The sequence below is a fragment of the Lagenorhynchus albirostris genome, chromosome 15 (assembly GCF_949774975.1).
Source record: "Lagenorhynchus albirostris chromosome 15, mLagAlb1.1, whole genome shotgun sequence".
NCBI lineage: Eukaryota > Metazoa > Chordata > Mammalia > Artiodactyla > Delphinidae > Lagenorhynchus > Lagenorhynchus albirostris.
The window spans coordinates 14,748,993-14,889,427 of record NC_083109.1 but is presented as its reverse complement, the minus strand read 5'-3'; the positions used below and the strand labels follow the sequence as shown (position 1 = coordinate 14,889,427).

Below are 140,435 nucleotides of genomic sequence, written 5' to 3'. Positions count from 1 at the left end.
TGTGGGATCTAGTTCCCAGACCAGGGATCAAACCCAGGCCCCCTGCATGGGGAGCACGGAATCTTAGCCCCTGGACCACCAGGGAAGTTCTGAACCTCCATTTTATAGACAAGGAAACAGAGACAATATCAGCGGTCTGGCCAGGAAAACAAGAGGAAGGCCAGATGATTCTAAAGAGGAAATCTAATTTAGAGAATTAGAAACAAAGTTGTTGGAAGAGCTGAAAGAGTGACTAAGGGAAATTGAGGCAAGCAAACCTGAGATTAGCAACTAAGGAAAGGCATGTCCTCCTGGAGGGCTAGCACTATAAAGAGGGGAGATGGTACTACCTAGACCAGGAACTGGGGCCACCCAAAGGAGACACTGTAGCTACTGAAACCACAGCTCCCTCACCCTGCCCTCCCCAAGACTGAGAGAGGTGGGGAGAAATACCTCAGCTTTTCCCTTCTTCTTACTCTCTGATCTCTCACCAAAGCTTCCCACTGGCTGGACGGAGCCAGAAGTTAGTTGGCAAGGGAGCCCAGGAAACATGGTTTGCCATAGGAAGTGGAGGAGAAGGGCAGAGAATGGATTTGGGATTAAACAGAAAAATTGGCCTCAATAGTCCCATACCTAGGAAGAGGCCATGTCATGTATGTGTTGTCAGGCAACCTCCCTCTCCACAACTCCATATGATTCTTCTAGGCTCTTCACCTTTTCACGTCTACCTTAAGCATCACCTCCTCCAGGAAGCCTTCCAGGACTCCTTCCCAGTAGTTACTATCTCCCTAGTGTGAGTTCCCCTAGTATACTATATGTGTCACTGTCATAACATATACCACAGTGCGAGGCTGCCAGTTACCCACTGGCTTCCTCAATAGATTGAGCCTCTCAAGGCCAGACCTGAGTCTGATTTGTTTCTCTGCTGGGAAGAAAATGGTTGTAGAATGAGTCAGCTCTTGGTAGGGGTGACGTGGGGTCTGGAGTCAGGCCAAACCTTGGCTCCAAATATCCCAGCACCTACATTTATATGTTGTGTGGCCTTGGACAGCCTTCATTCCCTCTGAGTCTCAGTTCCCTCATCTGTAAAATGGGAACAATAGAAACTTTGAGGGTAAGAGGGAGACTCTATGGCACTGCAGTGAAGCTCAGGCTCTGGGATCAGACTGTCTGCAGTCAGCCCCCAGCCCCTCTTTGTGTTACTTAACTCTCCACGTCTGTTTCCTCACCTATAAATTAGAGATGATATTAATACTGCAGATGGAATCTGTGAGGAATAAATGAAACCATGAATGGGAAACAGTGTGAGTACTCAGGAAGTGGGCCTAGTAGCATCACGGATGGTGCTGAGCCCCAGGGCTGAACACTGAATAGGTAAGTTCTCAATGATATACATCGAACAGGGATCTTGTTTTGCTTACCACTGTTGCCCCATTACCAAGAACAGTTCCTGGCACATAGTAGGTGCTCAATCAGTCTCTGATGGGCCACTGAACAATGGCTGAGTTACATATGGTAATGTTATTCTGCCTGTGAGCCAGTGCCTGTATGCCGGTCCCCTCTGCCCCAGGAAACACAAAGGATGTGGCTTCTACACCAGCCCAAGCCTGGCTCGGAGACATCTTATACAGGTTGAGGGACCATCTTGGAAGGGAAGGTTGGGATTTCTGGGCCTGTGAGGAAGGGACATAAATAGCAGGGGACATAGGTCTGAAGCAAAGGAATCTAACATTTATTGAGCACCTACTGCGTACCAGATGCTGTACACACTTTATTGCATTTCATCCTCACAGGAGCCTGCAAAGCACTGATCATTAACCCCATCTCAGAGGTGATGAAATAGGAGTGCAGGGAGGGGATGAAACTCACCCAAGGTCATGCAGAAATGAAGGGGCACGGCTGGATTAGAACCCTGGACTACCTGGCACCAAACTCCTTTTCCTTCCATGGTACCAGCTGCCTCCCAGAGGGCAGAGGGATGGAATCTGGGCCTGCAGCCCTACAGGAAGCCCCAGGAGCCAATGCTGAGGCCAGACTCAGGCTGACAGCTTAAGAGCACAACTTTGACAGCTGTGCTGAGGCTGGCCTGGAAGCAAGTAGTGCTAAACTTGGGTGCCTGGGAAGAGGAGCTGTGATTATAAAGACAAGAGATGTCCAGGGACTGCAGCAGGGCGCCGCAGAGGTGCTGGGCCCCTGAATAGAATGTCCTTGGTTCCACCCCCAACAGAAAAAGCTCCCTACTAACTGACTCTGTGACCTTGAGCAAGTCACTCAGCCGTCTTCGTTCAGCATCCTCGTTTGTCACACAGGGCCACCATGCCTGCTGGGTTGTCACGGAGCTACACAAGACAATGCAGAGAGACAGAACTGGGGCAAGTCCAGGCCAGGGCTCCAGTACTAATTAGTTGTGTGATCTGAGGCAAGTCACTTCACCCCTCTGAGCCTCAGTGTCCCCAGCTGTATAATGGGCATAGTACATGCCTCCCCAGATTGCCATGAGGATGTAGCAATAAGATATGGGCTCTGGAGTACAACTGCCTGGGTTCAAATAATACTCCACCACCGACAAGCTGTGAGCCTTTGGGTAAGTTGCTTGATCTCTCTGTGCCTCAGTTTCCTCCTCTGTAAGGTGGGGGTGAATATAAGCGCACTCACTGCATGAAGTTGTGATGGTTAAATGATATAATCAACAGAAAGAACAGAGCGGCAGCTGGCACAAGTGATGTCTCTGTGTCGGTGAGAAATCATTAGCCCTGGGTCTGGCATCTAATAGTAACGAGTCCTTGCATGCCGGGCACCACTTGAATCCTCAAAGCAGTCCTGTGAGGCAGGTGACATTACTGTCCTGTTTTATTCTTGAGGAACCTCAGAGTTATTCAGAGGTCCAATGACTTGCCAGAGGTCACACAGCGATCAGAAGATTGATCAGGACTTGAGCCCCCTAGATTCTCAAAGGCACTCCTTTATCCCTAATAAAGGCTCCACGAAAGGGAGCTATTAGAATGTCTATTTTATGTGTGAACGTTTTTGAAAGCAGAAGACATGGCAGTCATTTGCATCCCAGCGGAGTTGGCCTTAAATGAGCGCTAGAGGTTGGAGGGAAAGGTAGGTGATGGGGGCGCGGCCGGGGGTGGGGTGGGGCGTAGTGGGGTGGAGGGATGGGGGAACCCATCCGTTCAGCTTGCGTTTATCTCCAGCAGGGGGCGCCCGCTGCCTCCATCACGTCTCCCAGGCCGGAACCAGGCAGCTGGGCTGGTGGCCTGTGCAGCGGCCAGTCCAGGCTGACCTTGGGGACCGCAAGGAGGGGCAGCAGCAAGTGACAGTGTTAGCCTGTGCAAAGCCATGGACATAACAGGAGGGGCTTACCTCCCCGTGGTTCCCAAACCGGGCCGCCTAGCTGCAACACAAAGAGCTTCCAGAAGGGGCAGATGCTTTAGCCCATGGAGCCCCTCCCCTCCATCAGAATCTGCGTCAGGGGCCAGGGATCCGAAACTTTTAAAACTTTAAAGAAATATTGTGTGGGAGTGAAAATCAATAAAGGAGCTATAGCTATTCATATAGATAATGCTCCAAAAATGTAATATTTCTGTGCATCCAAAGGCACAGAATTTAATGTGGGGAGGGTCCAAGGCAAGAATACCAACCAAAGCCAAGCCCCCATCCGCATCCCACCCCCACTTTCGTGTGAGGGAACACTAGCCCAGGTTCAGCCCCATTTACTCCCCCCCTCCACCCCTTCCCAGCAGTCGGTTCTTGGCCAGCCCTCTGGCCTAGGGGTGCACACTTAGGTTGATGGCCCATCTCAGGAGGCTGGACCCTGGAAAGAGTCCTGCACAGAAGCTGGAAGCAGGCTTGGTGCCATTTGGGCTTGAAGTCCTGGGGTCCTGGGTACCCTGAGTGTGGTCTCGAAGAGGCTCACAGGCCCCAGGTGTGCACATTCCCTTGAACGCCTTGCCCCATGGAGTGGGGCACAGACAGAGAAGGGCCAGGAGACCCCTCTAAAACTTGAGGACCAAGGCCAGATTTGCCTGGGTCTAAGAGCCATACTACATAAATAAACACTATTTGTATAAAGGAAAAACATGCAAAACAATATATTGTTTATTGATAAATATGGAAGTTATAAAAGATTTTTTATATATATGGGAATAAAAACATGTATGTCTGATATCACCAAATTTAGAATGATGTTACCTCTAGGGAAGAGGGGAGTGGGATCATAGAAAAGTGCACAGGAGTCTTCAAATTGTATCTGTCATGTTAAATTACTTAATCTGGGTGCTGGGAACCTGAGTTTGTTTCATTATTATCTATACTTTGCCTATGCCTCAACTATTTCATAATTTTAAAATTAACCTTAAAAAGTAATATATCCAGGGACTTCCCTGGTGATGTAGTGGTTAGGAATCCGCCTGCCAGTGCAGGGGACACAGGTTTGATCCCTGGTCTGGGAAGATCCCACATGCCGCGGAGCAACTAAGCCCATGTGCCACAACTACTGAGCCTGTGTGCCTAGAGCCCGCAAGCCACAACTACTGAGCCCGCGTGCCACAACTACTGAGCCCGCGTGCCACAAATACTGAAGCCCGCGCGCCACAACTACTGAAGCCCGCGCGCCCTAGGGCCAGCACGCTGCAACTACTGAGCCCACGTGCTGCAACTACTGAAGCCTGCGCGCCTAGAGCCCGTGTTCCACAACAAGAGAAGCCACCGCAATGAGAAGCCCGCACACCACAACGAAGAGTAGCCCCCGCTTGCTGTAACTAGAGAAAGCCTGCACGCAGCAGCGAAGACCCAATGCAACCAAAAATAAATAAAATTAATTTAAAAAAACCTGCTTGAAAAAAAGTAATATATCCAAAAACTAGTCTATATTCATGGTAAAAAAAATTTGAGAAGTACAAAAGGTGTGAAGTTCAGGCAAAAATCTCTCTCCCTGTCCGCCAATCTCAGTGTGACTTCCTAGAGGTAACCACTGTTGTCGGGTCCTTGTGTACCATCCAGAAATGTTTTAAGAATCTGCACACACTGGATATATAATACTCACTGTTGCAGACATTACCCCCCAACCCCACCCCAACACACACAATAGTTCTTGTCTTGGATAGTTTCCATAAGCACGTAGAGATATTTCTCATTCTTTTTTTTTTTTTTTAATTTATTTATTTTTGGCTGCGTTGGGTCTTCATTGCTGCGCTCAGGCTTCCTCTAGTTGTAGCGAGCGGGGGCTACTCTTCGTTGCGGTGCGCGGTCTTCTCGTTGTGGTGGCTTCTCTTGTTGCGGAGCACGGACTCTAGGCACGTGGGGTTCAGTAGTTGTGGCTCACGGGCTCAGTAGTTGTGGCTTAGTTGCTCCATGGCATGTGGGATCTTCCCGGACCAGGGCTCGAACCCATGTCCCCTGCATAGGCAGGTGGATTCTTTACTGTGCCACCAGGAAAGCCCTATTTCTCATTCTTTTTAATGACTGGGTAGGATTCCACTTCATTGATGTACCATATATAATCAGTTCCCTACTAGTGGGCACTTAGGTTCATTGTTTGCTATCATAAACAGTGTGGCAATAAACATCTTTGAACCTATATTCACTTGAGTTGCAAGAATAGTACAATTAATGTGTATGTAAGTATACTGGTAAGAAAAAAAATCTTAGCAGTGAAATTGCTGGGTCAAAAGGTATTTCCATTTAAATATTTCCAAATTACATTCTCAAAAGTTTGCACCTATTTACATTCTTAGCAATGATATATGAGGTTTTCTGTTGCTCCATGCCCTTACTGATTTATTAGCATTCTTTGTATATGAATTCTTTGTCTCCCTTTTGTGTTGCAATTTTTTTTCCCATTGGAGCATTTGGGTGTGTTTTGTTTAGTTAGCTTTTAAAAAAATTGTATTCGTATTTATTTATCTTTATTGAAGTAAAATTCACGTAACAAAACGAATCATTTTAAAGTTTACAATTCAATAGTGTTTTGTACATTCATAATATTGTGCAACCACCACCTCTATCAAGTTTCAAAACATTTTTTTATCACCTCAAAAGAAAACCGCATATTCGTTAAGCAATCTAGCTCCATCCCCCTTAGGGCCATTTTGGGTTTGGCCATTTATTTTTCTGTATTAAAATTTATTAATCTTTTTTGTTTGTTTGTTTTTCCTTTTCTTGGCTGCACTGCACTGCTTGTGGGATCTTAGTTCCCCAACCAGGGGTTGAACCCGTGCCCCCTGTAGTGGAAGCATGGAGTCCTAACCACTGGACCTCCAGGGAATTCCCAAAATTTATTAATATTTTTCATAATAGCTTTGCAATTTTGTATCTTGCATAGAAATGCTTTCCCCACTCAAAGATTATTAAAAAGCAAATAATTTTAAAATTATTATGAATGGTTAGTGAAATCTTAGAACCTGGGAACCACTGTTCTAGACAACCCTCATTAGTGTGAGTTCCCAGAGAACAAGGGTCTCCACTGGTCCCCATCTCTAGCACCAAGCACAAAGTTAGAGAATAAATATTCAGTGAATGTTTGTTGAAGGCAATTCCTACCTGAAGAATATGAAAAAAAAAAAATGTCTCACATTCTCTTGTAGTCCTTTTAGGGTGTTTTTTTTTCTTAATTAAATTTTTCATCCATCTGGAATTTATTTTGGTGATTGGATGTAGAGATACAGCTTTATTTTTTTCCGAGTAGCTAGCCAGTTGGACCAACACCATATTGAATAATCTGTCTTCCTCCACTAACGTGAAATGCCACCTTTAGCAGATAGTACATTCTCACATGTCTTCAGCTCTATTTCTGGACTCTCTATCTGTCCTGGTGACCTCTCTGTCTGGGATTCTGTATCTTTTAAAGCTCCCCAGGTGATTCTGGAACAGCCCATCTGCAGCTGGTGCTCATCTACCATGAGATATGTTTTCGGATGCTTAGTAAAATGAAGGAAAAAAGTGTCATAAAGTTAAATGTCATTTTATGGGCCCATCTTTTATTTTGAGATTATGTCTTTACGAAACTTCCTCTTTAAAAATTTTAAAATAAATGAATGCCGATAGTAGAGAGTCATTTTGATTTCTTTATTTTTAAGTACATGTCTCTATGTAGAGAAACACGCACAGATCTTAAGTGTACAGCTTGATGAATTTTCTTTAAGTGAACCCACCGGTGTTCATGCCCTAGGGCTGCTGTAACAGATAACCACAAACCTAGTGGCTTAAAACAACAGAAATGTATTCTCTTAGTTTTGCAGTTTCTCAGTCTGAAATCAAGGTGTTGGCAGGGATGCACTTAGCTCTGAAGGCTCTGAAGGCTCTAAGAATCCTTCCTTGCCTCTTCCAGCCTATGGTGGTTCCAGGAGTTCCTTGGCTTGTGGTAGCATCACTGCAATCTCTCTACCTCCATCTTCACGTGGGCTTCTTCCCTGTGTCTCTGGGTCCCGAATTTCCCTCTGCCTTTCTCTTACAAGAACAGTAGTCATTGGATTCAGGGCCTGCTCTAATCCAGAATGGTCTCATCTCAAAATCCCTCACTTAATTAATCTGCAAAGACCCTTTTTCCAAATAAGGTTACATTTACAGATTCCAGGTGGATATATCTTTTGGGGGGGGGTGCGGAGGGGGGTGAGGAACAATTCAACCCACTATACCATCATGTAACCCACATCCCGCATCAAGAACTAGAGCATCAGCACAGCCCTCCAACACCCATCATACTCTGCCTGGCAGTGGGGTAACCATTATCTTGACTTCTTTTTCTCTCAACTTTTATTTAGAAAAATTCTCAAACTTTCAGAAAAGTTACAGGAATAGTACAAGGAACAATCCTCTAAGCTTCAGCTAGATTTAGACATTCAGTTGTTAACACATCGACGCACTTGCTTTCCCTTTGTCTCTCTCTCTCTCTCTCTCTCTCTGTATATATATATATCTACACACACACACACACACACACACATATATAATATTTTTTTTTCTGAACCACAAGGTAGTTGCAGACATACTCCTATTTCACCCCTAAAATTCCACCCCTAATCTCCAAAGAACAAGGGTCGTCTCCTACATAACCACATACAATTATCCAATATGCAGTCTATCTTCAAAATTTTCCAGTTGTCCCACGAATATCCCTTAATGTGGGTTTTTAAAACTGAGAACCCGATCAAGAATTTCATATCACTCTTAGTGTCCATGTTCTTTTTTTAAAAATTATCGTTACTGCTTTTAACATTTTCTGGCAAAATGAAGAGTTGACAACCTTACATCAGTTCCCAGGTACCTTGGAAGATGTACTGGTCCTGGAGTCCCTGCTCTAGATCAGCAGTACAGTCCAAAGAGCTTCTGTGATGATTACTGATGCCCTGTAACGTGTGCTGTTCAGCATGGTCGCCACTAGCCACGTGTGGCTTTTGTGCACTAGAAATGTGGCTAATGAAACCTGGGAATGGATTTTCAAATTTTATTTAATTTTAATTAAAACAGCCACTTGGGCCCCATGGCTATCAGTTCAGACAGCCCAGGGTGTAGACCAACCAGAGCGCAAAGCTCAGGCAGAGCCTGGGTCTGAGTTCTCTTGTCCATCCCCACGACGGTGCTGAGTGATGGGAGAAGGGAGAGGAAGGTGCTCTGAGGTCTAAGGTGGCCCTTCCACCTTGCCAGCCCATCATCCCCATGTCACTCCTTCCTAAGTGCGCCACACGTGTTTATTGAGCACCTACTGTGTGCTAGGCCCTGAGACTAAGGGATGAACGATCTCTGATGTGGCTTTGTCAGAAGGGATTGTAAATGTCTGTGAATGTGTCTTACACATCCGTTTGCTACCCCCTGAGGTCAGGGGCCCAGCTGGGTGCCTAGTAACTGTTTGCTGAATGAATGAATGGGATGAATAAAGGTGGGGGGTAGAATCTTCCAGATTGCATTCAAGAGGCCAGGACAGGAAGGACAGGAGAGATGGTGCTGTTTATTGAGAAGAGGCTGGTTCAGCTCAGGAGATGGGACTTCCTATCCAGGTGCTGGCCCTGACTTGCTCTGTATTCTTGGCAAATCTCTTCCCTCCTCCAGGCCTCAGTTTTTTCAGCAGTAAAAAGAGGTGGCTGGGCTAAGATCAGGGCTCAGGGCTCAGGGCTTCTCTCAGGGTTGGGGTCAGTAGAGATGGGGAGCCGTACAGCACTTCCTCTTAAACTATCTTATATGCTGTGATTCCCTTGAGATCCAGTTCCTTAAAAGGGTTCAGGGGCTTTAAAAGTTGGGGGACTCCTGAGACAGAGGAGGCTCCCAGAGTTTGTAAGGTCAGACTCAGGACAGCCTGAATGGGGTTTTGGGGAAACTCCCTGGCTCTCCAGGTCTGCTCTGGGCCTGCACCTGCCTGAAGGTGTGCTTGCCGGGAACTTCCCTCTGAGATGATGCTCCAATCCCTGCAAGGAAAGGGGATGTGGTTTGGGAAATGAGCCTCAAATCTGGGGGCAAGAGGGTTGGGGAGTGTACTTCTCACCCACCCAGGGACTGAAGGACTGGAGCCCCAGTGTTTGTGTAACTTGCCTCGCCCACCCGTGGGTGACTCAGGCTGAAACTGGATGCTGTCTAAGGCACTCACTCTGTCTAAGCCTCCTTGGACAGTATCTAGAGAGTTAATTGCCTTCCACTTGACCTTCAGGAAAATGTTGCTGCACTGACAGGTGGAGCCCATATTGGAGGTTGTTGAAGCTGCAAAGCCCTGCTCCTTTTCCACATGGCAAACTCCTATTCACTCCTCAAAACCCAGCTAGGGTGTTGTTCCTGCTGAAGCCTTCCCTGACCACTGACCTCTCTCCCAGAGAGTTAATCACCCTCTTTTCCAATATGCACTCTCTGGAGCCAGACTGCCGGGCTTTGAATCCCTACTCTTCCACTTAATAGCTGGGATACCTAGGCAAGTTACTTAACTTCTCTGTGTCTCTATTTCTTCATCTGTAAAATGGGAAAAATAACAGCACCCACTGAACTGTGTAGTCATAGGTTAAATGAATTAATACATAGAAGTATTTAGGACAGTGCCTGAGCTCAAAAAAAAGCTGACCACTATTACTATTATTTTTTTCTATGTTTAAGAAATATCTGCGAATACAGTGAACACAACAGATATGGGTCCTGCCCTCATAATGATCTCAACCTGTGGGGAGAGATAAATGAATAAACAGGAAATTCACTCTGAATTATGAAAAATGCCACAATAAGGGAAGTGGTGAGTTGAGGGGAATCATGGGAGTATGGAAGAGCCCCCCTTCCCAGCCTGGGGGTGGTGGTGATCAGCAGCATTTTTCTGGAAGAAATGACATCTCAGCTGAAATCTAAAGGATGAATAAGATTTAGCCAGCACGGGGTGGGGGGTAGGGGGGGAGGGCAGAGAGGGGAGAGGTGGGAAGGGTTTGAGATGGAGCAGTGGGGGGGGGGGGAAGAATGGAGAGTGCAAAGGCCCAGAGGCCAGAGCATGAGGTTGGAGGAATAGGGGAATAGAGTGTGTGGGTGGACGCCCTTGGCACGTACACTGGTTATTGAATGCAGGTCTTTGTGGTCTGTCTCCCTCCTGGTTTGTGAGTCCCTACAGAACAAAGCTCAAGTCCCCTTTCATTCCATCTGCCCAACCACCGCCCAGCCTGGCACTCAGCAGGGCCTCAATAAATGTTTGCCAAATGGAAATGAGAGATGAGAAACTTGCCTTTCCCATCAGGGAGCAATCTCCGGCAACCTTTTCCTTTGTTTATACTTGTGAGTTAGGCATTGTTAATAGCTTTGCAGAGTCAAGTTCATTCGTGTGTTCGGAATTGTCATCTGCTGTGCATGCCAGACTCCTGTGAGTTGGATGGTTTTGTCTGGACAAAGTCAAGTTTCTGACCCAACAAGGTGACCACAGGTCCCACTCCTATGAGTCCCTGTCTGGATGCCTTTGGTGTCTGTAAGCTATCAAGCTCAGTGTGAATACAGATGGCCTGGGGTCTGTGCAGGTGACACAGATTCTGATTCAGTAGGTTTGGGGCCTGGCCTGAGATTCTGCATTTCTGACAAGCTCCCAGGTGATGCTGATGCTGTAGGTCCATGAATTATACTTTGAATAGCAAAGCGCTAGACAACATTGCCATTTTTCCTGGCCTTAATTGCAATGATGATTGTAAGAGCAGTTTGGAGCCTGGCTCTGAAGGGCCTTGGATGCCAGGCTAAGGAGTTCAGCCTTTATCCTGGAGACGTTAGGAAGCTATGGAAGATTTCTCAGCATGGTCAGGGACAGCTGATCAATGAGATGAATCTGGAGTGTCGGTGCTTGGGTACAAGAGGGGCTGAGCTATTGTACTACCAGGTGAGAAGTGGCAGGGCTGCAACTGGAGCAGTGGCAGTGAGGATACAGAGGATGGAGACTGTCATGGGCTGAACTGTGTCCTCCCCATTCATATGTTGAAGTTCTAACCCACAGCACCTCAGATTGTGACTGTGTTTGGAGAGAGGGTCTTTAAAGAGGTGATTACGTTAAAACAAGGTCATTAGGGAGGATACCAATCCAGTATAACTGGTATCCTTATAAGAAGAAGAAATTAGGACATACAGATGCACAGAGGGAAGACCATGTGAAGACTCAGGGAGAAGACGGCCATCTACAAGCCAAGGAGAGAAGCCTCAGAAGAAACCAACCCTGTCGACTCCTGACCTTGAACTTCCAGCCTCCAGGACTATGAGAAAATAAATTTCTGTTGTTTAAGCCCCCCTAGTCTGTGGTACTTTGTTATGGCAGCCCTAGCAGACTGATACAGAGGGGATGGATCTAAGACGATTATCTAGATTGTCAACTCTCTGGATGACATGAGAGTGGGAGGGCAGCGCTATAGGATTACATGCAGATGGTTTGGAAATTGGGAGGCTTGGAGAGGAGAGAGTGCTGTGAATAGAAGCAGGAGGGGGGAGCCACAAGGGAGGAGCAAGGCTGGAGAGAAGTGGATTTGGGCCATGTTGCACTGGAAGAGGCTTTTGGAAATGAGGCTAGTGGTGCTTACAATCAAAGACACTCAGGAGGGCTTCCCTGGTGGCGCAGTGGTTGGGGGTTTGCCTGCCGTTGCAGGGGACACGGGATGTGACCCGGTCCAGGAGGATCCCACATGCTGCGGAGCAGCTGGGCCCATGAGCCCTGGCGGCTGAGCCTGCACGTCCGGAGCCTGTGCTCCGCAACGGGAGAGGCCACAACAGTGAGAGGCCCGCGTACCGCAAAAAAAAAAAAAAAAAAAAAAGACACTCAGAAGGAAGAGAGAATGGTCCTTGTGTCAATGGGGGCCCTTGGCTGCAAGCAACCAACACTGGTTCAGGCTAACTTAAGCAAAAAGGAAGGTATAGAAAAGGTTTCTGGAGCCTCCCAGCAGTAATGTGAGGTCAGACTAGGAAAGTGAGCTGGAGGTAGAGGGAGCTGGTCAGCTGTGGGCAGGGACAGCCTTTGAGAATTCTCAGGGCTGCTGGGCTGGCAATGCCACTTGCACACACTAACAGATTCCTTACCAGCCTCAGAAGGGGCCTAGGAAAGATAGTCCATCACCGGGTAACCAAATACATACATGACTCCCATCACCATGTAATGAGCTTATTACTCCCATTCTAAAGATGAGGAAACTGAGGCTCAGGGAGGGAAAGTCATTTACCGCAGTTCAAATCCAGGACTGTCAGATTCCAGCCCCTTCCACGGCAACAGCTGTCACATGGCAGTCTCTTCATGGAGCCTGTGGTTGGATATAGAAGGGCCTTTGCGGTGGTCCCCAAGCCAGGCCCCTTCTAGGCTGGGAAGGAATCTCACCCACCCCTGTGAAAGGGGGAGCTCCTTCACCCTGTCTACTGGTGCTCCCTGTCTTTTCCCGCCGGAGGAATCCCGCATTGCCTGTCATCAGGTGCTAGGCTGTGATTCCAGACCTCAGGAGGCTTCTAACTTGCGTCCTCTCCGCCGGCCATCCTGCTGCATCCACACCGAGTCTGTGCCATCTTCCCTTTATCCCATCGCCTTGGCTTCAAGTGTATCAAAGTCCCAGCGCTGCGTGAGGTTTGAACGCATCTCAGCGGGCTTTTTGAATACATTAATTTTATTTTCCTCTAACATGCCACGGGGGTGTGGGGCGGGGGGAAGAAGGGGGGCGCTGGAGCTCAATATGCAAATGTATGCAGATCACATCTAAATGAGGGTGTCCCAGGATTAATGGGAAGGGAAGGCAATCCGCAGGCCTGGGGCTCTGCAGTGGCGCATCCAGAAAACGGCTCTCCTGGGAGGGTGTCTTGGGCTGTGTTTCAGAGTATGTTCTTTGAAGCAATGTCTCTGCAGCACAGGGGAAGGAAGAACTGCGGAAATTGGTTCTGGATACTTCCTGGCAAAATGTTCTCAATTGCTTCAGCTATGTTGGGGGTGGGTTGGGGAAGAGGGGAGTGGAATCTCTGAGCCTCTCTCAGTTACCACAGCCTGCGGGGGTCACCGATTTAGAAACCAGGGGAGCTTGCTAACATCCAGTTCCGGGCCCCACTGATTACTGAATCAGAGTCTCTTGAGAACCTGTATATATATATATACATATATTTTTTTTAAGTCCCCAGCCTCGGGATATACTGGTGCAAACTAGGAGCTCTTGATCTGGCGTCTCTCACAGGTTTCAGGGGCTCTGTAGAGCATTGCTCTCATCCCCAGCTGCATATGAGAATCATGGGGGCTTTAAAAAACAAAAACCCAACGCTCAGGCCATACCCCAGACCAGTTAAGTCAGAATCTCTGGGGGTGAAACCCAAGCATCACTATTCGAAAGAAAATCCCAAGAGACTCCAGTGTGCAGCGAAATTAGAGAAGCGCTGCTGAACGGTATTCTCATAAGACATTTGTTATACCTGTGCTCTTTTGGGGCTAAATTTAGCTCCAGGACCTCCACTGGTGGTACAAGAAGGAGCCTCTCCTAGGAAGGGGACTGTAGTCAGGGCTGAGGTTCAGCTGGTAAGCATCAGTAGTTAAAATATTGAAATAGTTCCCTACCCATTGGTAACAGATGCTGTTTCGAAACTTTTAAGTGCCCCAGAACCCTAGTCCCTTCCTCCAGACCCCTAGGACTGCAGATCCAGGAATGAAAGGGTTAATAATGGTCTCATACACCCCCCCCCACTCCCCAAGGGGCCTCCTGGAGTTCTTTGGATAGAATCACTTCTGACTGGCAGAGAGGGGGGGCCTAGTTGTTAAATATTTGAACATCAATCCTTGTTATAATACTGGGGGTAGGATTATATTATCAGCTTTACAGTCAAAAGGCCTAGATTCCCACCTAATTTTGGTACTAGCTGTGTGACCTTGGGCAAGTGGCTTCATCTCTCTGAGCTTCAGTTTCCTCATCCGTAAATGGGGTCAAAAACTCTCTCTCTAAAGCAGAGGTCTCAAACTTGAAGCCGCGGAATCACTTGGCAGACTCGTTAAAACAGAGGTTGCAAAAAAAAAACAGAGGTTGCTGGACCGCACGCAGAGGTGCTGATTCAATAGTTCTGGGCCGGGGGGTGGGCAGGTGAGGGTCTGCATTTCTAACCAGTTCCCCGGTGTTTGCTGCTGCTGGTCCTGGGACCACACTTGGAGAACCGCAGAACTAGAAGTTGCATGAGAAAGTGTGCCCGGCCAAGAGCAGGGGTGCAACTCGGGTGTGTAAAAGGGGCAAAGAAGCTGCCAGTTGCCATGTGTGCTGTGTGGATTCTTCTCTCCTGCTCTGTTCCCCAGGGTTCTTTCTCCATGTATCTGGGGTGACCACTCCAAGTGACCCCTGAATGTTTAACCTGGATTTCCTGAGGGCTAGGGGCTCCTCCCGTCCCCCATCCCCATTGTGAACAGCGCCAGATTTAGACCTTTAGAGGGGGCAAGCACTGAGAATATGACTCCCCTCCCCTTATGTCACCTAAAGTAAAACGACACTAAACCCAAAAATGACTATATAAGGAAGTTCACCAAAGATCTGACTTTTCCCATGCTGGCTACTTTAAGGATATTTTTTTTCAAATATCAAAAACAATCTTTGCGGCAGGAAGGGATGAATGAGTGGAGCACAGAGGATTTTCAGGGCAGTGAAGCTCGTCGGTATGACAGCATAAGGATGGATGCACGCACGGCATTACACATTTGACCAAACCCATGGAATAGGGACCACCACGAGTGAGTCGGAAACTATGGACTTTGAGTGATGGTGATAGGTCAGTGAAGTTTCATCGATTGTAACAAAGGTACCACTCTGGTGGGGATGTTGATAATGGGGGAGGCTATGCACAGGTCGGGGTAGGGGTAGATGGGAAATCTCTGTGCTTCCCCTTCAGTTTTCCTGTGAACTTCATACTGCTCTAAAAAAAATAAAGCCTTAATTAAAAAAATACAAACATACAAATTTTACACGTGTATTTGGGGGCTACACCTGCTTTGCTGGGACCCCAAGCATAGCCTTACCTGTCAGTGGGCAATCCGATGCCTGAGGAACTGGTCCCAGGTGCATCCTCTTGCCCTCTCAATTCGCACACCTCTCCCTCCACAGCATCATTGCCTCTTTCCTTAAAGGAAACTCCGCTTGACTGTTCCTCTGTCTCTTCTAGCTACCTTGATCGTTCCTTTTCCCTCTTTTATTCACCTCCCTCCATTTTTTTTTCCTATGGAGCCCCGTCAAATATCCCACACCTGTTCTCTCTATTGGTTCCTAGGCTTTAACCCCCTCTAGCCTGACTTCTGGGCATCCTCCACTCCAGAGGCTGCTTCCCCCATCGACTTCCTTCTTGCCAGATCCAGTGACCTGATCTTAGCACGAGATGTGGTGTCAGAAGGCCTAGGCAGGAGATCTGTCACTCATCAGCTGTGTGACAGTGAGCAACCTGAAGCACTTCTCTGGGCCTCGGGTCCGTCACCTTGAAAATGGCTTCCAATCTCTGCCTCCCATGAATGCCAAGGGATTCTGAAAGCTCAGATTCAAATAGGATGTTAAGAAGATCCACCATTAGGTACAAATCAGAGGTGATGAGGTACATGACAGCGCTGGATAAGATGTCAAGTGTCCCCCCCCACCCCCCGACCCCGGCATTGACTATCAGAATGATCACTGACTGAGGTGGCTGGGAGCACATGCGCAATCCCAGGCCTCCTCCTTGCTAACTGTGGGCAGCTCCCTGAGCCTCACAGATTCCTCACCCGTAAAATGGGCTCATGAATCCTAATTTGTAAAGTTAAATGAGATCATGAGTTCTACTTTGTACGGGTGAAAGCACTAGAGTAAGAGAGTCATAATCGCTAACATCTGCCCCATCCCCGCCCCCGTACCTACTGTGTGCTAAAAACTTGCAGCGTCTAATCTCATTGAATCCCTCCACAGCACTATGAAGTAAGGACTGTTCTCTTTCCCATTTTACAGATGAGGAAATGGAGGCAGAGAGAGGCAAAGTAACTTGCTTAAGGTCACACAGCCAGAAGGAGTAGGAGCTGGAACTTGAACCCAGGAGGTCTGATTCCAAAGTCTATAATTCTATGACTCCCTATAGAAGGAGCTCAACACAGATAGTGGCAGGCATGATGGTATTATTATTATTAGGGCCTCTGCGAGTCAGCATGGGAATTGCCGACACCCTGGGGCTAGGATGGTAGGTGTGTTTGTGGGTGGTGGGAGCTTGATGATACTTTCCCCTCGGGCAGTGTCTTGCAACGCACACGCTGCCATCCTGCTTTGTCCCAGACACCAGTGTCTTCCTCACATCCTGCCGGGACCTCTCAGGCCTGGCTGCACCTCCCCTCTTGGGCAAGTTTGGGAGAAACAGGCTGGACTTCCCCCAGTCTAGAGAGGGGGAGAGAATCCTCATCCCGTGAGGCTGACCTCTGTCTGGGGGCCTGGAGTTACTAATAGCAGCCTGCAGAGCTGTGTCATCCAGCTGGTGACTCAGGGCTCCAGGATCAGCCCCCTCCCCATCCTGATGGGGCCTCCACGCGGATGAGGGGTTTAGAGTCCAAGTTCTGACTCTAGACAGGGTGAGGGGGTGCGCACCTGAGGGTATACCCTGCTCTCCCAGTGCCTTGGCTAAACTCTCTTGTGGTGTTGGAAGGAGGGGCTGGGGGAAGTGGGGAAGGGATGTGGTGACAGAACCACTTCCTGCCATTGCTGTGTTGAAAGCCAAGCTCCTCCAAGTTCCCCTTCATGGGGGGTTGGGGAGCCCAGAGGTAAAGGAGGAAGTTGGGAGGTGGTGAGGAAAGGAGGGTTGGATTGATTCCAGGAATCAAGCTCTGGGGTTCCTGGCGGGATGCCCTCTCCCTGCTCCCCAGTTGGTAAAAACAGCCAGCTGGCCCAGAGGCAATCACAATTAGGGTTTGGACTCCAACCCCAGCAAGCACTCATTACCATGCGCCAGGCACTCTATATCTGTGAACTCATTTGATTCTCACAGCCCCATGAGGCAAGCACTATTATTGCCCCATTTTACAGATGGGAAAACTGGGGCACTGACAGGTTATGTCAATGACTCAGATCACACAGTAAGTCGGTGCCAGGTTGGAGACTTGAACTTCTCAGCTGATTTCCAGAGCACAGGCTCTTAGCTACCACTCCTTTCTGCCCCCCTCACTCTGTCTCTGGCTTGCTCTGTGACCTAAGAGAGGTAAATTCTCCACTCTGGGCCTCAGTTTCCTCATCTGCATGGTGGCGATAATTGGAGTAGATAAGTTCACCTCCTTCTTGTGATGTTTGTCTCTCCATTACTAATTACTTATTCAATTTCTCCACTACTGGACTTTCAGCTCCATGAGCTTGGGGACGAAGCCCATTTTGGCCACCACTATATTCCCAATTTGTAGCACAATGCCTGGCCCATAAAAACTCAACAAATATTTCTTGAGTAAATGGTCTTTAAGGATTTGAGGATCATTATCAATGGCTTGAGTATATGATAAAAGTTTTGGACCCTTTACATAGAAAAATCAACATATATCAGTGGTTCTCAGCTGTGGGTGATAGTGACCCTTCCACCCACCCAGGGGACATTTGGTAATGTTTGGCAACATTTCTGGTTGTCATAACTGGCAGGGGGAGGTGCTACCAGCATGGGGTAGAGGCTGGGGATTCTACCCAACATCCCACAATGACAGGATAGCAAAAAAAAGAACTATCTGGCCCCAAACATCAATACCGTTAAATTTGAGAAATGTGACGTATGTACATAGATATGGCATTTTGTACAATTGATGGCAAATTGGGGGTGGTTCATGGATTCTCCTAGAGCCCATGTCTGCTACCAGATGAAGATCCCCTCGATTGGAGGGTCTCTCTGTTTCCATCTCTAAAATCATATTGCTCTATGATCCCATACTCTCAAGTCTGGAATACAGTTCCCAAGTCCCCTGTCCTAACCTCTGATTCCCCAAAGACCTGAGCCTCCTCTCTGATCTGAAGTTGGTGCAGAGGATTAGTGGAGAAGGGTCCCAGTTTTAAGTCTCACCCCCGCCCCCAGTCATCTCATTTCCTGTAAATGGTACTAAAGGTGAAAAGCTTCAGAACCAGATAGCCCTAGGCTTGAGTCCTGATTCTGTTGTATTAACTCACTATGTGATCATAGCCAAGCTCCTTAACCACTCTGAATCTCCGTTTCCTCTTCTAAAAATGGGAGGGGTACTTAAACCTACCTCACAGAGTAGTGGGGATGAAATGAGATGCTTATAGGGAACTTAACATGGTACTTAACACAGTAAATCTCAAAGAATGCATTATTATTTATGGTTCAGAGGTGAACTGACTTGCCCAGGGTCACACAGCCAGGAGATGGCAGAGCTGGGACTGAAAACCAGAACTATGCGACTCCAAGACAGATGCTCGTTAATTCGTGAACTCTAGGGCTTCAATTTTCCCATAAAGGAAGTTAACTGCCTCCATCTTATAGACTAATTTATTAGATAGGCATATAAAATGCCTGGCACATAGTAAGCCCTTTAAATACAGCTTGTCAAATTGTTGCTGTAGTCCTTCCCAAATAATGCTTTGAAGAAGGCAAATATAGATCCTGCCTCACACTGGCTGGTTGGAAAGAAGGGAGGGAAGGAAGATGCTTGTTATTGGCATAAGGGGTGATAATTGGGGCTGGAGCTTGTGCTGGGTTGAGCAGTTCTGGAGAAGTGAAAGGGCTCCTGGAGATCATCCGCACCCCCCTCCTGTGATTTTGCAGCTGAAGAGTCCAAAGCCCAGAGAGGGGAAGGCATTTACTCTAGTTCACACAGCAGATTAGAGTCCAAGACCCTGTCTCCTGATTCCAGGTCAGAATCATGGTCTTGGCTCGGATAATTAAAAGCGATCACAGCCATCTCTTGAATACTTGCAACCTACACTGTCCTAAGTATTTTATGTGTTTGATCTCATTTTATCCTCACATCAATTTAGGGACAAAGGGCCCTTTTAAATTTATTTTTATTGTTTATTTATTTACTTTTTGGAGTTCACGTACATTTATTCAATTGACACCAGTGGGGAGTGGGGGGAGACAGGTTTTTCTTTTCTTCCACACAAACCGGAAGACGATTTCACACAGTTTCCCCAAGTGGGCAAGTCTAAATCAACGCACACCCAGTGGACAGAGAGTGCAGATAGCAGCCGGCTGTCCAGAGATTTGCACGTAATTATAGGACCCCTGCCATAGGATGCACCCTGGTCCACCACAGCCCCACCTCTCCAGACCCTCCTCTCCCATACCAACCTCATCGCCTTTAGCTAACAGTAAATATCCCAGGGCCTGGGACATAGCAGACCACTTAGGGGGCTGCTGGCCCTGGATGGCTGGACCCAGCCGGCCACGGGAAAGGGGTAAAGGTCAGAAGGGTTTTTTTTACAGCTGAGGAAACAAACTCACTGTGGTGAAGACAATTTGCCCAAGGCACTGAAGGAATGAAGCCATGTCTGCTGGCTTCCAGATGCCGCAAACTCCCCCATTTACTATCCTGAACTATCCAGCCTGTTAAAGACGGGGGGTTGTCCCCGTGGAATCCCCCGATTCCTGTCATCAGAGCCCATGCCTTCTGCTCTCAGATGGAGCAGAGGAGGAAGCTGAATGAAGGAAGGCTTCCAGGAAGGAGAAGAGGACAGAGCCTGGGAGTGTAGGGAGGGGCCCACGAGGGGGTCTGACCAGGAAGGGGGATCATTAGGTTCAGAAAGAAGCCTCAGGGAATGTTCCATGCTTTTCTCTTAGGCTGACCACTTGGGGCCTTCAGATGGAGGGCTCAGGGAGTGCTCGAGCCGTGCCTCCCTCCCTCGCTCTCATACAGTTCTCACAAGCTCTGCAGTTTGCAAAACCCAATCCTTCCCCTATGGGCCTGTGGTTTCCTGTGGGTCTGGGGTCCTGCCTGACTCGGCAATGGGGACTGTGGGAAGGAGGGAGAGGGGTAGGTGGTGTAAGCCCTTTCTTTGCCTTCTCATGTTGGGACTGCCCAACCCCCGCCCCCCACACACACACCCCATTCCCTGAGTCAGCTCTCGCCCTGGCCTGTCCGAGAGGGGCGGGGTCACTGATTCATTTGACAGCGCCTCTTTAAAGTCCCCACAAGGGCAGCTGCAGCCAGACACTGCTACCCTCACCATGAACCCCTGGCAGCCCTTGGTCCTGGCGCTCCTGGTGCTGGGCTGCTGCTCTGCTGCCCCCAGACCACACCAGCCCACCTTTGTGGTCTTCCCGGGAGAACTACGAAGCAGTCTCACCGACAGGCAGCTGGCAGAGGTAGGCACACACTCCAGCCTAGAGTTGGGAAGGGCTGGCTAGGAATCCCAGGAAGGACATGGGCTCTCGGAGGAGATACTTAGGGGCATGTTGGGGGGGATGGCACCTCTGGAGAACAGAGGTGTCCAGGCTCGGGCACTGGCATGCTCTGGACAGTGATTGCCAGGAAGGGGTTAATGAGGGTTTCTTAGATGGGCAATGGGAAGTGGTGAAGGGACATTGGAGGGCTCTGGAGTGGGGATGGGCTGGGGATGAACAGGGGTAAACCCTAGGAGGCCCTGAGGTAGGCATGGGCCAGGGGCATCCGGGGGTGGAAAGGAGCTGAGGATGTCTACAGGGAGGGGAGATTCTTGGGTGGGCACAGGCACTGGGATGCAGGGTACCCAGTCCTGGATACAACGCCTTGTTGCTAGTCCCTGAGAGCCTGGAGGGATGGAGTCCTCACCCAGCAGATCAGTGAAAGGAAGTCAGGGCTCTGGGATGTCTCTGCCCCTCCTTCCACAGGAATATCTGTACCGCTATGGCTACACTCATGTGGCAGAGATAAGCAAGGATGATCAGTCCCTGCGTCAGCCTCTGCAGCGTCTCCAGCGGCGCCTGGCCCTGCCGGAGACGGGCGAGCTGGACAGCACCACCCTGAATGCCATGCGTGCCCCACGCTGCGGCGTCCCAGACCTGGGCAGATTCCAGACCTTTGAGGGCGACCTCAAGTGGCACCATCACAACATCACCTACTGGTGCGAGGCTGGGCCCCCCGGGGGCGAGCGGGGCGTAGTGGGGAGAGGCCGCCCGGTGGTGAACACGTCCCGTCTTAGGCCCATCCCTGGGTTTCACTAAACCAGGGATTTAGTGAGCCCAGGGCAAGCGGCTCCACCTCTGAGCCTTCGTTCCCCCATGGGAAACGACCTCGCAGTCTGAGTCCTCCTGTCAGGGCCGTTGTGAGAGTCCAAAGAGAAAAATGCATCTGAAAGTGCTTTATAGCTGAAAGCGTGGAGCGCACACAGCGCTGTGTATCTGAAGTTGCTGAGACACGGGGTGTCGCCGCTGCTCCGGATCCCGCCTCTCACTTCCGACCTCTAGCCTCCTGCCTTTCCCTGCAGGATCCAAAACTACTCGGAAGACTTGCCGCGCGACGTGATCGACGACGCCTTTGCCCGCGCCTTCGCGCTCTGGAGCGCGGTGACGCCGCTCACCTTCACTCGCGTGTACGGCCGTGAAGCCGACATAGTCATCCAGTTTGGTGTTAGGGGTGAGAACGCGAGAAGGGGAAAGCCAGGAGAATCGGAGAGGGGACAGAGGAGGGAGGACCTCGGAGAGAGTAGAGGGGGCCCTGGACCCGGATTTCTCTTGCCTGTGCCCGCAGCCCTGGCTGCCGCTCGCCTTTAGGGCGCCCCCTGCTGACCGACACCTCATAGCGCTGGGACTCAAATCTTGGACAGCAGCTCCGAGGCTGGATTTCAGCCCGCACTCAGTCCAGCGCCCTTGGGCAGTGCACAACCTGCGCAACCATACGCGGCTAACTCTCTTCGCCACCTGCTTCTTCAGAGCACGGAGATGGGTATCCCTTCGATGGAAAGAACGGGCTCCTGGCACACGCCTTTCCTCCTGGCCCAGGCATTCAGGGAGACGCCCACTTCGACGATGAAGAGTTGTGGTCTCTGGGCAAAGGCGTCGGTGAGATTCCCGAACCGCCCGGGTTCCCATTCCCTTCTCCTCTCACGCGCATCACCAGCCGCCCTGACCCCGTCTCCCTTTCCTGCAGTGGTTCCGACCTACTTCGGAAACGCAAAGGGCGCCGCCTGCCACTTCCCCTTCACCTTCGAGGGCCGCTCGTACTCTGCCTGCACGACGGACGGCCGCTCCGACGACATGCTCTGGTGCAGCACCACGGCCGACTACGACACCGACCGCCAGTTCGGCTTCTGCCCCAGCGAGAGTGAGTACCCACCCTCCTCGAGGGTCCAGAACACTGGGGTTTTATCCCAGCCTTGCCGCTAGTGCTGTGTGGGCTGCAAATCACTGTCCTGTTCTCTGGGTCCGTTCCCCCGTTGTGAAACGAGGCGAGGAGGGGTGGAGGACACAGGTGGCTTGTGGGTCAATAAACTCGTGGCGCCTTCGGGTAATCGCGTGGGCCTCCCAGGACTCTACACCCAGGACGGCAATGCGGACGGCAAGCCCTGCGTTTTCCCGTTCACCTTCGAGAGCCGCTCCTACTCCGCCTGTACCACCGACGGTCGCTCGGACGGCTACCGCTGGTGCGCCACTACCGCCAGCTACGACCAGGACAAGCTCTATGGCTTCTGCCCGACCCGAGGTACCTCTGCCCCACCTACCTGATTCAGCCTCGCTCCCTAATTCCGAGATGGTCCCCGAGCGTGGCTCTTCCACCCATCAGTTTGTCCTTCTACTCCTCGGCGGTCCTCAGGACAGCCGTGACTCTGGCCGCCATCACCACGGCTCCGCCCCCTGCCTTCCTATTGCTGCCGCCGCATTCGCGGAGGCCTCTCCTTTTAGCCCTGCTTGCAGCCTCTCCCTGGGCCTCTGATCCTCAGGTCCCGCCCACCAGTCTAGCCTGGTCTCGGCTGTGTGCGGCACCACGCCCCCTAAGTTTTTTTTTTTTTTTTTTTTTTTTTTTTTTTTTTTGTGGCTACGTTGGGTCTTTGTTGCTGTGCGCGGGCTTTTCTCTATTTGCGGCGAGCGGTGGCTGCTCTTCCTTGTGGTGCGCGGGCTTCTCATTGCGGTGGCTTCTCTTGTTGCGGAGCACCGGCTGTAGGTGCCGGGGGCTTCAGTAGTTGCAGTACGCGGCTCAGTAGTTGTGGCTCGCGGCTCTAGAGCGCGGCCTCCGTAGTTGTGGCGCACGGGCTTAGTTGCTCCGCGGCATGTGGGATCTTCCCACACCGGGGCTCGAACCCGTGTCCCCTGCATTGGCAGGCGGATTCTTAACCACTGAGCCACCAGGGAAGACCCCTACCCCGCCCAAGCTTTTAAAATAGGCCTCCAAGTGTCTCTCGCTTCATGATTGGCCCGCCCCTGGGTCTTTATTGGACCCATCCATTTGGCTCACCGGAGGCCCTGGGTCTCTCCAGCTGACGCGACGGTGACCGAGGGCAACTCGGCGGGGGAGCTGTGCGTCTTCCCCTTCATCTTCCTGGGCAAGGAGTACTCGACCTGCACCAGAGAGGGCCGCCGTGATGGGCAGCTCTGGTGCGCCACCACCTCCAACTTCGACAGAGACAAGAAGTGGGGCTTCTGCCCGGATCAAGGTGGGCATGGTTCTGAGATTCCCAGGCTGGGACCTCAGCCAGGGCAGTGGTGTCCGGGAGGGATGGCTGGGGCTGGGAGCTCGGCTCAGGGCTCACGTCTCAGGCTCCCTCTTTCGTCCAGGATACAGCCTGTTCCTTGTGGCGGCGCACGAGTTTGGCCACGCGCTGGGCTTAGATCACTCGTCCGTGCCAGAGGCGCTCATGTACCCCATGTACAGCTTCACTGAGAAGCACCCCCTGCATAAGGACGATGTGCAGGGCATCCAGCATCTGTATGGTGAGGGTATGGGGCAGGGATGGAGGGAGGAGAGGGAAAGGCTGGGCTCTGCCAGCCGCGAGTACCCCGAGAATGCAGAGGAGGGGAAAGTTAGGACCCCAACATCTATCTTCTGGAGACCCTGGCCAATGGGTACAATTGTTGCCAGGTCAGTGCTTGGAGATGGTGATAAAGAGCCCAGACTCTAGAGTGAGACAGACAGGTTCAAAAGCCAGTCCAGCCACTTCCTGGCTAGATGACTTTGGATATGTTACTTCACCCCTCAACTTCCTCATCTGTAAAGTGGGGCTAACACCTGCCTCATGGGGCTGTTGGGAGGCTTAAGTGAGCTAGAATAATGTCTGGCATATAGTAAGCACCACATAAGTGTTCGACATTTTTATTATTATCACCACTTATTATCATTAGTATATTTCCTCATTAAAAAATGGGGATATTAAAGAATCTACTTCATAGGTTTTCTTTTATTTTTCTGAAGATCAAACAAGCTAACGTGAATTTTTTTAAATATAAATTTATTTATTTTTGACTGCGTTGGGTCTTTGTTGCCGTGCGTGGGCTTCTCACTGTGGTGGCTTCTCTTGTGGTGGAGCACCGGCTCTAGGTGCACGGGCTTCAGTAGTTGTAGCACGCGGGCTCAGTAGTTGTAGCAAGCGGGCTCAGTAGTTGTGTCACACGGGCTTAGTTGCTCCTCAGCACGTGGGATCTTCCCCGGCCAGAGCTCGAACCCGTGTCCCCTGCACTGGCAGGCGAATTCTTACCACTGCGCCCCCAGGGAAGCCCCAAATGTGAGTTTATAAAGCTCCTAGCACTAAGTTTGGCACTCAGGTTGAGAGCTCAAAAAACACTTCTCTCCTAGCAGCCTGGGGATGGGGGTGAGTATGTGAAAGGAAACGGCCTGCCCAGGGTTGGGGGAAGGCAGGCTCCAGCATCCAGAGTGGGGAGAGTGAGCGCCAGGGGCCTGGCTGGTAGGCTTTGGGGGAGCAGGCAGTCCATGGGCACAGCGCTCCGTAGGAACAGGGGCTGTCTTATGCGGTGTCTCTTTTTAGGTCCTCGCCCCGAACCTGAACCACGGCCTCCAACCACTGCCACAGCTGAACCGCAGCCCACCGCCCCTCCCACGGTCTGCGCCACGGGGCCTCCCACTGCCCCCCCCTCAGAACGCCCCACTGCTGGCCCCACGGGCCCCCCTTCAGCTGGCCCCACGGGTCCTCCCACTGCTGGCCCTTCTGCGATCCCTACAAGGTCCCTGGATCCAGCGGACGAGGTCTGCAACGTGAACATCTTCGACGCCATCGCGGAGATCCGGAATCGCCTGCATCTCTTCAAGGATGGGTGAGGGGCAGGGGCTGTGAGGTTTCGGGAAGGGGCTTGGAGGCGGGACCTGCCTGTGTCTCCCCGCCCACTGACCTTGTGTTCAAGGTTCAGTGCCAGCCATTCCCTTTTCTCGTCCAGGAGGTACTGGCGACTCTCTGAGAGCGGGGGACGCCCGTTGCAGGGTCCCTTTTTTATCAAGAACACGTGGCCTGCGCTGCCCCTCAAGCTGGACTCCGCTTTTGAGGATCCGCTCACGAAGAAGATTTTCTTCTTCTCTGGTTAGTTTCCTCCTTTCTTCCTTCCCTATCCGCCCCCCCCCCCCAAAAAAAAAATCCACACACACACACCAACCTAGAAAGACCAAGAGACCGAGGACAATACATAAAACGTCTTGTGTGCATTAGAAAAAGACGCCCCCTTCTGGCGGATGCAATTTAACAGGGGCTGAATTTCAGGCCTCCTCACCGCACCCTTGCACAATCATACCGAGAGACTCTGCTCCTTGGGCACACAGACCGCGGGCACACCGGGCGCGGAAAGGCCTCGCTGCGTTCTCCCTCTTGATATTCAAGGAGAGTATGTGCCCCGCCCCCAGACCGATGTGACCCTTCTCTCCTGCAGGGCGCCAAGTGTGGGTGTACACAGGCTCGTCGGTGCTAGGCCCAAGGCGTCTGGACAAGCTGGGCCTGGGCCCGGAAGTGGCCCAAGTCACCGGGGCCCTCCCGCGCGCCGGGGGTAAGGTGCTGCTGTTCAGCCGGCAGAGCTTCTGGAGGTGAGAGTCCCGGGACCGCCGGCAGGGGGAGCTCAGGCGCCATCCGACTGCCCGCCGGCTCGGCAACTGTCTCCTCGCTGCCGTCCTGCAGGTTCGACGTGAAGACACAGAAGGTGGATCCCCGGAGCGCCACCCCAGTGGACCAGATGTTCCCCGGGGTGCCCATGAATATGCATGACATCTTTCAGTACCAAGGTGAGGGATGAGGACGAGGGTCGGGGGAGGATCCCTCCCTGAGACACCTCCCACGGTAGGGTCCCCTGCCTTAGTGATTGGTCAAATTCTGAGAGAGAAAGAAAAAGCCCGTAGAGATTGAGGCAAATGCCCCAGCACAGGTGAGTTCCCTATAGAGGCAGGGATCTTACCAGATCATTCAGGGACACAGGAGTACAACCAGAACTACGACCCAGATTTCCTGTCTCCCCAGCTGAAAGCCCTTTCCCCTCCAAGTAGGGATACTGCCACTGGGGATACAGTGATAAATAAGACAGTTCATAGCTGTGTGTCTTTGGGCAAGTCACTGCTACTCACAGAGCCTCAGTTTCCCCATCTGTAAAATGGGAGTGGTAGCTGGAGTTACACTTGCTTTCTCTTTCTCACTGCTCACCTCCAATCAGCTGACAAGTTCTGTTGACTCAGCCGCCAAAGTATTCACAAGCTCCTCTGCAAACACCCTAGTCCAAGCCGTACTGGTTGTCCAATACCTTTAATATATTCTGTGAGAGTAGGGAGGGGCTAGGAGTGGAGGGCCATGGTTTTGTGGGTGACTCTAGACCCATTCCAAGGTCAAAGAAACTAACATGACCTGATCTGACCCCTTCCCCCCTCCTCATCCCCTCCCACTACTCCTGTCATTCCCTTTGCTCTGCTCCACTCACACCAGCCTCTGGCTGTTCTCTGAACACATCAAGGTCATTCCCAGCTTAGGGCTTCTGTGCCGGTTGTTCCCTCTGTCTGGAAGGTTTTCTCCCCAGATTGTCACTGGGCTGCCTCCCTCTCATCCTTTAGGTCTCAGCACTGAGGCCACCTCTTTGGAGAGACCTTCTCTGACCCTCATTATCTGTTCACTTGCTCGCTCGCTTTGAATATTTCCTCCATCACTTTCTCCATTGTCAAAACCAATCTCATTTATTGATGCATTTGCTTGTTAATCGTCAGTCTTACCCCACTAGGGTGTAAGCACCAAAAGAACTGAGGTCCTGCCTGCATTTTTCCTCTGCTGTATCCCCAGTGCCTCTAACAGTGCTTGGCACGATAAATATTGTTGGATGAATGAATGGGATTTGTCGAGTGAATTGTCCTGAGTATCGACTGTGTGCCAGGCTCTGTGTCAGTGCTTTGGACAAGGAGGTCTGTGCCCTCCAGCATCTCCGTGGGGGGCGGGGGGGGGGACACAGGTGTCCTATGAAAACCTTGGAAAAATCTCGAAAGGGCAGGAGGGATGACTGTAAAGATCTGACTCCTGTTTCTGTATGTGTATGTGGGAAGGTTGGAATCACCCCCTCGGTCCTGCCTTTCCCTTGCAGAGAAAGCATACTTCTGCCAGGATCGCTTCTACTGGCGCGTGAGTTCCCAGTATGAGGTGAATCAGGTGGACTATGTGGGCTACGTGACATTTGACCTCCTGCAGTGCCCCGAGGACTAGGGCCCCCCAGCCGGCTTCAGCACTGCAGTGGGAGTCCCCACAGGGGCCATCGCGACAGGGAATGAGCCAGTCTGTCGGATCCAAACTGGTGGGTCTGTTCTGAAGGACAAGGAGAAGGGGAGGTGGGCTGGGCCCTCTCTTCCCACCTTCTTTTTTCGTTGGAATGTTTTTAATAAACTTGGATTCTTTAACCTTTAGGAGCAGATTAATGTATGTATTGTACGCATGCACGCATGTATGTGTGTAACCAACAGAGGGCTTACTATGCGCCAGGCAATGTTCTAAGCACTTCATAAATATTAACGTTCAATTCTTCCTATTAGGAAGGTATAATGTAATTACTCCTATTTTATAGCTGAGGAAATGGCCAACCTATTATTCATTCATCAAACATTTATTGAGCCCTTACATGGAGCCAGGCCCTGTGCCGGGCACTGGGGATAGAGAAATGAGTTAGACTATGTTTCTATCCTCCACGACCTCTCAGTGGTCCTCAAATTTTCGGGTGCCTGAGAGAGCCCTTGCAACGTGCTTAAAATGCAGGCTCCGGGCTCCAACCCCAGAGAGTCCAGCTTAGTTACAAGGGTGATGATTCTGTGCCTGGTAGGGGTGGGGTCACACTTGGAGAGTGTGCAGCGTGTGACCCTTTTTCTAGAATAATGGCGCACGCACGCGCGTGTGTGTGTTTGTGTGTGTGATTCTGCGTGTTGTGGTTGAAGTCGGGAAACATTTCCCAGCCAAGATGACATGTGAACTTGAACTGCATCCGGAAGGGTGAGCAAGAGTTTCTTCTTGTGCAAGGAAGACTGTCTTCTTCGAGGATAATTTACCAAGAACCCTAAAAATGTTCCTACTCTCTAACCCTCGCCCACGTGTGCACAAAACAACACCTAGAAGGATGTGAATCGCAGCATTGTTCATAGAATGAGAAACTGGTAACAACCTAAGTGTGCAGAAGCAAGGCAGTGGATAAATAAAATATGGATTATATACGTGATGATAGGAACTACCCCTAGCACAGCACTGACTGTGTGCCGGGCACTGTTGCACGTGCTTTATGTGAGTTAACACAGCCAATCCTTAAAACAACCCTGTGAGACAGGTCCTACTCTTACCTTAGAGGTACTATTACTATTGCTATCACTCCCTCCCCCTGCTTTATACATGGGTAACTGTGGCACAGAATTACACGGCTGACCTGCAGTCTCCTAGCTGGTGATCGTTCCCTTGGGATTGGAATGTGAGCTCTTGGGGTAAATGCTGGGAGGACAGAAAAAGCAAGGGGGCGTTTGGGGGAACTAGAAATGGCTCAGAACTCTAGTATGTGGTTTGAGCAGAGAGGGTTCTGGAATGGTTGAGATAGGAATGGTGGTGTGGGCTAGATGAGAGAAGGTCGAAGTGGCAGGCTGAGGAGGATGGATTTGACCCTCCAGGAGGGCAGAGGGACTTGACTGAAGGGTCGGGCCAGGTGAGTGGAGGTGATGGGCTTGGTCAGCTTTGATCATCTTCCACACCCGGGGCCCCGGGTGGGAGTGTAAGGAGAGGTTCAGGGAACTTCTTCCTAAGCTTCCTGTGGGTGGGGCCCCTCTCTCTTAACTCACCCGTTTTTCACTCAGGAATGACCCACTCCCACTGGCATACAAATGTTCCTTAATATGGCTTGTTTAACATCCCTCTAGACCCCTGTCTCTCAGTTCTGTTGCATTTCTCTACTGCCCACCCCCATCCACAGGAAAACGTCCCCAAAGTAGGGTTTCTACTCACTGTCTCCTATTCTCTTCTCAGTCATCTGCAACCTGGCACCCACTGCACTCCTCCACTGAAATGACTCTCTTCAAAGCCACCTGTGATCTTCCCGTAGCCCGATACAGTGGGTACTTCTCTGGGCTCGTTCCATACCATCTCTCGGCTTTTTTGACCCAGTGGATAATGCCCTTCTTCCTGAAATGTTTCTTCACTTGTTCTCTGGGTCACTCCTTCCTCCTGGTTCTTCTCCCCTCTCGCTAGGATCTCCCTCTTGCCAACCTTTAAATGATGGTGTGCCCTTGTGCTCTATCCTTGGACATCTTCGCTGTGTACACGCATTCCCTGTGATCTCGTCTAGCCCTGCAGCTTTACACAGCATCTCTCTGCTAAAGACGCCGAAATTTATATCCCCAGCCTTATACTCTCCCCTGAGCTCCAGAATCAGATGTTCGACTGCCACCTCCGCATGATCCTTAGGTGCCGAAGAGATATCTCAATATACCGGGTCCACCTGGGCTCTCGGGCGCCACCTTCCAAGCATACTCCTCCATCGGTTGTCACCACCTTAATAAAAGACAACGTCATCTGCCCTCAATCGAGCTTAGAACCTGATCAGTCTTAAAATCTTTAATCTGTTAAACTCCTTATTCTGGCACAGGGTATCTCAACCTCGGCACTGTTGACAATTTGGATCAAATTACTCTTAGTTGTGGGGGACTGTCCATACGCTGTAGGACGTTTGATGCCTTCCTCCAGGAGGTAGTGGGATCCATGGACAGATGCTAGACCCAGTCAGGGTCAGTCTCCCTCCCTCTATCACGGGCCCTAACATGGGGACAGGGTGCAGGGAGGCGATGGTGAATCTGCGGCTCCTGGCTGGCAGTCTTGGTGTAGGACTAGATGGCACAGGTGGCCTCTACCAACTAGATGCAGTGCCACCCTCCTCCAGTTGTGACACCAAAAACGTCTCTGAATATTGCCAAACGTTCCCTGGTGGGCAAAACTGCCCCGAGTTGAGAACCATTGCTCTAATGTAACAAACCTTCAGACAGCTTGACCCGTCATAAGTGTACATTTCAACAAACTGAACACGACTGTCTAACCAGCAACCAGATCAAGAAACAAAACATTCTTAGCACCCTAAAAGCCCCCTCATGCCCCTTTTTAATCACTACCCCTTCATCCCAAGAGTTACCACCATTACTTCTAACAGCTTAAAGATAGATTTTGACTATTTTTTACTTTATTTAGAGTATTTTACAGTATATACTCTTTTGTGTCTGGCTTTTTTTAAAAAAATTAATTTATTTTATTTATTTATTTTTGGCTGTTTTGGGTCTTTGTTGCTTCGCACGGGCTTTCTCTAGTTGCGGTGGGCGGGGCTCGCTTGTTATGGTGCGCGGGCTTCTCATTGCGGTGGCTTCTCTTGTTGCGGAGCACGGGCTCTAGGCCCGCGGGCTGCAGTAATGGCACATGGGCTCAGTAGTTGTGGCTCACGGGCCATTTCTTTGGGGCATGTATCTTGGAGTGGAATTGCTGAGTAGACAGGTATGTATAAGTTCAGCTTTAGCTGACGGAACAATTTTCCCAAGTGGTGTTGCCCATCTATACTCCCACCAGCAGTGCATGAGAGTCTAGGAGTCCTCCTTGACTCCTCTTTCCTTTACATGCAATGTCCAATCCAGCAGCAGGTCCTGTAGGTTCTACTTCCAAAATGTATCTGGAATTGGACAACTGCCACCACCCTAGCCCGGCTAATCATCACCACTTACCTGGGGGTTGCAGGAGCCTCCTAATTGACTCCCAGCTTCCACTCCTGCCCTTAGTTGAGTCTTCACCCAGCAGCCAACGTTCCCCTACTCAAAAACTTCCCATGACTTCCCTTGTAGATTAGAAAAGAATCCAGACTCCTCCCTGAAGCCTTCAAGAGACCATACGATCTGCCCTCCTCTCCTCCCTCATCTCCATCACTCTACTCTCCATTCACTCTGCTCCAGACACACTGGCCTTCTTGCTGCTCCCTGAACAGTCCAGGCTTCTTTTCACCCCAGGGCCTTTGCACTTGCTATTTTCTCTGCTAGAGAGCTCTTCTTCCAGATCTTTGCTTAGCTGGCTCCTTCTCATCAGTGAGGGCTCAGGTCAAATATCACATCTTCTGAGAGGTCTTCTTAGACCATCCCCTAAAGTAGTCCTTCCCCCTAGTCATTACCCCTTGGCCCTACTTTTTCTTCTTAACATATACCACAGTCTCAAATTATCTTGTCTATGAGTTTGCTCACTTGTAATCTTTCTCCTCTCACTCATTAGAATTTGAGCCCCACGAGGGCAGGAAGCCAGTCGATCTTATCCAATGCTGTATCAGTGCCTAGCACCAAAGCCTCAAACACAGGCGCGCTATCAAGATGTGCTGAATGAGTGAATTAAACCCAGGTGTTTAGGAGACCCCAGCCGAGGAGGGCCCGGGCTCCTGGTGCAGGGGAGGTGCAGGGGTGGCTCTCAGCAGCAGGTTGGATCCTCAAGCGCTTCCAGTGGAATTGACAGCCCAGGGCCTCAAAGCGCAGTGGCCAGATACAGTGGCTCAGCACAGAGGGCACTAGGACCCTGCGCGGCGCCACGGCCGGCGGGGATGGGGGAATACGCTCTTTCTGCCTCCTGGAGCCCGGCAGCGGCCACTTGTGCGATCCGGGCCCGTACCGCGGCCGCCCGGCTCCTTTCCGCACCATGAGCCGCAGGTTCACTGTCACTTCACTGCCCCCCGCGGGGCCTGCCGGAACCTCTGACTCGGAGTCCCACCGGCATTCAGCAGCCGATCTCCGTCGCCTCTCAGGGGAAGACGCCAAAGGTAGAGGCCGCAGGGGGCGGGGCCTGCCGGAGTGGGGCGGGGCGAGAGAAGGGGAGGGGACACGGTGGGCGGGCCTTCTGTTGGGAAGGGTGGGACCAGGACTGGTAGGCAGAGGGTCCCAGCCGAAGGCCAGAGAAGGGAGAGGAAGTGGAACCTAGGGAACTGGGGGAAGGCTGGAGGGGAAATGATGAAGGGAGGGACCACATTTGAGGTGGGAGGGGACACAGGGAAGAGGGTGGGGCTAGAGGCGAAGGGGCGGGTCTTATAAAGAAGCTAGGGTCCAGGGTGCTGGGCCGGAGCGCAATAAAGGGGCGGGGTCATCTCGGGTAGGGGGCGGGACCAGAGGGGAAGAAGGTGGAACCAGGGAAAGGGAGGGCCGTGTGCGTCCACAGCCAATGGGTGGAGGCAGGACTATCTCGTTTTGGGGGCAGAAAAGGGCGGGACCAGAGACGAAGGGGTTGGGCTAGTAGTATAGGGGTGGAGTTGAGGGAGGGAGGAGACATGAGTCCGGGTCGCTAGGTCTCCAATCCTCAGTCACCCAGGAGGCGTCGCGGACAGCGCCTGGGGATCCCGGGAAGAAGACAGGAGAATGAGAAATTTGGTCCCCGGGCAGCTCGATCCTGGCAGGATTCCGTGGGCACTCTAGTCCCGTCCCTGGGGGATTCGCTTAGCTCCTTCTACTCCAGCTCCACAAGCGGTGGGTGGAGCCAGCTCAGGCTGTATTGGGGGCGTCTTCCTGGAGGGCCCACTGCAGTGGTCTTGTAATGGAAGTTACATGCAGGGTACAGAAGAGAGAGGAGGGAAGGGATCCTTCTAGGCTTCGGTGAAGAATTAGCATCCTGGATGCACACACAGTCCTCTCCGCAGGGGCCACTTTTCAGGGGTCCCCTGCCTGACTCTGGGCCCCTCAGGCCTGAAAGGAACGTGGAGAACTCGCTTGGCCCCAGCGCGGGGAGGAGGAAGAGCCTCCCCGGGCCGCCAGGGGTCGCTGCTGAGCCGCAGGTGAGCTCACCCTGACCCCAGCAAAACTAAGCACCAAAAACCCTTTAGGGGTTTATTTGGCGAACCTCTGCATTGGATAGATGACCAAACTGAGGCGTATATTTCAGCAGGGCTCCAGTCCCGCGAACCAACCGCCTCCTGGACGTTGTCATATTGGGGGGCTCTTTCCTTTCTTCATCTTTCCCATAATCTGCCCCTTTTCTCATTTTCACAGTTGGTATAGACGTAGATACACGAGCATATTTTACATCAGCCATTATAATTATTGCTATCCCCACAGGAGTAAAAGTCAGAGCTCTAGAAGCCATTCTCAACGCCCCCTTTTCTCTTCCCACCAGATCTGATTGGTCCTCATGTCTTGGCCACTTCACCTTCAAAACTTATCCTGAATCTGGCCACATCTCTCCTCCTGTCATCATCACCCTGGTCCAAACCTCCATCATCTCTCACGTGGCCATGACCACAGCCTCCTCACTGGTCTGCATGCCTCCAATCCTGTTCACACCACACAACGCCCCCCCCCGCCCCCCCATCGCTTGTAGGATAAATGGCAAACCCTTTAGTCTGTCATTCAAACCCTTCCCTCATCTGCTCCTGGTATACCTGTCCGTGTTCTTCTCCCACCTCCATTAGCCAGGGAGACTCCTCCTCACTCTGTAAGTTATAGCTCATTTAACCTTTTCTGAAAATCTTTTTCACATTCCCTCACTTCCAGGCAGAGGCAGACATTCCTCTTCTGCCTGACCACTGCACTATTATAGCACATGTCCCAATGGATGGAAGTTATTTACTTGTGTGTCTCCTACATCTCAAGGGCAGGGACCACATCCTTTTAACTTTGTGTTCCGGGTACCAAGCCCACAGCCCGGCACTTAGTAGGTGCTTCCTGCTCATCAGATAAGAGGGGGAGTGGCTGTAGACTCCTGCTTCCCCTACCTTGCCTTCTCTCCTGTCATTCCCCACCCCCTGGCTTGAGAATAAGATGGCTCGCTCTCTTATCCCAAGGTGACTGTTCCGTCTTTCCATTCCCATTTCCAAGCTCTTGCATAATGAAGTAAAGTACGGCTCCCAGTGTTGGGTGTGCAGGTGTGTGTGCAAATTGGATGTGAATCTGGAACGCTGTGGGCTTGTGGCAGAGGCGGTGTGTGTGTGTGTCTTTGCATGTCTTGAGGGAGAAGCATCCCACGCTAGCTCTGTTGACCTGTGGGGCAGTCAGTGAGTCAGTGCTTACGTGTGTCATTGTATGCCAGTGTGTTGATTGGCATGTTGATGTGTGTATTTCTGTGTCTATCTGTGGGATGGGTACCTGTGTGCAGCAGTTTACTGAAGTTCCATCTTGAGAGTAATTTGGGGATTTTGAACCTCTTAGGCCCTGAGACAGCCTCCAGCACCTCTCCTTGGTAGGTTGCTACATGGGGAAGTGGACAAGGGCTCCCTAGGGGAACATAAAATCTGCTGGTATCTTTCCCACAGCTGTTTTTGTGCCAGTGCTCTGGCCCCAGGGGATGCTCTCCCCACCTGTTGTCATCACCCAGGCCCCTTAGGGAGAGATGGCAGCATGTGGGAGGTGGGGGAACGCTTGGGGGAGGGTTTGTAGGTCATTTACATACAAGTGTTACCTTTCACTCTGGATGCAGGGAGTGGAGTTTGCCCCTGGAGGTGCTTCCTGCTGCCAGGAGATCAGCTATAGGTGGGAATGCGACTTACAGGGGAGGAAAGAAGCAAGTCAGAAGGTGATCCTTGAATCTACCACTAACACTGGGCAGCAGCCCACATGCCTCAGTTGCCTCATTTGTACCATGGGAAGATGGATGGTGACTTGGCTGGACAGAATTGAACCTGGGACCAACTGTTACAATTCTGAGCGACTCCCCCATCCCTTTGCACCACTCCCTGCTGTGCCTCAGTTTCTCATAGAGAAAGACAGGGCACTGGGAAGAGCGCTGGGCCTGGTTAAGACTAACAGGAGTTGGGATGTGTCCCTATGGAGTGAGAGGGAGCCAACTTACGCTAGGGGACTGGAGCAAGACCACGATGTAGCCTATCCACTCGCTAGCACAGCCTCTGTGGTGTGGCCTTGGGCACATTGCTTCCCCTCTCTGGGCCTCAGTTTCCCCATCTGTAGTATAAAGAAGTTGAACAGGAAGCTACCTGAGGGTCCTTCTAGCCATAAAAATGCTCAAATCCTTTGATGATCTAGAAGAGTGATGTTCTCTGCCTCCCCCATACCCAAACCTCCTGTTTCAGTCTCTTTATCTGTAAATTGGGAAAAATGACACTGAATTATTGGTAAAAATACCTGATCTGGAGATCTCCAGCCTAGCCAAGGAGTTCTCCAGTCACCCACTCCTCAAGCCAGGACTCAGAACCTCACGGCCCAGTACCTCAGCCCAAGGTGAGGCCTGGAAATCTCCATGGCAACAAACTGGTTATGAACGGGGCTGTAGTTGCCATGGTGATGGGCTGCTCTCTCTCTCTCTCTCTCTCTCTCTCTCTCTCTCTCTCTCATCCCCCTCATCTCCCCTCCCCTCTTCTCAATGAACCAGAGCGATCTGCGGGCACCAGCTCTCCAGGTGGGGTGGGGATGGGGGGGTACAGTGAGAAAGGGGTCCTGATTGAGAAAGAGGGAAGATGGGCTGAATCTGCCGAGGAATGGGGGGCTGTTGGGGTGCCATTTCCATGGTGACAGGGCTGCAGCCTGTTAATTAAGCCCCCGGTTACCACGGAGACGATGGTGGTTGACGTGTCTGCTGCGAGCCCTGTGTGTATGGGGTGTGCTCTGTGCCGGACTCGTCAATTCACTGCAAGGGTCTGGGTCTGGAGGACGGGGCCTGCAGGTGGGGGAGAGAAGCGTGAAGAAAGGAGTTCAGGGCCTTGGTTCCATGAGGCCAGAGCTGGGGGTGGGTGGGTTAGGCCGTGGGGCTAATGATATAGAGACAAAGATGGATAGGGATTAAGCCATAAGGAGGAACACTGTGCCTGCCTTTCATGGAAAGAGGACCCAGTCAGGTGGCTGCAGTTTCTTCCAGACAGTTCCTGGTCCTGATTCAGTGGCTGGGGCCCTGGGCTGCAGGTCAGGAAGCCAGATTCTGGCCCCCAATCTGCCACGAGTTCACCTCATGGAGAAAATTTGTACCTTTCCATTTCTAGACTCCAATTTCCCCATAAATGAGGACGATTAAAAAAATAACTTACAAAGTTCCTTCCAGTTCCCCAGTCCTGATATTTAGGAGGCAGCTTCCCTGACCTTTTTTCTCTATGAGAAGCATAAGGTGGGAGGGGAGAGGAATTTTAGAGACTCGGAGTTTAGAAATAAGACCCTGCCCAGCTCTGCATCTCGTGATGCTTTAATGAGGAGATTCCCCTGGCCCTAGATCTTCCAAGGGCTCTGGGTGGGGAAGCGGTGCTGAGCTGGTAGCCATGTTCCTGGGGCTCAGAGCTGAGGGTCATCTTACTGGCCAAGGCCAGGCTGGCAGTGCAGGAGGTGCCTGCAATGTGTTTTCTGAAAGCCTCACTGCAGAGGGTTGGCCTGAAGCCAGAATAGAGATCAGTCTTCTTGAGAGGTGTGTTGGGGGTGTGTGTGAATCAAAGGACTGGGGTCTCCCCTTGCGGCTGTCTCTTCACTTGGTCTTGTCTCTTCATGAAGAGCTCCCTGGCTTTAGTCTGAGATAAATTGAGAGAGCACTGAGAGTTTTCAGGGTGGGAAGAAGGCCCATGGGTTATGCAGCCTAACCCTTTCATTTCATAGATGGAGATACACAGGCCCTGAGAGGACCTCAGTTCTGCCCAAGGAAACACAGAGTTTGAGGGCAGAGGACAGACAGCACCAGCATCTCCTGAATCCCAGATGCCTTGTGAGATAGGAGGTCTGGTGGGGGTGGACAGATGGGATGCCCAGGGGAAGAGGATCACCCCGCCTTCCCCTATACTCCCTTGGGATCTAGCTTTTCTCCATGGGCGGGCTCAGTCCCTGAGCAGCCAGGTCTCTGGACCACAGATGAAGAGAAATACCCCCAGGGGAACATCCCAGACCCGGGATTGCTGAAAAACCTCAGTATTTATTTCACAGCACTTCTCAGACAAACATACTACACATTTTACTATATTACCTGTCTCTACAGAGTAGTAGAAAACCATAATGGTGGTGATGGTGGTGGTGGTGGTGGTGGTGCGTGGAGTGGAGTGCTTAGAAACTCTTGCACACTGGCCTACCCACCTGCAACCCTTTAAACCTCTGTCACCAATCCAAACTCACTGCACTTTTTTGTGTGTGTGGTTTTCTCTCTGGGAAAGCCAAGAGGACCAGTTCTCACACCTGGTCTGAATACCTAGCTCTCCACCCTAAAGAGTCCTTCTGGCGTCCATAAAACACAGTGGCAGGGATAGCTTACTGGTGGATCCCTCAGAGGGCTCCTCCAGTCAGCTGCTGAAGACTCTGTGGTTGACCGAATCTGAAGCCACTTACAAATAATGCGACAACGGAATCCGAGCAGCGGGCCCTGTCCATGGTCCTGAAAACTCCCATCCTAGAACTGGGCCTCTGGTCGAGTGGACAGTTCTGTTTTGTTTTGTTTTTTAAGAATCCTTGAAGGTCTCTGGGCCCACCTCCAATTGCAAGCTGAGAGGCCACTCCAGCTGCACGTCTGAAGGCTGAGCACAAGAAAAGGGAGAGAGCTCATCTCCGACCCAGTCCCCGTTCCTTTCTTAGTAGCCAAGGATCAGAGGCCACTGAGCAGTTTGGATATGACTGCATTCTTGTCCCTTCTATTGGAGGCAGGACCCATTTAAAAAGAGGTTATGTTGAGGAAAAGAGTCCGAAACTGGAATAAAGGAAACTGGATTCTAGACCAAGTTCTGCCATTCACTGGCATAGTGTCCACAGGCAGTCATCTTTCCCCCACCCTTTGGGCCTTAGCTTTTTCACCTGTAAAATGAAAGCTGTGCATTAGCTAAGATGATTGACACGAGCCTCTCCAGCCCTGGAACTCTCCTGGAATTTAGAGGGCTAGTGTTGGAGGCTTGGGTGAGTCTGAAAATCATTTCCCCTTGATCTGCTCTCCTCCTTGGGTAATTAGGTTTTTCCAGGGACTCAAAGGGTCCAAACCTCTGATGCCGCTTCCTGAGATCTCTCCACCCCTGGCTCAAGCCTGGATTCTAAGGGTGCTGAGGGGTCCCAGGACAATCAAGCTTCTACGGGACTGGTGTCAGGGGAGGGGGAGGAACACAGAAAGCATGTCAGTTCTGGAATCCTCAGAAAGCAATCCTGGATTAGGGGATTAGACACTCTCGCCCCGGGAGAAAATCTGGTCCCAAACGGACAGGCGGCCTCATTCTCCCCTCCCCCACTCTGTTCCTGGCATGCCTCCGACCCGCCTGCCCTCCCTAAAGGCTGCACCATCCCCAGTGGGGAGTCAGCGCTCCCTGAAACCTCACTGCTGCCTTCTCTCTTCCTCACCACCTCTCCTTCCCAGGGTCATTCCACAGTCAGAGGGTCCTTGTCTTTGGGCTCCAGTGATTTGCCTTGGAGGTGAGATGCTAGGACTTCCATCAGTCTAAGCGCAGTAAAGTGTTCACTGCAACTCCTCAGATTCATGCCTCCCATTTCAAGACAGGATGAGCCAGACAGTTCAGCCAGTGACCCTGAACCCCACGGGGGGCAGCACAGTGCTTCGGTTAAAAGCTCTGGCCTCCATACATCCCTAGCTCCAACCTCTTGAACAGTGATTATGGGAGAGGGTCTGGTTCTCCACCGTTCTTCGGGGCTGGCCTTCCCAGCTTTGCAGACAGGCTCTCCAGGGACCCATATTCCATGGCGCCCTACCCCTGCCGCCTCAGCCCCCCTCATCTTCCCTCTAGGGGGCGGATGACCCTCGGCCAGGCAGCCTCTGCGGGGCCGCCTCCCCGCGGCCGCGACCTAGTTCCCTGCCGTTATTTTTAGGGCGCGGGATGGCACCTGCCCACGTGCCGGCCCCGCCTGCGCCGGAGAGTGGGGGGCGGGCGGAGCTACGTCTGCTCAAGGGAGGCGAGGTCCCCATCCCCCGCAGCACCCTCTCCATCCCACCCGCGCAAGCCCCCAGTTTTCGTGCGAGGGGGCCTCCAAGAGCGCACTGCCCGCCCCTCGTCCCCTCTTCTTTCTCCCTCCCGCGCTCCCCCCCGCAAAACCCCGCCAGTGGCTCATGCCTCCTGCATACGGGATGAGGCGAGCAGCGCCGCCGCTGAGAGGGGGCGCGCGCGGGTGTGAGCGTGTGTCCGTGTGCGAGTGTGTGTGCGCCGGGCGGGCGGGCACTGCAGCTTCTTCCTCCGTGGAGCGGAGAGCGAGAGAGAGCTAGAGCGAGCGAGAGAGCGGCGGAGGCAGGCAGAGGGGCGCGGGTGAGGCGCCGCAGCCATCCCCGGGCCCGGCGCCGCGCCGCCACCATGCTAAACAACCTGACGGACTGCGAGGACGGCGATGGGGGAGCCAACCCTGGTAAGCAGCGGTCCGGGGGCGGCGAGGAGAGGAAGCGGCTCTGGGGTTAGAGGCAGAGCGGGGGCCGCCTCCTTCAGAGGAGAGGCGGGGATTGACCGGGGCGGTGGGCGCCCAAGGCGGCCTGGAGCCCAGCTCCATTGGAATGCGCCAGGCACTGTACGAGGTGCTGGAATGCGCCGCGCCCGGGGACAGGGCTGGGGGCCAAGGGGCTGCCATTGCCCACGGCCCGGGGGCAGACGTGGGGTAGCTAAGCGGGGGAGGCGGTGGGAAGGGGTTGGAAGAGCTAGAACGGGCTGACGTGTAGCTCGACGGGAGGGAGGAGGGCTCCTCTTCCCGAGGAGGGACCCTGGCGTCCTGGCGCAGAGCGCGGGGGTTGCGGGGGGCGCAGTCTGCGGCAGTCCCTCGCTCTGAGACTTCCAGCTGAAAGATGGGAAGGTGCCTATGGGGGGATTGGAGCCATATGACAGCCCCCGTCCGGCTGCGGTGTCTCCTTAAGGGGTCACTTGATGTGGTCCGGGCCTCCTCCCCCAAAGCTGCCCGGGGTCCGACCTCAGACCGAAGCGTACCCCCTCCGGGGATTTTCAGCTCTACTTTGCGGAATCTCCTTCTCCCTCTCGCGTTCCCGTGGGTTTGGGACGGGAAGCAAGATCACCCTCCTTTCTTCCCCCTTTCCCCTTCCTCTGAGTACCCTGGCATAGCAGTGTGGTTTCAAGGGCGGGGCAGGGGAGAGTCTTTCCAGTCAGCTCTGCTAGCTTCCCCAGTGAGGCCTCGGGAATGGGGTCCCAGCGGCCGAATTCCTGGCGCCGTGGCGCGGACACTGCGGACGCGCTGCGGTGGGTGCGGAGACTCGCTAGGAGCCGAGGGGCTTGGAGTGAGTCCGTGCGCGGCTCCCACTCTCCTCCGCGCTTTCCCTGCTCCGAGGTCTGCGAGGCCAGCCACCCCCTCGGGCTCTCGGGCCCCCCGCCGCCCCCCCGCGGTCTCAGCCACCCAGCACGGCCGTCAGCCGCCCCCAGCCCCCACCCTCCAGCGGCGCTGCGTCCCTTGCGCACTAGCGCGCCTCCCGCTCTGGCTGTCTGCGCTCAGCGCCTCAAACGCTCCCCTGGGCATTGCTTGACCCTCTGGGCCGAGACTCCTGCAGACCTCCCCCAGGGGTGGCCCAAGGCTGAAAGAGCAGGGTCTTCCAGGGACTGGCAGCCTGGCCTTGAAGTCCTCCGGATCCTGGGTCCAAGTCAGAGCCAAGGGGTCGCTTGGGAAGTCTGTGGACATCAGGGTCCCCGATCCTTTGTCTGACACCCCTTCTTCCTCCCTGAGGCTGAGTACGGGTAGGAACTACTGGCTGCCTAACTCATCCATCTCCACAGTCACCCTGAGGTTACCTCAGTCGGCAGCCGCCCCCCTCCACAGCGGGCTTAGGCTGCGGGAGGGAGGGGGTTTGGCAAAGTCGAGTCCGCAGCAGCGCCCGGCATCCCGTCGCGGTTCCTAGGGAACGAAGGGGGGCCATGTCCACCTGGGATCCCCTTCAGATGTCACCACTCTGAGGAGGGGCCTCTGCTCCCGCAGACACGGGGTATGGGTCCAATCCCCCAGTCCCTGCTTTCTCTACCCTGAGGATGGCGTCTTACTGGGCGCCATGGGATTTCCATGGGGTCTCACGTGGCCTAGAAAAGTGGCCTCTGTGTGTGAAGCAGTAGTCAAACTAGGAACTCCCTCAGTTCTACCCCTCCCCATAAGTTTCCCAGACTCTGAGTGTAGCAGGCTCGTGGGGAGACTTTCTCCCTAGATATCAGTGTCCAGGATCTGGAACTAGAGTGGCCAGGACCTGGGTCTGGCATGTTGGGTCCCAGAGAGAGAAAGAAGGCCTCCCAGTGGTGCCTGGAGACGATGACAGGCGGCTCTAAGGACCTCCTGGGCTTGAGGGAAGACCACCAGGCCGACAACCACTGGCATCTCTGAACTTAGGTTCTTGGAAATGTAGGAGGGGACCCTTGGTCCTGACCTCGGGGAGGTGGGAATGACCAGAGTAAGAAGGCTCCTCTGGACGAAAGGACACAAGGATATTTATTGTCTCTGGCCCCCAGGTCTCCTTTCCTCTTGGGGTCTGACGCCTTCCCCTACTCCCCCAATCTGGCTTGGGGATTCCCCCAGGCCTGGCCCCAGGCCCCCAGGGGAGGCTCCTTAGCCCGCGCCGCTAGCCTGTTTCCTCCCCGGGAGCTCTGGCCGCCGCCGCTTAATTGAAAGCCGATTCGGGCGGAGAGCTCCCAGGGGGCGGGGGGGGGGGCCGAGAGGGCTCAGCCTCAGTCTGGCCCTGCCTCTCGCGCGCGCGCCGCACGGCGCTCTCCCATCATCCTGACTCCTGGCTCCGGGGAATCAGGGCGAGTTCCCCCTTCGTAGTCCTGCTCCTCTGAGAACTCATGAAGCTCACCCCTCCCCTTCAACCGGTGTTCCAGGGAGGGACGAAATCAGCCCTGGCAGATGAGACCGGGGGCCTGGCGTCCCACCCAGGCGGCGGGTGGAAAGGCGGGACCCAGGACAAGCCTACGAACCGCTCCCTCCCCTGCCCTCATCTCGGGGCTGGGATCCGGCCGGGAGTCCGGCTCCGCGCTGCGCGTCGCGTTACATAAGCCGCTGCGGGCGCGTGGCCGGCTCTGCTCCGCGCGGCGCTCTCTGCCCGCGCCGTCGCCATGGAGACCGGCGCGGAGGTGCTTCGATGCCGGGTCTCGGGCCGGGACGCCCCCCATCCCCGCCCTGCACGCGCCCCGCGCCCCCATGAAGGAGGAGGGGAGGGGGTGTGAAAGGAATGGGGGGCTCTCGTGTCTGGTTGTCCTGCCCCTAAGAGCGGACGCTGTGGAGAGAGGGACCCAGTCCCACAGGAGACAGGGCCCCTAAATCTTGCTGCCGGGGAAGGCGTGTGGGATAGGGAGCCCAGGCTGGACGGGGTACAACGTCTATTAGTAATCGTAATTGTAACAGTAACGGCAGTAGCTACACTTAGGTGCCAGGCACGCCCAACAGGCATTATTTTACTTAATCCCCACAACAGCCCTATGAGTTAAACACCATTATTATCCCTTTGCAAAGTAGGAAACTGAGGCTTAGTTTAAGTGACTTGCCCAACGTGTCGACACAGCCACCAAAGTTGGGACTGGAACCTAAATCTCCTTGTCCAGCCTGTTTTCTTAACCATTAAGAAATTTCTTCTCACCTCATCCCCCTTCAACCTCTCTAGTTACCACCATAGTGTGATAGGAACATCTTGCCAGCATTTTAAAAGGAGGAGGGACCCACCTCACTTTTATTTCTCCTTTTCTCTGGCCCCAAACAGCTCTTCTGAGACACTGGGGGTCAGGAAGGGAGCCTGGGGGAATTCACCTCCACAGACTTTTTCCTGAGCACCTATTACATGCCAGGCTCCCACTGGGAGGACCGGTCTGCAAGTCCCAGGAACCCACATATGTGAGGAGAAGAGTGAGCTGGTGGAGGCCCCTGTTGGGAGAAGTTCTTGGCTTGATGAGTGAAGTGGAGATGGTGACAGGAGACGGTGGTGGGTTTCCCTTGAGGATGTGAGGCATCACTTCCACAATTTTGAGTCGGGATGAGATTGGTTATAGCAGGTCATGCTCTGGGGATGGACCCTGGCTGGGAGATGAAGGAGGGTTTCCAGGAGGAGAGGCTGGGGAGGATTTGGGGAGATGGGGAGAGAGAGAGGGACCAGGAGATGAGGGGACAGGAAATTCAGAATATGTAGGGCCTCAACTTCACTTCTGTTTTGGTCATTGGAGAGTTTCTCCGGAGTCCAAAGAGATGTCTACTGCTGGGGTTCAGCCCTGAAACTGAGAAAGTGTGATGGCTGAAGCCAAGGGAGTGTGTCTGTGGAGGGCCCCTTACATCTCTTTGAAAGGACCCTCTCCTTAATGCCCTAGAGGCTTTCTTCTTGGATGATCTCCTCCAGGCACACGGTTTCACACACTTCCTACACGCCTTTTCATGGGCTACCCCCATGTCTTCCTCCTGTCTGGCCTCTCTCCTGGGACCCAGACTGATCTGTACATCCAAGTGCTTCTGGACATATTCACTTGGGTGTCCTATAGCGCCTCACCAGCAATCAAATTCAGCAACTTCCCCACCCCCAATCTCCTTCTTTCCCGTTTATTTATTTATTTTTTTGCGGTACGCGGGCCTCTCACTGCTGTGGCCTCTTGCGTTGCGGAGCACAGGCTCCGGACGCGCAGGCTCCGCGGCCATGGCTCACGGGCCCAGCCGCTCTGCGGCATGTGGAATCTTCCCGGACCGGGGTACGAACCCGCATCCCCTGCATCAGCAGGCGGACTCTCAACCACTGCGCCACCAGGGAAGCCCTCGCCTGTTTATTAAATAGCACCATATCCACCCATTTACCCATGCTAGAAACCCAGGCCTTATCCCAGATTCCTCCTTCCCACATCCTCAAATACCTGGCATAGAAATGTGTGCCAATAATTCTGGAGTCTATTCATTGTTCCGCCCTGCTTCTGGTCTGGGTATCATTGGCCCTTGCCCAGATTTCTGAAAGTCCCTAACTAGCTTCTGTATTCTTCATCTAAAGGCCAGAGCAATTGCTCTAAAACACAAATCTCTTCATGGTGTTTTTTGCCTGAAACTCTTCAATGACTTCCCATTGTCCTCTGGATGAAGTCCAAAATCCTTAACAGGGCCGGCTAGTCATTTAAGGACCCGGCCCGCAGTTACCTTCTTAGCCTCTTTTTTTTACATGCTACTCCCCATCCTTGCCCCCCACCCCACCATACTCCTGCCTTAGACTCCTGCCGGATCAAGCTTCCTCCAGCTCCTCTGACCCACTCCTCTCACTCTCACCTCTGGGCCATCGAACATGCTGTTCTGCTGTTCTGTTTGCCTGGAACACCCTCCCGCCTCCCTCCCAGTCTAGCTCTTACTCATCCTTCAGTTCTCAGCCGACACGTCACTTCCTCTGGGAAGCCTTCCGTGACCTCCCAGGCTGGGCTGAACGCTTCTCCTGTGTTACCACACCTCTTCTTTCATATTCTACCGCGGACCTTATCCTCTGGGTTGGAAATTCCTGGCTGCTGGTTTTTCTCCCCTGCCTTTGGGTTGCCCAAGGGCTGGGCTGGTGCCTTATTCTGTGGTTTACTCCCCCACGCCCATGCCCACCCTGCCACACAGGAGACATCCAGTAAATACTGTTGACTGAAGATGAATGAGGGACACAGGAGACGCCAAAGGGCGGCCACTCTTCCAAGAGGTGGAGTATCCTTGGGGCCTCAGCTGCAGGGTTCTCTGCCTTCCCCCCACCCCCAAACACCAGGATGGACTAGTTGTGGTCAAGGAGGGGACGCTGGAGAGTCTAGGGTGCCCTGGTGAATGAAGTAGGACCCCCAAGAGCAAGGGAGCACTTCCACGTTCATTAAATACCCCGTACGAGCCAGGGAGCGCACTAGGCTCTTCGTATGCGCTGTCAACTAAAATTCTGCAAGGGAGGTAGTATTGGCTCCAGTTTTCCAATGTGCAGACCGAGGTTCAGAGAGTTAAAGCGGCCACTCAGCTGGACGTCCAGGTATGTGGGCCACAACCAGCTGGTGCCAGGACCCTGACTCCTCCGCCTTCTCAGGTGATGGCAACCCCAAGGAGAGCAGCCCCTTCATCAACAGCACCGACACAGAGAAGGGGAAGGAGTATGATGGCAAGAACATGGCCCTGTTTGAGGTGGGTTGCCAGGGGAGTTGGGCCTCCACCCATAGTTCACCTTCCCCTTCATCAGCCACCCCCTCCCTCCTTCCCTGGGGAACAGTCCCCTCCTCTCCATCTCTCCCTCAGGTCCACCTTCCTCCCTGAACCTCCCTGTCATTTCTTCTCCTCCCCTTTTCCCCTGCTATCCCCCTTCTTACCCCAACCCGCTCTCTCCCTGTTCTCCTTGCTCTCCTCGTCCTTGCTCATCTCATCCTAGCCTCAACGGTTTGCCCCTGGTCTGCATCTCTCTCGGCCTCCTACCGTCTAACCCCCCCACCCCCGACCAGGGCTTAGCCTCCCAACACTGAGAGCCTCCCTCCACAGGAGGAGATGGACACCAGCCCCATGGTGTCCTCCCTGCTCAGTGGCCTGGCCAACTACACCAACCTGCCTCAGGGAAGTAGGGAGCACGAAGAGGCAGAAAACAATGAGGGTGGAAAAAAGAAGCCGGTGCAGGTGAGGGCCTCGGGGAGGAAGGGCTGAGGGAGGAGGGAGGGTGGGAGGGGAGAGGGGGTGGGGCAGGAAAGATGGATTCAGATGGAGGGATGCACGATGGAGACAGAGGGATGGGAGGTGGATGCTGAGGGAGGGGAAGGGATGGGAGGTGAGGGATAGACATGGAGGGGAGAGGGAGGGGAGGCTTGAAGGGTAGGTGATAGAGGCCTGAAGGGAGGAGGGAAGCAAGATGAGAATCAGAGGGAAGAGGGATGAAGGGACGGGGATGGAGAGAAGAGGAAAGTGGGGGATGGAGGGGCCGGGGTAGGAGGAGTGGGCCTGGGGTGTTGGCAGTGATTGGGGGGCTGCAGAAACTGACGCTGGCCTCCCTGGCAGGCCCCCCGCATGGGCACCTTCATGGGCGTGTACCTACCGTGTCTGCAGAACATCTTTGGTGTCATCCTCTTCTTGCGGCTCACTTGGGTGGTGGGCATCGCGGGCATCATGGAGTCCTTCTGCATGGTCTTCATCTGCTGCTCCTGTGTGAGTGACACGCTCCCCTCTCCTGACGCCTGGCAGCTGGGGCTGAGCAGGGACCTGGCGGGGGGAGGGGGAGGAGGGGGAAGCATGAGACCTGATCTTTTTATAGGAACCACTGCGTGTAATCTTTGAGAGTAAATTAGGTCTGCCTGGTCCTTCCAGCATCTCACAGGCTGGTCCCTGATGGCTATTAACCAGGTTTCACCTGGCTGTGTGTGTGTGTGTGCTTGGCTGTAATTACACAGGTACCGCAGACTCATTGATGAAAAAGATAGGTGTACATTAATAAATAAAACTCACCTACAGTCTCACAGTAGTTAACATTTCAGTAGGTCCTGACTCACAAAGAATGGGATTACGGGTCCCAAACAGCTTTGTAACTGAATTATTCCCATCCTCTCTAAAAAAATCACATGTTCACTAAACACCTACTTCTCACGACATTTACGTTTCCTCACATGTGACCCTTGAGCCCCCTCTGCGTGTGAGTAGCCAGTGCTGAAGCTAGTACACCTGCCTATTTAATAAATGAAGAAACTGAGGCTTAGAGAACTGAAGTGACTTGTCTCCGGTCACACAGCTGGTCAGAGGCCAAGCTGGGGTTTCCAGAGCTCTCTGATGCTATAGCTTGCGTTTCTTTCATGTGCTTGGTGAAGAAGGGGTTTTCTGGACAAGAGGGACTTGGCAGGAGTAGGAGTTGGAACAGGACCGAGGACAAGCTCGATGGAAGAGGACTTGTGGGTCTGGCGGGTGTTTATGGGGTAGAAGGTTTGGCCCCCACCCTACTCGCCACTCTGACGATCTCTCTCCTCACAGACAATGCTCACGGCCATTTCCATGAGTGCAATTGCAACCAATGGTGTTGTGCCTGGTATGTGACTGGGGCTTCTTGGAGGGGAAGGGGAGGGAGGCCTGGGTAGTTGGAAGGAGGGACAGTGTCCTGGGCTTTGGGTACCATCGGGACCCCAGAGAAGCAATACCGCAGATTCGGGGGCTGGGTTACGGCGTTTTCGTGGGATAGATGGGGGCAGCCGTGTGAAGGGGAGGGGACGGAGGTGTTGATGGCGTTGAATGGGGCAATGCAAGATCTCCTCCCTTTGCCTGAGATCCTCCTCTCCATCATCCTATTTTCTGAGCCATGACCTCCTTAGAGGGTAATTAGCAACATGGGAATTAGTGCTATAGAAGCCACTCAGAGTGTCTGGCTGGGTCTCCCTTCAGTCCTAGGGCTACAGCTTGTAAGGCTTGGGAGGCCCAGAGCAACCTCCTTCCCACCACTGTCTCTGATCCTCCCTCATCCCCTACGGCAGCCCAGTGCCCCTCGAACCTCTTGCTGATACTGGGTTTTTTCTGCAGCTGGCGGCTCCTACTACATGATTTCCAGGTCTCTGGGTCCAGAGTTCGGGGGCGCTGTGGGCCTCTGCTTCTACCTGGGCACTACGTTTGCTGGGGCCATGTACATCCTGGGCACCATCGAAATCCTGCTGGTGAGAGGGGCCAAGGAGGAGGTGTGGGCCCCAGGCTGTCAGTCAGTTAACTGATGCTCCCTGGACACCTCCTGTAGGCTGGGTCACTAAGTAAGGCCAAGGGAAAATCAGACACGGTTCTGTCTGGAAAGAGTTCACAGTCTAGTTGGGGAGACAGGATACACTAATTATGTAACATGAACAGCTGTCGTTTATCAGGCACCCACTGTGCTCTCAGCAGAGTTCCAAGTGCTTTACGGTCATTAGCTTGAATCCTCATGAGGTTTAAGTATTATTATGCCCATTTTACAAATGATAAGCTCAGACAGGTGAAATGACTTGCTCAAGGTCACTCAGCTACCGAGTGGCAGAGGTGGGTTGGGAAGAGTAAAATCATGAAATAAGAAATAATAAGTCATGTCACACAGTGATTGCCTACTGTGTGCCAGGGACAGTGCTAAGCACTCTGTGAATGTTAGTGGTAGAGGGCTGATGGCTAGCGGATGGCAGAGGAGAAGAAGAGGGAGCTGAGAAAGAGATCTATCTGTTAGAAGCAGTGACTGATGAGGAGTCAGGTCCCTGGGCAGTGTTCGAAGTGGACGGCTGCTGACTTTGGTCTCGGTTCTTCCTGCCCCTGCAGGAGGAGGTGAGGTGGGAGCTGAAGAGGGTTCCTTGCTATATAAAAAGTGGGGCTGACATTTATTTCCCAAACCCCTACTCTACCCAGGCCCCGTGGCCTTCAACGTATCATTTTATTTTATCCTCACGACCCTTGCATTAGTTAGAAGATGTCCCCATTTTATGGATGCAGAGAGCAAGGCTCAGAGAGTTTAAGGGATGTATGGAAGGGATATGAACCTGTGTCTTCCTGACCCTGAAGCCCGTGCTTGTCCACCCAACCACTCGGCTTCAGAGAACTAGAACTAACAGATGTTGCAGCTTCTGGTTTTGGGATGGAATGGAGGAGTCCAGGGGCAGGGAGGGTAGATGGGGAATAAAGGACCCACAAAGCCAAATTATGAGAGAATAATAATAGACGTCTATGGCTTTTACAAAATCAAAGAACTATTATAAAAGCAATTCTACACATTGCATAAAATTGGAAAAAAATCAAAGAATGTAAAAAAGGAAATACCAGTCTCCTAAGGCAAATCATCACTATCATTGGGTGCGTCCTTCTAGTTTTTTGTGATATTGTATTCTGTCTTTAGAAAATATAACTCTATAGCTTTCTCTAATCATGCAAGACCCTCTTTGCAAATATCACAAGTGAAAATAACTTTTGTAACAATATAAATATATTAATATTTAGTATAGAAATTATGGAAAATACAGATGTGCAAAAAGAATAAAGATTATTCACATTTTTACCATTCAGGGGAAACGACTGTTAACATTTTGATGTATCTACACACAGACAGACATATACACACATATGTGTGTATATAGTCACATGTAAGTACACATATATATTTACAAAAATGAGATAAGACACAGTCTTTTCAAAAATTGATTGTTTTTACCTAATATAACATGGATAGCCTTTTTGAGTCAGTTCATATAAATCTATGTTGTCCTTTTTAACAGCTACATAGTCTATTCGGAAATATCATGATTTATTTACCCAATCCTCTAGGGATGAATGTCTAATTTATATCTGCCTTTCTTATTGAAATAATAAAAACAATAAATAATCATTAAGAACTATACTTGATAACAAAAGAATAGAACTTAATAATTGCTCCCAACATTTCTGCAATACAATCTTTTAATGACAGTACGATAGTCCTTGCAGGCTAGACCATGATTTCCTTAACTATTCCCCTATCATTGGATGTCATTTCGAGTCTTGTACTACTGTAAATATGCTGTGATGCGTATCTTTTCTCCAAAGCCCTGCCTGCACCTCAGGTTATTTCCTTGGGGTGATTCTTAGTTGGTTACTTAGTGGGTTACCTACTTACTTGACCTCCGCACCCCTTTCCCACAGGCTTACCTCTTCCCAGCTATGGCCATTTTCAAGGCAGAAGATGCCAGTGGGGAGGCGGCAGCCATGCTGAACAATATGCGTGTGTACGGCACCTGCGTGCTCACCTGCATGGCCACTGTGGTATTTGTGGGCGTCAAGTATGTCAACAAGTTTGCCCTTGTCTTCCTGGGTTGTGTCATCCTCTCCATCCTGGCCATCTATGCCGGGGTCATCAAATCTGCCTTTGACCCACCCAACTTCCCGTAAGTGCTACTGCCCTGAGCCTCAGGCATCCTCCCCCTCCTCCCTGGACTGGTTTCAGGGTCTTCACACTAGTGTCTGCCAACCCCCTGCCCCCATCTCTCAGAATCAGAGTGGTTGTGGATTTACAATAAACTCCCTTGGGAGGGAAAACCTCTCCTGGTTTAAGGGAAATCTCTTTAGGATGGGATAACATGTTTTGGAGGTGTGCACAGTTTTCCTTGTGAGGGTCAAGGGCTGGCTGGTGAGGTGGACTTAGGAAGAGCCAAGTGGAACAATTTCTAAAGGGAAGACCGGTCTGTGTTAGGGAACCTTTCTTGGGTAGAGACAACCTTCTGGAATGTGACAACCTCTTAGTATTAAACACCTTCTCTATCATGGGAAAGGACATAGAAGAGAGGGTCTCGGGGCTCAGATCCCTGTTGGTTCTGCCTCTCTCCCTAGGGCACATTCCCCTACATCCCACTGCCCAGAAGAACGGCACACGGAGACTGCTGTCCACGGTGCTGAAATAGAATCGCCCGAAAGCAGTGGTTCTCTGCCGTGGCTGCATGTTAGAATCACTTGCGGGGAGGGAATTCCCTGGTGGTCCAGGGATTAGGACTCCCAGGGCCTGGGGGAAAGAAAAGAATCACTTGTGGGGAGCTTTGAAAGAACACAGATCCTGGGCTCCATCCCAATTACATCAGAATCTCTGGATATGGGGCCCTGGCATCTATGTTTTTCGTGCTCCCATGGCGATTCTACTGTGAAACCAGGGCAAAGCTACGTCCCTCACCACCCTCCTCCCTTGTCTCTCTCCCTAGGATCTGCCTCCTGGGGAACCGCACACTGTCTCGCCATGGCTTTGATGTCTGTGCCAAGCTGGCTTGGGAAGGAAATGAGACAGTGACCACACGGCTCTGGGGCCTTTTCTGCTCCTCCCGATTCCTCAACGCCACCTGTGATGAGTACTTCACCCGAAACAATGTCACGGAGATCCAGGGCATTCCTGGCGCTGCCAGTGGCCTCATCAAAGGTCTGAGGGAGGGAAGAGGTCTGGTGTCCAGGGAATGCTGCAGGGATTGTGGCTTAAACAGGATTAAGGGACTCCTTGGGATTCAGTTAAATTCGATCAGTTTTAATTGAGCACCTACTCTGGGCCATGTTCTATCCTTGGGATCACGGAGAGGTAGAGATGAAAGGGAGCCTTCGCGTACCTTACCACCTAGTGGGAAAGAAAGTTATCAGCTTAACAAGTATTCGCTAAGTACCTGCTAACTGCCTAGCACTGCACTGGGCACCAGGAACACAACATAAATAAGTCACAGTTCTTGGCCTCAAGGAGTCTAATAGCAGAGGCAGAAGTAATAGCAAATAAATTAGGACATGTGTAGGTGTGCATTCAATGAACAGAGACCTCCCAAGGGAGGGAGTGGTCATGTGTATAAGGTGGTGAGACAAGGCTTCCTGGACTCATCTGAGAAGGGTTTTGAAGGACAAATAAGAGATTTTCAGTTATACAAAGGGAATAAGGGAATTACAGGCAGAAGAACAGCTTGCCTAAAAGTATGCAGACACAGAAGAGCATATTGTGTCCTTCCAACCACAGGTAATTTGGTGTGACTGGGGCATAAAGTACAAAGGAAGGAGGGGAATCAAGAAATGATGTTGGAGAGGCTGGCGTGAGCCTGACTGTGGTCAGCCCTGGAAGCCGCGTTGAAGGGTTTGGACGGTGTTCTGAGGGCAACGAGGAGCCACCAAAGGGTTCTGAGTAAAGGGATGGACCGGGTCAGCTTGTTGCTTGTGAAGGTTCACTCTGGCGCTCACGTGGATGGGCTGAAAGCAGAGAGGGGACCGGGTCAGGGAGTCTAGGAGGAGGCTGATGCTGGGTCCAGGTGAGAGCTGGTGGTTTTCTTACCTGGAGTGACGGAGTGACAGCAGTGGGAATGGCACAGTGGCTCTCCACCAGGGCTGCTTTGCCCCCCAGGAGACGTGTGGCAACGTCTGGAGACATTTTGCGTTATCGCAACTGAAGGCTTATTATTGGCATCCGGCGGCGGAGGCCAGGGATGTTCTTCCACACCCTCCAGTGCTACAGGACAGCCCTCCACACAAGAATTGCCTGTTCTCATCACAATTATTGCTAAATTTGACATTTAGTGCAGAAGTGGAGGAACCCTGGAAAGGAGAGAAGGGGCGTATTTGAGAAATATTTAGGAGGAATAAGGGACAGGAGTTGGAGATTTTTGAAACGGAGATGGGGAAAGGGTGCAGTTGAGGGTAATGTCAAGCTCTCTGAGTTGATGGTAGTGTCATTTACCAAAATAAGGGATATAGGAAAGGAGCCATTTGGAGTGAGTAGGTGGTGAGATCAGTTTGGGACACACTGAATCAGCCTGAGATGTGTGTGTGTGTGTCCCCCAGTAGACTGGACCATTTGAGGGCAAGGACTAGATCTGATTCATGTGCAAAGCCCCTGCACATGACCTGGCCCAAAGCGGGAGCTTCGGAAGTGTTGGTGGAAATAAGGCCCAGGGGGAGTGAGAGGTGGCTGGCCCTGACCCTTCTTTCTGCCCACCCCACCTCCTGGCCCCAGAGCTCTGGCAACCCTGACATCTGGTCTTCTCCTTGCGCATCCTGTCTCTCCCACAGAGAATCTCTGGAGCTCCTACCTGACCAAGGGGGTGATCGTGGAAAGGCGTGGGATGCCCTCGGTGGGCCTGGGAGATGGTACCCCTGTCGACATGGACCATCCCTATGTCTTCAGCGATATGACCTCCTACTTCACCCTGCTGGTTGGCATCTACTTCCCCTCGGTCACAGGTGAAGGGGAGCTCAGAAAGGGAGGACTCTGGCTGGGAGTGGATGGGTAGGGAGAGGGTCAGTCACGATGTGGGGAATTTCTGAGTCCAACAGCCCCATTACATAGGCAGGAGCCAACAGTTCAGTTCCCACTGGACAGACAGGTGAGGGAATTAAGGCCCAGAGAAGCCAAGTAACAAGTCCAAGGTCTCATAGGAGTCAGTGGACCAGGACTAGATCCCCGGCTTCCTGACTCTGAGGCTGATGTCCTTTCTTCTCAGTCTGTCTGGTCTCCTGTGGCTCCTGTCCTAGCTGCTCCTCTGTTCACAGGGATCATGGCTGGTTCTAACCGCTCTGGGGACCTGCGGGACGCCCAGAAGTCAATTCCCACTGGCACCATCCTGGCCATCGCCACCACCTCCGCTGTCTGTATCCTTCACTGCTGGGCAGGGACCACCGTGGGTGGGGAGGGCTAGACGGAGGGCTTCTGAAGCTGCCGCCTCACCTGGCTGGCTCAGGAGGGGTGGGGAGGAAGGACAGCGCCACCCTGGGGATTCTCCTTCATCCTCCGCTGCAGACATCAGCTCCGTTGTTCTGTTTGGGGCCTGCATCGAGGGGGTCGTCCTTCGGGACAAGTAAGTAAGGGGATCAGGGAGGATCCTGTTCTGGGGGAGCGGGGGGGCATGGAGGGCCGGGTTCTGGGAAACAGGCCTGGCAGGGTAGTTGAAACGTGGGCAAGGGGCCTTGTGGGAGGGAGGCCACAGGGCTTGCCTGTCAACTCACTTTCTTATAATTCATCTTTCTCTTGTCACTCCAGCTCAAGAAGTATGAGCGGTGTCTGATTTCCTTTAAGATAACGATCCTTTCCTTTCCTTTTTCTTTAAAATCTACTAATTCATTTACTACTTCCTGGATGTCTATGTGTTAGCTACTGTCCAGGGTTCTGGGGGCAGGGATAAATAACAAAGATAAATAACTAATGATTTTTGTTCTGAAGGAGCTCTTTGGAGCTGGTCACCATACTTGTCAACAGACTTGAAACGCAGAGCAGTAGGGGTGGCGATAAAGGAAAGCCTGGGGGTTATGGAGGCTGCGATCCAGTCCCAGAGGGTCGGGGAAGAGGAGATGCTGTGGGAGTGCCTTATACACGCTTTCTCATCTCTCCTTCCCACTTTACGTGCTGACTGGTAGAGACTACCTAGGAAAGTAGGAGGGGGAAGGGCACTCCAGGCAGTGGGAACAGCATGGCCAAAGTAGAGGGGACCCAGAGCCGTGTGTGCGCGCACACGCGTGTAGGGGTACCAGTGGCTGTAAGCATTCAGAGCTTCTGGAGCACACACCTCTGGAGGGTGTGTGCATACACGACCAGCGGGGTGAAACAGGAGGTCCTGTCACAGAAGTCAGTTTCTGAGGCGCCATTCTGGCTTCCAGGAAGTGGGGACATGAGGCTGGAGACCTAGGCTAGGGCCAGTCCTGGACGCCTGGGTTTTGGCACCAGGAAACTGGAGCTTTACTTTATAAAAAATGGGGGAAACCCTGAAGGATTTTAAGTAGGGAGGTGACCTGGCCAAATGGGCAATTCGCATATATTACACCTATTAGCTTTTAGGGCAACTTAACCTCCATTTATCTCATTTCATTTCATCGCAGACCTCCCACAAGATTGCAAGGGATTCGGCAGGTCATTCAGGATAATCTTTCATCTGCTTCTTGAAGTCCTTTAGCAACGGCCCATCTGAGTGTACCTTTGCTTGCACACTGATGGGACAGGGCTCTCTCTACCTACTGAGGCAGCATCTTCCATTTGAAGACAGCGTCATTGTTAGAAAATGCTTTTCTTGATCCTCACACCGCATACCATCACTACACGATGAGGCCAGAACCCCCATTTTTCAGATGGAGACACTGAGGTTCTAATAGTTTGAGATATCTGCCCAGGATGACATAGTATTACACAATTGACCTCATACTAGAATCACTATTGGGGGGAGGGGCGAGATAAGGGTAGGGGATTAAAAGGTAGAAACTACTATGTACAAAATAAATAAGCTACAAGGAGATATTGTTCAGCACATGGAATATAGCAAATATTTTATAAGTGGAGTACAACTTTTAAAAATTGTGAACCACCATGTTGTACACCTGAAACTTAAATAATCTTGAATATCAACTACACCTCAATAAAAAAAAATAGTGTCACTCTTAGTACCACGTAGCAGGCACTGTGCCAAGTATTTTACATATGCTATCTCCTTATTCGTCCCACCAATTGTATGAGATAGGTTTATAACGATCCGCACTTTACAGCTGAAGAATTTGAGGCACAGAGAGGTTGAATGTCTCGCCCAAGGTCACACAGACAGAAAGTGCCCAGGTCATCAGGGGCTTTGTCTGTCCCCTCTCCCCTGCACAGCCTAGCCTCATAGTGGACGTACAGTTGGTCCCGCAGTTTGTGCGGGAGACCTTGGAAATCCAGGTGGCGGTGCTCACCCAGCATCTCTTGTCCCTTTGCTGCTTCATTCCAGGTTTGGCGAAGCTGTGAATGGCAACCTGGTGGTGGGCACCCTGGCCTGGCCGTCCCCCTGGGTTATTGTCATCGGATCCTTCTTCTCCACCTGCGGGGCTGGGCTGCAGAGCCTCACGGGGGCTCCACGCCTGCTGCAGGCCATCTCCCGCGATGGCATAGTGCCCTTCCTGCAGGTCAGCGGCAGGGGCAGGGTGTGGGGACAGCAGTCCACCGCCTACACCAGCCAGCCAGGCCCCTGCCCAGGGCGGCCACCCAGGGAGCAGGGCCCTGCTGCTCTGTGCCGCCACTAAGAAGAACGGGTGTGCCTTTGGGCCCAACATCAGGGCCATCTCTTTGGGCAGGGTTGTCCACGCTCAGGGGAAAAATGAATGGTCCTCCTTTGGCCTCTTGATTGGGCGGGGACTCAGGGAGGCAGCCAAAGGGCAAGTAAGAGGAGGGTGCTCTCTGTGGTACTTAAAAAAAAAAAAGATTTATGGTAAACTCAGTCACGGCTGCTTGCTGGCCCCCTGCAGCTCCTCCTCCATGTGTCCCCTCCTTTTCCCCTTCAGGGATCATTTGAACTGCACTGCACTGGGGTACCAATGTCAGAGTGGGCAAGATACAGCAAAAACCTGGTATCCCCTTGGGTACATTTAGAGGAGGAGAAATACAGCATCCTCTCCCTGCCTCTGCCGTACGGTCTCCAAGACTGGAACAGAGACACAAGAAGTCCTAAGGTCTCAGCCCCCTGTGATGGTTGCTCTGTCCTCAGGTTTTCGGCCACGGCAAAGCCAACGGAGAGCCAACGTGGGCCTTGCTTCTCACCGCCTGCATCTGCGAGATTGGCATCCTCATTGCGTCCCTGGACGAGGTCGCCCCCATCCTCTCTATGTGCGTGCTGGCCTCTTGCCCTCCCCATCATCTCTGGGGGTCTCTCTACCTGGATCCTTCAGCTGTGACCCTGGACAGCCCACCCAAACTTTAACAACCCCACTGTCGTAGAAACCTGTCCTTTGTTATACGGAGATTCACCCCCACACGCACCAGGGCATGTTGTAAGGGGATTTGGCCTTTGAACCTCTTCCTAAGCCCCAGAACGTGACTCGGCCATCTCCGCAGTTTCTCTCTCCCTTTCCTGTCTCTCCCTGTGCTTCTGACTCTGTCTCCCCTTGCATCTCTGTCTCTCCTGGGACCTTTCTGTGTTCTAGGTTCTTTCTGATGTGCTACATGTTTGTGAACCTGGCCTGTGCGGTACAGACGCTGCTGAGGACGCCCAACTGGCGGCCACGCTTTCGCTATTACCACTGGTGGGTGCCCGTTCCCCCTCCCTGCCCCAGAGGACCGTCCTCTCCTCTCCCCCTCACCCCAGCCCATCCCCTCCAGGTCTAAGGATCCCAAACTCCACTTTTCACAACTAGCATGAGAAAAGTCCTGGAGAAGGTCTCCTTATAATCACAAGTAATAACATAACACTGTATAAACAGTCTCAGCCAGAATCCCTCTCCTGTCAACAGTGTGCAACACCTTCCAGTCTTGACAAGGAAACCTCAGTTTCCTCAGCTGTGAAATGGGACAATAACTGCACCTACCTCATAGGCCCTTGTAAGCATTGCACTGCTTGGCGCACGGAAGATGCTCCTTATGTGGGGCTGGACTTCTGATCGTTTTCCTTGACGGCTGCTTATCTTCACAATAGGCCTGTGGGGCAGACAGGGCAGGAATGGTCATGCTTGTTCTACCAAAGGGAAACGGAGGCTCCAATAGGGAAAGGTGGCCTAAGGCCACCCAGCAAGACTATGGTACACCTGGCCCAGAACCCAGGCTGCCTGCCCCCCATCTCAGTGCTACTGCTGTGCTAGTCACCTCTTCCCTGGGGTCACATTCCTCCTGGGAGATCTTGCCTCCAACTTTCCCCAGACACTCCTGCCTCAGAACCTCCCTGGCAGGGCGGTCTGGCAGGGTCTAAGGCACTGGGACAGGGCAGGGTGGTGACTTAGGAGTTGGGTGGGGCGAGGGGAGGTGCCCTGGCTGCTCGTTCATCCAGAGGCCCCACGTCCCCGTGGTGCTCATGGAGATGACGGTGTGATTTCCCCTAGACCTGGCTGTAGCCTCCCCGGTCTTGCCCATGCCCCGCCCCATCTAACTCCTGCTGTCTGAGCCCAGGCACCAGTGACAGCCCCACCAGGGCTCAGAGGCTGGCTCTTCCTCCCCCTGTCCAGGACACTCTCGTTCCTGGGCATGAGCCTCTGCCTGGCCCTCATGTTCATCTGCTCCTGGTATTATGCCTTGGTGGCCATGCTCATTGCTGGGCTCATCTACAAGTATATCGAGTACCGTGGGTAAGCGCGGGGAAGTGGGGAGGGCTGGGCGAGACTGAGGGATGGGAGGAGGTGAGGAGGGGAGAGAGCGGGGTGATGAGTGCTCGGGGGTGGGGCGGTCGGGGAGATGAGGCAGGAAGTGGGAGAAGGTGGCACTAGAGTGGAGGGCAAAGGGGGATGGGATGGGATGGGGAGAGACAGAACAGGAGCAGAGGGAGGGGCTGAAGCTTTGAGAAATGGAGGTGGCAGGAGCGACCTCCTTTCTGAGCCTGAGACAGACGGCTCTGTGCTGGGGCGGCCACTTCAGGGTGGACGGCTCTCCCTGACTCTCCTTGGCTTTCTGCCTCTTGCGATCCCCCTTCCCGGCCCCAGGGCGGAGAAGGAGTGGGGCGATGGCATCCGAGGCCTGTCTCTCAGTGCGGCTCGCTACGCCCTGTTACGCCTAGAGGAAGGGCCCCCGCACACCAAGAACTGGAGGTCAGTGGTGGAGGCACAAGCGTGAGGGCTCAGCGGGGGGAGAGGCAGGGAGCAGGGCCCAACCCACCCCGCTTGCTTTGTTCTGGGGTTGCTGAGTGGTGTTCAGCCTTGTCTGAACCCTTCCCACCTACAACACCGAGGCTGAGCTGAGTTCCAGACATTTGTTCTCCGAAACCCCACCCGCCAGGCCAGTCTCCTGACCATCTATCCATCCATCCATTCATGCCATCATGTGTTAGAAAAAATATATGAACGCGTGATCTATGCCCTGCCCCCTTCCTGTCTCTGGGGATGTAGTGAGCTCACAGTTCCGTGGACAAGGCATGCGCACAGACAGGTAAACGCAGTATCGTGTAGCATTTGCTCTGGGAGAGGTGAATCTTCCACCTTGAGAGTTACAGGGCCTCTTAGAAATCTCTAGATGAATAACAATCTCCATTTTATTCACGTGACAGTCAGGGCCTAGAGAAGGTCTCAGGGGTCATGGAAGGCAGAACCGGACCCAGAATCTTCACCTCCTGCCTCTCAGCCCAGGGTGCTTTTTTTAAAAAAATTTATTTATTTAGTTTTGGCTGTGTTGGGTCTTTGTTTCTGTGCGAGGGCTTTCTCCAGTTGCGGCGAGTGGGGGCCACTCTTCATCGCGGTGCGCGGGCCTCTCACTGTCGCGGCCTCTCTTGCTGCGGAGCACAGGCTCCAGACGCGCAGGCTCAGTAGTTGTGGCTCACGGGCCCAGTTGCTCTGCGGCATGTGGGATCCTCCCAGACCAGGGCTTGAACCCGTGTCCCCTGCATTGGCAGGCAGATTCTCAACCACTGCGCCACCAGGGAAGCCCCCCAGGGTGCTTTCTAACTGATTGCTCTGCAAGGCCAATCCCTCCTTCTTCTCCCTCAGGTTCGTTTTGCTAAGAGTAAGGCCTGGAACCCTGAGCTATGCCTAGGACATCGTTGGCTTGTCCTTGCTGATGTCTACTAAACTGGGCTTCCAGAGACCGGGGCTTTGCATAATTTGTCTGTGAATCTCAAATGCTTAGCACAGGGTCTAGCCCAGAGTAGGTGTTTAGAGAAAGCTATTAAATTGATGGTGGCTGGCTGGCTGCAGTGGCTAAATGAATAAGGAAATGAACAGATAAATCAATGGGTAGATGGCTGAATGTGTATATGTATGGGAGGGTGGTGGGGTGAATAGGTGAATGTGTGAATGGATGGCGGTAGAAGGATGTGTAGGTAAATTAACATGGATATGAGTGGATAACTGAAGGATAAAATGGGTGGGGGGGTGGATGGAAACATGGGCGAGTGAGGTAGATGGAGAGATGGATGGGTGGGTAGATGGATAGATGTGTGGGAGATGGTTGGATGTCTTGATACTCAAGGAAATGGATGGATGGATGTGTAGGTGGATGGGTGGGTGGTGGGTATACAGGTGGACAGGAGTATGGAGGTCGTGTGGTTAGTGAACTCACCAGCGTATGGCGTACGGGCGTATGAGTTTATGGCGGTTGGGTAGGTGGTGGATGGATCATGTGACCTTGCACCCTCTTCAGGCCACAGCTGCTGGTGCTGGTGCGTGTGGACCAAGACCAGAACGTGGCACATCCACAGCTGCTCTCGCTGACCTCCCAGCTCAAGGCAGGGAAGGGCCTGACCATTGTGGGCTCTGTCCTTGAGGGCACCTTTCTGGACAACCATCCCCAGGCCCAGCGGGCGGAGGAGGTAAGTAGAGGCCCTGGTGGGGAGGGCGGAAGGATGCAGCACTCAGGAAGGCAGTCCTTGCTCCTTTCCACTTTCCCTCCTGCCACCTTTGCCATCAGCTGGAGCTCAGGCTTTTCTGTCCTCTTCCTTAGAAGAGGAGTCCAAGGGCTCAGCAAGTGAGTTCCTTAGAATCCAACTCACAGAACCAAAGACAATCAGAGCCGGAAGTGCCCATTTTATGGATAAGGAAACTGAGGCTTAGAGAAGTCAGGTCATTTGTTTAAGGACAGAAAACAGAGACTCACATTAAAACTGCTAGACCCCTACTCCACCTGCCGAAGCATAAATCTTTTAAAGCGTTTTCACATAGGTGGACCCTTTTGGTCCCCACACCAAGTGGAGTCGGCAGGGTGAATACCCCTGTTTGGCCCAGGGAGAAACAGAGGCCCAGAGACGGAAAGCAGCTTGCTGGAAGTCACAAAGGTGGCTGGAAGCATAGTCAGGATTTGAACCCGGGTCCCTGACTCTGGGTCCCCTGCTCTTGTTCTAATCCCCTGGTCCATGTCCACAGAGCAGTGTACACAGCCAGTGTGGGCTGGGGCAGCTGGGCTCTGCATTAAGCGTCATTAACAGGTGTCTGGTGGGTGACAGAGGAAGTGGGTTCTGTCGGCGATTCAGGTCTCTCTCCTCTCGGGGCCATGGCTAGAAGTGGAGAGAGGAAAGGGGGCCTGAGGGAGGTGAGATGAGAGGGGGAGGGACACACCTAATGGCTTGCGACAGTTGCTGTTTCTGCCTCACTGGGCCGTTCACACTGATCTGTCAGGGCCCTGGGCTGGAGGCCTCCACTGGTCCATTTAATTCAACTTGCAGTGGCTGCAAATGTGCTGTGTACCAGGCACCAGGCTAGGCCCCGGGGGACGTGGAGAGGTAGATGACCAAATCTCAGCCCTCAAGGTGGTCACAGGCTGGTGGGGAAGAAAGAACACACACAGAAGGCTCTAAACCCATCCGAGGTTAGAGTGAATAACTGCAGAGCAATAGAACGTGTTGAGTGTTTAGGATCTCTCAGGCTGTATATACTAAGCTCTACTCGCATCATGTTATGTCATCCACCCTCTTCCTGGACGAGGCAGCTGTCACGATGCCCATTTGACTGATGAGAAATCTGAGGCTCATAGAGGCAGGTGATTTGCCCAACATTGCTCTGCAGTTATTAACTCTAACGGAGCACCTGTCAACCTCAGGTGGGCTTGAGAGCCTTCTGTGTACGTTCTGTCTTCCCCACCAGCCTGTGACCAGCTTGAGGGCTGGGGTTTGGTCTTGTGCCTCTCCATCTCCCCTGGGGCCTGGCCCGGTGCACAGCGCATTCTCAGCCACTGCATGCTGAATTAAACAGGCGGGGGCAGAGATAGAAATAGGAGCCCTCTCTTTTTTTTTTCTCTCTTTTTTATTTTTGGCTGCGTTGGGTCTTTGTTGCTGTGCGCGGGCTTTCTCTGGTTGCGGCGAGCGGGGGCTACTCTTCGTTGCGGTGCGTGGGCTTCTCATTGCGGTGGCTTCTCTTGTCGCGGAGCATGGGCTCTAGGCGCGTGGGCTTCAGTAGTTGTGGCATGCGGGCTCAGTAGTTATGGCTCATGGGCTCTAGAGCGCAGGCTCAGTAGTTGTGGCCCACGGGCTTATTTGCTCCGCGGCATGTGGGATCTTCCCGGACCAGGGCTCGAACCCATGTCCCCTGCATTGGCAGGGGGATTCTTAACTACTGCGCCACCAGGGAAGCCCAGGAGCCCTTTCTGTTTGACATCAGAGGCTTGGTTAAGAGTGTGAAGGATGGAGTCAGACCCCTGGACTTGAACTTCTACAGTAACATCCATTATCTGTATGGCCCGAAGCAAGTCTTAATTTCTCTGAGCCTCAATTTCCTTACTTATAAAATGAGAGTAATAAGAACACTTCCCTCATTGTGCAGATTGAATGTGTGTTTTAAATGCTTACTGTCATGCTGACTTTAAAAAACGGTTAAAAACCAAATTGTCTGGCTATGCAGAGGGGCCCAGTTTCATCGTGGTTTGGGTGGACGGGTGGTGTCTGAGGAAGGTGACGGTTGAGTTGGGCCAGGCAGAGTGTCATGGACAATGGGGTCGGCCGGGGAGGGGCTCTGGGTGGTGGGTGAGAGCTTGCAGGGGGACTGTGTGAGCAATGGCAGGGCGGTGGGAAGCGTGGTGTCCCAGAAGAGCTCTGACTGAGCAGCGGGGAACGGGGGCCATAGGTGATGGGGTGCCAGAGGCCGACATGCTCAGAGCTGAGCTTCAGGAATGGAGGGCTGATGGCGGGGAGAGATGGGGGCTAGGGAGGCTGCAAGGGGCTGGGCAGGGCTAGGGAGGCCTGAGGCTGGTCCTTTTCTGAGCCCTCCCCTGCCCGCAGTCCATCCGGCGCCTGATGGAGGCAGAGAAGGTGAAGGGCTTCTGCCAGGTAGTGATCTCCTCCAACCTGCGAGATGGCGTGTCCCACCTGATTCAGTCCGGGGGCCTCGGGGGGCTGCAGCACAACACCGTGCTTGTTGGCTGGCCCCGAAACTGGCGGCAGAAGGAAGCTCATCAGACGTGGAGGAACTTCATTGGTAAAGCTGTGTGGGCTCGGGGTGGTAGAGGGCTGGGTGTGCGGGGGGTCCTTCTTTGGGCCTGGGGATCATTTCCCAGGCGTAACAGGTATGGAGTCGGCATATGCAGGTGATGGCGTTCAAAGCCTCCCATGTGCCAGGCACTGTGCGGGGAGCCCAGGGACTCAGGTGTGGAGGAGACAGTCTTGGCTCCGGCAGGGTTCACAACCCTGGCAGGAAGACGGTGCAGGGAGTGGGAAGAGCTACAGCTTTGAAGTCGCTGAGGCCCGGGTCTACATCTCCCCTCTGGCCCTTCCTCGCTGTGTGACTGTTCACAAGTGCCTCACCCTCTCTGGGCATCAGATGCCTTGGTAGTAGTGGGTACTAAGTAACACAATAACTAACACTTACAGACTGTGTTCTGTGTGCCAGACAAGTGGAGGCTTTCTCTCATTCTCGCAGCAGGCCTGTGAGGGCTAGGCATTGCTGTCTCCATTTTATTGGTGTGAAACTGAGGCACGGAGAGATTAAGGTCACGCAGCTGGTAAACCCTGAGGCGGCTTTACCGGTAGATCCTAGTTAGAAGGTGGTTGGGAGGATTAAGTGAGCCCTGCATGGTCGAGTTCTTAATCAGAAAGGGCAGGTGTTGTTATCACCACTTGAACGGTGGGGAAACGGAGGCCCAGAGAGGCTTCCCCAAATTCAAACAAGCGATGAGGCCCAGGTAGGTGGGGTTTTTCTGACTCCTCAGCCCAAGGCCAAGGCGGGATGGGGTGGGGGTGGGGTGCTGGGTGCCAGAAGGGGACCAGGGTTACTGTTTTACCGTCTGGCCATCTCTTTGGTCTCCTCCAGAGCTGGTCCGGGAAACCACGGCCGGTCACCTGGCTCTGCTGGTCACCAAGAACGTTTCCATGTTTCCTGGTAACCCGGAGCGCTTCTCGGAGGGCAGCATCGACGTCTGGTGGATTGTGCACGACGGCGGCATGCTCATGCTGCTGCCCTTCCTGCTGCGGCACCACAAGGTGCGCATGCGTGTGTGTGAGTGAGCGTCCGCGCGTTTGTGTGCTCGTGCCCACATCCATGGGCGGGGTTTCTGGGCTCCGGAAGCTCCTCCACGTGAGCTCCTGGGAAAGGGCTCCAATCCCCTCCTTAATTCTGAGGTGCTGGGAACTGAAGGTGTCTCCCCTTGCAGATGTCCTTGAATTATAAAGGAGAGCAATGTTTAACTCAATCGAGTGATGCTTTAATGAGGGGACCCTCATCTACGCAGAGGCGTTTTTCAAAACTTTTTTTTTTTTTTTTTTTTTTTTTTTTTGCGGTACACGGGCCTCTCACTGTTGTGGCCTCTCCCGTTGTGGAGCACAGGCTCCGGACGCGCGCAGGCTCAGCGGCCATGGCTCCCGGGCCCAGCCGCTGCGCGGCATGTAGGATCCTCCCGGATCGGGGCACGAACCCGTGTCCCCTGCCTCGGCAGGCGGACTCTCAACCACTGCGCCACCAGGGAAGCCCCGCAGAGGCGTTTTTGTAGGGAGTGGCCGCTGAGATAGAGGACTGGGGGGCTGCATGTATGTGTGGGAAGGTGCGTGGGAAGGGTGAGGGACAGGGTCCTGTCTACGTTCCGGCCCTGGGTCTCTGCACTGCACCTGGGCTGGACCTTTCTGGGTCCCCTTCACCACTCCAGGTCTGGCGGAAGTGCAAGATGCGAATCTTCACTGTGGCCCAGATGGACGACAATAGCATCCAGATGAAGAAGGATTTGACCACATTTCTGTACCATTTACGTATCACCGCGGAGGTCGAAGTGGTGGAGATGGTGAGTCCCCAGGAGCCACCTCTGACGTTTTGGAATCCCTTCTGGACTCTTTCCCTTTGGCCCCAGAACCAAATGGGGAACTCCAACTCCCATCAGCTTGTGGTGCTGGATCCCTTCCCTGCACCCACTTTTTAGCCTCTCACGTATTCACCTGAAAGCCCATCCATCCATCCATCCATCCATCCACCCTTCTCTCCTTCGTAAGAATAGCCATGTCTAATAATGCTTACTACGTGTGAGGCACTGTACTATGCACTTTATGTATATTACTTCTCACAGCAATCAATGAAATAGATACAATTATCAGCATTTCCATTTTACAGATTAGGCAGTTGAGGCACAGAAAGGTTAAGTAATTTGCCCCGAACACACACTAAGTGGCAGGGCCAGGATTCAACCCCAAGCAGACTGGCTCTAGAGTCCATGCTCCTCGCACTTACATGCTACAGCCTCTTGTCTGTCCATTTCTCTCAGCTTATTTATCCATTTACCCATCTCTCTGTGTATTCATTAATCCACCCACATATCCGTTAATGTATTTATTCACTCACTCATCCATTCATCCATGTACAAAATTCATTCATCTCTGTGCTCCTTTTTATATTTCTCCCCCGTCTCCATTCACCCAGGTAATTAATTAATCCACTCATTCATTAATTCACCCATTCATTCGCCCAGTCCTGTGCTTGGCTGAGGAGGGAATGAGCCGCACTGCCTCCAAAGAGCATCGCCCTCTGCTTCGTCCTTGCCTCCCACAACTGTTGATTAAACTAGGTCATTGGATAGGGAAACCCTAGGTTGGCAGAAAGAAGGGGGCCTGCCTCCCTCCCCTTGGCCTTGCACCGAAGCTCGTACTTTCCCCCCCTTTCCCCTCCTCCACCCCATCTCCACCCCTGCCTGCCCACAGCATGAAAGCGACATCTCGGCTTACACCTACGAGAAGACGCTGGTGATGGAGCAGCGTTCCCAGATCCTCAAGCAGATGCATTTAACCAAGAATGAGCGGGAGAGGGAGGTGAGGTTGCCCTGGCTGGGCTCGGAGAGTCTCAAGCTGCTGCCAGCTCTGGGCGTGCACGGGTTTGGGATGGCCCACTCCTGGCCATTGGCACTGCCACCTTCTGGCACTGGGTTCCCCAGCAGCAGGGGTACACACAGCGGCTGCATCTCTCAAGCCTCCCAGCCAGGATGCAGAGGGGCTTTGGCATGCGTGACAGATCTTCCGCTCACTATGTGACTTCTGGGGCCCAAGGGAGAATAGTGGATGTTAAATATGTATGGATGATTCCTCAGGGGCGTGGGCTGCCAGTGTGGGGGACAAGGGATTATGTGACAGACCCTTCGAGAGGCTTAGAGAGTGGGTAACAGATGGATATTTCAGGATGCAGCTGATGATGAGAGTTGGGGGCAAACCTCCAACTGGGTTCTCAGGGGTAACAATGATGAGCTCTCATGGGGTATGGGTGTAAGATCTCCCCAGTGTGGGTAATGTGGGACCACTGGCCCTCTGGCATTTGAATGAAAGCCCCACCCCAGGGAGTGGGGTCCTTGGGGAAATGAGCTATGGTACCCTGGGGGTTGGGGACAGAAGAGATCTTGGAGGTGGGTGACAGTAAAATTGTAAGAAATGGCATGTGCTCTGACCAATCAGAACTGGCACTGGGCCATAGTGCTAAGGTAGAGCCCAGCTGGCCCAGGTGCTAACCCTTTGGTTGCTGGATAGTGGAGAGGTCAGGGGTCCTGGAGAGGGGTTGGAGTGGCCAGGTCAGTGGCGGCAATAGCTATTTGATGTGGAAGCATTGCAATAGTTTAACAACTGGTAGGGATCCCGAAAGTGCACATCCTGGCTGAACATCAGCTCTGGGGGCAGCTCTTTGCAGGGCGGGCATGGGTAGTGATTTCCAGCAGAGCTGGCACCAGCATGTGTCACTCCCTAGATCCAGAGTATCACAGATGAGTCTCGGGGCTCAATCCGGAGAAAGAATCCAGCCAACACTCGGCTTCGCCTCAACGTCCCAGAAGAGACAGCTGGTGACAGCGAGGAGAAGCCGGAAGAGGAGGTACGCAGCGGGGTGGTTTGGCTCCAGCCAGTGCGAGCAGGAACTTTGGCCTCCGAAGGAGTCACATGTTGTCCCTTCTTTTATCCCTCAGGTGCAGCTGATCCATGACCAGAGTGCTCCCAGCTGCCCCAGCAGCTCACCATCCCCGGGGGAGGAGCCCGAACGGGAGGGCGAGGCAGATCCAGAGAAAGTGCATCTCACCTGGACCAAGGACAAATCTGTGGCAGAGAAGAACAAGGGCCCCAGTCCTGTCTCCTCAGAGGGCATCAAGGACTTCTTCAGCATGAAGCCGTATGGGCCTGGGGGCTAAGGGCTAGGGTCTGGGGTGAGCCTACAGGGTCCTTGCTCCCCATGGCAGAGCAAATGAGCAGAAGGGGTCCTGGCCTGGTAGTCGGAAGACCCCGCCCAGACCTTGTCTTGGTTTCCCCATCTGAGGACTCAGATTGGGCTTGATTGCTAAGGGTCAGAACTCCCTGGGGCAGGCAGTGGAAAGGCGAAGCCTGGGGGGCTGGGAGAGCGGGACCAGTTTGCACACAGGGTGGTTGATGGTGGCTCAGGTAGTCCTCAGCTTCTCCTGCTTTTTCTGACCCCTCTCTTTTTCTTCCTCTCTTTGCTTCTCTTATGTTTCCCGAAGGGAGTGGGAGAACTTGTAAGTGCTTCAGAATTTTTAACTTCTCACCTAGGTTGGCCAGGGTCCCTCCTCTTCTCACTCCACCATGAACCCTCAGTTTGTGCCCCTGACCTCTGGGGTCTCTGAATAGCCCAGTTTGGAGAAGTCTAGGGTTGGTGGTCCCTGGCTTGCAAGGACTAGATCCCAGCAGCCCAGTGCTGGGGTGGGGGGGCTGGAAGGGCGACTGGATCCAACTCTCCCTTCTCCCAGCCTTACGTGCCTCCCTCCGTCCCTCCCTCAGGAACCAGTCCAACGTGCGGCGCATGCACACCGCTGTGCGGCTGAACGAGGTCATCGTCAAGAAATCCCGGGACGCCAAGCTTGTTTTGCTCAACATGCCAGGGCCTCCCCGCAACCGCAACGGTGACGAAAATTGTATCCTGGGCTTAAAATTGGGAGGAAGCGGGAGGTGGATGTCAGGGGACTTAGGTCCTGGCCCTGGGAAGGAAGAGTTGAGACGGGTCTGCTTCAGAATCAGCACCGCGAACAGGGACGCGAACCCAGCGTTCCCCTGGCGCCCAACACGCGCGGCCCTAATTCCAACGGGAGGGAAGGGGACGGTCTTTCTCCTTGACGGGCGCTCAGACATGGAGTTCCTCGAGGTCCTCACCGAGCACCTGGACCGGGTGATGCTGGTCCGCGGCGGCGGCCGCGAGGTCATCACCATCTACTCCTGAGAGCCAGGACCTGCCACCCGGGCCCAAGCGCGTCCGGCCCGCGCGGCCCCGGAGCCCTCGCCGCGCCCCCCGCCGCTGTCACCGTTTACACACAGACCCTGTGCCCGCGCCCTGGCCCCCTTCCCCGCTGCCTGAAGCCCGGAGGCCACGTCGGTCGGGGCTGACTCGGAGAGGACCGCCCCGCGCGGAGACCAGAGCCCCGAGCGCCCCGTTGGCGCGTCGCCCTGTCGGCCCCGGCTGCCCTTTTTCTAAGCCCGGCCTCGCCCCGCCGGAGGAGACGCTGCAATAAAGGTCGGAGGAGGCGCAGAGAGGAGCGGAGCTGGGGCTTTGAGGACCCCCGGTAGTCCGCGCGGCCCTTTCCCTCTCTTCCCGCGCCCCGCCCCGTCCTCGCTCTGCACCCCTCCCCCGGCGGCCCGGAGGGCGCGGGGTGGGGAGACTGCGCTCCGCCGTCTACGTCACTTGTCTTCGCGCGGCCGCAGGCGCCGGCCGGCCGAGCCTATACATAGTGTACAGGAGACATCGCGTGTATTTTTAACGTCCCCATATTTCTGTGACTAGAAGCGCAACGGACTTCTCTTCTCGCCACTGTCGAGCTCTCCCGCTGGGGGCGCCCAGGGAAGGCGGAGGCCTCGGGAGGCTGGGTTTTCCTTGACGTCCGAGAGTTTTGAGAGCAAAAGTGCTTTAGGCCCAGGCGGGAGTCGTGGTCCCTCGACACCCCCTCGACGTCTCCTCACCCTTTCCTCGCGCCCTTGGCTTCCGACCCTTCCCTCTAGTTCTTCTCGGAGACGAAGTGAGACAAGTGTCCAGCTTTTCCTGGATTCGCCTCCCAGCGGAGTGAGCTTCCACTGTGGCTGCAGAGACAGGCACAGCCTCTTCTCATCGGCTCTTATGCAAGCTGGGGCCAGGATAGGGGAGGGGCGCTCCTCAAGGAAGAGAAACCGAGAGAGGCCCTCGCCCCACCGAGGAAGCCCCGCCCCGGTGCCTTCGCTGGGGGAGCAGGCGGCTCTCCTCAATCGGCTTGTCGCCTGCTCCTCCTATCCCATGGCTCTTCGCCAAAGACTGAAATCGGGGAGCTGGAGGGCGTCCCTTCCCCTGGAGTTTCCTCCCTGGGACAGATGAGGGAGGCGGGGGCGGTTCTGGGTTGGGGGCCGGACTCACCGGGGAGGCCCCAGCGCTGTCCCTGATGTTCCCTCCTCTGTGTCCATCTGGCAGCTCTGGCCTCGGGGACCCAGCCGCCTTCTCCGCGTCCCGGGGCCCGGCCTCGCTGCCTCTAGCTGCGTCTCCCAGGCACCTGGGCGTGGGGGAGGGCTGGAGTCGCTATGTGCTTTGTTCTTAGCGCCTCTCTGCCCTCCTCCAACTAGGAGCCAAGGCCTTTGGCTTCTCCAACACCAGTCCTTGGCGCTTCTGCTCCACCAGCCCGGTTGCAGGTGCCCTCTACCCTTAGGGAAACCGCATTGGCCGGGCTCCCTTCCCCCAGGGCACCTTACTAAGGGCGGCAGGCACTGCATGCTCGTTCCAGCGCCCTCTGGGACTGGGTACAGTACCTTCAGCCCCAGGGCCCTGAACTTTGCATCTAGTTAGACATCCTGCCCACCTCCCAGAGCTGAGGCTACTGGGTACTCCTGACCTCACCACCTCCTTTCCTTTGAGCCCAAGGCAGAGCTGGAGCTGGTGCCACCTAGACTGGGCCAGGTGTGGCTGGAGGTAGGTTTGGATGTCTGCCGGTTAGGCCAAGGCCCCTCTGAAATTTGATCAGGGGGCTGGATAGATTCTTCCGGGTAGTAATCAGAAGTCGGAGGTATCAGACACCAGCACTCCCCACGCTCATCCTCCAAAGAACCTCCCTCTGACAGACGCAGCTGGGTCTAGCCTTCTGGGGTCCTGAGCACTCCTGGGCTGAAGTGGTGGGCTAGGTAGAAGGGAAAGGGGGTATATTAACATCAGTTAGGGAACCAAAGTTGCACTATCTGGGCCTAGACTGTCTGGTTGGCAAGAGCAGTTTCGGTTGATGAAAAGACATCCCACAACAAAACCCCAAGTTTTCTGTGCTACATGTGCAATATTTGTTATGAACGTTATCACACGTCACTCATCAAATTATCTTTATAATCATGTAGCTAGATGTTTCATGTCCATTCAAGTGACTTTTATTCTGAGTGCAATATTTCAATAGCCTTGTAGTGATAACTAGTGTTGCTTTTGTTTTAGACGATCTATGTGCAGGGCAATGCAATGAAGTTGAAAACCCTTGTAAATAGGAGAGGTTGCAAACCAAATCAAGAGTATTTATTACTATTATTAGGCCTGCCTTTAACTTTCCATGTGTTTCAGTATTCCGCATTCTGCCTCAGTATTGATCTTGTGTTCTCTGTGCCAATATGAAAAGGAGAGGGTTGGTTCTTTCCTTTATTGTTGAATGCTCCCATTTAATGCTTTATAGCTTTTATGTATTAATTTTTTAGACTCCCATCTGCACAAAATGCAATAAAAATAATTTTATTATACCCTTCACAGCCTGAGGTGTGCTGTTTGGACACTCCAGGGGGAAGAATTAGTAGGTGGGAAGAGGGGTGTTAAAAGGTGGCCCTCCAGGAGGACCCTAGACTCTTAATCAGAAACACTGACCACCACTCCAGGCGGGTTGCCTAGTGTACTGATAGTTCTGGGGCCCTGTCCTAGAGGGACAAAGGCACTGGCAGCAGGGGCATTGCACCCACAACATCTCCTATGAGATGGTGAGCACTTCTAGGTCAGGCTCAGCAATGTCAGCATCTTGGTCCCTAATCCACTGGAGGCCTTGTGCCAGTCACTTCACCACACCCACTCCAAATTTCCTGATGGGGCTATTAAATGCTCTCCAGAGCTCCTACCTGTGACTCTGCTTCTGCCAACTCCTTGCATAATGGGCTGGACAGAGGGCGGCAAGTGAGACAAAATCAAAACAGGAGAGCACCCCACTCTCCATTCGCCTTTGGCCAGGAAAGGCCTCTTCACAAGTCCTGTTTTCCTTTCCTAGAATAAGAGGATAAGTCTCTGACACAATGCAAGTCTGCCACAAACAAGGATGTTTACATAGCATTATAATTAACCAGCAGGCTTTTGCTCTGAACTGTACTAGGTGAGCTGCATAAGGAGAGAAGCTAGGGTTAAAAGAGGTTCTGAGGCCTGACTGCAGGCTCATGGCAGACCGAAACCCATCAGTGCTCTGTCAGGGAACCTCACCTTCAAACTCTGGGAAGGAACGCTCACAAAGAGGCCCTGCAGATATGCACACCCAAGAAAGACAACACAGCTTTCACTTTTTCGTTTTAATTAAAAAGTAATCATCTCATCTTATTAACAACACAAAAGTTCCAAAGAGGAAAAAAACACTATATAACACAAACAGGTCAGAACATAAAATGCTGCCATCTGGGGACCTTGAGTTTTTGAAACCACTGTTTACTCAGCCACTGGCAGGGACTCAGGTGAAGTCACTGCTCTCCCTCGTTTCTGCCAGGGGCCCCTTGAGACTGATCCGCAAGGCTCTAATGAGCACCATCCCTAGGGAGAGGGCAGCTTCCTTTGTTTCCATGTAGAGCAGCAGCCAGAAGTCCTCCCTCTAGTATCTTCACTCTGGCTCAAAAGTTATGAACAGCCTCCTGTATCAAGAACATGTCCAGCTACCAAAAGTCTGACATCAAAATGGTCCCTATCTCCTGCTGCTTAGAAAACAGAACAAGAGCCAGATTTTTGAGTCAAAAGCTCAAAGCAATCACTGAAAAAAAAAATGGGTGTTCACTGCCAGAGTCTAGAGTTGCCTTCTCAGAGCCGATTCCATTCAACTACCACTGGTGAGGGAGAGGCTAACAGAAATATTAGGGGTAAGAGTGGCTGGGGCCCAGGTTCACAGTTTGTGTTAAACTGCTGGTGACTGGAGCTGTGCAGTCCACGGGAGATCTTTCATTGAAATGAAAGCCAAAAAGAAAAAAAGAGAAAACCAAAACCCAACAACCCTGGGTCAGGCAGAAAAGTGGCCGGCTTGGCCACTCCTCAACAACTCCAGTAGCTGAGTAGCCAGCCGGCTTCTGAGTCCTCAAGCAGACCCCACGTCATGTGGGATGGGGTAAGAGGACACCGTGCCCACCAAGCCCAACCTGCTGCTCTGGAACCCTACACAGGAGCTGCAGGCAGAAGCTCGAGCTCTGGTGGGCCTGTGTGAGGCTGGACACCCATGGTAGGTTCAGAATGAACAAAGGCAGTGGCTTTCAACATGAAAATGCTACCCCAAGCTCACCCAGCTGGGGCTCAGCTGCTTCTTCCTCCCCTGCCCCACGTCCAGCTGACAGAGAGACAACTGAAATACAAATGGAGCCCAGACATCTATACTGCCCATGACCCCAGAGATATTTACTTTCTACCAAAAAAACCCACAAAAAAACAAAAACAAAACCCCCCAAACCCCCACCCCACCACCACCAAAATACACCTCCAGTGCAGTATAAACTCGAACTCTGGAAGGGGTAAGCAACATAGCCTTGGGCAGAAGAGAGCAGATGGTAGAAACTTATGACATTCGATGTGGACCTGGAGAGGTGCAGAGAACATCTTCCAAGTAACTCTATTTAGAACGCAAGAGGTGGGAGGCCAGAGGAAGAGGGGACCAGGGGTAGTTGAGATTTAGCCTCAGTAATGCCTCTGGTATGATCCCATGGGGGCTTGGGGCCGCCCCACCTGTGCTGTGGTCTGGCTAACCAGGTGGGAGAGAGCAGGGCCACTCTGTATCAGAGTGTCCAGAGCCTTCTGTACACTTGGATTGTCAAAGTTGATACCTGTGGAAGACACGGGCCTCTGGCTAGCCAAGTTGCTGGCGGGTGCCAGGCGAGTGGAAGGCTGGCCAAAGAGCCCTTGGGAAGGAGCCCCAGGCCTGGGGCCCATGTTCCGAGCAGATCCTGCCTGTCCCAAAATGTTTGGAGGCTGATTGCCAGAGGCCTGTGATCTTTGCTGAGGCTGGCTGTTCGCTGCTATGGAAAAATTCTGGTTCTGGGTGTTTCCGGCAGCAACTGAGGGGGATGCAGAGCTGCTATTGGCCGCAACCGTGCCACTATTGAAGAGGCTGAGGATTTTGGCCTGAAGCTCTTGCTGGGAGGTGGGGGGTGCCGCTGCAGTGGGTGTAGCAGAGGGGAGCACTTGGCCGCTTTGGAGCGTTTGGGAGCTTGGCTGTGTCTTCAGCGAGGCACCCGAGGTCGCCCCGAGTGGTTGACGGGAAATCGGGCCTACAAGACAGAAGGAGGAGGTATCTGGTTGAAAGTACCCTCCACGGGCAGGAGGCTTAGCAGCCCAGGGAAGAACAACAATCACTGATCACATCAATCACACAGTGCACAGACTATAACATCAATTTCCCAAAGGGGCCACTTCACGGTACGTGCTGTTCCCAGAAAACAGCTTCATTCCCTCCAGACAACTACTTAAAGAAAGAAGGGCGTCCACCTTGGTTCCCAGGGAGCCAGCATACTAGCCCACCCACCACGTTAACTACAGAGCAGAGCCCAGGTCTTAAGTTATCATTACACCAGCATGGCTGGCCCACGGGAGAGCCCAAGGGATGCGCTCATTTCCCTTGCCCACCCCAAGAGCCCTGGGCCTGCCACCCTCCCAACAGAGCCTGGGGATTAGAGAAATGCAGAGTCAGAACTTCACCTCGGCCCTGCCACGTAGCTCACCAGGCAGAGAGTCGGCGCTGCTCCTCATCAGCCGCTCCTTCCGCTCTCGAAGGTAGTTGATGATCTTGTCAGTCTCTTCAGCAGTGAGGTACCTGTTGTCGGCCAGCAGGTTGATGAGGCTCTGGATGGCTGGAGGGTGCCCCCCGCGCAGTCCCTCCTCAGGGCCTCCCCGCTCTCTTTCCTGGAGGAGGGCTTCATCGGCCATCTTGGCCGCCTGTCTGGCAATCTCCTCGCGTTCCTTCTCCCGGCACTCGTTCTTATAGCGCTCATAATTTCTGGCCACCAGCACCATGGCATCTGCCTGGGGCATGTTGCGATGCTCTGCAGGAGGGAATGACCTGAGTTATTTTCTCCCATGACAGATCTGAGTGCCCACCTACTGGACTCTACCAAGCCCTTCCTAACCTCAGATGAGCAAGAAAACCATTACAGTGACAAAAAGCCTTGGGATGGGGATGGGGAGAGGTTGGGAGAGGAGGGGGATGAAGGTTGGGAAGATAGGTGAATGGATTTCTTTGCTGGGCAACAGACACCCTTGTACAGAGCTAGTTCTTTGGGGAATTCTTAGATCACAGACGTGTAGTAAAAACCAAAGAAACATGACAGTCTCTCACAGATTCAAAAAGACCATGCGGAGAATAACCACAGGAGGCAGGCCACGGGGGTCCAAAAAGCCCTTCTGTAAAGCCTGGCTCTCTACTGTGCTCCTAAGAATAGAGCTGTTTTTTTAATATATCAGTTCAAAGGTTACGGATTAAGATCAAATTGTGACCCTAAATAACCTCCTCTCCTCACCCCTGGGCAACAATGATTTACAGCGTTGTGAGACTTCTCAGCACTTGATAGAAATGTCTTCACACATCCTGAGGGACTGTTCCTCAGAAAGACAAATGACCCGCTGGAGAGGCTTCTACACTCTATCGTTATGGGTAAAACTGGTGGGGCAAATAGAAAGCCCCAGGGTGGCGGGAAAAGCGAAAGGTCTGTGCTGTGAGCGCAAGCAACGAGCAGGGAATCAGCTGGCTGAGTCTCAACAATCTGGGAGCAAAGGACTAAAAGCTACTTCAGGGAAGGACTTCAAGGAACCTACTCTGTGCCTCCTCTCTGTTCTCACAGCCCCTCCACCCACTTCTCTAGCACACTTACAGAGTATCCTAATTGCCTGTTGTATGCTTTGTCCCTCACTAGAAAATCTGGTGAAAGCGAGGACTCTATTGCATTCGGCGTAGCATGTGCCAGGGCTGCGCTGGAGCCGGCCCTCACTGGTGAGAGCAGCCTGTGTGCCTCTCTCCCCAACGGGCCCTGAAGTGACTTCATGTTGGGAGCTTGATATAGAACACAGTGGGAGTATTTACACCATGGAAATCAGCAAATGCTACAAACCACACCCCCCCCAGAACTGGTTGTTAAACATTTGCCAGCACATCACTGTATATACCTAAGTGCTAAATATAACGTCATATACAGCAGGCCCAGAACTGTATCCAGTGAAAGAATATCAGACGACTAAATGACTATGCAAGTCTCTGCCGTGCACTTATAAAAGGGCCCTACTACATTTGAGCTGAAATACATTTACCTAAAACCTGCTGCTTCTGAGTAAGGCATAAAAAAATTAATGGACTAGTGACTACTTCTGAAATTCTGACCCGCTTGGGCCTCCATACCTTGTGGGGTTCCAAACATGATGTTGACTGTACAGGAGCGGTGAATCTGGTGTTGCTGGGTGATGACAATAGCAAAGGGAGACCCTCCCCTGCTAACATCCTCCAAGGCTTGTGACAGTGACACCTCTGTGTTGAGGAAGATCAAGTCCACTACCATGCCTAGGTCTCGAACCTTCCGCCCCACAGATTCAGCATAATCTCTGTAGAAACAAACAGGACCCAGTGAGTACTCCCTGACCAACTCCCAACTCCCACTGTGGCACCTCAGCTAGCTGTGTGAGCTCCTATGAAGACTTCAAATCCCAGCTCTACCAGTGTCTCCCTAGCGCCCTCTTCAGGCTCCAAGAATCTAGACCAATTCCTTCTCTATATTGGCTCAGAATGGTCACACATAAAGTTGCCAATAGCACAGTATTTAGTACCCAGGTCCTTCTCTTGATTCTCTACTCTGATGTTCATTCCTAAACACCATCCTGATGCCTAAGACTTGTAACACATGTCCGTCTTTGTAGAGGCTACACAACATAGTGGGAAAAGCATGGGTTCTAAATGCTAGAAAGACAGGCTTGGATCCTACCACTAACATTTACTTGCAAAGTTGAAGCTTTAAGCAAGTCCCTTTACCTCTTACAAACCTCAGTTTCTTTACCAGTCAGACAGGATTAATATGGCTCAGCTCATACGTCACTTCCTTGACTTTCTCTGCAATCTAAATCAGATCCTTGATATATTTCTTATAAGACACATCACCAATACATTTATTTCTGTCATTTGTCCAACTAGGGTATAAGCTCCACAAGAGGAAGGGGCCATGTGTGTTTGCTTATTAGCATTACAGCTCCAGGACCTAGCACCTGTCACACATAGAAGAAATTTGATGAGTGAATACACATGAAACAGGATTACTGTGAAGATTAAAAAATTTATTTAAGTGCCTAGCATGTAGTAGTTCGGAGTAGGTGCTCAGAAAATGACATTATCATGAGTCAAAAGTGGGGGGGGGCAAAAAAAAAAAGCCATCTGCAAGTTAAAGCAGCATCTGTTTCTAAACAAGGCAGCCCAGAGCCTGTGAATGCTGCCTGCTGCTTGGTGTCTCAACACCTATTTCCCTAGTCTCTGCCTTGAAATTAGCTCTTTAACCCCAAACTGCTAGAAAATACATGAAGTTATTTACTAACCACTTGGGGAAAGGGAACATAGCTACTCTCAAACTTGCAAGCTGCTATATACTCCCTTCTACACCTCTACTCTGCTTCTTCAAGGAAAAGAATGTGAAACAGAGGTAGAGTAAAATACTGCTGTAACTCTGGCTTGGCTAGCATGGTCACCTAACAGCTCTGCAAGGCCACGGCACTTCACAAAGAAAGCCTGGCTCTTGGCTGACAAATGCAGAGACGTATGCCTTCCAAAGCACTGGGGATTCGGTGTTGTCTCACAAAGGGGACATTTATTGCTTTGCCTGACCAGCATATATTCCCCTTTGATTTTCCTTGGGAAGGCACCCCTTTCCCACTCAGTCCATATGGTTCCACAGGGCTAATTCCACTTTTAGCTCTAGGGGTGGGCACATGACCTAGCCCTGGCCAATCAGGGCATCCCAGCACTGCCGGTCAGAGTGATAGTTCAGGGATGGGAAAGTAAGCCTGGGCAGTCCAATGAGAAACAATTCCAGGACTTCAGGTGGAAGCAATGGGAAAGAGCAGCTCTCTTTCCACTGGTTTGCTGAGCTAAGAAGATACATGTCTAGAGCCAGTGCTGTTCTGCCTTTTTGAGTAGAAAGCTTGTCTGAGAGTGAAGGCAACAGAGAGAACAAGTCTTTATGACAGTGTGACCCTGTATGTGGCCATGCCTGAACTTCCCAGTCAAGCAAACTAAAAATTTCCCTTTGGGCCTAAGCCAGTTTGCAATGGGTCTTCTGTCACCTACAAGTGAAAGAACCCTGGTTAACACAGTATAACAATGCCAGAGTACACAACAGCCCAAGTTAAGTGTGTACAGCTGCCAAGGAACCTGAATTTCTCTTCTGATCCTTCTCCTCACTCAGGAAAAATATCCAAAGGGTTCTTACTTAGTCTGCTTGTTGACCACAATCACAGAACAATCAACAGGCCTCTCAGCATCAAAGCGTCTCTGGATTTCCTCAAAATACTGACGATAAAGCTCTTCTCTACGCCGTTCCTCACGTTTCAAACGCTCTGCAGGATGACACCAGAGAAAACTGAAACATGGACCGTGCCTTTCTATAAAAATAAGTCACAGGCCTTATTTTCAATCCTGAACTACTTGTAGGCAAAGGTCATAACACACACACACACACACTTCTCTGAATTAATCCTCTAGACTACCTCCTAAAAATAACCCTTATTATTGTCTTTTACTATTATAAATCCATTGACATGGAATGATTGGATTCAATGGCATGGTTGTTTTAATCTCATACATGCTGCCAAAATGCCCTCTAGAAAGGCTGTTACTGATTTATCCTTTCACAGGGGTGGAGCACCTAGTGCTATTTCTCCACATCTTAGTCAACATTGAGTATTGTCATTAAAAAACAAAACAAAAAACAAACCAAAAAAACCTCCTGCCAACTTGATAGGTAAAAGATGGTATTTCATTATTATTCTAATTTTCATTTTTGGGACAACTATTTAAGTCCCCTATTGACAGGTAATTGTAATTTGTTACAAAAAAATCAGGCAGTAAACAAACACAACCCCCACCCCAAACAAACAAAATCAGGCAGTAAAGTGTAAGTTTTGTAACAAATTAGAAATGAGGTTCTTGGGCTTCCCTGGTGGCACAGTGGTTAAGAGTCCGCCTGCCAACGCAGGGGATGCGGGTTCGGGCCCTGGTTCAGGAGGATCCCACATGCCGTGGAGCAGCTAAGCCCGTGCGCCAAAGCCACTGAGCCTGTGCTCTAGAGCCCACAAGCCACAACTACTAGCCCACATGCCACAACTGCTGGGGTCCGCGGGCCTGGAGCCCGTGCTCTGCATCAAGAGAAGCCACCGAAGTGAGAAGCCTGCGCACTGCAACGAAGAGTGACCCCTGCTCGCCTCAACTAAAGAAAGCCTGAGAGCAGCAACGAAGACCCAATGCAGTGAGAGAGAGAGAGAGAGAGAGAGAGAGAGAGAGAGAGAGAGAGAGAGAGAGAGAGAGAGAGAGAGAGAGAAAGAAAAAAAGAGGTTCTTAACTTGACCAGGTGTAAAACAATCTAGAAATCTTTAAAGATGTATTGAATATATTGAGAAAATCAAGGCTTTTATCAATAAAAAACATGTTTGTCTTTACCTAAAAAGTAGATGCTGTTAGGTAAAAATTATAAATAAAACAAAAAACCCCACATACTACATAGATAAATGCAAACAGTTTTACTTGGTCAATGAGCAAAAAAAAAGCAAATGACCTCTTCTGCTCCCATCTTTTGTTCATTTTTTTTCTTATTGCTGGAATTTCGTATTTATTTCTTCTTGTTAGATGACTAAACCAGATGACGGTACTACTTCGCATTTTAAAAATGATTTTCAAGCTGAATGTTCTCTACACATGAATAGGATATTTGTATTTCTTCTTTTTGTGAATTGCTTAGCCAAGTCATTAGCCCCTTTCCAGTTGGTTATTAGCTTCCTCTTTCTTTTGTAAAGTGTCCTACCAGTGCTAAGTGCTGTTTCTGCTACTTTACCTTTTGCACGAGACTGACTTTCTGGGCCTGGAGGGCCTCGTCCATCAAAGCTATCTCTGTAACGGTCAAAGTAAGAGTCATCCTTCCTCCTGCAGTAGTCATCCATTCGCAGGTATCGGTCGTAAGAGCCTTCTCTCCTGAAAAGTTACAGAAATGTGCGCAAAGTTAAAAGTCTTATCCTGCAAAAATCAAATACAGAGAATTCTTCAAGACCCAGTTGTCTGTGAGGAAGTAAGGCACAGTAAGGCATAGGACTTTGGGATCAGACAAACGAAATTAGTATCTGGGACTCACTGCTTATCAGCTCTGTGGCTGGGACTGAGTTAACCTACCTTCCAAAATGACTGGGAGGATGTACAGAAAGCTCTCAGCATAAAGTAAGCTCTCTGGCCTAAAGTAAATATAAAATAACTGGTAGTAATTATTATTATTACTTTTTTAAATTTTATTTATTTTATTTATTTATTTTTGGCTGTGTTGGGTCTTCGTTGCTGCACATGGGCTTTCTCTAGTTGTGGTGAGCGGGGGCTACTCTTCGTTGCAGTGCGCAGGCTTCTCATTGCGGTGGCTTCTCTTGTTGCAGAGCATGGGCTCTAGGCACACGGGCTTCAGTAGTTGTGGCTCGAGGGCTCTAGAGCACAGGCTCAGTAGTTGTGGCGCACGGGGCTTAGTTGCTCCGCGGCATGTGGGACCTTCCCGGATCAGGACTCGAACCCGCGTCCTGCGCATTGGCAGGTGGATTCTTAACCACTGCGCCACCAGGGAAGCCCTGGTAGTAATGATTGATATTAGTTTTGAGGAACCATTCCATGCCCTCACCCCAAGCCTCCTTCCCTGTGCTTTTGAAAAACTGTGGTTAAAAACCAAAAAATCAAAAAATCCACATAAATAATTTTTCATCACCCCGAACACAGACTCAACCCCCTTTGCTGTTACTTTGTCTCTATGAATTTGCCTTTTCTAAATACTTCATATAAGTGAAAACATGTATTTGTCTTTTGTGTCTGTCTGGCTTATTTCACGTAGCATAATGTTTTCAAGGACCATCAAGGTTGTAGCAGGTGTCAGAATTACCTTTCTTTTTATGGCTGAATAATATTGTTTTATGGATATATCACATTTTTTTATCCATCTATTGATGGACATTTGAATTGTGTCTACCTTCTGGCTACCGTGAATAGTGTTGCTATGTACATTCACATTCATCTGTGTGAGTTCCTCTTTTCAATTCTTTTGGATATATATTCAGGAGTGGAACTGATGGATCATTAATTCTACTATATTTAACTTTTTGAGGAACCGCCCAACTTTTTCACAGTGGCCATACTACTTTACATTCCCACCAGCAATGTATGAGGATTCCAGTTTCTCCACACCTCGCCAACACTTTTTTTTAAATAAATTATTATAGCCATCCTAGTAGGTATGAAGTGGTATCTCATCGTGGCTTTAATTTGCATTTCTCTGATAACTAAGTATGTCGAGCATCTTTTCACGTATTTATTGGCCATTTGTGCATCTTCCCTGCGGTTTTGCACGGCCAAAACAATTTGTACTCCATCTTTTTTTCCATTTGCATGATGCTGCCTTTCAGAGGCCACAGGGAGATTCATTCACTAAGCACAGTTCATCATCATTCACACATTCACCACATACTTATTAAGCAGCACATCTACCATTTGACAGACATTGGAAATATAGGGCTGATAAAGTCACTGCTATACAGAGCTTTCCATTAGTTCAGCAGAACACACATAAAAAAGACTATTACAAAAAAACCAAGCAGAATAGCTATACAGGTACCTGTACATGGGATCTCGGGAGTCTCTCATATCTCTGTATCTGTCATACATGGGGTCCCGGTGATCTCGAAAATCCCTAGAGTCTCTTAGGTCACGAAAGTCTCTAGGATCCCTCATGTCCCGAGCATCACGCATACTTCTGCTGTCTCTGTGATCCCGAATGTCTCTGCTCTCTCTGTGGTCCCGCAGATCTCGGGGGTCTCGCATGTCTCTGCTATCTCGAGCATCCCGGCCATTTCTGCCATCCCTGGGCTCTCTTCTTGGACTTCCTCGAATGGGGGATCGATCGCGTCTTGTATCTCGGCTGTCTCCAAAGCCATATGGATCCCTGTGGGAGGTAGCAAGAAAATGCTAAGACAAAGAAACTGAAGGAGGCAACCTTTCAGCTCTTTATTGGAGGAAGCCCCCACCCTCCAAGCATTTTTCTCTAAAATACGGCAGTCAGTGAGAACGTGATTAAAATTTTAAGGATAGTTACCATCTGGTCAGCAAATAAAGACTAGTAGGTTCTAGAATCTCAAAAGATTAGGATATTGAGGGAAGAATGTATGATCCAGAGTCAAAAGTTCTGACTGGGATCATAGTGTCTATCAGGCTTCAGGGACTAATTCAGTATTCTGTATACATGTCAAACTATCATCTCTATCTCAACAGATTTTCAAAGTGAAAGTGTCTTCCCTCAGAACCTATTTCCTCCCATCAGACTTGTTCGAAAGAGACTTTAAAAGGGGCGGAACGTTGCATGCGTGCGTGTGTGTGTGTCATAATACGGGGCAAGACTCATGAATAAAAATGAGCAAACGGCACCATCTCATACAAAGTAACGGTGATCAAAGGCGTTGTCCTTAAAGTACAGAAAACCGTCACTTAAAACATCTAGCAGGATTAATCAACTTAAGGGGAAAAAAGAAAGAAGTACAATATGAGACATACAGTCAGGTACAGGTACACTCAGTTTCTCTACCTTCTTAACATACTTATTGAGAAGTGGTCTCTCTCAGTCTGAGGTTTATGTAGAACCTGGTTCCTTTTTTGCCAAGGTGTTTTTTTGTTTAAAAAAAAAAAACCCAAAAAAACCCAGTATTTGAAGTCACAGGTATGTTTGGCCTGATCTGCTTCAATATTCTTCATGAGACATCCCACCCAACTGGGAACTCATCCCCAACTTCTTATTCAACCCAATCAGGCCCAGACTGACTTTTTCATTTCTACCTAAAATCATCTTCCCATTTACCATGGTTTAAGTTCTTGAAAGTTAACTGATTTTTCCTCTCTATCTCCACTAAGTCACTTGAATCCTGTTTGTTTTCCTTGTTCATTCTCATTGGATTTCTAAGTTCAATGCAAACTCTTATTTTTATGCTGGCACCACCAAGAGTTTCCAAAAAACAAAATCAAAACCCAATCTTCCAGATTTCAATTCATTCAGCAAATACCAGATTAATCATCTGAATTTCCACCTGTTACCAACTGCAGCTTGGCTATCATGCTTCTGGGCACCCTTCCCTAACAGATCTGGCCCCTTTGCATTTATTATTTCTCCCCCATTTCCTGATCCAACCTCCTTAGTTTTACTTAAGCTGTTCTTATGACTTAACTCACACTACGCATCTCAGTATTTCTGTTCATACGGCTTTTCAACATGGAATGTTCTTCTTGCACTAACTCTGGTGTCACCCAATCCTCAAAGGCAAGTTCATGTCCCATGTCTTCCAAGAAATCTCTAATCTCTAGCAACCGCTGACCCCTCCTGCTAAACTCTCTGAGCACTTACTATTTCTATTACTCATCTTGATCTGTTTACCTTTTTACGTCTTCCCGTGTGACCCACTTTAAGGATTACCTCCTCCATAGAACCTACCCTGAACTCTTGATCTTTTCCAACAAATATGCTCCTCCTCCATTCTTTTCCATCTCATCTACCTACTCAGTTGCTCAAGCCAGGAAACTGGATGTCATCCTTTCCTTAAAGTCGCATCCACTCTTCCAATCACATTTCCAAATTCTGTTAACTCTTTCTCTGAAATTAATGTCCATTCTGCCCGTTTCTTTACCTCTATAAAGTACCACTGAAGGCCAACCCCAAACCATCTCTCCCCAAAACCACAGTAAGAGCCTTCTAAAGCAGTCTCCTCACCTCTCCTCTTGCCTGTTTCCCAATCTTTCTCCAGATTACTCTAAAGTGATCTTTTACACATATAAAACCCTTCACTGGTTTCCCACAGTATTTCGAATTCAGTCTAAAATCTCTACTGAGGCTAGTAAGATTCCCCCTGGCCTTGGCTCCTGTCTTCTCCAACCTAGTCTCACCTTCTCCCTAGTTCACCACTTTCTTACCATACTGACTTTTCAGCTATAACTAGTCAAGGTTTTTCCTGATGCCTCTACTTGAGTAGCAGGAACGAATCCATACTCATTTTCCAGGTCTCAGGCTTAAGTATCCCTTACTCCCTGATTCTGTTAGTTTAAAAGTTTATCTTCTGTCCCTAAATCCTGGCCACTTTCTCTCACAGCACTTTGTTTTCACTCATTTATCACAATTTGACGTCATTTATCACAATTTGATGTCGCATTATCAATTTGTTTAATGTCTGTTTGCCCTACTAGACTGTAAGTCCATGAGGACAAGGACTGTCAGTTTCACTCTCCATGATAAAGCCACCGCATAGGTTTATATTGTCTGGCATGTAGCAGACGCTCCATGAATATGTTAAATGAGTCTTGCTCTGCACACATATTTCTACTGCTGCACTTATCACACTGTTCTGTAGTTATTTGTTCACATGGCTTCCCTACCAAACAGTAAGCTCTTCCAAATGCTTTGTATCCATAGGACACAGGAAAGAGTTCAGTAAATGTTTAATGAATTGAATTGTTCAACTAAAATGTAAGCCTCTCAAGAGCAGGCACCATGTTTTCTTTATAGTTTTGTTATCTACCATGACTACACATATGGGCATTCACCATGATGCCCTCAGCTTGGAAGAGAACCTCAATTTCACTTCACCCACATGGTCACAGCAAAAACAATTTAAATGCCAATTCTGCTTCTATGAAAAGTCCTTGTCATATGTTTTAAGGCTCACAAGTACTCCTGATTTGTGGGAGCAAACATATGGGAGACTAGAGAATTTAAATGAGGACAGCTAAACATTTTTCCTATTAAAATAAAGTGCAGACTAACCAAGATTTTTACTTCAACTTTTATTATGTCACATAAATCCGCCTAACACGTGTAACATCTGATCTAGTGTATAATATGGGCAAATACCCAGGATCTAATGGAAAGGGACAACTGTAAAGTATTTCTGGATTAATGATCAGCAGATAAACCTGCCTTGGGGAGCAGTTAGAAACAGTTATTAGAGGTGGAATCAGATTTCAAGTGTTCCCTGGCAATCAAGGCTGAAAGGGATCATGAACCTGACAGACCACAGACCACACAAAGCCGTGGGCTGGTGAAAACAGGGGTGGGGACAGGGATAAGAACACCATGTCAGAGCATGTTTCTCACAGACTCAGGATAATTATAAATGCCATATTTGGTGCTCATTCTTTTGAATCCACTGAAATACCTTACTCACCTGTCAAGAGTTTTCCCTGGAGGTTGACCATAACACCCTAGATTCCCCAAATCTGGGTTCGTGCTTCCAGTTTGGGAAGGCAAGCACTCTCCTCCCCTCAATGAATCTAAAGTCTGTGTGCAACAAAACTACAAATTTCCCCTCAATTACCTTCTGGGTAAAAATGTAGAAGAGACAATATTCACATGGGGAAGAACCAAAGGAGTGGTAGAAGCAGGGACAGAGAGGATAGTAATTCTCTAAAATGAAAAGGCAACGCTTTTTTCCTTTCTCCAAAAGACGAGCAGTATGGCAGACTGCTGCTCTTCTGGAGGCAAAAACAAAAAACCCTTTAAGGTCACTTTAAAACCCAAACAAAGAACTCCCCAGAACAAAAGGGCTCCTGCTTCTGGCCCCAACATGTTTCTCAAAGCAAGAATCGGGTAACAAAAAGGTGGTACAGTGTGCAGGATTCAGAGTGCCGCAAGGATGAAGCCTGCTGAATGAGATGCTTGACCTCAGATAACAAATGGGTTAGAAGTAAGTTTCTGGAGAATACAGTTCACTATATCATCCCACAGTACCAGAGGTGTTTAACTGGAGACCAATGCATTGTACCCTCAGGTACTAGGTCACTAGAGGCTAAAAAGAAACTGAATAGTTGTTAAAGAAATTTCAGAACCAGAGTCCACAAACTGAAGGCAAATGATAAAACCCACTAAAATTCTGTTGCAAATTCCTCAGCTATTCAGCAGGAGGGGGGAAAAGGCCAAATACTCTTTGCCTTGAGAGAAATAAAGTCACACCATTTGGAAACATCTGAGAGGTAAGGAGGGATGGGTGAAGGGAAAAACCATGGCAAGTGAGGTGCTTCTGGTAGAAGTGCTTCTCTTCCTGGGGATGATAGGGGTATGCAGAGCACTAGGCATTTGACAGCTTACTGATAAGATGATTATCTTGGACAACTGATGTACTTTGAGCTTCTCTTTGTCTAGAGACTGAGACCTCAAGCCCAGGATGGTGTCCTTTGGCCTTGGCTGTACAGAAGGTTAGGGAGGAAGGCCTCTGTCCTATTCTTTGTCAGCATCTCCTTTTTTTCTTTCTGTTCACATTAATATTTTCCTTGGGAGGCCAGCCTTTTTTTTTTTCTCCTGAAAAAAAAATCCTTCATCAGCTCTTCGTACTTCTGTTCTGTCACAGATACTGTCCACAAATACCATTCTCTAAATGGCCGGCTGCTGTGTGATGTTGATCCCCCACCATGCGCTCCATGCTGTTAGAAACAGAGACAACAGACTTGTACAGAATTTTGCCATTAGGTGCAGGTAGGATAATGGGGTGCAATGAGATATCACACATTACAAATCCAAATTTTATAAGTGCCCATGCTTCTCCCTAGGAAGCACACTGATGATTTTCTCAAACACAAATACGACTCTTCTGTTGGTAGAGAGAGGCGGCACTTGCTGAGAACTGACGGCTCTTCTTTAAGTGTTAGTGCAGAGGTAATCACAGCCTGCAATCTTTAATTGTGAAGCCCACCTAGAGCTAGGGCCGTCTCATACCCAAGGAGCAAGCAGTTATCAAAGGAATTAACACTGTGGATACACAGAAATCACCTCGGGCTACATAAGAAACTTGTCTACAGTTAGGTTATTTCTTTTCTTCTTTAAAGAACTGAAATATAGTTGATGATGACGAGGTTATTTTTGATGAACCAATCCTTGATGATTTTCACCAAAGAGGCACCAGGCCCAACATCCTTCACGAATACATAGGGAAATTCTCTGCAGAGTTCTTGATGTAGACAAGTTAATTCTATTTGCTTTTTTTCAGGTCATGCAGGAAGGTTTAGGAAATGCAGAGTCTCACTTGGAGGCCACGTCTGCATAAGGATATATTCCAGACCTGGAGTGTTTAGCTGAAGATGAAAACTGAGAACTGAGGTACGACTAGAATCATGGTCCAGTCTCTGAGGAAGGTAAGGACTGATGCCTAGCACCAATGCTAGACAAGCTGCATGGTAACTATGCAATGTACTCAATGCATACAATGGAGTCCAATGAAGTGGTCCAAGGATTAAATGATGAGAATTCAGGCTGAAATCTGATCCAGAGCAGGGATCCCTGATGCAGAATTCTGTGCTTGGCTGGGCCAATATTGTCAGAACCACATTCTGACAGCTGGAGTCATTAGGGAGGCATATTACTGAACGGAGAGCAAAGCCAGCAGAACCGTGGCTTACAGAGACATTTGAAGAGGTGATAATCCTGTGAAAACTCCCAAAGATACTGAGGTGTTTTGACACTCAAGGTTAAAGTCCAGCAAAACAAGATGTTACAAAGGTCCTGCCAACATGCTTAAAAACAATTCTCTTATTAAAAGTAGCAACACTGAAGACACAGAGTTACAACTTAAGGGAAATGTGTGCTATAGGTAGTGGGGTTTTTTCCTGTGAATAATGCATTTCTCTATGCCTGGGGGCACATAAAATGATTAGGGTTGCCAAATGAAGGCAGTTGGATTGTTGTCAACATACTGGTTCGCCTGGAATTATCTCAAGGTTCTGACTGGAAGCATGCACCCAAAAAGACAGTGCTATCCAGTGTTCACCCTCAGAGAAATGATTAGCCCCTTCCAGACTAACCACACACTTTGCCTACTTACTGTATTTTATTTCTACCCTATTGATAGATATACCTATTGGTATATCTTGAGATAATTCGTGATCAGGGCAATGATCAAAATGTTAGTGTTCTATTCTGAATACAATGTTCAATTTATCTGGCTTTAAGGTTTGAAAATTTTTATTTTTATTAAATGTAAAAAAACTCTGCTTAGATTTTTAGATGGGGCCCAGAAAAGATTTTACTAAATGTGAACATCCCTCTTCCCCGAACCTTACTAAAGCATGACTATATGAAACTTAATCATGGCAAACACCACGATGAGGAATCCAGTTAGGGACTATCACCAAGGAAGACTGATTCTTAATGGAATTTGAATTAGCCTAGCTGTCCCTTCTATTGATTGTAAATAAAGTGGGAAGCCACAGCCCTATCCACATCCCAAACAACCTCATTTTAGAATTTATTTCTGAGGAAGATGATATATTAAAAGGTATATAAAGGTAACGTGTATTTATATTTGTAAATCTGGTTAAGGAGAACATTTTAAAAGACCCCCTCCAATGTTGTTTGTATGTTTTTCCTTGGGGGGGGGATTAAAAGAAGAAAAACAGCATAAAATATTTCTTCTATCACAGATGAAATTATGGAGTGGCATTTTAGGTTGGGATGAAATTAATCTTTTAAATTTAATGCAATTTAAAATGTAAATTGCCCTGGCAATGGCTATATTGGATTCCAACCAGGTGAGTTGGTTATTTCCCCTACATTGCCAATGCAGGTTGAATGCCTACAATCAACTGGAAATGTTAAAAGCATCTGGTTAGGTATACTGTTAATGGAATGACATAAAATATTCTTCTCAATCCATAGCACAAATGGGAACTACTCTGTATTCTGCGATGTGCACTCCCCCTTTTTTGCCTGCGGAAACACACCAACATTATCTAGAGATCATAAGCATCATGGGGACAACAGAAAGGAGGAGGATTTTACCAATGGAGTGTTTTATAGTGACCAATTCCACACTCCTGGTAAGCTACCTACTTCAGAAACACACACACTAGAGCTCCTTAGAAATTAGGTATACACCGTATCTCCTTTCAAGTCATTTAGCAACCACAACTTCCAGTGGAGCTCCATATTTCTGACCAACAGATGCAAACTCTTAGCCACCTGTATTCCATGTTTACTGGGGCAAGGAGCAACACAGAAGGGACTGCCCAACATCTGCAGCATGGTTAGATGCAGCACAACGGAAGCAGACATTATATGGATTTGCTGAAGTTCTACAGGATTCGTTTATGTTCTTTAGCATACTCACACATACACACAAAATGAATCAATACAGTATTTACCTGCAAGCTGCAGGTGTTCGTTGTGGTGTTAGAGAGAACAAACAGAATACCAATGTATATGCTCATTTCTGCAGTGAAACCAATGGATGACCAGGGTATCCACCTAACAGCTGTGGTGTAGCTATAGTTGTGGTGTCAGACTCAACTCCTCTGTGCAGGCAGAGTGCTCAAAGAATCTAACTGAAATCAGCAGCATTACTTTGCCTCTAGGGTCTGCTTGAGCTCTGCAGAACAGACACGCGTAGTTTAATCCTGGTAGCTTAGAAAATATCCTCACATCCAAGTGGGGGCATATACACCAAACACACAGCAGCCATTCCTTCCTATAAGTAGGTAACAAACTATAGGTGTTTTTGGTCCAAAGCAGGACAACTGTATGTTATGTGTAAATGCCCAGCTAGTTGGGTATATCCCTAGGTGACCTGTGGAGCTACCAGTACAGACTAGGATTCATTGTACTCAGCAGTGTTCAGTTTATCATATGAAATGTAGTTTACTGTGGTATATAGTTTAGGCAGAAAACTGGCGTTTTACTTAGGGGAAAAGTCAAAACCCATGCTGAATATCCACTTGGGCCATGAAGAGACACCAGATATGAGATATATATGTCCACATTCCACACAAAACCGCACACACTACCTCCACTTGTGTGCTGTTTACGGAGCCAGACAGTTTGAATATAATATTCTCATCTTTGGTATAAATGGTAACGTTAATAAGGCTCTTCTTTAAGAGAAGGGACCAATTTAATGCACACCTTGAGGATACACATCAGGACTACCTCTTCTGTAAATAGTGGAAGAACATCTGGGGAAATGCCTTTTATTTCCAGGAAAGCTAAGAAAAAGGGAGACTTCTGAGAGGTGGGGTGTTTTTGCCCTTTTTATTTCCCCTCGATAGGTAACCCAAGCATGCGAGCACACAGGGGATCTGCAGCACAGGCACAGTAGCAATCTCTCAAGCAGCACTTTCTGTAAACCTGGGTTAACATCTGGACCAGCAGCCATTTGGAATGAAGAGTCGAATCTCTGCTGCCTGCTGCAGTGCAGCGCAGCACACACCAACGACCCTTGGGCACTCCTGCTGTGGAGGCTCCCATTGACACGTGAGCTGGGGACAGACAGAGATTTATCCTCTTCCAATCGCCTGCAACTTATGTTGCAAGCTGAACTTGCTGGGTTTGTCACGGAAAACACAAAGCTTCCTCTGCATCTCCTGATGTAAGTTTTAAAAAAGCAGCAAGGCCCTTCACACAAGGTTCATGTTCTTATTGTTTGCTTGAGCGTTTCTGATTTGTTGGGGGGAAGAAAAGACCCTTGATGTACGAAGTTGGGCTTAACTCCCCAGAGCCCAACTCTCCCAAGGTAACTCACTGCTTCAGGGTACTTTACCTTCGTGTGGGGCTGGGTCTTGATGGAGCCGTATTCATATTTCTTCTTTCCGCTGCCTTATTAATATCTGAAAAGAATAATCAACCCATCTGTTCAATGCTACGGAATAAAAACAAGATCATCAGCACATTTCAAATGAAAGCAACAACAAAAAAACTACAATGACAACCAGATGGTGTAAGAAAATCCATTCAGCAGACGCACAGTCACTTGGGCAATTTTTATTAAGTTACGGCAGTACATTGTCATGGCTTCGTAGGGAATGTCCCTCAGTTTTCTAGCTAACACATAATTTGTGTAAAACTGATTATGTCAATGCTTTAACACTATGCCAAGCCTAAACCTAACAACTGCCCCCTCTGAAAGGGGAAAAGGTTGTCTTCTAAACTCTTGGAGAACCAGCTGTAAGATTCTTTTTTGAGGGAGGAGAAAGGAAGAAAGAGAATTAAAAAAAAAAAAAAGAAAGAGCAAAGGCAAATCGTTCCATTTTATGCGATAAAGAAGTAATGGCTGGAATCCACTGTCTTAAAACTTTGAATATTCCATGAAGCAGGGCCTCCTTTTAGTTTGCCTTGTGTTGCATTCCACTGGATAGAATCTTCCAGGATGAGATGTAGGAAAGAAATTTATTATTTTCTAAACAAAGTATATGACATGTTAACATCTATAACCCTCATAGGCAAGTACCTAAGAATAAAAACTGGCATCTGGTATAGTAAGGTTAGGTAATAAAACACTCATTGTAAGTTTTCGTTACAGAAGCCTAGCATACACAACCAGATAAAGAACAGTGGAAACATACAAACTTACAGAAAGCCAATTTGTGCAGTTAAAGCCTCCCTGCTAAAAACAAAACAAACCTGCTCTGCAAAAACTGAATAATAAAAACACCATTATGTAAGTAAAAAACTGATGAAGTATCTAAAGTACCAATCCATGCCCAAAGATAATACTTGACAATTTTTATATGCCTTAAAGATAAATAAGTACATTAAAGATTTCATACTTTAGTAAATGGAGAAATAAAACTGCTTTCTGCTGCAGTGTAATTTTATTCCCCTTGTTCCATATTAAGCAGTTAACAGTGTATCTAGTGACATTAAATGGTATTAAGCACTCACATAGAGTGCTTTAAAATAGTAATTATGTGTTTGAAAAATTCTAACCAGAATCTTATCATGTGAAAGACCTCAGTAATAACAAAACTTAAGAGGTCTTGGATAGCCTTTACCCTGCTATGTTGTCAACTTGTGAGTTCCTGTTCAAATGAGAATGATCTTCAATTCCATTTTAAGTCAAAGCCCATTATCTTTAGTAGAATGGCTTTTGACCAAACTGAAGGTAACAAAATATGTTCTCTAAAGGACTTGGCCAGTAATACCTGACCATGGGTTTGGTACTGCATGTCACAAGTTGCAACCCTTAAAGTTCACTAAGGCCTGAATTACATGTTGTATAATGACAGGTCTTACAGGGAATATCTAGTTCCTTTTATATGTAATTGTGAAGAGTATCAGTTCAGGTTTAGAAGGGCCTACTGACCTAGTCTGCTCACTTACTTTGTACTGCTTTCTAATATACGGTGACTATGATTCAGAGACAAATGTAAGGTCTTTATTTAAGTAGTTTTCAAAGTATCTCTGGAATACATGGGGAGTGGTGTTGGTGGTGTGCAGATTTTTTTAAACAGGTACCATAGGGACTTCCCTAGTGGCGCAGTGGATAAGACTCCACACTCCCGAAGCAAGAGGCCTGGGTTCAATCTCTAGTCAGGGAACTAGATCCCACATGCGTGCCACAACTAAAAGTTCACATGCCACAACTAAGGAGCCCACAAGCCGCAACTAAGGAGCCTGCCTGCCGCAACTAAGGAGCCCACTTGCCACAACTAAGACCCGGAGCAACCAAATAAATAGCTATTTAAAAATAAATAAATAGGTACCATATTTCCCAGCAGGATTCCATGTATTATTAAATGGCCTTGTGAATGAAGAAAACTCATCTAAACACTGACTTGACCTGGCAAACGTTTAGGTGACATGGAACATATGGTACTACTCTAATTGGTGTCTATAAATACTATATAATTTTGCCCTCATCATATGAAAAGGACTACTACATTGTATAATTATATCCAATTCTGTGAGGGCCATTATATACAGGACTGGGGAGACCAAAGTAGTCGTGTACCATACACCTTTGGAGCAAAACTGGTTCCAGTTAGAATGAAGGAGGTAAATATTTTCCTTTGAAGTCGGTGAAATTTTTTTGCAATCATTTGAAAGATTTAAAAATTCAAGATTATATCTTTAAACGATTCTGATTGTAATTTGCCTCCTAGTATCTATTTTCATGGAGTAGTACAAAGGAATTATATTTGGATGGTGTGGCTTATGTTTCTTTTGCAAAAAAGAGAATTCTTAGACTATTTTCTTTATTTTAGGAGTTAGCAAACTTTTAGTGTGGTATGTCAAGTGTTTGTTTATTCATTCCTATTTAAGAGTTCCTTAAACCTCCATCTTGAGTAAGATATGGAGAAAATGAGACCTGGAAAATTTTGATAGTCTCATTGCCATCTAAGAGGACTCACTGCTCAGGTTAGGGTAGAGGTGGAGGGGTTTTCAGTGAGAGTTATGAAAAACTATTATCACCACCAATTCCCATACAGAAAAAATCCTAACATATATGCACACAGAACTTTTCGAAAACCTAGGAGTTCAGAAATACAGGAAGACTACAGAAGCTACCAAAAGTGGAAATAACTTCAGGGGGCTTATCATGGTATAGCAAAGATTTAAAGAATCAGAAAAAAAAAACCTTGCCCCATCCCAATTTTCTGTCAAACAATTTGAAAACTCATCAATTGGAGGTTCATTTGAACAAGTTTCTCTCTGAAAATGAAAATACTGGGACTGGTAAAGGAGGCTTTTGTATTAATTAGTTGAATTAGATTATTTTATTTCTTAATCCTTACTGAGATACATAATCTACACCAAGGAAACAGAAATATTAATGTAAAGGAGAAGGGAAAACAGACGGAAAGACAATTTGGGAATCTTTCTGGACATTAGGTGGGAAACAAAATTGGAGAGAATATAACTAACAAGAGGGCAGTGGTAACTTAAGAGCCTCCAATGAGAGGTGGAATGCCTCCTCTGCATAGAAAAGGGAAGAAATGGTGCTTCTTTTCCCTCCTGCTTTACTTTATCCGGGCCAACTCAGTCTCTTAGTGTCTCTTCCACCTCAGTTTGGTTGGTAGTTCTATACTTTGTCAATTTATTAGCAATGTGAATGCCATTCAAAATCACCATCACCACAAGGTGCTTAACTTTCACCTGAATATCTATAATTTCCAACGGGTGAAAACAGTTAAAAGTACTACTCAAGTAAGAATTTTTAGACAAGAAAAACAGCATCAATTGAAGGGATTTACATAAAAGGAAAAAATGCGAAAAAAATCAGGAAAACATAATGTTATACAGGAAGTGGCAGAGCTATTTTAAATCACAAAAGAATGGGGTAAAGAACTCCCAAAGGAAGACACAATGCCTAATCTACAATTTTATTTGAGACTAATATGCCAGACAGGGTTCACACAATGTTCTTAGATATGTTATAAATAAAAATGCATGTTTCATTCATAGTATCAGAAACTGCTTTGGCTCTATTTTTTTTTTTTATTTACTTTTGGCTGCGTTGTTGCGGCACGCGGGCATCTCATTGCAGTGGCTTCTCTTGTTGCGGAGCACGGGCTCTAGGTGCTCGGGCGTCGGTAGTTGTGGCATGTGGGCTCAGCAGTTGTGGCATGTGGGCTCTAGAGCACAACAGGCTCAGTAGTTGTGGCGCACAGGCTTAGTTGCTCCGCTGCATGTGGGATCTTCCCGGCCCAGGGCTCAAACCCACGTCCCATGCACTGGCAGGTGGATTCTTAACCACTGTGCCAACAGGGAAGCCCCATGCTCTATTTTTTAACTGTATCACTGTAAAATAATTCTTTTCACCTTAAAACCAATTTTTATACTTCAAAGACTATCACAATGGAAAACAGTGAGAACTACTTTAAACAAGTGCATTTTGAACCACAACATTTGACAGTACCACGACTGGTTGAAATAACCCAGAAGTCTATACAATTTCTTTTCTCTCTCTTTTTTTTTTTTTTTGGCTGCGCCACAGGGCTTGCAGGATCTTAGTTCCCTGACTAGGGATTGAACCCAGGCCCCCTGCAGTGGAAGCACAGAGTCCTAACCACTGGAGCACCAGGGAATTCACTACAATTTCAATAAGTGATTACAAATGAAATAAAGCTTGCCAAAAGGTCTAGTTGAAAACCAACCAACAATCAGGAATTATTAAATTGGAGATACATGATGACAAAGGTGATGTACTTGGAAAACCATACTGATGAGACAGTGGATATCACACAGTAACTCCTAAAACTGGGAAGGGAAAGGACAGGACTTCTCATTGAAACTATATTCATGAAGATGACTTTGATGATATATTGTAACATCAGGGATATCATTTATGCATTATACTGTAAAGAGTCAGGGATAAGAGAATGCCCTGCTTGCTGTTTCTAAATCAATCCTTTAAGCTCACTTTGAAAACTACACATTCCCTCATATTTGATTATCTCCTTCAATTTCTAATTAAAATAATTATTATGGCCTTAATGGTAGAATACTATTCCAGGGAACAGGAATGGGGGAAAGAGCCTGCATAAGAACATTATGTGCATTATCTCATGCAATCCTTTCTACAACTCTTGGAGTTAAGTACTATTATGATCTCTATTTTGTGAATGAGGAAATCTGAAGTTTAGAGAAATTAAGTGACTTAGCTGAGGTCACAAGATGATCAAAAGGCAGAGCTAGAACTCAAAACCAGGTGTGTCTGACACTAAAGTGCTTAAACATGTTATGCTGACTCCAACAGGGAGTAGAAAGACCTGATTTCCATTCTAAATACTGGCGAGGACTCCCTGATCAAATGCTGATGGAATCTGGAAAAGGCACAGTCTACGCTGGTCACTGCAATGTGTAAGTGCCCCAGACACTCAATAGGATAGGACCTGCTTATTCAATTACAACTTCGATTTCTATCACCTCAAACCACAATGTTTCTGGCTTTTGCTACTGACATTCTATTCACTTCAACCTCTCAGACAAAAATTCTCTGTCAACATTTAATTTTCTGCCCTTTTGACTTCTTTTGAGAAAAGAACACTTGGCTCGGATCAGCAAATCTGAGTTCTAGTCCTACTTTGGGGGGGTGGGGGCGGATTTAGTCAAGTCACTTAATTTTTCTGAACCTGATAAAGTGGATATTCTACCTGTATTAGTTATATTGATTCAAGATTATCAGCTAAGAGAAAAAGCTCACTAATTTGGATTGACAAAGGTTGAGCTAATCTAAACTACTAAAAAAGTTGTACCTACACAAAATTCAAAATACAGGTGTATTTAAAACAGGTAAAATTTCAGTAAACTGTACAAGTAGAGATCCTTAGAGAACTAAATTAATGAACTTAAAAAGTACAGTACATCAAATGCTTCTATACATACCACGTGTCACACTCTATACTAGGTCTTAAGATATATGGAAACAACAAGGCTAAAGTCTCTGCCTTAAAGGAGTTCACTGCTTAATAAAGGAGAGAGGCACATGTATATAATCACAATATAATTTAAAGTGGGATTGTGGCAGAGACAATGAAGGCCTAACTATGTGTATATGTGTGGCAGGGCAGAGAGAAGACTGGGAGGAATAGGGGGCAAAGGAGAGGTGGAGGAGGTGGGAAGGCCTAAAAGTAACATTTAAAATGAGTCCTGAAGAATGAGCAGAAGTTTACCAGAAAGAGAGAAGTCACTACAGCACGTGCAAAGGGAAAGGAGTGGTGTGAAGGACATAAGTTAGAAATACCATAGGAGTTTAATGTAGGGAATGGGAGGATAGGAGCAGGAAAAGAGAGGAATTACAGATGCAAGCCAGAGTAGACTAGATAACAAAAAACTTTGCCATGGCAAAGGAAGAAATTGGTGGCAAGAGGGCCTGTTAGGAGGCTATGCGCTGAACTACCATAAACAGAGTTTCAGTGAAGCCAAATTAAGGAAGGTTTACTGTATGTATATTCAAAAAAAGAATGTATTTAAACCTCAGACATTCAAAATACTGCCCATTATAATAATGTCCTTCAAGGATCATTGGTTTGACACTGAAGGGACCATGTGGGAGAAAAATATTTAAAACGTTATGATTTTACCTTCAATAAAGGGATATAAAATGAACTGATGGCCAGAGGAATCAGTATTTAATAGCAACAATCCACTGATTACGAAGAAACAAACAACAAACCGCTCTTCCTCATTTTTTTCTAATATCGTAAAAAAAAATCTAATTGTGATAAAAAACACATCATATACATTTATCATCTTAACTATTTTTAAGCGTACGGTTCAGTAGTGTTACGCATATTCACACAGTTGTGCAACAGGTCTCCAGCATTTTTTCACCTTGCAAAACTAACTCTTATACCCATTAAACAACTCCTCACCCTCTCCCTTCGTTTATATATATATTCTTTTCACTCTCCACATCACATTTCTTTAATGAAGATACATCAGCGCCATCTGAGAAGATGTTTAAAAATCAGATTCCTAGACCCTTCTCAAACTTTTAGAATCTGAGGATGAAGCCTGGGAATCTGCATTTTAACAAGTTTCTCAGGTGATTCTTGGCAGGTATTTGGGAACTACAGTACTACTCTATTATCTATTTATCCCTGTAGTTTATGCATAACATATAATTAGGTTCTCCATTTAAAAACCCTTCTAAACTCCTGTGTTCAAGGGGAAATAGCTCATAAACATGTTACAAAGAACATGTCACAATGGCTAAAATCTGTAAAAATACAATCCCTGAAAACAGTATAGAAAGTATAATCACATAACAACCTCCAAAGGAAATGGGATCAACCCAAGTTTCCATAGTGCTAAAGGTAATAATAATATCCAATTATAAGGTCAGTGCCCCCTCCCCCCACAAGGAGTGTGCAGTCCATCACTTCCCTTCAATTTCATCTGATCATTTAAAAAGTATCCTGAAAATTTAAGCTTCTTTTTCCAATCCTGTAGTTACAAACTGGCAGGAAAAATATTAACCACCAAGCTTGCCACTTTTTAACAGCATGTTATCCACTTCTTTGGCTAAAAAGGGTCAAACTACCCATTAAAGTTCTCTCTAAATTCTGCAAACTAGAGCTGTCAGTATAGTTTTGCTGGCAGGGGCTAGAACTTCTGAGGCATTTTGCTTTCATACCTAAATGCAACAAAGAGAAAAATGGACACATACATATAATTTCACATTCACACTATTACAAGCAAAGTGAAGCAAATCTAAAGTTATTAAGCAGACCATGCAATCTTGGTAGGTCTGCTTTCTTCTCCATAAGGTGAAAGCTCTGACTGATGTGAATGGAAGGGATTAAAATATTGAAAACTCCAGACATTATAACTATTCTTCTTACCTCTAGTTCAAACTATGAAGCCAAAAAACATTTTATAGTTAAAATTAATGTCTCTCTTAAAACAAACGCATTAACGGAAACTCAACCATAAACCAGAGCTGTCAATTCCCATTAGTAATCTTATACAAATAGATTAGTACTAGAACCTGCTTCAACCTTCCATTTTCAGTGAAAGCTCATTTTCTAAAGTCCTACATCGGGGGTTCTCAAAACTTTAACGTACATAAAAACTGCACGGGTGGCTTCTGAAAGGCAGATTCTCTAGCTTTCTCTTCCAAAGATAGGTCAGTTAGGAGTTGGGGTGGGGAGCTGCATCCAAGAATCTGTATTTCCAAAAAGCTGTTCTAGTGATTCTGATGCTGTCCTACTGTAAGTTTACCAAAGGCTGCAAAAAAGTTCAATTATATATTTATAACTCTAAGTTGTAAAATTGAGCGAAAGTCATGTTTTTCCTATATTTTTCTTTTGGATATCAAAAGTAATTTCTGAATAGAGATTAAAAATAAATTTCTTGTATCATCTCTGACCCTAAATACTTGTTATTACTATCTCAATCTCCAACTGCATGATTAAGTATGCAACTTCAAGCCAAAGTACTTACAATTCAAAGTTCTTCAAAGCTTGCCCACTAACTGCAGAATCAACCTAACCTTCAGTAATTCAATCATTCCAGATCCAAACCAGGGGACCACTCAAGATATTTTTTAGAACTAAAGTTATAAGACACTCTGCTTTATAACTGTTCACTAATGCAACTTAAGTTCCCCTGCTCTTTGCCTAAAGTTGTTGGTCTTTGCATAGGTCAACAATAATGTTGTTTTGAACATGAAATAAAGGGAAAAGAGTCTTATGGTCTGGAAAAGTTCTGATTCTTTGAGGGGAATTATTTTCTTAACATAAAAGTAATTGGTCCAGTTGACCTATTATCTTTTATTTTTTAGTGACAGGATAAAGAATGAAAATGACCATCCCTATAAATACTCGTATCTGGTGGTAATAAAACCACCATTTAAAAAGCAGCAGGCATGCTGGTATTATATATTTAGCTGTCAGTACAGTTCATATTTCCCTAATGTGCTGCTGCTTCAGCCAGTGGCCTTACCCTGATCCTTTCCTTAATGCCTCTCATTAATGAGAATTACACAGAGGGTAATTTTCTGTTTGTCACTGTTCTTTTAACTTCCTGATAGTTTACTTCAAGTAACTGAATAGTCTGGACAATGTGTACGCTGTTCACAGGACAAATCTTTTGGCACAAAAAGGCTGATAGAGCTTTAAAAGTATTTGTCTTAAAGACATATGGCAATCATTAGTTAACGGCAAGGTACAGAGAGCAAACCTAGAATAGAAGAAAGAGTGGTCAGTTTGGGGGAACACTACTACCATAGGATGTTCGTGGGAGGAGAGCAAGAGAAAGGCATCACAAAGAGGAAGGCATCACCTTCCTCTCTTGGACATCTACATTGCACATGTTTAGTATATTAAAGCCTCTGAGAAGTTTTGGAGTAAGAACAATGCTTTACCTCAACAATTCCCAATTTTGCTTGACCACAAAATCTTTTACCTTCAATAATTTCTTGAATATGTTCTACTAATATGTTATATTGGGCAAGAAATATAACCTCTCTGAGCCACTGTTTTCCTCATATGCAAAAAAGATATAACAATAAGACAGGTCTACCTATCTCACAAGAGGATTGGCAGGAGAAAATGGGTTGGTATTTGTAAACCTGCTTTGTGAACCATAAGCACGGCTAGTTGTATGTTATCATTACCACCAAGAGTAATAGTGAGTGTAGGAATAGATGTTTCATTCCTAGTGTGGAGAGTCAAAAACAAAGAAACAGGGCTTCCCTGGTGGCGCAGTGGTTGAGAGTCTCCCTGCCGATGCAGGGGACACGGGTTCGTGCCCCGGCCCGGGAAGATCCCACATGCCACGGAGCGGCTGGGCCCGTGAGCCATGGCCGCTGAACCTGCGCGTCCAGAGCCTGTGCTCCGCAACGGGAGGGGCCGCAGCAGTGAGAGGCCCGCGTACCGCAAAAAACAACAACAACAACAACAACAAACCAACACAAAGAAACAATGTAAACAGAACAGAATAAAATATTAAATATACTTCCTCCAAAGGTTTTCCATTCTTAAAAGCACAACTGAACTCCAACAAATTGCACAAAAATAATAAGCTGTACAAAGGCACTGCCATCTGCAGGCCATAGAGAATGAATGCTTGCAATGGTTATTTAAAATGAAGTTTCAAACCATCAGGTGCTCCTTCTCATTAGACTTCTAAAGCCTTTCCAAAAAATGTTTATTCTTAGCCTTGGAGCACTGGTAGATGAGGCTCCATTTGCTGAAGTTCTGAAACTGACTGGAGTAAAATAACATTCTCATTTCTTCTCCACACAGGACTGCTGCTTAGAAATGTGAAGAAAATTACCTTAGCCTTCCGTAAATTCTACACTGTGCTCATACAAAGTAATCCCAAGGAATATGGATTTTTCACACAGCCTTTGAGGGAAAAAAACCCTTGAATGGCCTATGCTGACTTTTCTCTCAGTGAGTTAGAGTCAATCTACTCTCTCACACACAAAAACAGAGCTTATGGACATACTGCAAATAGGAACAGACGGTTAACTAATGAATAAGTTAATTCACCAATGCCTCCTTCAAAGTGTGGTGTTCAGAGGCGTGTGCCATTGAACAACCTGCGCCTAGAAAAATTCCTTCCACTGGGCCTTCTCCAGCACAGCCTACAAGGAAAATCACTGTTTCTATGTTTTAGGTTAAAAGACTGTCAGAGGTTTCAAAGAATATCTGGAGAGTGACAGATGAGCTAAAAGAAAGGCAAAGAGATCAGAATGAAGGAAGAAACTGATGTTGAAATATAGCCAAGTGATCGCCAATATTCACAGCGCAAAGCTTGGGCTTTACTGTTTTGGAAAAGTCAACACCAAAGTTAGTTTTCACACCCAGACTGACTCGTACAGAAAACATTAAACCTAGAGTTGTCAAAAGCCAAATCCATCGGCGCTGGCAGAAACATCTTTTTTGAACTGTCCGGTAGCTACCACACCAGATGCTACAAGAAAACTGAGGAGGCACACCGGATGCCCTTGAGCGCAGTCCCTGAAGTTCTCTCGGACTATCCCGCGTTAAGTCAATAACGAGAACAGTTTACAACGAGAAAGCTTACAACATTATTATCCCCGAAGACCCTGGGGCATTTCATGGAATCTGCTATGCCTCAGGGAACAATTTTGTGCACAGAGCTAAACGCAGAAGGAGCACAATTAACCCCATACTCCTAGAGCAGCGTTTCCCAGAGCGTGGAACGCAGAATAATTTCAGGAGGAATCAGGACGCACTGTTTATTTTAATACATAAGTATTTATTTCTTTATGAGCATTAGAAAAATAACTGGCTTTCCATCATACGCTTCGTGATTTACGTTTCCACCTTAAACAAATATATTTAAAAAGGAGAAAAGAGTCAGTTTAAAGAAGAAAAAAGTAACATTTGGTAAATAAACAGCAGTACAATGGGTACACAGACGTAAAAGTGCAACGCGAGAGACTGAAACAGGGGAAACGCCGTTCTAAAAAAAGCCCCCGGCGGGTCGTCCGGGTGCGGAAAGTGCCCGGGGTCCAGAGAAAGAGAGCCAGCCGGTTGGGACGCTGGCTCGGTCGCTAGTTGCCAGGGTAACCGCGGGCCCGGTTGCTTTCCCCGTTTTCTGGGCCCGGGTCCGCGTTATAAAACGGGTGTGTGGGGGGAGGGTGTCACATAACAACGAGACGCCTCGAGGATGCTATCGAGGGGCCGCGAGGCGGGCGGCGGCGATGGGGACAGAGCATTCGGTTCGCCGCCCGGCGCCGCGCGCCCAGCGGAACGCCCGGTGAGGCCGGCCGCCTCGTCCCAGGTTTGAATCCCGACTGCGCCACCGACTCGCTGAGGACCCGCAGGCGAGCGACTTCACGTTTCGAGAAGGGGGCGCGGGGTGTGCAGCCCTAGCCTACAGAGGAGCCCGGAGGACTGTTATCGGCGGGTCGCGCACAGACTGGAGGCGGCAATGCGGCGCTGCCCGCCCGGAGCCCACCTCCAGCCGCTCCGACTGGCCGGGCCTATGCCCGACGGGAGCCAAAGAAGGCCGCGCCCCGCACCGGGCATGCGCAGCCCCGCGCGCACCCGGAGAGGAGCCGAGGCCGCGGCCGCGCGTCGAGCGGGCCCTCCCGCTTCAGCCTCCCCATCCGGCCCCGGCCCCCCTCAACCGCCTGCCCGTCAGCCCCACGCCTCGGCGGACGGCCACCGCTTCCCGGCACTCACCGCTACCAGCGCGGCGGGCTCCCGGCCGCTTCTTCGCCTTAGGCCCGCCGCTGCCGCCTCCGCCTCAGCCCACCTGCCCGCCGTAGGACAAAGGCGCCACCAACCGACCAGCGCGGGCACGAGGCAATGGCGGCCGGGGCGGAGAGTGGGGGCAGAGGGCGCGCACGCAGCGGCAGGCGCGGCAATGTCGCAAGAGCGCGCAGGTTTGCGGCAGGGCTGAGTTGGAGCGTCGATCTCCTTAGCAATGAGGGCGTGGAAGTGGCTCTGGCGGTGGTTGAGAACGCGAGGGGTTGCCTAGTAACGGCGTCCCCGGCTGAGGATGGGTCCCAGTCCTGGTCCCCTTCCCCTAAAGGGCTTCGCCTTTCTTCTGATGTTCAGAGTACTTTTTTCCTCTCTAACTGTGGAAATAGATCATTTAAATTCTAGAATACCTTGATTTCGTCTTGCATAAAACTCAACACCTATAGTTGTGTGTATTGGAGACTAGTATATATATTCCCGTAATCTGCGGATCACAAGGAACAAAGAGAGCAGAGAGGTAGAGAAAATGTTTTATTTAAATTTACATTTAAAGAGGCTGTGTGTCCTATTAGTTTCACTAACAAGAGGCAAAAGGATTCTGGTGATATAGTCACGGGTTCTTTTTGAATGATTTCTTTCTTTCTGGAATATTCATTCAGTGTCAAAAAGAAATTTCCCAGAATGTTGACCGTGAAGCACGTAAAATGTTGTATTGTTCATTTAATCTGTAGAATATATTTGTCACAGGGAATAGAATTTGCTCACACAATTGTAAATACACTCTATTAATCACGCCGATGGCTATGTGAATCAGGTAGGCTTTTTTATTAGTTAGGAAATGCCCCAGACCCCATGGGGTCTAGTTTTTCTCCTTGTGAATAGTTCATGCAAAATAAAAACGGTGGCTGTGAAATTTGAACACTATGGGAAATCAGATTTCTTTGACACCAGCGCATATGCTCCCTCCTTCACTAATTTATTCACTGAATGTTTATTATACACCTACTAGGTGGCCCTATGATTTATTATACACCTACTTGCTAGGCACTATCATAAGCAAAGGCAGACCCATCCCTGCTATCTTGGAGATGCTGTGCAGTGGAGAGATAGAATTAGGCGAATAATCACACTTGTGTACAAACAAAAATAACTGAAGGAAAGAAATAGGGATCCACTCTTTTGTCTAGTCTTTCTCCTTGTGAATAGTACAGGGTGTGTCTGATGCCTATGAGCAGATATGTTTGGCCTTCAGATCCTTCCCATAATTCATCATGGCACCTGGGAAAATGGAAGCTGTGTGTTTTTTTCCGACTCCACTGAGAGGTTCTGAAGGCAGATAGGGACTTCTACTCCCAGGAGTTTCCCCTTTATCCCAGGTTGTTCACTCACTCTAGATGAGAAGGCTCAGGATTTTGTGGATTCACCTGCTTTCCTGATATCCTTTTCTGGGTCAGGTTAAAAACCACACTGACTCAGTTTAGAATCTTCTGTTTCTTTCCTTGATTACGCCTTTTTGATGTTTATGCCATAAAGTTGTACCCTTTTCTTTTTTAAAAAAATTTATTTATTTATTTTTGGCTGCACTGGGTCTTTGTTGCTGCTCGCGGGCTTTCTCTACTTGCGGCGAGCAGGAGCTACTCTTCTTTGCGGTGCACATGCTTCTCATTGCGGTGGATTCTCTTGTTGAGGAGCACGGGCTTCAGTAGTCGTGGCACACAGGCTTAGTTGCTCCACGGCATGTGGGGTCTACCCGGAGCAGGGCTCGAACCCATCTCCCCTGCATTGGCAGGCGGATTCTTAACCAGTGTGCCGCCAGGAAAGTCCAAATTGTACCCTTTTCATTGTCTGGTTGAATTCTCTTAATTTTGGGGGGTATCCTTTAACTTAATTTTTTATTATTGGTTAGATACACAAGGACAGAGAATCTGTGACTCCACTGCATCCTGCTATTTTTACCCACCCAGAAGTTTCACATTATCTCATTTACTCTTCACAACAACTCTATGTGATAGATACTATATATTTTTAAAATTTTATTTTTATTTCTGGGTTCTCTATTCTGTTCTGATACTATATAATTTAAACTTTAAAAATTCCTTAACATTTCAAACATGTGTTAAACTACATAAAATAATATAACACATACCTTTCTACTCACTACTAAGATTCTCCTTCCATTGCCTTCCCCTCTCTTCTAGAGATAATCACTCTCTATACATTTTCAGGTATATTTTGTATTTTTATTATAAAGAAAAAATATATATTCATAATCTGTATGCTATTGTTTACTGTGTTTAGAGATATATTATGTATCTTTTCACAACTTGCTGGAAACTGGACTAGGTTTTCAAGATTTAACTGTGTTGAAACATATAGCTAGTTTAGTGGTTCTTAAAGTGTGGTCCCTAGACCAGCAAGCAGCAGTAGTAACATTGAGAACTTGTTAGAAATGCAAAAAATTGGCTCCACCCAAGAGCCATTGAATCAGAAACTCTAGGGATAGGATCCAGCAATTTGCCCTTTGCCAAGCCCTTCTGGTGATTCTGATGCACCCTAATGTTTGAGAACTACTGCTCTAAATTATGCATTTTTTTGCTGCATAGTATTTTATTGTATGAATCAGTCACAGTTTATGTATCTGTACTAAGGAACACTTAGACTTCTATTACAAGGAGTGCTACATTGAACACATTGGTACATACCTCCTTGTGTATACATGTCATACTTTTCTAGAATACACACTTAAGAGTGGAACTGATGACTTTGTAGTATATCACATCTTGAGCTTTAGGAGGTTTATAGCCAGATTGCTCTCCAAAGAATTGTTAATACATACTTCTGCCAGCAATGTGTAAGTACCATTTCTAGATATCTTTGCCAACTTTTGATATTTTCAGACTTTATTCATTTATTTTTGCTTATGACAATAGGTGTGAAATGATATCTTTGTTGTTTTAGTTTTAACTTTCTTGAATTTAGTGATATGGAGCATCTTTTCTTACAGGCTATCCAGGTTTCTGCCTGTTGATATTTCCAGACCATTTTTCTAACGGGTTTATTTATGTTTTTCTTATTGATCCATAGGAGTTGTTTACATATTCTGGATACTGATCTTGTGTTAGTTAGGTCTTCTTTCTGTAGTTTGTCGATTTACTTTGTTAATGGTATCTCATCATTCAAAAGTTTAAAATTTTAATGTAGTCATATGTTTCAATCTTTCCCTTTACTGTTTGTAGTGTTCAGTGTCTTGTCTGAGGATTCCTTCCCTCTTGTGAGGTCATGTAGATATTCTCCTAGGTAAATACTATTAGTATGCCAATCTTACAGGTGAGTCAGTTGAGGCACCGAGAGCTGATATGACTTGCCCAAGGCCGCAGAGACTGGAGGTGAGTGACTTGGGCTCTTGACCCCCCGGGTTGCACTGCACTCCACAACTGAGGAGTCTCTTGCCACCCCGTTCTGCTAGTTGTCTCATGAGACCACTTCTCAGCCTTTTTCTATTGATGTGGAGGATGTGCAGAGTTCAGACAGGCTGCAGGTTAAGTGCAATTCTCATTTACTACATCACGGAAACCTCTGGCTCTAGACTTCATGATTCTTAGAAATATTTTGAAATTTTTCAAATAATTTCAGATTTACAATAGAGTTCCTAAAGTAGGATGAAGAATTCCTGAATGTCCTTCAGCCAGATTCCCCAAATGTGGACTGTGGAATCAGACAGTCCCACGTCCACTACTCTGCTTCATCACTTTCTAGCTGGGCAAACTTGAGCTTGTTGTTTAACCTCCCATGTCTCATTATCTTATTTATTTATTTTTTAATGTATTTTATTGAAGTATAGTTGATTTACAATGTTGTGTTAATTTCTACTGCACAGCAAAGTTGTTCAGTTGTATATATATGTGTATATATATATATACACACACACATGTATATATATATATGCATTCTTTTTCGTATCCTTTTCCATTATGGTTTATCACAGACTATTGAATATAGTTCCCTGTGCTACACAGTAGGACCTTGTTGTTTATCCATTCTGTATATAATAGTTTGCATCCCGTCTCATTTTCTTAATCTGTAAGTTGGGGATAAGAATAGGACGTACCTCGTAAGGTCAGTAAGTTAAATTAAATGAAGTAGCACATATCATGCCTGGCTCACCACGTGGCCTCATCAGCTCATAGATCTCATCTAGGTTTATTTTATGACATTATGGTTTGCACCTTTCTATACATTTGCTTTTGCTAACAGTTTTTAGACCATCCCTAGAAAACAGAGGCCCTTGGCTTTTCATGGCCTACTCTGTTCACAGATGGAATAAATGTCGCTGGAAGCTGGTCAGTGCGTCCTTTTCCCCAGGACATTGGGGTGGCGGTGGAGGGGACTTTATTGTGATGATAATGAGTTCCTGGTGAGCCCAACAGACCTAATACTCCTCAAAGCAAGATTCTGCCAACAAAGCGGATCAGAATGACTTTGCCCCCACTTGGCAAGTGTGTTGTACATTGAAAGAGGCGGCTCCAGAAATGCAGTGCAGTCACCCTAAGGTCCCTCCCAGCCATCAGGGAGTCTGGCCTCCACAACACACCCATTTATGTCAGGATAGCTCTATGCAACTGTGGTAGTCAGAATAATGTCCTCCAAAAGATGTCCACAGCCTAATGTCTGGAACCTGTGGATATGTCACCTTATATGGCACAGGGACTTTGCAGATGTCATTAGACTAAGGATCTTCAGATGGGGAGATAGTCCTCAATTATCCAGGTGGGCCCAGTGTAATCACAAGGGCCCTTATCAGAGGGAGGTAGGAAGGTCAGAGTCAGAGAAGGAGATATGATGACAAAAGCAGAGCAGGGGTGAGAGACAGAGATAGAGATAGAGAGAGGGAGGGGGAGAGAGAGATCAGAACATGTTACTGCACTGCTGGCTTTGAAGATGGAGAATGGGGCCATAAGCCAAGGAATGCAGGAGGCCTCTAGAAGCAGGAGAGAGCGAGAAGACAGATTTCCTCCTAGAGCTTCCAGAAGGAGCACAGCCTTGCTGACCCTTTTTTTTTTTTGCGGTACGCGGGCCTCTCACTGCTGTGGCCTCTCCCATTGTGGAGCACAGGCTCCGGACGTGCGCAGGCTCAGCGGCCATGGCTCACGGGCCCAGCCGCTCCGCGGCATGTGGGATCTTCCCGGACTGGGGCACGAACCTGTGTCCCCTGCATCGGCAGGCAGACTCTCAACCACTGCGCCACCAGGGAAGCCCAACTGACCCCCTTTTTTTTTTTTTTTAAATAAATTTATTTATTTATGTTGGCTGTGTTGGGTCTTCGTTTCTGTGCGAGGGCTTTCTCTAGTTGTGGCAAGCGGGGGCCACTCTTCATCGCGGCGCGCAGGCCTCTCACTGTCGCGGCCTCTCTTCATTGTTTTCATAATATTCCTTTTTGGGGTGATTCACACCATTTCAATTATTGTTACTCTAGATGGAATATATTTAGTTATTTTATTTCCAGAGCCATGTAAAATATACTAGTGAAAACATTTAAAGAGAATTCTTTGACATAGGTAATTGAATGCTGTTTGTACTCCTCAGATGACCAGGGAATCTGATTAATGCCTCCCTTCCCTTGAAATTCTCAAAGGATCCATCTCCTAATTTGCCTACATAGGTTGGGGTATAGAAATAGAATATAAATATAATAATCATAAAACTGTTTAAGGATAATATCAGAGAGTAAGACAGTTCAGCTGAGTCAATGGCTCACTCTTTCCTGGCGATTATGATTCAGCGAGTCTAGGGTAGAACTTGAGAATCCATTTTTTTGTTAAAAAAGCCCTCCCAGATTTGCAAACCACTGGGCTGGGTAATTAAAATTGCAGAGATAGCATAAGTAAATGCTAGTTACCATGTTTCAGAGTCCCTTACAAATAACCCCAAATGAGAATGTTGACTCTCTCTTACCAGGTTTAGAACTGGAAAACCGGCCAAGTCAGTAGAGACAAAATCTGAAGGATGAGTGTTCCAGATTCTAACTTAGTGATGTAAAGCAGCCATTTTATCCTTGTTCATCGTTTCTGGGAATCAGGAATTTGGAAAGGGCCTGGTTGAGAAGTTCTGCTTCAGAGTTAGTCAGACAGTGGCTGCAGCTGGAACAGCAGGGGGATGGAGTCGCTGCAGGCTGGCTGGACATCTCGCTTCACATAGTCTCAGGGCCTCCCCACGTGGTCTCTCCACATGGGCTAGTTTGGCTTCCTCACAGCATGGTGGTTTCAGAGCACTTGTGCTCCTTAAATGGAGCTCAGGGCTCTGAGAGAGTGGCTGAAAGAACCAGGCAGGAGCTGTATGGCCTTGTATGACATTGCCTTGGAAGTCGTATAGCCTCCTGAGGCTGCCCAGATTCAAGGGGAAGGAACATAGGCCCACCTCTCCATGAGAGGAATAGCATGGTCCCACTGTAAGAAGACTCTGTGAAGAGGCTTAATATCATCAAAACAACCCAATCCAAAAGTGGGCAGAAGACCTAAATAGACATTTCTCCAAAGAAGACATTCAGATGGCCAAGAGGCACATGAAAAGATGTTCATCATCGCTAATTCTTAGAGAAATGCAAATCAGAACCAAAATGTGATATCACCTCACACTAGTCAAAATGGCTCTCATCAAAAAATCCACAAACAATACAGGCTGGAGAGGGTGTGGAGAGAAGGAAACCCTCCTACACTGTTGGTGGGAATGTAACTTGGTACAGCCACTATGGAGAACAGCATGGAGGTTCCTTAAAAAACTAAAAATAGAGCTACCATATGATTCTGCAATCCCACTCCTGGGCATATGCCCGGAGAAAGACATGGTTCAAAAGGCTACATGCACCCCAATGTTCATTGCAACACTGTTTACAATAGCCAAGACATGGAAGCAACCTAAATGTCCCTCGACAGAGGAATGGATAAAGAAGATGTGGTACATATATACAATGGAATATTACTCAGCCATTAAAAAGAATGAAATAATGCCATTTGCATCAACATGGGTGGACCTAGAGATTGTCATACTGAGTGAAGTAAGTCAGACAGAGAAAGAGAAATATCAAATGATATCACTTATATGTAGAATCTGAAAAGAAATGATAGAAAATGAACTTATTTACAAAACAGAAACAGACTCACAGACTTAGAGAATGAATTTATGATTACCAGGGGGGAAGGGTGGGGGGAAGGGATAGTTAGGGAGTTTGGGATTGACATGCACACACTGCTATATGTAAAATGGATAACCAAGAAGGACCTACTGTATAGCACAGGGAACTCTGCTCAATATTCTGTAACATCCTAAATGGGAAAAGAATTTGAAAAAGAATAGATACATGTATATGTATAACTGAATCACTTTGCTGTACACCTGAAACTAACACAACATTGTTAGTCAACTCTGCTCCAATATCAAATAAAAAGTTAAAAAAAAAAAAAAAAGAAGAGTGTGTGGATCGGAGATATAGCTCTGGCTGTCTCTGGGAAATAGAGTCTGCCCCAGAGTTATCCCTTGCCTCCACATTCAGTGCACCTGACCCCAAGTCTTTCTCAAATCTGTCCACTTCTCTAGGTACCTTCTCTAGGAACCTCTGGCCACCACCCAGTCCAAACTATCATCACTCCTAGCTTACCTCCAAACTAGGCTCCTTGCTTCCACTTTTCTTGCCTCCAATTCTTTCTCTTCTACAGCTAGAGTTTGTTTGTATACATACATATTTATAAGAAATCTGATTGTCACTTCCCATTGTCCTTTAGGATAACGATAAAACTGCCTTCAAGGCCCTGCAAGATCTGGAAACCTTCTGCCATCCAGCCTCATTTTATACCACTGTTCCCCTTGCTTTCCAACCTGCAGCCCCATTGGTGTTATTTCAGGCCCTACATTCACAGCATTCTTTCCACCTCAGGACCTTTGACCCTCCCATTCCCTCTCCTCCCTTTTCTGCCACATCTTTAACTCCTATTCATCCTGAGGGCTTTAATTTAAATCTCACTCCCCCTCTCCATTCAGAGTAGAGAGATAGTATAGCATGGTAGCTAGGAGAACAAACTATGGATTCAGACTACTTGGGTCCAAATCCTGGCTCTACCATTTACTAGCTGTGTGACCTTGGGCATGTTACCTAACCTCTCTGTGCCTCAGTTTCCTCCTTTGTAAAATAGAGATAGTAAAAAGACCTATTTCGAAGGATTATTGTGAATGTTGCTGAGTTAACATATTTAAAACACTTAGAACAGTGCCTGCCATGTACGGCTCAATGAGCATTAGCTGGTCGTAGTTTGCCAGCCTATTGCACGCTCATAGAACTGTGCTCTTCTGTCTTAAAATTACCTTTCCAGTCAGAGGTTATGCAAAGGGATATGCAATGGGTTACCTCCTAATCCCACAGCTGAGGATAAAGAGGTACTAAGTATAAAGCAGGGGCCCTTGACCTGAGGTTCACAAACTGGGAAAAACCTACTTCCATATTTTCATTTACTTCTTACTGAAATTAAGCATTCATTTCAATTAGGAATGTAGTCAACAAACAACAGTATTAGCAGAGCCTGCTATATTGTCTCCAACAGAAATCACAGATATTTCATATCACAATTATTAGAGATGTCTTGAATTATTGTTTGCACATATAATTACTTTGAAATTATGTAAATTTTAGACTCACCACTAGATCTTATTAGTTAAACCATTAATAAAGAAGCACATACAGTGCTATATCACACATTTGTCTTTTTAATATTTTGATGACTGTATTTCAATATAATTGGTTTTCTTTGTAACCCTATTTATTATATTTTATGCATTTTCAAACATTTTCCTGAAAGGGTCCCTAGGCTTCTCCAGATGGTCAGATGGGTCCATAACACACAAAAAAACTTAAGAATCTAAAAAAACGTAGTCAATCACTCTTAGACATAAATCGTAGCAATGTTTTCTTGGATCTGTCTCCTAAAGCAAAGGAAATAAAAGCAAAAATAAACGGGATCTAATTAAACTTGAAAGCAAAGGAAACCATCAACAAAACGAAAAGAAAATCTACTGAATGGGAGAAAATATCTGCAAATGATATGACCAATAAGGGGTTAATATCCGAAATATATAAACAGCTCATACAACTCAACATTAAAAAAACAACCTGATTTTAAAAAATGAGAAGACCTGAATAGACATTTTTCCAAAGAGGAAATTCAGATGGCCAACAGGCACATGAAAAGATGCTCAACATCAGTAATCATCAGGAAAATGCAAATCAAAACCACAATGAGATCTCACCTTACACCTGTCAGAATGCCTATCATCAAAAAGAACACAAGAGGGGCTTCCCTGGTGGCGCAGTGGTTGAGGGTCCGCCTGCCGATGCGGGGGACACGGGTTCGTGCCCCCGTCCGGGAAGATCCCTCATGCCGCGGAGCGGCTGGGCCCGTGAGCCATGCCCGCTGAGCCTGCGCTTCCGGAGCCTGTGCTCCGCAACGGGAGAGACCACAACAGTGAGAGGCCCGCGTACCGCAAAAAAAAAAAAAAAAACCCCACAAGAAACAAATGTTGGCGAGGATGTGGAGAAGAGGAAACCCTCATATGCTGTTAGAGGGAACGTAAATTGGTGCATCCACTGTGGAAAACAGTATGCAGGTTTCTCAAAAAACTAGAAGTTGGGAATTCCGTGGCGATCCAGTGGTTAGGACTCTGTGCTCTCACTGCCGAGGGCCCGGGTTTAATCCCTGGTTGGGGCACACAAGCCGCGCATTGCATGGCCAAAAAAACCCCACAAAAACCCTGAAAATAGAACTACCATGTGATCCAGCAATTCCTGGATATACATCCAAAAATACCAAGACAATAATTCGAAAAGATACACACACCCCAATATTCATAGCAGCATTATTTACAACAGCCAAGGTATGGAACAACCTAAGTGTTCATCAGCAGGTGAATGGATAAAGAAGATGTGGCTTATATATACAATGGAATAGTACTCAACCATTAAAAAGAATGAAATTTTGCCATTTGCAAAAACATGGATGGACTTGGAGGGTATTATGCTAAGTGAAATAAGTCAGAGAAAGACATATACTGTATGATGTTACTTATATGTGGAATCTAAAGCATACAACAAACCAGTGAATATAACAAAAAAGAAGCAGACTCACAGATATAGAGAACAAACCAGTGGTTACCAGTGGGGAGAGGGAAGGGGGAGGGGCAATATAGGAGTAGGGGATTAAGAAGTACAAACTATTATGTATAAAATAAGCTACAAGAATATATTGTACAACACAGGGAATATAACCAATATTTTAAAATAAGTATAAATGGAGTATAACCTTTAAAATTGTGAATTTCTATATTGTACACCTCTCACATATACCTCAACTATATTTCAACCAAAAAAAAGAAAGTAGTCAATGACTGGGATGAGGCACTCTTCTCCGGGTACACTAAGAGGTGAGTCAGTCTCTGTCTGAGGACTTTATACATATCCTTATTTAATCCTTGTAACACCCTAATAGGTAGGTAGGTAGGTATTACTATTCCCATTTTATCGATGAGAAAATAGAGGCTCAGAGAGGTGGGTAGATTACCCAAGGTCACGGGACACTCTACTAGTGGTGAAGTCCATGCTTTTAATGACTTCAATATCCTGCTTCCTATATAAATCCTCTTAGTCCTTCCACTATCCTGCCAAGTAAGTATCCTATTCCTCCATTTTACAGATGAGGAAACTGAGACTCAAAGATGATTAGTTATTTTTTCTCACAGATAAACAACAGAGTCAGGATTCAAACCCATGTCTGTCAGGCTCCAAAGGCCATGTGCCCCACCGTGCCCTGCGGAGTTGATGAAAGGTACCATCAGGCTTGGAGAGCGGATGGTTTATCAGATATATGACTCAGGCAGAACTTTTCATGCCATCCACTAGGATTAGACTGTTTAGAAAGAAATTACTTTTGCTGCTTTTGCTGTGGGGTTACAGAGCGCTGTATGGAACATCTTCGTGGATGTGAAATACACACTGGCATCTGGGAAACTCCATTAGCTGCTATTGTCTAGACAGAGTTAAAAGTAGGAAGCAGGAGATAAAAGAATACACAAGTAGGAAGTTCTGTATTGAGCTCATGCTGAAACGGAAAGAACCATTACTTTGAAAGCATTAATGATGAACTTGGTAAAGATCAAAGTAGTCTTGTGACCTGTAAATCTAATGAAATGAAAATGAGGTAATGGTATGTTTTATAACTGTTGAGGATCTGAGAAGCTGGAAATTATCTCAGCGTGAATACCGTAAGGGAACAGGGAACAGGGAACAGTGGAAGCCGTCTAGAAAAGGATCTTTATTCAGCTTTATTTATAGCAGGTATTCGTCTTGTCTTTCAAAATGGGGATCACAAAGGAGTTTGTTTCACCTTGCTGGGTGTATGAAAATACAACGGTTGTCACAGTCCCTACTGCTTCCTTTCATAGAACATAGCATGTACAAAGGAGGGAAAGGCAGAGAGTGCTATGAAGAGGGGGCTGAATAGCTGGGGCTAAGAAAGGTGACAGGAGGAAAGAGAAAATAGGAGAAGAAGAAAAGAACTAAGAGATTCTTCCCACCATCACCCAACCCCTATTCTCTGGACCTGAGCTGTCTAATATGGTAGCCACTAGCTATATGTGACTATTTACATTTATTAGGAGTAAATAAAAAAATCCACTTCCTTGGCTGCACTCACCACCTCCCAAGTGTTTAATAGGCACATGTAGTTCGTGGCTATCATATTGGATGGCACAGACACAGAATGTTTCCCTCACCCTGGAAAGGTCTATTGGACAGCACTGAAAAACACCCAATTCTACCTATAAGTGTAGGAGAATTTGAAGTCCAGGACAAGTGGAACCCTGTGACTGTAACATCCTCAGCCCATGGGAAGACAAGAGTAGAATCTTCTGAAGTGGGACAGACGAGTGCCAGGCTCCTGTGTGACCTGGCACATATACTCTCTAAGACTCAGTTTTCTAATATTAATGAGTAATATAAATATTTTACTGGATATTATAGGAAAATTACATAATTAACTAAATTCTTATGATAACCATGTGAGCTATTAGGCCCTTTGTGTGTGTGTGTGTGTGTGTGTGTGTGTGTGTGTGTGTGTGGTACGTGGGCCTCTCACTGTTGTGGCCTCTCCCGCTGCGGAGCACAGGCTCTGGACACGCAGGCTCAGCGGCCATGGTTCATGGACCTAGCCGCTCCGTGGCATGTGGGATCTTCCCGGACCGGGGCATGAACATGGGTCCCCTGCATTGGCAGGCGTACTCTCAACCACTGCGCCACCAGGGAAGCCCTAGGCCCATTTTTAAAAATAAATTTATTTATTTTATTTATCTTCATTTTTGTCTGTGTTGTGTCTTCGTTGCTGCGTGCAGGCTTTCTCTAGTTGGGGCGAGTGGGGGCCACTCTTGGTTGAGGTGCCTGGGCTTCTCATTGGGGCGACTTCTCTTGTTGCACAGCACAGGCTCTAGGCGCGCGGCTGCAGTAGTTGTGGCTCAAGGGCTCTAGAGCACAGGCTCAGTAGTTGTGGCGCACGGGAAGCATGTGGAATCTTCCCAGACCAGGGCTCGAACCCGTGTCCCCTGCACTGGCAGGCCAATCCTTAACCACTGCACCACCAGGGAAGCCCCTGATTTTAACAGAGGAGAAACTAGAGTTTAAGACTGTGCTCAAGGTCACATGGTCAGGAGCAGAACCTGGCTTTGGACTCAGGCCTCTGACTTCAGAGGCCACATTCCTACCCACCTAACTACCCCGGTTCCTCATATGCAAATGAAGCCGCCTTTGTTGGATTCTCCCAGAAACAGAAACTGAGACAAGGACTTAAGTGCAGCTGGTTTATTTGGGAGGTGGCCTCAGGAAGTACACAGGGGAGAGTGGGGAAGTGAAACAGGGAGGGGAAGGAAGCCATTACAGGGTGGGTTAAGGACCAAGTTACACTGTGGGCAATGGAGCTTAATCTTGATGGGGGAGACAGTGTAGAACATGCACCTCTGAGTTATCCCACCTAAGGAACGAGGGACATAGGTATTCATCCATCAAATCCTTGTCATTTGTAGATGGCTGTTCCCCAAAGCATTAACTCTGGCACTTATGTCTTGAGCTCAAGGGCTAAACAAGCTCCAGTAACCACACAAGGCCCCCCAGGCAGAGGCCACGGGTGCTTGAAGTAGGGAACAAGGACGTGTATATGGAGGGCATGTGAGTGGGGTACCAACATGATGCTACATGGGAGATTGGACTGAGTGCTCTCTTTAACAAATTAGTGGCTAGTTGAGCTTGGCATTAGGTATATTTACATCATAAAATTTGAAACCATAATGATTAACAGTCTGCCAGAAAATGTTTACAGGGAAAGCCTGGAGGTACAATTAGACATCTGAGCTGATTTTCAACATGGATGACAGAGTAAAGGGTTAATATTGATATACAAAGATCTCTTTGAGAGGGAACGGGTCAGGGCACAACCTCTATAAGAATGACATAGCCGTTGAGGATACAACATAAACTGGTTAGAACCAACTAGGTCCAAGATGGCAGAAGATTCGACTTCCAGTAGACCTTGAGCCTCATTATACACTCATTGTAATACACTAGTGTATGCTAAATGACTCACCAGCTCCATGACAGTTTCCGAGGCCGACCATCAAAGACCAAAAAGTGGGCAGTGGCCCAATTCCTGGAAATCTCTGCCCCTTCCCCAAAATAGTTGGAATAATCCTCTTACTCCTTAGCCTATGAAATTACCCAGCCCATAAAAACGAACCATCCCATATTTCGGTCCGTTTCACCTTCTGAGATGGTCCACAGTCTGTCTGAGGAGTATGTTTCTCCCAAGGCCATTCTCGCCTTTTGAGACAGACCACATCTGTCTATGGAATGTGTATCTCTCTAAATAAATCCACTTCTTACCTATCACTTTGTCTCTCACTGAATTCTTTCTGTAATGAGACGTAAAGAACCTGAGCTTCGATAAGTCCTGAGACCAGGTGTGTGATCTCGATGAAAAGTCAGTGAGTTCAGGTCCCAATCTGGGTTCTGGCTAGGTTCAAGCCCTGGCCCGTGGGTTCTAGTCCCATCTGAATTGAGCAGTTTCATCTTCATTAGGTCTGGGACTTTGTCTAGTTAGTAGTGTAACTTCAACATGTGACACACAGTAAATACTCAAAGAATATTTGTTGAATGAATAAATGAAATTAATAAGAAAAAGTCAATTTGGTAGAAAAGTGGGCAAAGGATATATACAGTTAGTTTATAGAAGAGGAAATTCAAATGGTTGATAAACCTTTGATAGGGTGTTGAATTTCACTAATAATTGGGAAAGTGTACATTAAAGCAACAATGAGATATCTCTCTTCATCGATCAAACTGTCAAATAGAAAAATGAATGATGACGTCTAGTGATGGTGAGAATGAAAGTAAAGGTCCCTTCATATAGTTTTTAAAAACTATTTGAAAATATCTGTTAGCATTTACAATACACACACCCACAAATTCCATATCTAGAAATGTTTTATAGAAATAAAAGTACAAATGCCTAAGCATATGTGTACAAGCATGTGTGTTGTTACAACATGCTTTGCAGTAGTGAGAACTTGGATGCAGACTTAATGTACGTCAACAGAAGAATGGTCGAATCAATTGTGACAAGTCCACAACATGGAATATTACACAGTTATTAAAAAAGGAATGTGTCAGATCTGTGTCTACTAGCCTGGAATGATTTCCACCATATATGGTTAAGTGAGAAAGTGATTGCAGAAAAGTGGTAAGATTTCTTTTTCTATGAAATAAACATATCTGACTTTCCTGGTGGCGCAGTGGTTAAGAATCCACCTGCCAATGCAGGAGACACAGGTTTGATCCCTGGTCCGGGAAGATCCCACATGCCACGGAGCAACTAAGCCCGTGTGCCACAACTACTGAGCCTATGTGCCACAACTACTGAAGCCCGCGTGCCTAGAACCTGTGCTCCGCAACAAGAGAAGCCTGTGCACTGCAACGAAGACCCAAAGCAGCCAAACAAACAAACAACCCCCCCCAAAAAAAACTAAACAACCAAACATATCCTTAGATATGAAGGAAGATACCTAACAGGCTGTTACAGGGAGGGGGCTGTAAAGGCAGAGAAAAAAACAGTTATTTATGAAAGTGAAAACAATACGTATGGTATAATGTTATAGGAAAATATAAAACAGGAAATTTACCTATGATATCCTTGGGAAAGAAAAATCTGAAGGTATATACGGACAAGGACAACAAGGTGACACGTACAAATAAACATATTGATTTAATTTCAGGATGGGACCATAGGTAATATTTTGGTCTTTTTTTTTTTGGCCGCTCTGCTTGTGGGAGCTTGTGTTCCTCGACCAGGGATTGAACCTGGGCCACGGCAGTGAAAGCGCCGAGTCTAAACCACTGGCCGCCAGGGAACTCCCCTTTGTGGTCTTTTTAAAGTGTCTGCTTCATATATATACCGTGAGCAGGAAAGAGTTGATTATTCATTGGGCTTCGGCTATATGAAAAGATGCAGAATTGTATTTCTTCATCTAGATTCCCAAACTTTATTTTCTTTCCCTTATTAATTCACTGAGAAGAATAGCTCTTTCCTCAGGGTTTGGCATTTTTGAAGGCAATCAGACTTTTGACTTTTGAGGATATTTCCTCCACATTATTGGGCCAAGAAAGTATCTGTATTCTTTGTTTTTGGAGTCTGTGTATGCCCAAACTTAGGAGGAGGAAGGGGAAAGGAGAAAATGCCTTTCCACATAAAGAACTACAACTTGTGGCAAATGTCCTGAAGGGCTGTGGCAGTGCAGATAAGTTGTTTCAGCTGCTCAGCATCTAAACATCCTTCTTATTTGAGGAGAATGGGGCAGGAGCAGGACCCACCAAGGAGAACAAGAGGACACAGATAGTCTTTCCTACCTCCTGGCAACCAGAATATGGAGCGTAAGCCATGATGGCCATTCTGATGTCCCTTCCCAAGACTTTGAGCCTTGAGGGAACGCTCAACTTCAGAGTCATTTAGAGGTTGTATTAGTTAACTATTGCTGTGTTAGAAATTACCCTAAAATCAGTGACTTACAAACATTTATTATCTCACCGTTTCTGTGGGCCAGCATTCCAGGAGCAGCTTAGGTGGGTGGTTCTGATTAGGGGGTCTCTCACAAGACTGCAGTCAAGGTGTCAGCTAGGTGTGAAGTCATTTGAGGCTTGACTGGGGCTGGAGGATCCACTTCGAAACTCTCTTATGTGGCTGATGGCCAGAAGCTTCGGTTCCTTGCCATCCATGTGGGTTTCTCTATAGACTACCTGGGTATCCTCATGACATGGCAGCTGGCTTCCCCAGAGCACCTGATGGGAGAGAGAGAGATAGGGAGAAAGAAGGAGAGAGGAAGGAGAGGCAGAGAGAGTTTATGCAACAGAGCACATACAACTGAAGCCTCAGTAGTTTTAGAAACTAACCTTGGAAGTGACATATCATCATTCTGGTTTCTGCTGGTCACAGACCAACCCTGGCGCAATGAGGAGGGTACTACCCAAGGGCGGGAAGGCCAGGAGGCAGGATCACTGAGGGCTCTTGGAGCTGGGCTAGCACAGAGCTGGTTTGTAAGACCTGTTCTGTAGCAGAGTCTTGACTGTGTCCTGCCTCCTGTGCTTCCTGCCTGAGTCTGATTCTTCAGCCTTCCCATCAATTCTACGAGTTGCCTGACATCCTTCCAATGCTCTCTTCTATTTCAGTTCGCCAACTCTGTCTTCTTTTGCTTGCAATGGCAACCCTGACTAAAACGGGTGCTACAGGAGAGGACAGCGGTGGGAAAGGTGAGTTGGTAGTGGAGGAACTCACTTTAGATAAGGTAATCAGGGAAAGCCCCTCTGAGGAAGTACCATTTACCCAGAGGGCTGAATGGTGAGATAGCCAGCAGATGTAGTGTGGAAGGACAGGCATTTCAGGCAGAGGGAGCAGCAGGGACAAAGGCTCTGAGGCGGGAGCTGAGAGGCCTGGATGGCTGCAGTGTAGCAGGCAAGTGGGCAAGTGGGCAACTGGGGGGAGAGCTCAGCGGAAGCCAGATCACGCAGGATCTCGAGGTCATGGTAAAGAACTTGGATCCCTTCCGCCAACCGAATCCATCTCTTATTCCAGACATCAGAGTCTGAGAAGGCTGAGGATCAGACCTGAGGTCCCCTTGTCTGGGTATCAGGATCAGCTAAGGCAGTGAGTGCCTTTAACCAGATCATGATAAAGAACTTCTTTGTCGACTCACCCGTCTGTTTTGCTAGCTTGTGGGTTTCCTTAATTTCTGGTTGGGTTCTTTCCTGAGTTCCTTAGTTACCTTTGATAGATTCCAACCCAACTCTGCTGAGCTGAGGGGAAAGATTTTTGTCCACTGTTGGGCCTGGGAATCCCAGCTAGAGAGTCCAGTCATCTGGGGAAGATGGGCAGTTACCCTGGATGGTGTGGGAACGAGCAGGTAGATTCCAATGGATCCCTTCAGTCTCACATTCATTCAACAGCTGTTCAGCATCCAGCATATGCCTGGGCCCCCTGTGGGCCTCTGGCTACAAAGATCCTCTTTTCCAGGAATCAAGTTAGGTATGAGGGATGGCCCAGTCCAAACATTATTGAGTGACAGTTCCCTGTTACTTAGGAGCTGGTAAAAACCACTGGCCCTATGTACCCTGCGTTCCAAATGGGAGCCAGATACTTCCCCTCCGAGGTATACTAAAGGGGTAGAACTTGTCCTATAGCCCCTAGCCCAAACCTTGCTTTCCTTTTCCTTGCCCATATAATAATCCTGGGGAGGGAGGGCTTCTCTGGTTTTATTGAGGAATATAGTGTCTATGGCAGAAGACAATCCCCACCTCCACACCTTTAATTGGAAGTCCCTCCTGGATATTGAGGGGTGACTTCAAGAAGGGGATGCTGGGATGCTCTTTCCCAGTCGGGGTCTACTTGGTGGTGGACTTGCTATGCTTATCCGAGCAGGGAGGGAGAAAGATGGAGAGGGGAGGAAATGTAGTAGCTGGCCAGGATGTATGAGTTTCTCTGGGTCAAGTGGATGCTGCAGTCATTAGCCAGACTTGCCGGTACCCCACTCAAGCAGGCTGACTGCTGAACAAGAGGGTCCCACCGGTGGCAGGCGCCCTGGTGGTGGGGTACGGTAGGAGAGCTCAAGTCTGAGCTGGATGCTCCTTGTCAGAGAAACTTGCAGTGGAGAAGCCCTTACCTAAGAGACTTACTTATGCGCTCCATGAGACACCATGTATGGACCCTTGCTTCCCTGGGTTAGCCAGGAAAGCAGGGTCAAGCAACAGGGAGAGGGCGATATTGCAGAGGGCTGTTCCTGCTCCCTCCTCCCAATTTCAATAAAGGGAGGGTGCTAGGGCGTGTCTCCCAACCAGGCCATGCCCCCGCTTCCACTTTTTATCCAAACAGGTGGGGTCCCGGCAGAAGTCAATCCTTGGATCAGTAAGGGAGATGATAAAATGAGATTTAAATTGAGTTTGAGAATAAAGCTTTCAAGGGTGGAGGTTTAACAACAGAAAGGGATCCAAAAGTAATGCAATCTGCCTAAGATGTCATTAAAGGATGGAAAACGGAGATTCAACACAGCAGGGCTGAAAGCAGAGATGGGGGGAAAAAAGCTTTATTATTATATCCCACCAGGTTGAGTTGCCTCAATGCACTGGTACTGTGAGTGAACAGAATAACTGAGACATGGCTTGGTAGGACTGGAGTCTGGCTTAGGCGAGCAGCTCCAGGGTGCTGAGAGGGCCCGGGGAGGCAGGTGTGCACATCCCAGGTTGGCTGATGGAGAGGGCTTTCCAGAGAAGGGGCACCTGAGTTGAGCCTTGAAGGATGAGAAAGAGTTGATTCAATGAAAGGACAGTGGCAAAGGGCTTTCCAGGGAGAGATGACAACACAGTCTGGAGAGTAAGTTGAAGGCAGAGAGGACAGTTAGAGAGGCAGGCCAGGAACTCCATGGCCTTGAGGCCCTGCGGGCTTAAGGAGTGAGGGCTCTGGGGAGTTGATTCAAACCTGGGAGCAGCACAATTGGGTTTGCATCTTAGAACCGTCTAGTAGCCGGATTCTGGCAGTGCTGTGGACTTGAGCTCCAGGCATGCTTCTCATCCATTCACCTGGCCCTGGGACCCCCACCTCCCTGCAAAGGCCATTTCCTCTGTGATTCCAAATTCCTGGGTCCCCACTCTTTGGAACGTCCTTTGCCCTACTCCCATCACTGAACCCTTCATAGTTCCACCCTTTGATGGGACTCTGAAATATTGCCACCCTCCCCATAAGTCATCATCTCTCTTTCCTTCTCCAGCGCAAGGAGAGTCGATGCCTTCTCTGGGCCCATGCCCGCCAGCCCATGTCTCCTTGGGATATGCATATACTAAAATATCTTCCCTTTATCTCATCTGGTCTTCACCCCATGGGGCCACCCGAAGGCTACTATTTATTCTTTCACATAGTAATTTAAGCTGCTTTAATTGCTGCTATGATATGTTTTATATAACATAATTAATGTTTTAATTCTGTGTACTTGCTTCCCAAGGCAGTTTTGTGAAGGGCCCAATTTTAGAATCAAGCAAATAAAGAATAAGTAATGGCTGAAGTTATTATAGTAACTCCCTCCCTAGCCCCCTTAGGAATTAAAACTGTGCTTGTTTTTTCAGTGTGGGTTAAAAAGGGAAAAGATATTTTAATGTTCTCTCTATCCCAGGCATGCTTGTGTGGCTTTCATGACGTCCTCTGGTCTTAGTTTTCAAGTGTTCTGGGACTACCGGTGTCTGACCATCAACTTGAGGTCTGTGTTGGGACTACCAGCTTTGTATCTCCTTCCCGATGGAGGCTGTGCTTAGAATAAGAAAAACCTACTCATTTATTCATTCAGCAAATGCGTATTGGTGCCCAGGCCTGGCATAGATTCAGTCCTGCCCTCAATGAGCTCACCATCAAATAGGGCCAGGCAGATGGGAGTGATAGTCCACCATGCTCATGATGTGGGAACATGGGGGCAGGGGCGAAGGTGGGGTGGAGTATCTACCTTTGTCCCAGGGAGTTAAGAGGAGGCTTAACTGAAGAGGAGGAGAAATTTAAACTCATTCGAGGAAGGAGAAGGAAGGAAGAAAACAGCAAGACACAGAATAAACAACTGTGTGTTTGGAAAGTGGGGGGACGGCAAGTATGGCTGAAGCCAGCGTGCATGGAGGACCTGGCAGGGTGTGAGTGGAGGAGGAGAGGGTGGGTCTGAGTGGAGACTCAGCTGTGACAGGAGAAGGAATTTGGAGCATCCTGAGGGCCTAGGGGAGCGCAGAGTTTTTAAGCAGGGAAGTGCCCTGATCAGACCAGATCCTACAAAAGAGAACTGCAACAAAGTGAACAATGAGGGGGAGAAAGAGAGAGAGAGAAAGGGTGGTGGTGGTGGTGGTGGGGGAAGCTGCCTGGAACATAGCAGAGATTCAACAAATACTTATTGAATGAGTGAGGCTGTTGCAACAGCCCAGGTGAAAGATGCTGAGCCTCCGAATTAGGGTAGTGGCAGGGGGGATAGAAAAGAGGCGATGGACTCCGGAGGTAGAATCTGCAGGTCTGCAAATGTGCCCTTTGCAGCGGAAGCCAGGAGAATGGGGTTAGCAGCCCTCTCCTCTCCCATCCTCCCTGATCTGTGCAGTTTGGCCTTTTGGCCCAGTCCAGAAATTCAGAGCTTGTGGGGGGCATCACCCCAACCACTGTCTAGTTCAAACTCCTCAGGTTTCATTGAAGAAAACTAAGGCTCAAGGAAACTCAGCCCATCAGAAGCAGAGCCTAGGCCAGAACCCAGGTGCTTCCTGCTGCAGAGCAGAGTGTTAACACTGGTTCAAGAACAGCTAGGAGGCTTTGAACTGGGGAAATAATAGGTACAAGGGTGTGTGTGTTTTTGCAGAACTAGGGGGTCTCCAGTGTCCTAAGATTCCCAGGGGGTCCTACGATCCCACGAAAGGCTGATCTACTCTAAGTGCCTGTCTTCAGGCGGCGGATGGGAACTGGGATGGAACACAATCTGGTGGGGGCTGCATGGATGGATGGATGGATGGATGGCTGGATGGATGGCTGGATGGACGGGGAGGCTGGGACGCTGCGCCCACGGGAGGGAATTTCCTTTGAAAGAGAGCGAAACTGTAAGGTGAGAAACTCTTTTCCATGAAAGGCCTCCCCAGCCCTCCTCCCACCACTCAGCTGTGACCTTCCCGTTTTCTGGGAACTTCCTCAGGCCTCTCCATCGCGGTGTGGGACGCTTTCGGTTCTGCCGGGATTGCCGGAGGCGGCGGGGAAGAACGCGGGGCGCGGGGGGAGTCTTCCCAACACCCATAGGGATCTCTCTTCACTCCCTTCGCGTCCTCCCCACCCCCAGGAAGCGGGCTTCCTCCTAGGCCAATTCAGTTCGGCCTTTGTAGTGCCGGGGGGGGGGAGGAGTCTCAAGAAGGGCTCTCCTTGGAACCACGCCTCCCGATTCCCCCACCCCTCCCCGCCCAAGGCGCGTCCCTAAACTCCTTGGGGAATTAGACTACCCGGGACTGTCCTGGGGGAAACCCCAGAGAGGTGACTCGCCCGGAGCCCCGCCCCCGTCAGCGAGGCTGGTCGCGATTTGTCCCCTAAGACCCGCCCCTTTCCTGGGAGGGTCCATGGGCTGGGACAGTGGAAGTGGAAAAGGTCGGGTCCTGGCGCTTTCTTCTCCCGCCGCCTGGTTCTCACCTCGCCATGGTTCGTCTGCCTCTGCAGTGTCTCCTCTGGGGCTGCTTTCTGACCGCCGTAAGTTGAGTTTCTGTTCCGACCGGAGGCGGGAATTTGAAATTAGAGAGTAGGGAATGGGAAAAGAAACAATACTTCGGGGAGGGGACCTTCCAAGCTGATTTTGGGGGGACAGGAGGGTGGGTGGAAGCTGGGTAGGGTACCCCGGGTCCGGGCTGAATGAGGTGGGCTGCCTCTCTCTCCTCCCAGGTTGGGGTCCCAGGTAGCCCACAGAGGGCGCATAGTGGGGTCGCTGCAGGAAAAGTGCCTAGCCAGCGCAGATGGGGTTGGGATTTTGGGAACCTGAAGGCTTGATCTGGTCAAAAGACTGGAGTCTGGGTCTGCCTCAGAGGCTGGCCACAAAGAGATGGTGAGGGGTTTCAGAAGCGGGAAGGGAGGGCAGCCAAGTGAAGGGGCGGATCTGGCTAGTTTCCCTTCTCTTTCCCATTGTGGACAGACGCCAGCCTCTGTGAGTGGTTCATCTCCTTGCCAGCTGGGGCTGCCTTCTTCCAGGGCATCTTGTGGGAACAAGGGATGAGTGTAGAGGCCCAGGTGCTTCTTTGAGAAGGCAAGGAGCTTTGAACACTCCCACCACCGGCCGCAAATCCTGGGTGATCCAAGTTAGGAGGAATACCCAAGGCTGTGTCTCTGCCTCCTGAATTTAAGACGACATAGAGGACTCTCAGGGGAGCTGAACAGTTCATGGGACCATGAAAGGGCTAGGAGACCAGCCGGGGTTTCTCTAGGCACGAGAGGGGCTCAGATATGCCCAACCAAGCACATCTCCGGGATTTTCAGAGTTCCACACTTGACTCGCTTTTAGTTTAAGTGTATTTTTGTAGTTCCTCATTCTGGAGGCTGGGAATCCCCCAAGTACCGGACACTCTCATCCCAACCCCCCTGGTCTCCCCCTAACTTTCAAGGGCTGTAGTTTCTGGCATGAAGGCAGGGCAGGAGTGACCCATGAAGTAGGGGGTCAGCAGCAAGGGAAGAGATTTCATGGGAAAGCTGCTTTGGTCCCAGAGCTTTCATTTTCACTCTAAGTAATGGCTCTTAGGGAGAAAGGAGGCAGGAAGAGGGCTCTTGGAGGAGGAGTGGAGGAAAAGCCAGGGGAGGTAGGGTGAAGGGTGGTCGTGGTTTCTCAAGAACAATCTCCCAATTTTAGCTCCAGGTGGAGACTAGGCTGTGACAACAATAACTGGGGCTATTTGTCGAGAGCTTCCTGTGGGTCAGGAAGCTTTACACACACTCTAGGTCTGATTTCTTTCAACTGCCACATTATACAGGTGAGCAAACTGAGGCTCAGAGAGAGAAAATGTCTTGCCCCAATCCTCATGGCTAGGTGGAACCTGCATATAAATCTCCATCTGCCTGATTCCTGAGCCTGCCTCTCAGATGGTGAGAGTCTCCAAGCCTTGGTCCTAAGCTCCTTCGTGTCAGAAGGATCGAAGCTGTGAAGTGGGAACTGGGGATTGACAGATTTACAGAGGAGGAACTGTATTTCTTGTGTGTTTGAAAATGGCGTAAAGGACTTTCATTGCTCTGGGAGTGTGGTGGGAAAGTCCATAGGCTTGCGGGGAGAACATTCATGGGATAGTGTGTTGCGATGTGATGGTGGGAGCAGTAGCCTTTGCTATTTCCTTCCCCATTTGGGGTCAGATACACTTTTGTAAGTAATTTGCCCACCCAGGCTGAATGAGAGCCACCAATTAGGCAGGATCCTGGAAGCCAGCCAGTTAGCCAGCTTGCTAGGCATCCAAGCAGATACTCATATATGTATGATAATTAAAGCTGCCATTCAATGAGCACCTACTATGTTCCAGATACCATGCCAGGCCATGTACATCTATTCTTTCTCATCTTCACAACCTAATCTGTGGGGCAGGTATTATCACTCCCATTTTAGAGATGTAGAAACTGAGGCTAAGAGAGGCAAAATAGCTAGTTAAGTGTTACAAAGTCAAGATTGGAGCCTTAAGCTATTTGACCCTTAAAGCTGTGTTCTTTTCACAGGCTGTTCCCAAAGTGTGGGATGATTTAGGCAGCACAAGGACATAGAATTAACAACATAGGTTCACTTTACAGTTCTGTTTAAAATCCTTTTCATTTTTTCAAGAAGGAAGTCGCTGGAGCTAGAATATAGTTAATACCTGTCAAATGCCTGCTAATCCTCCTTTTTAAACAAAAATCAAGAGCAGGCCTGAGGTAGAGGGCTGTCAGCAAGCAAAGCGATCAGCTGGGGTTTAATAAATAACATCGTTTTGTTTCTGTTGAGTTTATTTTTAGGGTTGCCTTTTATTTATGAGAAGTGATACTGGTTTTTCTCTCATGGCAATGATGTGAGGTTTACATTGAAAATAAATGTATTTAAATGAACAAGAAGTAATGAATAGCTTGGGTGGTACCTGGATGTAGTGAAAATAGTGCAGATGAGACTCAAGTTGTTGGAGAGAGGGAGTATTGAAACCTGAGTTCTCATTTGGATTCTATCACTGTGTGACCTTGGGCAAGTGACCCACCCTTTCTGGTCCTCAGTCTCACCATGTGTAAAGTAAAAGAGTTGGATTTTATTCTTCCGGCTTCTCCATCCTTGCATTTCATGAGAGAGGGGTTGGATGATCAGATGATGAGACTTGGAGAGGGGAAGAGGGTGGGGAGCAAAAGAATAGAAGGAAGAGGCCAGGTGCTAAATATAGCCCCTGTCCAGACTAGGACCAGCTGGAGTCAGCCAGCTTCAGGACTCCAGGGGAGACGCTGGAGTCCTCATGTGCTCTTGGGTTTTTGGGTAGAGAAAAGACTCAGGAGTCAAGCCAGAAGGAAGATCTGTTCAGTTCAGTGACTATTGTGAGTTTCCAGCGCAATTACTTTGTAAAATACCAGATTGATTCTCTGGGTGCCTTTGTCATCATACTAGTTGGCAGTTTAGTTAAAAACAAACACAACAAGTAATATGCAGGCGCTGTTTCTCTGCTTTGGACTTCTACTTCAGTTCTAACCTCTGTCCTGGCTGATTTGCACCTGTCTGCCAAGGCTATATCGGAGATTTCAAGATCCCTTCAAATTGCCCAAATTTGTTTTTAGGTCCACGCAGAACCACCCACTTCATGCAGAGAAAACCAATACCAAACAAACAGCCGGTGCTGTAATTTGTGCCCACCAGGTGAGATGCTAACCCTTTAGCCCCATAGTGGGACCCCTCTTGGTTTGCTGGCAGATACAGACCCCCTGTGTCAATTATAAACTTGTGTCTTGACCCCTGGCATTTTCCATCCCTGCCCCAGGATGTTCTGGGGTCCCTCTCTGCCTACCCAGAACTTAGGGTTCCTATCTCTTCTATGTCCCTTACCAGACTATGAAAGTTGGAAGAGTCTGAGACTGTCATCGTTGACTCTCCCTCCCTAAAGCCCAGCCTCATCAGTTTTCAGTTCAGTGTCTGACTCACTGAGTGAGCCAGAGCTACCTCATTTCCTGATGTTTTCCAGGACAGAAACTGATGAATGACTGCACAGAGGTCACCGAAACAGAATGCCTTCCCTGCAGTAAAGGCGAATTCCTAGCCACCCGCAACAGTGAGAAATACTGTCACCAGCACAGATACTGCAACCCCAGTGCGTGGGCTGCTGGGGAAGGGGCACTTGGGAGCTGGGCCGATATTCCAGCTCATTGCTGACAGCACAGCCGTTCTGTTTGTTTGTTTGTTTGTTTGTTTTTCATAGCGAGGGTCTGTTCTGATCGGTTAGAGTCTGGGTTGTCTTGGTTGTTACTTAATTTGATTGCCACCCCTACTTGGAAGAGGGTCTAAGAGAAAAAGAACAGGAAGTATGAGGATCGGGGCCCCCCAAGCATGGCCAGTAAGGGGTTCCCATCCTTCTTGCCCATCCCTGCCCAGACCTAGGGCTCCAGATCCAGACGGAGGGCACCTCAATAACAGACACCATTTGCACATGTGACGAAGGCCATCACTGTACCAGTCACACCTGCGAAAGTTGCACCCCGCACAGCTTGTGTCTCCCTGGCTTCGGGGTCAAGCAGATGGGTAAGTGGTCTGTCTGGGAATCAGCTCTAGAGGCAGGAGAGAGGAGGTGAAGGCCAAAGGAGCGGGGCTGGGCAGTGGGCACTCAGCCCTGGTGGGGAGGGACCAACCTACGCGGATATCTCCACCAGAGCAGGTGGGAAATAGAAACTTTGCCTCCTGCCTCCTGCCATGGGGATCTGCCTTGAGAGGGCAGTGGGAGAAGTCTTCCTGGGGCCTGCCTGCAGCAGGATGCTGGGGGGAGAAGGGCTTAAGGCAGGGTGCTCTTCCAGGCCTGCCTGCCAGCCAGTTCCCTTGAGAGCCAGACAGGTGGTCCACCGTGATGATTAACTCCTCCTCTACCCTCTCAGCTACAGGGGTTTCTGATACCATCTGTGAACGCTGCCCGGTCGGCTTCTTCTCCAGTGTGTCATCTGCTTTTGAAAAGTGTCACCCTTGGACAAGGTATAAGGACTCATCCCTTGTGTTTCCTGCCCCGAGAGGGGCATGGGACCTGCTTCCATTCTCTCCGGCTACCTGCCCTTCAGCCCCTGCTCCCCATGTCCACACACACTCGTGCACCTGTAGAACTTCTAGAGTGACCTCGTGGCCAACTAGACAGACACTTTTCAGCATTTCTTGCCTTCTCTCTCTTGGTGGTAATAGATACCGCTGATCTCTGATCTTTGGTGAAGCCCTCCCTTCTTGGGGGCACCGTGACGCCTCTCTTCCATTCCTTGTACCCCTCCTCTGCTCCTCCTTAACTGGTTTTCTAGGCCTCTATTCTAGGCTCTACTCTCCCATCACCTTGCCCGCCTCCCCTGGATCATCTATCTCATCCGCACACTTGGCTTCGGCTACCATTGCCCTTGGACATTTCCCAATCAACATCTCCTGTTGAAATTTGTCTCCTGGGTCCCAGACTGTCATATCTAACTGCCGAGGGTATACCTCTGTGCAGACAACCCACAGGCACCTGCCTGCTCCCCATACCCGCTGTGAAAGGCACAAGCATGCCTCTGGGCACCCGTTCCAAAGTTCCCCTTACCCCCATCCCCAAATCAGTCACCAGGTCCTGTCCATCTGACCTTCCAGATGTTTTGGGACTCCTCCTCCTTTTCACTTATCCCCACCGTCACCACGTTAGCTTGGGCTTCATCACCAGCTGCCCTGCCTCTACTCTCTCCCCTTCAGCTAGTTCTCCATCCCTTTGGCGGAGGAAACTTTCCACCATTCATTTTGGATCACGGCACTCCCTGTTTAAAATGCTTCATGGCTCTCTGTGCCTTTAGGATAAAACCCTGACTCCTGTGCATGGCCTCCGACCTTCTAGCTCCACTTCCTGACCTCTTCCCACATCGTGCTGCTTGCAGTCCTGTCAACACACTGTTCGTTCTCTTGCATCAACCTCTTCTGCCTGGAATACCTTAAACACACGCCTGATTAACCTTTTACATTTAATTTGAAAAAACGAGTAAGACAGGCGTGAGGACAGAAGGCACAAAAGGGCCTCTAGTGATACACTTCCCTTTCACCCTCAACCATCCAGCAGCCACTGGACCATGTGTGTCCTTCTAGAGAGTCTATGCACAAACAAATACATGCACACACATGCAGACATATTTTTCACACAAATAGTAGCATCCCATATATACTTTGTTATTTGTTTACTGTCTGCCTTTCTCCAGTAGATGGTAAACTCCGTAACTATAGAGACTTGACTTTTTTATTCCACAGATGCATCCCTTATGCCTAGAACAGTGCCTGATGCATAGTAGGTGCTCAATAAATCTTTACTGATAAATGTTCAATGAGAAAGGGAGGCTCCTTTATGTCATAGAACCAGAGCACTGGGTTCCAAACTCACTCAGCTTAGAAGGGGTGGAAGTGTGACCCTCATCTGAGCCTCGGTGCCCTCATTCAGAAAATAGGAATGACCTTCATTTTACAAGGTTTGAGGAAAAGACATGTAACGTGCTTCGAAAACTCTTAAGCACTCTTCTTGTGTATGTGCTTTCTTGGAAGCTTCTTTCTCTTTTTCCAGCTTTAGATGTTTTTTTCCTTTGCAATGTCCTTCTCTGTCCATTCCTTTCCATTCCTCCTGGGACCACTTTGGCCCAGTCTTCATCATCTCATGTTTGGATTCTGTCAATGGCCTCCTGGCTGGCATTTTTCTGTCATTTCTCCTCCTGGGAGCTCTCTGGCCAACTAAGTCCTCTCACAACTTAAGTCATCTGGTTGGATGCTGACATGACCCACTAGCTGAATCCAGCTGAAACCTTCATGGCTGATTCTCAGTGATCTGGTTCTAAAGACCCAATTTTCCAGAGTTTCCTTATACCATCTGGCTCGTCACCCACCTAATCTCCCATATCATGTTGTCCTGCTTGAAGAGAAAATACTGATGCTTTAAATTTTACATCCCTCAAGGGCCCACTCAGCTCTGACTTCCCCAGGGAAGTCTTTCTGGACGACCCTCCAACCAGAGATTCTCAGCTGAGCAGTTTTCTCCCTCAGGGAACATTTGACAATATCTGGAGACATTTTGGTTGTCACAGCTGGGGAGGAGAAGCCTACTGGGGTCTAGTGGGTAGAGGCCAGGGAAGCTGCTGAACATCCTACAATGTACAGGACAGGTCCCACCACGGAAGAAGGATTATGTGGCCCCAAATGTCAGTAGTGCCGAGCTTGAGAAGCCCCCATCATCCCTCCATTCCAGCCATTGTGGATTCTGTCTCCTCTTCTCTGAACAATCCCCTGTTCACATGAGCCTGTATCACAAAGCTTGGCCCTCATCAGAGACTCTCCTTACTCCTCCAAGATATACCATCATCTTTCCTCTGCACTCACGAGCTCTGTGAGAACAGAGTCTGTGTCATCCCCATAGTAACCAGCCCAGGAGGGTGCACATAATATGTGCTCAGTGAACCTGGACTTGTTGGTTGTTGGCTGTCTCCCTCTGGGGTTGGAAATCGCATGGTTGGGGAAACTTAATGTCTCTTTCTTTGTGTGTGTGTGTGTGTGTGTGTGTGTGTGTGTGTGTACACGTGTCTGTACACAGCTGCGAGAGCAAAGGCCTGGTGGAACAACATGCAGGGACTAACAAGACAGATGTTGTCTGTGGTGAGTCCTGGAGAACGGGCCCCGGCAGCAGGCTAGGAAGGTGGGGAGCTGAGGGGAAGACTGGGGCACCTGGAAGCACCAGTGGGGAAAGAGGGAGGGGAGGTAAAGCAAGAGGAGGAGCAGTCTGGAATTGTGGCAACCAGCTCTGCCACTTACCTGTGGAGCCTGGGCAAGTTAGTCCCCGCCCCGAGCCTCAGTTTCTTCATCTGTGAAATGGGATACTACCACCTCCCTTAATAGGGTGGTGTAAGTACCTGGCATGGGTTCTGACACTTTGGAGGTGCTCCCTCAGTGCTATTCTGCTACCCTGCATGTTGAGGACCAGCATGGTGTGACTCTGTTTCCTCTCAGGGCCGTAGTTTTTTTTTTTTTTAGGCCGCACCACGCGGCTTGCAGGATCTTAATTCCCCGACCAGGGATCAAACCCAGGCCACATCAGTGAAAGCCCAGAATCCTAACCTCTAGGCCACCAGGGAACTCCCTCAGGGCCTCAGTTTTGATTTTAGAATGAGGAGGTTGGCATACAGCACAGGTCACAGACTCACATAATTACGGGGATTAGGCAGGATCATGTTAATGAGTGAAAAGATCAGGGGTAAGAAAAATACACTCTCTTCTTTTCCTTAAAATTCACTTGCCTCTTGGCAGGGCTGGGACTAGAGTGAGGTGAGAGGGGCACTTGCCTTGGGCACAGTATTTAAGGGCGTGCCAAAAAAATGCCGTAATCAAGATAACCATTTGATGCAATATTAAAAAAATCAAAATTCATGCAAAAAATCCATAACGAACAGAATAGCAACATTTTAAATAAAGACAGGATCCAACCCTGTATTTGTACAACCTTGTCTCACTTGCCTCACCCTAATCCCATCCCTGGTTCCAATAAAACTTTACTTAAAAAAACAGGCAGCTGGCCTGTGGGCCAGACTTTGCTGATATGATTTTTTAAAACATGACATTAAAATATGACTTATCTTGATTACTGAGTTTTTTAAGAAAATATTTATTTATTTATTTGGCTGCACTGGATCCTGTGTTACGGCACACGGGATCTTTAGTTGCGGCATCCGGGACCTTTAGTTACGGCATGCGGGGTGTTTTAGTTGCAGCATGTAGGTTGGCGTGCAGGCTCTTAGTTGTGGCATGTGGGATCTTAGTTCCCTGACCAGGGATGGAACGCAGGCCCCCTGCATTGGGAGTGTAGAGTCTTAACCGCTGGACCACCAGGGAAGTCCCAGTTATTGAGTTTTTTTGGTGTTCCCTTAAATTTTGTCCTGAGGCAGTGCTTCACTTGCCTTACCCTAGTCCTTACCCTGTCTCTTGGTCTTTTTTTCATTTTCCCATTTAGAACAGAGACTTAGGCACAAGAAATACTTTCCCTTCTCCTCCATTCTTCTATAACAAAGGCAATGTTACAGACATAAATGATGCTGGGCCTTGGTATTGGGCAAAGAGTAGGGAGGGGTGGGAATGTAGTGAGCCGGTAGAGACAGCTATCACCACTCAGTTCCGGCCAGTGGGCGCCATGTGGGCTGCTGGCCCACTAGGGCTGGATCTTCCCAATTTGCAAGAGAAATCAGATATCCAGATTTTAAATACACAATCTCCCATTTAAAAATGTCGGCAAATATTTTAAAAAAGAAAAAAAAATGTGCCAGTCACACTAAAGACATCTGCTGGCCACATTTTACCGGAGCCACCTGTTTGAAACTTCTGATATGGATGAGTTTAGACATTGAAGTCCAGCAAGGTGCAGCAGCTTCGGGAAGGGCGGTGGGGAGCCATCCCTGAAGTCTTGATCTCTCCAGGTTTCCAGAATCGGATGCGAGCCCTGGTGGTGATTCCCATCATGATGGTGATCCTGTTCACTGTCCTGTTGGTATCTGCCTGTATCAGTGAGTCCCCAGGTGGGGAGGTGATGGGGGAAGAGGCAGCAGAAGGTACAATTGACGGGTCACCTGTTTCCTGATCCGGCCTCAGTGACTCCCCATCCTATATGTTTTTCTCTCTCTCTAGGAAAGATGGCCAAGAAGCAGGAGACTAAGGTAGGTCACCCTGGGGAACCGGCTGAGTTTTGTCAGACTGGAAAGAAAGACTGATTCATTGTTGCCTATATGGCAGAAACATTGATTCAAGGTCTGTTCCCTCGCCCCCTCCCCTGTGCTCCAGGGCTCTTCCCCTTCTCTCCCTCAGCACCCGCCTTTTTCATCCCCTGAGCTCACCTTCCCACAGAGCTGCCCTAGCACCGCTGGCAAAGTCTGACATTTGCTCTTCTTTCCTGGCGTTGGATATGTGGGGGAACCGCATCTTTGGGGCCTTGGTGTGGGATCCATGGGTGGGTGATGGAGGGACATTTCCTTAACCCCACTGGCTCCTACTGCGGAAGCTTCCTGACACCCTTGGTGTGGCCAGCAGGGGGCAGGACGCACCCATGGAATGAGCACTGACCCTCCGTTTGGGAAAGGGGAAGGGGTGAAGAGTGGAATCGCTTCCAAGGAAGGGCTGAGATGCTAGGGGTAACCCCAAGCCTTGTCTCCCCAGGCTCTGCACCCTAAGGCTGAAAGGCAGGATCCTGTGGAGACGATTGATCCAGAGGATTTTCTCGGCCCCCACTCCACCCCTCCAGTGCAGGAGACCTTACACTGGTGTCAGCCGGTCGCCCAGGAGGATGGCAAAGAAAGCCGCATCTCCGTGCAGGAGCGAGAGTGAAGCTGTGTGTGCCCAGGAGTGTGGTGGCACCGGAATGTGGGCACGTGGCTGGAGAGCCTGGGGCTGCTGCTGGTGAGGGCGACAGCCCCCCTCTGCCTGCACCCCTGCAGTCCAGAAACAGTTCACCTCGGGGAACCTTTCACCCCAGCCGTGGAGCCCATTCAGTCTCCCAACTTGATATCAAAGATGGTAACAAAACTTTGGGGAGGCCGTACAAGGGTATCCACCAAACCTTCCAACCCAGCGGTTCGGTGCCAACAGGTGTAACGCAGTGGCTTCTGGGAGCCCAGGAGGCATATGCATAGATACACATCGCAGCACTGTTTGTGACAGTGAGCAACTGGAAGCTGCTTAACTGTCCATCAACAGGGGACTGGCTAAATAAAACTGTAATATATTTATGCAACAGGATCTTGAAAACACTGTCATGGGGGAAAAACAAAAGCAGGTTGTAGAATGGTGGGCATGGAAACATTTTTTTTAAAGCAAGTAACCCAAAACAATATATCTTCTACAGATATGTGTATAAACATAGTATATGTTATATATGTCGGTATGGCAGGGGGGTTCTGGAAGGACACACAGAACATGCACAGCTCAAAGAATTGTAATGTCTTGGTTGGGGAAGAAGGGTCCGGGGGAGGGTTGGTTAAAGAAAGATTTGACTCTCCCATAATGCTTCATTTTTTTTCCCCAAAAGGAGAGTGAATTCACAGACTGCTTATGTAATTAAAAAGTCATCAAACGTGTAAAAAGAAAAAAGGGAGCGGACACGCTGGGTGACATGAGCTGCTTCACATGCTGTCAGGCTCACAGAATGAGGGCACTTTCGAAGGATAAATAAGGACGTCCCCCAGGCTGCCGCCCTTCTAAGGTGGTTTCCACATGCACTCACGTTTGGCATCATGTTTGCAAAGGGCTTTCCCCATTTGATTCACATTCACAACAGTAGCCTTCGGGGCAGGCAGGGCCAGCATCCCTCCTTTCCTCCCTCCCTCTTTAACAGAGGTGGAAATGGAGGCCCAGAGAGGTGAAGTAATTTATCTATGGTCACACAGCCGTTCAGAGTGGTGCCCCTCAGAGCTCCCCTCTCCTAGTCCTATGCTGCTTCTCCCAGCCCCACCTGCTCTCTGGAGCCTGCATCTGTAGCCCCTTCCCAGGGAGCTCCTGGGCCTTCTATCTCCTTTTGACCTCCCAACTGCTACAGGAGCTGCTGCTTCTCGGTCAGATGGTGTCCCCTTCCCCCTAAGCAGTATCTTAGGATAAAAATAAACCGTCCTGTTCTCTTTTCCTGCTGTGCCAACTGAGGGGGAGCCTAGCCAGGAGGAGCAGCAGATGGAGAGGGAACAGAGGGGAGGGCAGGGGAGGGGAGAGGGGAAGGTTGTAGGGCAAGAAGGGGAAGGAAGAGGATTGCAAAGCCCCAGCACAGAGGTTCCTGGTGAGGGTGAGGCCAGCCTGGTTTACCCCAGGGATCTCACCCCAACCCCGCCTTCGTGAGAAGCTGCTTTGGATTTCCCAACATGTCCTGCCGCCTGCAGGGTGAGCGTGGAGAGGGCTTGCCCCAGTGGAGGCGGTGAGGGCAGCTGAGAGCCAAGGGAGGGGCACCTGGCTTGGCAGGCTTCCCAGAAGAGAACCATTGGGAGGCACCAGGGGGAGACGTCTGCTTTAGAAAGCAGTGCAAAGTGGTGGTGGTGTGGAGTGGGGGGAGGGGAGCTCTGCGACCTCACCTTTATCCCCTGCCTAGAGTCTAAAATGCTAGTGTTACGTACTGTACATGACCGTATGGTGGAAGGAGACAAAAGACCCATCTCTGCCACCTATTATCTGTGTGGCTTTGGGTAGGTCACTTTCACCTTTTAGCGTCTCAGTTTGCTCATCTGGCGAATGGACACAATCTAACGGACAGACGCTGTGGGTGCTTCCTTCGTTCTCTCCTAGGCCCTTCGTTCTCAATCCTGAGCATGTATCAGAACAACCTATAAGACTTGTTAAAAGACAGATTGCTGGGCCCCACCTCCAGGGTTTCTGATTCAGTAGGTCTGGGATGGAGTCCAAGACTATGCATTTCTACAAGTTTCCCAGGTGATGATGCTGGTCCAGGATCACACTTTGAGAACGACCACCCTTGGCATTCACATTTCTTGATAAGCAGTCGCTTTCCGATTGCAAGCACTTGGGATTGCTTACCTCGGGGCTTTCCTTGGTTTTATGTTATTTATTTGGTTGCATTGGGTCTTACTTGCGGCAGGCGGGCTCCTCAGTTGCGGCTTGCTGGCTCCTTAGTCGTGGCGTGTGAACTCCCAGTTGCGGCATGCACGTGGGATCCAGTTCCCGGACCAGGGATCGAACCCGGCCCCCCTGCATTGGGAGCGCGGAGTCCTAACCACTGTGCCACGAGGGAAGTCCCTCCTTGGTTTTAAAAAAATGCTTGGTGCAGGTGTAGGGCAGGTAAGATGTACCTGGGAGAGCTAACGCCCCCAAAACTCTCAACCAAATAGGAGTGAAAGTTGGAGGATACATGACCTGGCTTCCTTGCCCTTGGGAGGGACAAATCTGAGGTGTGTTCTATACTGTCTCCTAGGTTCCCCAGAGGGCTCGAGCCACAGATGCCCTCCATGGCTGTCTTCCCTTCCCTGTGTCATTCTCCACCACCCCACTGGTACTTCCTGGGTTCAACTCCCCAGTAAACTGCCTGCATTCTTTCCTTGTTGCAGAGTCTGCTTTTGGAGAAGTCCCCCCCCAAGAGTCAGCAGAGGTCAAGCATGAGAAGGTATAATTTTGTATATCTTGGCATCCCCAGCAAAGAGAAGGGGTTGTTATTCCTGGCACCTGTAGCAAGTTCTGGGTTCTAAATGGAGCTCAGCCAGGAACCTTCTGTGTGACCTTGGGAAAGCTGCTCTCTGGTTCTGAGCTTTTTTTCCCCCAGATGTGATGAAGGGTTGGGATTCTACAAGTTCTAAGGATCTTGCCAATTCTAAAAATAAGGCGATCAGCCCACTGTAGTGTCTGCTCTGGCCTGTGGATGAATGGGTGGGTGTGAGGCTCACAATAGCCAGAAGGTGGCGCCAAAGTAATGCCCGAAGACTCTGGCGTCTGGCTTTTGCCAACTCTCATTTTCTCCCTCCACCGTCCATCCGCCTGAGCCTCCTGCGATCTCTACTAACTTCATCCGTTCCCCAGGTCTCCCTCTCCACTGCTTCCTTCTTCTTAACAAGCATCAGCTGCATTCCTACTGCGGCCTCTCGCCGAGCTAGGGTTGTGCATGACAGCACTAAGAATGCACATGGACAGAGGGCTCGCTGCGCTAGGCACAGTCCTAAGAACTTCACATGCACTGTCTAAGTCCGTAGGACAGCCCTGCATAAGGCACAGTCTCTTCTAACGCCCATTTTACAGATGGGGCTCAGAAGCTAAATGACTTGCTAAGGTCGGAAGAATCAGAGCTGGGATTTGGACCTAACTAGGTTGATCCAAAAACCTTTGCTTCTTACCCACTCAGCGAGTAAATCCGCGAAAGCCCACGGCAGGAGCAGCTCACCTCTAGGACAGCAGTTGTAAACTCAGCGGAGCGCACAGGAGCTGGAAAGTGAGGGAGGCCGGGTCAGGAGGAGTCAGGATGGCACAGACTCTGGCAAAGCGGCGAGGCTCTGCCCGTTCTGGTGGGGCAGCATCTATGGATTGCTTCTAATGGTTGCCCTCCAGGGATGAGAGTTATGTATTGCTGGGGATCCAGATTTCTATGTGAAATCTCCCAATGTTTAAATGCTACCAATCCCAAAAATAAAAGAAAAAGAAAAGAAAAAACAACTCTGTGAGAACCCAAGAAAGCATGTCACAGAGGGTTGGAATTAAAAGAGACTGGGAATTTCATTGTGTCCGACACTTTTGTTTTCTATATGGGGAAACTGAGGCCCTGGGAGGGTCCAGAGCCAAGTTAGGCAACATGTCCTAGGCAGGTTGTCTCTTTTCTCTGCACCCCATCTGGGAGGCTGCAGAGAGGTCCTCAGGCTCCACCCTGTGACCCTGGTTAACTGGCTCTATTCAGCATTCTTTTTTTTTTTTTGCGGGGCATGTGGGATCTTAGTTCCCCAACCGGGGATTGAACCCACACCCCCTGCAGTGGAAGCACGGAATCTTAACCACTGGATCACCAGGGAAGTCCCCGGTTAACTGGGTCTAAAGCATTGAAACTCTAGGACCGAGGGGCGGGGGCTGAGCTGGGTGTAGATGTCCTCTTAATCCTATGACCCCCCCATCTCAGCCCCCCAGGCATGCACCCACATACTCTCCTCTTAAGCCTCTAGGGCCCTGTGGTCGATTCCTTGGGCAGCGGAAGTTGTTAAAGACTCTGCCTGAGGATTTCTCTCCCCCCGTGATTCTGGCACAGAAAATTACAAACCCACCGGCAGGGGTGGGGAGATACAGTTTTAATTTGAAAAAAAAGGAAAAAACACCCATGCTGTGGTCCTGGAGTCTGGGGGATGGAGACGCTCATGGCGGGGGCATGTCCTCTGGGACGTGCAACGTTGCTGCTGCGGCTTCGTGTTGCTCAGTAAAATCAGTGAGCAGCTTTCGCCCAGACAGACGGGGCGGGGCGGCCGGGGTGCCCTGCTTCTCTACTCCAGTCCCCCCTCCCTGTCCCTGGGGGCTCTCTGCCTCTCTCCCGCTGACTGGCACGTCCCGCTGGGCCTTGGCGCCGAGCTAGTTCCCCGCCACCTCCTCGTTCCAAGACCCCCTCCCACCCTCTGCAGTCTCTGCCCCTCCCCCACCGACCACCGCCTTTCCTTTCTCCCAGCCCTCGCGTCTCACCCTGGTTCTCTTTTGAACAAGTACTATTGTTTGGGCTAATCACAAAAGTCACACCTGTGCGTTGCACTCCCTGTGCCCCCAATCCAAGCAACACACAGGAAAATCAGTCCCCCTGTAAGTCCTCCCCACACCCCAACCGAGAGCTACAGGTCCCTCCAGACTTGTTTTCCGTGCCAAAAATATTTTTTCCACTTGGGCTGTTAGTACATACCCTGCTTTGTAAGCATCTTCTTTGCCTAGCTGTGTACGGCAGACATCTCTCCGTGCCAATAAATGGAGATCGACAACGTGCTTTTTAATTGCTGCATAGGTTTCCATTGTCCAGCTGGAGCCTTGATTCAAGTGAGGGCTCCGTATTGATGGACACTAGGCGGCTTTTCTCTTTTCCTCTTCAGCCCCTTCCTGCTTCTACGGCGTCTCCCCCACCCCTCCGCTTCCTCTTTCACTCTCCCTTCCTCTGCGGAGGGGTTGGGGGTCACTGGTGTTTAACACCCACTCCCCACCCCCCGCCCCGTGTCAGACATGTGCCACCTCATTAGCGAGCCTGTCCCCTCAAGTGAGGCAGACAGGAGCCACGTGGCAGCGAGAGGCCTAATTGAATGTAACTAATTATTCACTCCTTTAAATGGGCCTGGGAGGGACAGAATTACTCACTCTGAACTGGGGAGACAGGGAACTGGCCGGCTGGCAAACAAATCCTGGGGCCTGTGGAGCCAGCTCTCCTTGGAATACTAATTAGGCAGGAGTGCCGGGATCAAATCAGGAACCCAGCTGCCTCTCCCGTCCCCCTCCCATCCGGGAAGCCGGGGATCCGGAGGTGAAACAAATACCGCGAGTGAATCTAATTGCAGGCCCGATCCATCCTGGACCCTGGAAGGGCTACTATGGGGGCTGGGGGCTGGGGGACATGAAATGCTGAGCCTTCGGCCCTCGAGGAAGGCAGGGGGCTAGAGTTTCATGGCGGGGAGAGGCAGGAGGGCCCAGCAGCGCCTGGAGGGATGTGCCGGGGTGAGGGTGGACAGCAAGAAACCTCAGTCCCACCTGGAGGGGACCCAGCTGGCTCCCAGGAGCGTCCCCTTTGCTCCCAGGCTACCAGGGCCAGACCATGTGCTAAAGACCGATGGCCACAATCCTCACGGCAGCCCTCCTGGGTGGCAGGCTGGGTGGCAGGCTCCTTATCTAAGCTGAGGAACACTGAGGCTGGGAGAGGGGAAGTGAGGGATTCATCCCAGATCAGAGCCAGCTGGGGCCAAGCTGGGGCTCAGCCCTCTTTAGATACCAAGCTTGAGTTCCTAACACTGAGAATGACCCAAACTTCATTCCTGACAAATTAAAATGTCTGTGGGGTGGGGGTGGGATGGTAATAGTTCAGGCGTTGGTATTTTTTTAAGAGCTTCTCAGTGATTCAAAGATTCTACCAGGACTGAAAACCACTGGTTAGACCTTAGTTCCCTGTGAGTGTCTGCTCTGGGTGGTAGGGGGAGGTGAAGGAAGAAGACCTGAATGTGGCCCCAGGCGGCTCTATTCTGGGCAGCTCCTGCAGGTCAGAGGTGAGGCTATGGGGAGATGCAGAAAGGAGAGTGAAGCGGTGTGTGTGTGTGTGTGTGTGTGTGTGTGTGTGTGTGTGTGTGTGTGTGTGTGTGTGTGTGTGTGTGTGTGTGTGTGTGTGTGTGTGTGTGTGTGTGTGTGTAGTCATCATGATTCTTCCATTAATGTGCCAGGCACTTCTCACACATGATCTCATTTGATCCTCACAACAACGCTTTGAGGGGGTATAGTTATCCTTACAGCTGAACAAGGTGAGGCTCAGAAAGTTTGAGTAAGTGGCCCAAGGAAACACAGCACAGCAGGTGTCCCGAATCCCGTGCTCCTTTCTTATGCGGCTTTGATTCTGCTATTGCATTTGGGATCTCTTCTCTAGCAGGTGTTAGTGTGGGTGTGCTACTATTCTCTCTCTGTGTGTATGCTTGTTAGATGTGTGTGTATGAGCGCGCTTTTCCCTCCCAAAAGGGGCTAGCTGTTCACAAGCCTCCCGTTCCCGCCCAGCACAAAGCCTCCTGCTGACCAGTGAGAGGAAGGAAGAGAGGGCACAGCCCCTGCTTCTTGTCCCCTTTCCCCCTAGCCAGCTCCAGTGCCCAGTCAGGAGACAGCCTCCCCTCGCGGCTGGGGGCTGGTGAGGGGCAGGGGAAGGTGGGTCATCCTGCCAGCCAAGTGACAATCAGCCTTGTTTGGAACTAATGTGGAGAGAAAACCCTCAGTAGTTCT

The 140,435-nt window shown here is 49.2% G+C and overlaps 4 protein-coding genes and 1 long non-coding RNA gene across 11 annotated transcripts; 3 read left to right on the top strand and 2 right to left on the bottom strand.

The window, feature by feature from the left end:
- The first annotated feature begins 20,553 nt into the window (after nucleotides 1–20,553).
- MMP9 (matrix metallopeptidase 9) lies at nucleotides 20,554–28,138 on the top strand. The gene is made up of 13 exons (XM_060122939.1): nucleotides 20,554–20,691; nucleotides 21,196–21,428; nucleotides 21,792–21,940; nucleotides 22,237–22,365; nucleotides 22,454–22,627; nucleotides 22,832–23,005; nucleotides 23,778–23,954; nucleotides 24,076–24,231; nucleotides 25,281–25,566; nucleotides 25,687–25,826; nucleotides 26,170–26,320; nucleotides 26,412–26,515; nucleotides 27,847–28,138. Exons 1-13 carry the CDS (start codon nucleotides 20,554–20,556, stop codon nucleotides 27,963–27,965), a joined length of 2,130 nt encoding a protein of 709 aa, XP_059978922.1. The 3' UTR covers nucleotides 27,966–28,138.
- A 4,294-nt stretch (nucleotides 28,139–32,432) lies between these two features.
- Nucleotides 32,433–68,020, top strand: SLC12A5 (solute carrier family 12 member 5). 2 transcript variants are annotated; one of them, XM_060125150.1, is made up of 26 exons: nucleotides 32,433–32,553; nucleotides 45,645–45,739; nucleotides 46,088–46,219; nucleotides 46,595–46,741; nucleotides 47,555–47,609; nucleotides 48,095–48,225; nucleotides 50,195–50,436; nucleotides 51,241–51,452; nucleotides 53,069–53,239; nucleotides 53,549–53,647; nucleotides 53,796–53,853; nucleotides 55,744–55,918; nucleotides 56,497–56,615; nucleotides 56,933–57,031; nucleotides 57,944–58,063; nucleotides 58,415–58,519; nucleotides 60,063–60,231; nucleotides 62,629–62,824; nucleotides 63,656–63,825; nucleotides 64,485–64,616; nucleotides 65,524–65,631; nucleotides 66,551–66,673; nucleotides 66,765–66,964; nucleotides 67,308–67,322; nucleotides 67,585–67,718; nucleotides 67,929–68,020. In XM_060125150.1, the coding sequence occupies exons 1-26, from the start codon at nucleotides 32,433–32,435 to the stop codon at nucleotides 68,018–68,020; spliced, it is 3,420 nt and encodes a 1,139-aa protein (XP_059981133.1). The 2 variants fall into 2 exon arrangements, with proteins under 2 accessions (XP_059981133.1, XP_059981134.1); XM_060125151.1 differs by lacking the exon at nucleotides 32,433–32,553 and adding an exon at nucleotides 39,955–40,021.
- Nucleotides 54,848–65,422, bottom strand: LOC132506459 (uncharacterized). Its single transcript, XR_009535838.1, has 4 exons — nucleotides 64,447–65,422; nucleotides 63,627–64,000; nucleotides 57,314–57,422; nucleotides 54,848–55,196 (listed from the first exon to the last, which is right to left on the bottom strand). It is a non-coding gene; the product is annotated as an uncharacterized LOC132506459 (long non-coding RNA).
- On the bottom strand, nucleotides 65,542–101,811 carry NCOA5 (nuclear receptor coactivator 5). 6 transcript variants are annotated; one of them, XR_009535836.1, is made up of 11 exons: nucleotides 101,667–101,811; nucleotides 89,819–89,885; nucleotides 80,881–81,207; nucleotides 79,078–79,214; nucleotides 77,461–77,587; nucleotides 75,393–75,592; nucleotides 73,726–74,046; nucleotides 72,832–73,275; nucleotides 70,891–71,032; nucleotides 69,648–69,929; nucleotides 65,542–69,311 (listed from the first exon to the last, which is right to left on the bottom strand). XR_009535836.1 is itself a non-coding variant. In XM_060125152.1 (10 exons), exons 2-10 carry the CDS (start codon nucleotides 89,854–89,856, stop codon nucleotides 69,845–69,847), a joined length of 1,821 nt encoding a protein of 606 aa, XP_059981135.1. In that variant the 5' UTR covers nucleotides 89,857–89,885; nucleotides 101,667–101,811; the 3' UTR covers nucleotides 65,542–69,844. The 6 variants fall into 6 exon arrangements, 4 of the variants coding, with proteins under 4 accessions (XP_059981135.1, XP_059981136.1, XP_059981137.1 ...); XR_009535837.1 differs by lacking the exon at nucleotides 89,819–89,885; XM_060125152.1 differs by having other exon boundaries at nucleotides 65,542–69,929.
- A 21,598-nt stretch (nucleotides 101,812–123,409) lies between these two features.
- Nucleotides 123,410–133,509, top strand: CD40 (CD40 molecule). Its single transcript, XM_060122693.1, has 9 exons — nucleotides 123,410–123,538; nucleotides 126,599–126,677; nucleotides 127,000–127,125; nucleotides 127,407–127,553; nucleotides 127,901–127,994; nucleotides 130,591–130,652; nucleotides 132,461–132,547; nucleotides 132,669–132,697; nucleotides 133,194–133,509. Exons 1-9 carry the CDS (start codon nucleotides 123,488–123,490, stop codon nucleotides 133,359–133,361), a joined length of 843 nt encoding a protein of 280 aa, XP_059978676.1. The 5' UTR covers nucleotides 123,410–123,487; the 3' UTR covers nucleotides 133,362–133,509.
- The last annotated feature ends 6,926 nt before the right edge of the window (nucleotides 133,510–140,435 follow it).

What these genes read in the sequence shown, in the direction of transcription:
- NCOA5 (XM_060125152.1), bottom strand. Translation starts at nt 89,856, where the DNA reads ATGAATACGGCTCCATCAAGACCCAGCCCCACACGAAG. An exon ending in GTGGTCAACAAGCAGACTAA is followed by an intron (nt 75,593 to 77,460) that starts GTAAGAACCCTT and finishes TTGTTTCTACAG; the next exon opens with AGATTATGCTGAATCTGTGG. An exon ending in TGGCAGAAGCAGAGTCACAG is followed by an intron (nt 69,930 to 70,890) that starts GTAGGAGCTCTG and finishes CCTTCTACCTAG; the next exon opens with CCCACCACTTCAGCCCAGGA.
- CD40 (XM_060122693.1), top strand. Translation starts at nt 123,488, where the DNA reads ATGGTTCGTCTGCCTCTGCAGTGTCTCCTCTGGGGCTGCTTTCTGACC. An exon ending in CTGTAATTTGTGCCCACCAG is followed by an intron (nt 126,678 to 126,999) that starts GTGAGATGCTAA and finishes GATGTTTTCCAG; the next exon opens with GACAGAAACTGATGAATGAC. An exon ending in GCACAGATACTGCAACCCCA is followed by an intron (nt 127,126 to 127,406) that starts GTGCGTGGGCTG and finishes ATCCCTGCCCAG; the next exon opens with ACCTAGGGCTCCAGATCCAG.
- MMP9 (XM_060122939.1), top strand. Translation starts at nt 20,554, where the DNA reads ATGAACCCCTGGCAGCCCTTGGTCCTGGCGCTCCTGGTGCTGGGCTGC. An exon ending in CGGCTTCTGCCCCAGCGAGA is followed by an intron (nt 22,628 to 22,831) that starts GTGAGTACCCAC and finishes TGGGCCTCCCAG; the next exon opens with GACTCTACACCCAGGACGGC. An exon ending in TGGCTTCTGCCCGACCCGAG is followed by an intron (nt 23,006 to 23,777) that starts GTACCTCTGCCC and finishes GGGTCTCTCCAG; the next exon opens with CTGACGCGACGGTGACCGAG.
- SLC12A5 (XM_060125150.1), top strand. Translation starts at nt 32,433, where the DNA reads ATGAGCCGCAGGTTCACTGTCACTTCACTGCCCCCCGCGGGGCCTGCC. An exon ending in TCTTCATCTGCTGCTCCTGT is followed by an intron (nt 46,742 to 47,554) that starts GTGAGTGACACG and finishes CTCTCCTCACAG; the next exon opens with ACAATGCTCACGGCCATTTC. An exon ending in CGCCACCACCTCCGCTGTCT is followed by an intron (nt 53,648 to 53,795) that starts GTATCCTTCACT and finishes CCTCCGCTGCAG; the next exon opens with ACATCAGCTCCGTTGTTCTG.